Source organism: Rhamphochromis longiceps, linkage group LG10 (genome assembly GCF_057381845.1).
Source record: "Rhamphochromis longiceps isolate RC_006_pf linkage group LG10, R_longiceps_female_GT1.1, whole genome shotgun sequence".
Lineage (NCBI taxonomy): Eukaryota > Metazoa > Chordata > Actinopteri > Cichliformes > Cichlidae > Rhamphochromis > Rhamphochromis longiceps.
In genome coordinates, this window is record NC_140566.1 from 10,851,235 (window position 1) to 10,970,480 (window position 119,246).

Sequence of the window (119,246 nt, forward strand, 5' to 3'; positions counted from 1 at the left end):
TGAGAAGCCAACCAGCCAACATGTGGCTTAAAGGTATAAGACGCCACCCACTGAGACATTAAAATATTTTCAGACATTGGTAACAAAAGGTGTTTAATACATGGACAAGTTATCCAAAAGACATTTAAGCTTGACAGAAGATCAGCAATGCTGGAACTGAACAAATGCCTGGATTTGAATGGTAAATGGGCTGGTTCTTATATAGTGCTTTTCTACTGTAGCAGACGGGGATAGAACCACTAACCGTCTGATTAGTAGGTGACCTGCTCTACCTCCTGAGCGAGAGCCACCTTACATTTATTATTTGGCTATCTGACAGAGCCTCTAACTCTGTAGTCTTGACAAGTTCCTCACAGAAGAAGTTCTCTGAGGTTCTGTTCATGACTCACCTGCCACCAAGTCGTTCAATCCTTTCCTTCTCTTTAGGAAGTTCAGGTTTATGGTCTTGTGTTACTTCAAGTGCCTGGAGCGTGATGTCAGAGTCATTTTCTTTCACTCCAACCACTACAGCTGAATCCCCTACATGGGCAACATACATGTGAACCCCACGGATGACAATGACACTAGCTGTGGTGCCCGATGTACTGGGCAGCCCGGTAATAGTCTTTGGCCACTCAGCTGTAAGGGGAAAAGAAAAGTCAAATGTAAGTCAGCTTTCTGAGACCACTTAGCAAAAAATCTAGACAAGCGTACCAATATAACAAGAAATGTTACATTAAAAGGTAAGCAGAAGTTACATTAACATTATGAATATGATACTTAGAAACTTACTCCAGACCTATGAAGCATAGAATTATAACGAATGCAAGGATTAACAGTGGATTTCTGTTTGTGTGTTAAATCTATGCCTTAGATAAGTTGTAAATAAAAACCTTAAGCTGATGTAGGTTATGCGGTTGGCTCTACAGAGATTCACAAGTCTGAATGAAGCTTCAGTGAGTTAAAAAGCTGATCCAATAAAGGTGTTAGCACAATCAGAACTAAAGGGAAGTGGTTTTAAATGGTTTTAATTGAGTTCATTGAGTCCCATTATCAATGTTGGTATATGTTTTGTTTGTTTCCCCTAAAGTTGCACTGGAAAATAATGACGTTAAACTCTTCCCAATGGAGCTGCTCCCTGCGTAAGTCGCACGCAAGAGTATTTTTTTTCTTTTTGTTAATATTGTATGATAATAAAAACAGATGCATTGACTGTAAAACAACAAACAAACAGAAAAATACAGGCCTGCTTTTTCCCTGCATCGAAAAACAAAAAAAGAAACTGAATTAGAAATCTAGGCAGAATCACAGTTGGAAAGCTCATATCTAAAACAGCCTACTACATAAAAAGAAAAATTACAAGGTCAGCTTGCATAAGAATGAGAGGCATATGTTCACTTTTGAACCCCGAAATAAAATTTTATAAAAACCTCTACGCTGCCTTATAACCTTTAGGGAAACCACAGGAAACTGTGGATTTTGCATCTTCGTGACCTCTTCTTACAGCACCTACAGGAGGAAATGAAGATCGTGTGTTTGTGTGTGTGTGAGAGAGTGTGTGACTGTGTTTTAAGGGGGGGGGGGGGGGGCACACAGCTGAAAACTGTTTTTTGACTTTGAAAAAAAAATCCAGTCCCATAAAGCTCATCTTACCATATATACTTTAAAACCCGCAGTCCCATGCTATTTGGGAAAGACTGAACATTGACTCGTGGTTAATTGCATTTCATTCCATTTATCAAAAATAATGAAACTATGAATATTATCTCTGAAAAATTATCTCTAAAACAGTATTTTCCCTGCGTTTTAACCATTAATTTATTTGGCGACCGGGCTCAGGGGGTTGGGAAGCGCATCTGTAACCGGAAGGTCGCCGGTTCGATCCCCGGGCTCTCTGTCTTGGTCGTTGTGTCCTTGGGCAAGACACTTTACCCTCCCGCCTACTGGTGTTGGCCAGAGGGGCGATATGGCAGCCTCGCTTCTGTCAGTCGGCCCCAGGGCAGCTGTGGCTACAACTGTAGCTTGCCTCCACCAGTGTGTGAATGTGAGAGTGAATGAATAGTGGCATTGTAAAGCGCTTTGGGTGCCTTGAAAAGCGCTATATAAATCCAATCCATTAATGTCTTTGCATCCTATCATATCTACATCATATTGTGACAGCCTCGAAGGCTGAGTCGAGGTCAGATGACAGCTCGCTGTTAATTGTAACGGGATTGGCCGTCGGGGGAGCCACCAGCAACCAGCTGAGTGGGATGCTGCCTCACGCGACAGCATTTTGCCATCTAAGATGCCGATACTCGTAATTGTTAGATTTTATGCCCGTCGTGCTGCAATAAAGATCACCAGCGAAAAAATATGAGGGAATAAAGTGCAAGTTAGATAACTTGGATGACTCACGTAGCTCTTTCCACATTGCGTGGTGGCAAGCGATGAAGCCTTTCCGTAGAGCGGCACACACTTCACTGTGATCCTTCGACCAAAACCCCCGTTGCCTTTTCAGCAGACCCCACAGATTCTCCCTGGCGAAATGCGCTGCTTCTCGGCCCCCGTGGCCATCGAAGACGGCGAAAAACGCCACGGACCTTCGAGTATCAACTAGATTTTCCGCGTCTTTTTGGTCTGATGTTGGTGCACTGATGTTGTCGCTATTCCCGTCTGATAAACTCTCTGTCCACGCTGCAGTAGCTGGACTCGACTCGGCGGAAACCTCGTGTCCGTGGGTCTCACTCTGAGTCTGTTTGATAGCTTCACTTTCCGCTTTCCCCGGTCCCCCGTGTCTCTGAGAATTTGGATAATCTTCGGCTGGCGTCGGCGTCGGCTCGTACTCGAGTCTTATCTCGACAACATCCTCCATGTATTTTCTCCCTCCTTGCTCGGAAAATGCACTCATACGGAATATCATTGCGTCGTCCATGACTGTGAACTCCGTGTGGCACGTACCTAAGCAATAAAAGGCTGCATGTAGTTGCTAACTGCAGCTCCAAGCTAAAATTTTAAACCGATTTTGCCGCGATTGTGTAGCCGAAGGCTTCCTGCCTTTTTTGTTTATCTTCTCAGCTACGTCCCGCTGTACGTAATGACGTCGCTTTACTCGCTCTCTCTCCCTCTCTCTCTTTAAATGCATCAACTCAGACACTTCGCATGGCACTCCCGCCTGTCGTGCTGCCTTCATGGCAGCTCGAAAACCTCGCAACGACAAGCTCATGTTATATTATACCTGAAACATTTGCTTTGGTATTATAGTGGTAACAATAAATAATTTTCAAAAGCCGACTCTTTATTTGGCTGTAGCAAATCACCCTAAGATGGCAAAAAGTAGACTCATTAAACATTATTTATTAATAACCGGACTATCAGTGACTATGTGTTCAGAAGCTTCAGTTTCTATAAATTGGGAAAATACATTTAAACATAACTGGAAGTTATGCAAGGTTTTGGTCTCAGTTATCAAAAACCGATCTGAAATAAAGCCAAAAAACCTTGTGCTTTTCAAGGTAAAGGTTTCCAATTCACAAAAAAATTACTTACTAAAATAACTGTGTCCCACTCAAACTAGTTAAGTATTAACTGCACGTAATTTGATGGTGGCTGTAACAAAAGCTTATAGTACTAGAGATACTCTACAAAAAAAATAAAGAAATAGAAAAAAAATAGTTTTGTCTCCCTCCATGGTTCTACCCCGCTTTGCTTCCTGTTAAAAAGGAGTTTTTCCTTTCCACTGTCACCAAGTTCTTGTTCATAGGGGTTCATCTGACTGTTGGGTTGTTCTGACTATTACTGTAGGCTGTACTGTCTTTATCTTACAGTATAAAGCACCTTTAGCTGACTGTTCTAGTGATTTGGAAATCTATTGAAAACTGAAAATATATTGGAAACTGAATTTAACTGTGTTTTTATTGATTGATTTAGTTATTTTCCCTTCATACTCAATTACCTCAAATTACACAAATTTATCATGACTAAGCTAGCAGTTGTTCCAGTATCCTAGCATTGTGTATAACTTGTGCTATGAGAAACAATGGTTGTGCTCACACAAAGCTACAACTGCTGGACAGAAATCTCCAACACATTCCAGATAGTGTGGCGTGTGCGCTGGTCTTGTTAACTCTATAAGCTTTTTTTCATTGCTTGGGTAATGAAAACATTAATGTAAAAACCAAATGTGGAGATGCTTCTTACAGAGAGCTTATTACTGCGAGTGTTTGTCGATAGTATTATAATTTTGGTCATAGTAGACATTTACTGGCATAATGCTCGTTTCTTGCGTAGCACTTAGTCTTTCCTGGCAATGGAGATTGATCATGTTGTAAAATAAAACCACAGATTTCATTAAAACACACCACATGAAATAATGTAAAAAGTTTAGGACTTCTTACTCCAAAGCAGTGGTCTCTTTATGAGCACTTCGAGTAGTGTTACAGTAATGCCAGGTGGAGGCAGTGTTAATCCAGCCAAATAAACTATCTTTTTTTTTTAACCTTTTCTCTCATATTCAAAGATTTCAAAGCATATAATGTATACTTTCATTTAATATAAGAAAAGAAAATATTTGATCTTATGTGTCATGGTAGGACTATCATGGTTTTGTTGTTCTTCATATAAAAGGTGCTTCCACATTCCCTGTCTTGCTACAAGTAAACCAGATACACAGTTATTTATGATTTGGTAATCTCATCATTGACTCTGGCTGTAGTGCATGTTTAATGTGAATGTCTAAGCAAACATTCAAGTTTGAGGTCACAGGTGCTACTGTGCATGCATGCAGCAGTTTTGCAGCAAGCATGGAGAAGCAAACAATAGATTGGCTTTGTGGCTTCCTGGAGCCTGAGAGATGTGCCAGATGTTTTACTCTTATCCCACCTCACAGGCCTTTTTTCTTTTGGAATATTGACATTTTTAAATATTGGTTTAATTTGTGATATGATCACGGAGAAATATTTGATATAAACACGGAAGGAAAATAAAATCTTGCATTCAAACATGTCTTACTGCAATCTAACAAGGCACTGAAACATAGACTATATGCATTTTCAACAAGTGCTTAGATGTGAGCTTTGTGGTGGATGTTTGCGCTTTAGGGGGAAATCTTTATGTCTCTTTTTAATGTGGGTATGTATTCCTGTCCACATGTGTGTGTCTGTGCATGCGAAAGAGGGAGAAGGGGAAAGAGAGGATCCAGGTTTAAGTGGAGAAAAAGGAATTTCCCACATTATGCTTTCTCTCAGTCTCTTCTGCTGCTTTATCCCTTAATACCTAAAGCTTTGACCTTGACTTAAACCCAGAAAACCCCAGGTTTTAGTATGCACCCTACTTTCTTTCTTTCTTTCTTTCTTTCTTTCTTTCTTTCTTTCTTTCTTTCTTTCTTTCTTTCTTTCTTTCTTTCTTTCTTTCTTTCTTTCTTTCTTTCTTTCTTTCTTTCTTTCTTCCTTGTTTATGCCCATTAATAGTCCAGCCCTCAGAGAGGTCCTGTCTGCGTACAGACCACTATTACAGATGAAGAGGCAAAGTGATTTCCATGTAAATGGTGTCAGAATGTCATTTTCAAGTGAAGCTGCTGAGAAAATGAATTCCTGAAGACGAGAGAGATTACCAAGGGGCAATGACACCTGGATTGCATTCTCACAGATTCCCTGTGCAGCTCTTGTATAATAGTCCATCCATAAAAATAGCTTCTTCTTTTTTTTCTTTTGGTTTTCGCACAGAGTAGATACTAAAGTGTCAGTCAGGCCAACCAAAGAGGGTAAAAGAAAAAGGACTCAAATATTACCATATAAATGTATGCTAATATAGTCATTTGTCATTATTTGATATGAGCAAATCACAGTTAAACTGAATGTGAAAGTATGTGAGCAATCTTACTGAAGAAATGTATTTACACATCACTTTGTAGTATAAGTACAAGTTGTCCAAGGTAAGTAAATAGATAATGTAGAAATCACTAGACCTTAAATGTATGCTTTGTCTATGTGACACGTTCACAACGAAGAAAAAAAAAAAACTCAGGAAAGACAAAACAATTAAGAATGAAAGATGCCAAAAAGGCTAGGACCAAACATCAACATGTTTCTCAAGCCCTTCAGGAGAAAGCCTGTTGCCAAATTTCACAAACGTTGATATAGTTCTTCATCATTGCTGTGTGACTAACCTCATGGAACTTGATACTGAGAATTTAAATGAATTTGAGATTCTAGGAGGTTTCGCTTCTGCTGTGAGAAATATGCGGTGGCGCATTTCATCTCTGTCTGCAAATGCAAATGAAATGCACTACCACACAGCTAATGCGGATACAAATTTCATTAGCATTCCCATTAGCTGTTTCCTTCATTTAGTAATAGCTTTAAATAAATAACTTAGATCGAACAAAATGCAAGTCTTACTGATCATAGAGGATATCATTCACAACATAGTGCTTTTTCTGGAATAATGCACCTTTTTCTCTTCAAAGTAATTTGTGCAGCTATTGCTGTTTTCACAGAAGAACTCCAGAAAACTTGCTTTATCATTACCACAAAATACTGCATTATATAAATACCTCTCACATAGGTATGAACAACTGGACATCGCACAGACTTTGTACCATAAAGCTGTTGGGTTAACAATGATTTAATATCTGATCTGAGTGCATTGAACATTTGCATCGGCACACGCAGCTCTGTCAAGTAACGGCTAGAAGTTTACGATAATGAGTGATATCAAAAACAATAACAAGAATGATAGATATTATAAAGGTGACGAGGAGCTCAAACACCAGATTGTGTTCATTTTTATCAGCCGAACACTTAATAGACATAAACAGGGGTATGGCAGTCATTTGCATTCATCAAAATACAAATATTTTGCTCTATGATCAGCTTCTCCACACGGTCTGTCTTTTGTTGATTCCACCTCGTGTTCAAACTGCAAGCAGCCTGGTCATTCTAATCACCGAAGCAGCATTCCTGCCAGATACAGCCATGTTTCCTTTTGATTATCTTTCCACTGTCACACTCACAGGTCTGCTCCTGTTAGATCGATGACCGTGATATTGACTTGAGGTTAATTCAAAGCTGCACTGCTGAGTTAGATGAAGGATTTCGATAAAAGTGCTGATGATAAGAGTGCAGTTGAAACGAAAAAGGCTTTGGGTCACATGCCCTGACATTCCTTCATTGCAGCATCAGACTATTTACGGTTCCCCATCTTTTTTTGTAAGAGAACTTAAAAGCTGTTATTATATGTGGTGTGTACTTGAATCTACAGTGCATTGTACAGGTTGGCTTAATCCTGCTGATTTACTGTTGCTGAATCCTGTATGACACATAGCTGTTCAATAATCCTGCGGATCAATTTCTTTTGTTAAACAACATCATTGCACACAAGAAGATGCATTTATCAGTCGACATTGCCCTCATTAAAATAACATAAAGCCAGTTGCTGCTGCTGCACAGGTGACGTGTTTCTGAAAAATGAAAATCACACAGAAGTGTATGGTGGGAGACAATAGAAAAGGGCAGAGCTTAATAGTCATGCGAATCAGGTGGCCTCAAAACCTCTAAAATTTCTATAGGTGAGAATGTGTTTGTCTTTGTTATCTCTATGATGAATTGGGTATTTTCCTGCTTTGTGACCTATGCATCTTCAGGTTTGAACCAACCCCCTCAATGTGTATAGCTGAATAGAAATGAGAAAGAAGAAAAAAGCATTTCAATTTCACTCACTGCGAGCACCGGCAAGAGACGCAGGCTGGTTTTGCTGCAGGTAAACGTGGATACCCTGTGGGATACTTTTTGCAGATTGTGAGCCACAAAGCACGGCTGTTTCTCCACATTGCAACAACACACCATGGTTCTTTGCAGGTATCTTGAACTCTGCATCTTTATCGAACAGGTATACACAAATGCACTTGTTTCCAAATTGTGCTAAATCATCCAAGATGACAGAGCTTTCTGCTATACATAAACAGTTGCGATATAATAGTTTTTGTAAGAAATGAGAGGGTGGTGTTGAGCACAGATGCAGTAAAATTAATAAAATGCACATTCATTTAGAGTTGAGTGCAAAATAAAGCACTGGTATTTCCGAATACAAGAATATATTTCCTTCTCTTTTTAATAATCCCAGAAAATAAGACCAAAAATATTATTTTATTTTAGTTGAACAGTTTCTAATGTCCTTGAATGTGTGGGGTGTTAGTCCTCATCTGTAAGAATAAACTGTTAGAGTGTAGCCTTAGGACCCTGAGGATATTGGACCTAGGTTGCTGCAGAGGTAGGTCTGTGATTTGTATTCACCCCATCTGATAGCGTCTCCTAGATCACAGATGGATTATTTAGGCTCTTCCTCCAGCATAGGCTCCCTCTTTTAACCCCCACCACCACCTTTTTTTATTTATTTTTTTACACAGGTCTAAAATGAACCCTCTTTTTCTTTTTCTTTCTGCTTTCATTGTGGGCTACTTGCATGCCTCAACAACACACAGTGGCAGAGACTTGGCTTCACTGGGAAAAATGAACCAGTAATACTTGAGGAATAACCTGGAGGGGTAAGTTGTAAAGTTGTACTCATTCATATTACTCATTGCTTAGTAATTTTGCTGCTGTTAGTGCAGTTTTTTGGCATAGGTGGCTTCAAAGGCAACTGAATGCTTTTTCAATTAATTTAGACTTACACGCGCAGACAGTCCACGTGCTGTAGTGCTGAAAGTTGTTCATGTAGGCAGTAATGCTATAGCGTACCTGTAAACCTTAACCTTTTTTTCATTCTTTAAATGTGTTCTGATTATTAGTAAATCATCATTGAATGATTCTACAATTTGCAATCTACTTAGTGTTCACATGTTAAATAATAGCTCAATCATAATTTTTCACCTTTGTTATTAAGTCTTAGATAATAAAATGCTAGTCTATACTGTAATCCTAGTGGATTTGAATGATGTCAGACCAAAAATAACCCATGCAAATTTTAAAAAGACATAACAGCCCTTTAAGAGAACCCCTTTGATTTCTAAAAATCCGTTGGTGGTTCTAGATGCATTTGGCTGTGAATGTGTGCAATTTAATTATCATTAGAATTCAAAAGAATAACTCATACGTTACAGCTTCTCTTAATTTGGTAGTTCTAGCTTATTTATATGCATTTTAAAAGTTGCTTTCAAATGACTTTCCCAGCCAAATTAAGGTAAACAGAATTATGATGAGCATGCTGTACTACCCACTGAAAATTAACAGTTGTCACACTGAGTGGAATTAGTGTATGTATTTCCCTTGAAATCTCTTGATCTGTGCTTGTCCTGTATCAAGTACAGTTTGCTGCAGTAGACTCGTTGCTGTAATTTATTTGTTGTTTTCTTGATAAAATCTAAATTCTTGATTACATTTTTACTGCTACGAATCCAATAAATCCACAGAAATAACCCATATTTCAATAATTATTTGTTAATAGAAGCCAAGACCATCTTGGACTATGAAAACTCTTGGTCCTGACATGCAGGGTAATTCATCCTCTGGGGTCATGCCCTTTGAGGCTGCTCCGTGGGACCATCAGTTATCTTCTTGCTGTGGTTCCTGCTCCACAGTGCCTACTCAGCTGACTGTGACTTGTTACTATGAACCCTGACGGAGCTCTAGACATATCCTCTCATACTTTTAATATCCTTTGTCTTGCTCTGATAGCTCCCTTAATGCATTATAGTGGCAGTGATGAAAGCTTGTATTTGTCTCCCTACCATCCATTTCCCCCAAAAGACACAGCAATATGTCACCAGTAACTGCCAAGCATTGATAAGAACTCCACAGAACTCCTTAGTTTTTCCCCAAGAAAACAGTAAGCCCTGTATAATGTAAAAGTATGTGATGTATGACTTTACCTGAGTGACACTAATATATGCAGGTGGGATGCGTGTTGTGTGTACATCAAATATCTGAGCCTACTCAATAGCGTGAGCCTCTTCCTTTACATACCACCCACTGTGGCCTTGATTTAGACTCCAAAATTGTCAGTGAATCATACTTCCTGGTGGTGGCCCCTGCTTTCAGTTAGCACCCTGGAGCTGTTGCACTGGAGAAGTCCTGATCAACCATCACAACCTGTGCATAGTGATTTAAATATGCTTGATGTTAAACCATGTAAAAATTACGTAGTACTTTTTAATGATATGCAGTAGAGTCCTGCAAGGTGCATTGGATATGTCTGCTTTGCATTTTGTATCCATAGTTTCTTGACAGACGTTCTATGTATCTAAGTGTCTACACTCCGCCTTTTGACACGGTACACTTGGCAGCATATTGCACTGCACGTTTCTGTCTCCATGAGGACATGGGATTAAATTTTTGGAGGTTGAAAAGATGGGAGCGTGTGTATGTGGGGAGGTGTTGAAAAGTGATTTTGTTCACGGTCCAGTGCACTCTACAGTATTCGATCTCTCTGCTCGGGTATAGGGGGAGTTCTAGTCTGCAGCATCTTATTGACAATATGTTAGATGGTGAGCCGTGATTATTTCCCAATAGGCAGAAAACGGAAGGGGACATCAGCACTTCCATCTCCTGTGGACTGCACTCTCTTCCCATTAGCTCAAAGCCTGTGCAGATGAGCCTAGTAGATACTGTCTTTCAGCAAAGGCAGCTCTGTAAGTGTTGGCTGTAAGTGGACCTGTATCCACAGCATCAAAGTGTCACACAAAGTAGAATGTAAGCTATTGAAATGCTTCTCACATACAGTAGAATTGTACTATTATGATGATTACAGATACTTTTAATCTTTACATAATGCAACTCTCTCTCTCTCCCTCTTTGCTTTTACTGTAGATTTGTTGGTGTAATTTTCTCTCCTATGGAGTTTTCAGCATATTATGCATAACCCTATATGCCTTTTCTGGTTGATTCATATTTTTCTTCCGCTGGCATATTTTAAAATTACATTTTGATTTATACATCCACTTTCTACCATTCCCCTCAGTATTCTCCAACAGATGTTGGATAAAGCTAAACAGTGCAATGTTATTATTACCACCCACATTTAATATTCAGCATACTGCAAAAATCTCCCTCGCTCATTATGTTAGCAGTAGATTTCAATATGAATGTTATTCATATTTCATATTTTATTCCTATGAAATATTATTGTTTCTGGCTCACGCTTTTTGAGACATCAGCATCTTTACTAGATTTGCAGAATACTGAGCCCATCACAGCAGGATAGTTTTGAAGTACCTACAAATATGTCTAGAACACAGTGTTTTGCAAGACTCTGTGAATAACTATTAACTGGATAAAAGAAAAAAACAAATATATAAAACTAACAGTTTGTAAAACAGTTCATTGGAACAGAGATGTTTTAAGATAGATCGTTTTTGGTTGCACGTTTAACAATTCAAGTTAAGTTGGTAGAACCATTGCAAATTAGTATCAATAATTTAGAGTTGAGCCTTAGACGCATCACATTTACAAGCTGTTGGTTAATAAATAAATCGGTGTGTTAAGCTAATTTTTACTCCATTGTGTTGCACGCGTAGGGTTAACTGATGGCATGACCATAGCTGGACTGGCCATCAGGCATACCAGGCATTTGCCCCGTGGCTCGATGGGGATTTTTCATTTTTATGGGCCGATTTTTTTCTTCTTCTTGTAACGGTATAAACAATGAAAGGTGGTGGATTTGCCAGATACTGGCATCACTCAGTTGCTTGGTGGTGGCTATGGCGGAGCTTCCACAGAGGCCAGCGGGTGGATGAGGGAAAGGGGAGGCTGGAGGAGGAGTGTCAGGTGAACTGAACTTCAGGTAAGAAGTTATGACCTGCAGTCTATCTGGGTCAGATATAAACCAACTTTAGGTGTAGTTTATTTTCGTTGTGCTGACTTTTTACAGTCAGTTACAATAACTCGTACTGCATACTAGCTAGCATGATGGAGTTTCTGTACAGCTGGGTGGGTGCTATGATGTTACTGATAATAAACTTTAGGGGTGGGGAAAAAAATCGATACTGTGTAGTATCGTGATATTTTGTTTGCTAATAATGTATCGATACAGGGACAGCAGAAATCGATATTTTGTTACAAAAAAAGTTTTTGTGGACTGGAACATGCTCTGACTTCAGAGCATGTTGATCAGCTCCTTTTTCTGAGCAAGAATCCTGACATTCCTTCACTGTCCAAATGTGTTTAACTTTTTTTATGGCAGCAATGAACATGACAGTTTACTTATTTTCATTTAAGACATGTTGTATTTTAATTAAGTTTAAAACTTTTTTATTCAATGTAAAATTATATTTTGTTTTAATTTACTTTCAAATTCTTCAGTTGCTGAAGGGGCTGCATAGTTTTCACAAATTTCATAGTTCAGAATAGCTATAATTGTACCAGATGGTAAGTTGGACTAGACTGTAATACAAACCGTTCAGTTTGTCAACAATAAAACTGACTGAAATGAGAGAAAGACTGAGTGTGAGACTTTGTTATTAGATAAAATGAATATTAATAAAGTTTACCTTTATGTACAGAATCTGAATATCGCAAAATATTTTTCAAAAATTGCAATAATATCGTATCGTGCGTTAAGTATTGTGATAATATCATATCGTGGGATGTATGGTGATTCCCACCTCTAATAAACTTTATTTTATTCATAAGGTTAGTTAGTAGAGTTGCTAACCATCCCGTAAAAACCGAATCGTCTCTTATTCAGAGAAAATATTACGAGTTTAGTATTGATTTGAAAAGGAACACAGTTTGTCCCGGACTTCAGCTAGAATGGAAAAAGACACAAAGCTGGAGTTATTCTGTCTTTACTCTGTCAGCTGCCTCTTCTTCTCTCATTCCCTCTCCCTCTGTTTCCTGTTGCTCCTTCAATCATGAAACTGATCAATGATCAGCTGATCGGCTTTTCTCTCTTGTTTGTTTATCGCCCACTTTGCGCCAGAAAGAGGAAACCAGCGGACGTCGCGCTAAACAACAGCAGCATGTTTAAGCTTGATCAGCTGTTGTTAGAATTTATTTAATATTAATTTCTAGTATCAGCTGATGTTTGCTGGAGCCATTAAGCTGCTGGTCATGATATCGGTGTGGTTATCTGGTGAGAGGGAAACATGAAGATGAAACCAGGAGATGTCCTTACTGAATCATCAGAGCTGAACAGGTGATGGAGAAACAGGTTTACCTTTTAGGTGACATGAATGAGTTGAAGGGAAGTTATGAACTGTTTCTGAGAGACAAATAACACCAGGATCCTTTTCTAAGTAGCTGACAGCTGGTAACTGTGCAGGGGCGGGTCTAGCGAAGTTTTGCCAGGGGGCCAGGTAGGGCATTAACAGGGAAAGGGGGGCACAAAGAAATACTTTTCTTTCTTATTCTCATTTAAAATCTCTCGCCTTTAATAAATAGTTATCTGAATCTTACAACCAAGATGTAAAATGTATAGAAATCATGCATATACCAACAAGACAGTGTTCATCACTGTCATCACCACAGCTTTTGTTTTCATTCAAAGGCTTTATGGCTTTTCCTATAGTACCTGGTGGGCCGGTCTCTAGTCAAAATGCCCAGGCCGATTTTTTGTGAATTAATCTGAGAGGGTGCATTAAAAAATAAATGGCCGGGCCAGCGGTGCACATTGGAAATTAGCTCACATAGACACATTAGTTGTGCCACTTCTCAATGACGGTGGCATCTTAGCTAACAACCCCAACTACCAGATTCAACTTGTAATTGGCTAAAAATCACTTAGCCTACCGGTGAGAGGGACGTTGCTAGCTGTCAGTTTTTTCAAGCGATGTTGAAATTTCTACATTCCGACATTTCAAACGCTTCAGGAGCTCTCCGCTCAGTGCAGCATCAGCACTGCGGAAATACACGGATACATCCATAGGCTCAAGACAGAATTCACAATGCTTTTTCTGGACTTTCAGGCGTATGGACCAATGTTTTCTTTTCTGATCAAACCAGAAAGCTTTAATGAGCAGCTGGATTTGTCTCGCATTAACTGGCTGAGTTAATGCCAGTTAATGCGACATCGAAATGCAGCTGATTAAAATGAAAACCTCGACTCTGTGGGGGTCAAAGTTTGCAGAACTACGAACGCAGCTGGAATCCTTAGCTGTGCGTGTTCGTGGAGCTTGTATTTTCACCTGCTGGACATCACTACCTGACAAGTTTAACTGTCTTCAGAACATTGCAGAGGCCTTATTGACAGTATTTGACTCTACATATCTGTGTGAGCAGATTTTCTCTCACACGAAGAGTGTCCTCAGGTAGTCGTCTGAATGCTGGACACTCAGAGACCATGTAACATGTGTATCTCTGTATTAACAAACATGCCATATTGGCTCAGTTCATTTTTCTTATCACTGTTGTGAGGAGACCATAAATAGCATTTGCATTTTCTGTTGTATAGTTCATTTGCTGTTATGGAGTTCTTGTTATTGATAAAAAGTGTCTTTTTTATTTCAAAATAGCTGATAACTATTTGCTGATAGCTGCCAACATCTGTGAACAAATATAATTCTATAAAGTTGTTCTATATAGTGTGTAACTGTTAATATAGAGTGTTATTAAATTTATTGTTAATGCAGTCATATGGCACACTGACCTCTTAGGAAATTTTAGATGGCACTCATCATCAGAAAGGTTAGCCTACCCCTGCTCTAAGGTATCACCAACTGCTGTTGAAATATTTAAAAAATACAGATGTCAGCTGCTTGAGGATGCTGCGGTTTAAATATCCATCCATCCATCCATCCATCCATCCATCCATCCATCCATCCATCCATCCTCCCTCTTTCCTCGGGCTGCACCTGAAATGCCGGCTAAGCTAAGCCACTGTTCATCTGCAGAAAAGATACCTGGCGGCCCACCTGATCTTTTTTCTGAGCTTAAAAAAATGTCACCCTCATTGTGGAATCAGAAGAAAAGAAAGTTATAAACAAAGTAATCTGAATTCATGCTCTATATCTCTACAAACCTTCTAACAGAAGAATTGTAAAATCAGTCATTGAGATATTTTAGTCCGGTGTGATTAATTCACACACCTTTATACATTCCAACTGTCATATCTACAAGTTGACTGGTATAGAAGCACAATCAATTATTTAAGTAAGCAATTATTAACAGTCTTCAAATAGTACAGCTTGATTAGATTTTCTTGGTTCTAAAAAAACGAGTTCAATTTTAGATATCTAAATTAAACAAATCAAATTTTTAAAAGTGCAGTCATGAATCTCATGAAACACTCACACTTTGTCAAATGACACAAAAATACCTGGAACCTTAAGCTAGTACAGTGCCGTAAATATCCCCCTTTACACGCCAAAACCCATATCTTTTCATTGCTATGTGCACAGAATATTCATGCTTCATTCAAGTTTTTGGCACATTCACAGTGCTGGCTGTTGGTGCGTAATTCTCAGAACAATTAAAGTGGTGCATGGAGTTGATGGCCACAGGGTGCCAAGACATCCCAGGAATCTGGCTGTCCATCAGACAGCTAGGAAGAGTTGCAGTGCTGTTTGTACCACAGATGGCTGATCAGTAGAACTGATTTCTTTTCTTTTTTTCCTTGCCTGGAGCATTCATTGTGTCTCATCACCACACTCACTTGAGAGTAATGGTTTGTTTCATTTCACTTTGTGTGTGAAAAATGTGTATTTGCAGCATTAGGATGGGCTATGCAGCAGGTAAACGTGAGCATATTTCAATGGTGTTTGACTTGGAATATGTATGAGCGCATGAAATTTTGATGGAGCACTTCAGCACAAAGCGTACTCCTACTCAGTTTTCCACAAAACAGACAGAGAGCATCTTTAAGATTTAGAGGCTCGCTTGTGTGTTGGGGTTTGAAAGGAAATTCAGCACAGACACCACAGCAATCTGCATTCACTTGTTAAGGTTGGACTGGATTAGACTGAAGCAGGCAGACCCAACATTTGTCTGTATTCTGGATGCATTTCAGAGCAAAGTCCATCTGTCTGCCTCTTTTTCTTTATTGTAGAACTTTTACACAGAGACACGCCTGCACAAACTAGCCAGCAGGATAGATGATGGAGAAGGAATGATTTCACTTTGGAACTGTAATAAGAATATCTGTGGTAACAATTTCCTACATTTTTTGGGAGTTTAAAATGGTTTAAAATAGCAATAAAGCACACAAGGAACTACATGTACAGTATATTGAGCCATTTATTTCTAAAGGATGTTCCAAATTTGAAATGTGCTAACACTCTTTTCCCCCATCTTTTTGTCCAAGCTTCTTTTTCGAGGTCTTCCCGAAGACCCACTTTGCCTTTTGGGACTATGCTGGTTATTCAAATATTCATTCTCATTGGCCTGCTTTGTATGAACAACCTGCAGCAGGGCTGTGGCATGGACTTTTTATCAGGTGAGAATCTCATACGTGGGTGTGAGAACGATGAAGAGTAATATATTAGGACGCACTATTGTGATTTACTAACTTGAACTTCTCCTGTAGGTGCATTTATGTTGTCCTGGATGAAAACATGAAAACAAAGATCACTTGCATCTGTTCTTGTCTTTTTCAGTGAAATGCACACCCTGCCTTACTGTACAATACGCATTGCTGCTCTGTGTATGCAAACTTTCATTGTAATCGAGCTCACTGATTATAATTATATACGCTTTGAGCTGTCTTTGAGTGAGATTATCTTCTACCAGTTATTATGTAAAATAGATTGGAATTTGTAATTTTGCTTGATGTTCTGTTCTTTTATTTCAGTTTCAAATGACTAAATCTCCTTATCAGATATGTAAACCTTTAGCTTTACTTATATATTGGCGTTTGTGGGCATCATTTAAAAAACTTAAATACTTAAGGACCGAAACTATAAAAGCCCAAACATTATACCTCTGTTCCATTTTCTTGCACCCAGCTCTGCTGTATTGATTAGGCAGTGGCGCCCTCTAGTGGTAGAGTTTTAGAAAATATCTGAAGCTATACAGCATATCACACCCATACCACTCACCATTAATTTCCCCCAAGATTGGGACGATCTTGGGGGAAATTAATGAAAACCTTGAGGTTGATCTATGTGAGCATATGCATATGAATAGAATGACTGCTCACAGTATTGCAAACACACAGAAATGTACCTAAAAAATTTTGAGAAATGTTTCATTCTCAGTTTAAGGTCATAATACATATATATGAATGTCAGTAAGCTATACAAAAGTTTTACTGCATACCAAGCTAAATTTTTTATATCATAATTGATGTTGCATTAGATTTAGTTTCGGCTTACACATAAAAGATCACATTCCTCTTGTGACTAAGTCATTAGGAAAACTTGTACACTCCTTTCTGCTACTGCAGGATTAAATTTGAATACACTTCACAGGGTTGGCATTTATAAAAATGTGCTTCCAAAGCAAAATGTATTTATCTACTGGGAAACATCTTTTTAACTTCATCTATTTATTCACTTCAACCAGCCCAGTCATCATTTCAAGTCCTTTTCTAAAATGTCAACTGAAGTTCATAAAACTTCTTTGTTAAAAATGCTTCTTTCTTTTGGGTACTGAGAGATGATTTACATTTATTTGTTCATTTAAAAAAAAAAAAAACCTATCTTACGGTGTTCACAATCATTCTGCAACAATTTTCAGTGTAGTTTACTGTTTGTGGATACATTTAGGCCATGAAGATATAGATTACATATATTATGTAGGTCAAAAAATACTGTATTTTTTTTACACTTGCTGTTGTTTTTCCATGCAAACAAATATAGACAAACACAGAGGAAACCATGAGGTCATCACCCAGTCGCCCGCATCTGAACAGGAAGTCGAACAAGGCAACAACCAGGGGTATAAAGGTATGATCCACTCATCAGTCTTGTGTAAAGCATCGTGTCGTTGTGACTACAATGTGCAGAATGCTGGAATTAATTTGGTTTTATGCTTGCATGTTCCTAGTTTGCATTTACTTTTCATTGCATTCTCTATTGCCAGTAGTTGTTCAACTAATCCTGTTGCTTTTGCTTTGGTTTTATCTTGCAAAATAGCTTCAAAGAAGCATCTGAAATAAGCTTCAACAAAGCTGCCGGTGAAGTGTTGCCCCAGGATGTGCTGATTCTGTATTTGTCCTTTGAAAGACACAATTTTGATCCCATTTCCCAGGAAGAATACCACATTTCCTTTTGCTGACAAAGACTCTAATACCATTTAATGCCAGTTCAGCAGCTGTCGACCGCAAGTCCTGTGTCCAAAGCCAACACAGTTCAATCCTCTATCCCTTTGCTCTGACATTTTATGGTGAGGGCTTTGACATGGGGGTATATTGTGGTGGAACAAAGCTAAACATTTAAGTGTTCTTCTGTCTCTGTGGTTTCTGAAGATGAAAAAATCGCCCTCAATAAACTGATTTATATGCTGAGCACTCTTCCTAGCCTCTGAAGCAAAGTTAAGTCAAACACAAACAGAAAATGACATGCCATAATAATTATGTGAGTGTGTTTTTCTAATCCATAATGGGCACCATGAAGATGTTTTCTTTTTCTATTATGAAATCAAAAGTGGAGTTCCATTGTTAGTTTATGTGGCACTAATGGGTGAAAGTGGAATTCTTGATCCCTTTCTCACATCTAAAATCTTAGTAGACCAGCAAGGAAAGAAAAAATACTGTGAGATGGCGCAAAGTTGAAAAGATATCCAAGTCTTAATGAATGATGAGACCATCCGGGCAGCTGCCAGTTTGGAGGAAGACCGAGAAAAACAGAAGGCATGGCTGTTGCATCAGCTTTTCTGACTGTGTTGTTAAATGTGAAGGCAAGGGCTGCTTCTCATTTTGCCTCAGTACTTTGCATGACCCTGAGCAACTGTAGTGAAAGGCATTTGACAACTATGATGCAAACAAGACATGAAAAAGCCAATGAACTGTCAGATGAGGAGCAAAGAGCGGTGAATCAGCATGGAAATTACAGCTAGTAATGGGTAAAATATGTGAAAAGGAGCTGCTAATGGCAGTGATTTGTCACATGCACAACTGGTATGAGCAAAAAATATCATGAAAGATCTTTTTTGTGTGTGTGTAACAGCTTTTAAAACCTGTCTGCATCTTTAGTGGATAAAAACAGTTGATAGTGCTTAACAGACGATCGAGGCCAAGTTTATTGCTCTGTTGAGATTCCAAATTATTTATTTTTTTGTAAATATATTTTTTTGGGAGGGGGAAGAGGGGCGATTTGGCTTTGTGCTTACTGGAGATATTTTCTCCCTTGGATGAGAACCAACTGGATATCCACTCTGGGGTGAAATAAATAAATAAAATTAGGTCTCAGTACTTGGCACGCTCTCCTTGAATTCCTTGCCATTAAATGCGCTGTGTTGTCGTGAAGACGTGCACGTCTTTGTGTTCATTTTTTTTTTCATTTTACACCATCTGTTCCTGGAAATATTGGTGCTTTGGGTTGTGAAATACACAACAGAATTCACAAACTCTGCATTTAGCGGCGCATACTACACCTGGCATTATGTAGAGGCCATGCATGCATAAAACAAAAGAGGCATGGGTGAACCTCTGTTTATCTTCTTTTTGTTGTTCTTTAGCTCTACTGTGATTCCAGCCAGTATATTCATATTAATGCAGTAAATTGAGACTAATGATGAAGTTATTACATCACCAAACGATATGTCTTGCAATACAATCACAGGCCTGCTCTTCCTTATAGTCTCAGCCAACTGGGCTGCCAGAGAGTCATATTGCAGGGATGATATTTACGTGCAAGTAATGAAAGAAATGTAGGCAAACAGAGACCCCCTTTGGGAAAATAAGAAGGAAAATGCAATATGTGCAGTAAATAATTAAAAGTGAATAATGGAGGAAACCACTGTCCAATTATTTTTTTTAATATCACTGTGTTGTTAAAATTATTTTTAACACTATAAATGGTTTAGAAAGGTAGAAAATGCATAAAGGCGGCAGAGAATCAGAGGTGTTTACAATGAAAGCCATTGAGTGCGTGTTTTATGAAGCCAGACGAGAGCTCATAGTGAGACTGTAATTTCCCATATTTTACTGGTTGTTTACCAGCTGTGATGTCTTGGCATGGAAAGCTGAATGCATTCGACAGAGGTCCACAATGGGCAATTACAGGATTTGAGGCATGAGGGCAGGGACGGCTGAGTAAGTAAACTTTGTTCAGTCTAAATGTGACTTAAAAGAGCAGAAGCTACTGAAGATTACCACTTCTGTGGCATGAGAGGGTGGTCACATTTGCCCTAAATGCATAATTACTGTTTACTCCTTTTTTGTTACTAATTTCAGTCAGATATGTGGAGGAATTTTTTAAATGCATGCTTTTTTATTGCAAAAATTGAGGGGTACCTATTGTGCTCATTTCCAAATTTATTATATTTCAGTTTTTTTCTACTCTGCTAGAGTGGCTTTGCATGATTCACGGTTCAAAATAATACTTATTTATTTTTTAAAATCTGTCTGAAACAAACTATTTTAGCTCCTTTTAAGCTATCTTTCTTAGATTTGAACTGCGGGTGGGTGGAGCGTGTGTGCATACAGAAAAATAAACATATAAGGTATTGCTGTGCCATACTCCAAATTTTGGTATCAATCCAATGCAAGTAATTACAGGGCTAATATTGCCACTACCACTATCAATACCAATACTTTTACCCATCTATAAAAGCAGCATATGTAGGAGAGAGAGCAAAGAGATTAATGGGATGTCTCATCATTAATTTGCAAATTCTGAACACATTTTAATGACTAGTGACTTAGTACAGCAAAACACACCATTCAAGTTTTTATATTTTTGAAATTGTTCTTTATTTGCGAGCTGAATTATAAAGGCGCATGTCTCTAAATGACTTTGGCTATCAATAAATTAGATATGACAGTCAACACAGAAAGGTTCATACACACACACACACACACACACACACACACACACACACACACACACACACACACACACACACACACACACACACACACACACACACACACACATTTAACATACTGAACTTAGAAGACAAAAACAAAGTATTAATCCTGTTGCATTAGTAATGATCCGGGGTGACAGAGTCAGAATTCAACGTTAACATTTAATATCACTACTTCTGTACTTCTAAATTTCTAAAGGAGAAGCGAAATTTCTAAGGAGCGATCCTTTCCATGGACTGTGCTGCGCTCTTGCAGCCAGCAGAGGGAGCCCGGACCTGCTCAGACAACAAATACATTTCTTTGGTTCACTAGGTTAGAGAATTAGACCAACTGCCAAGTTTATAGTTTTCTTTATCGATAGAAAGTATTTATTTAATCGGATTATAACTGAGGATGTCCAGTTATTACTTCAACGTGACATTAGGACACAATCCACGAGATATTACATTTCTAACGCACTTTAAAATATCATCTAATTTCACAGGAGTATGAGTGGGGGTCACAGGGTGCGAGCTGGATCGATTTTTTCAATTTCCCTGAAAAGCACAGTGACGCTTCAGCCTCACAGATGAAGGCACACTTTACCAGCTCATTAAGATTGTAGCACTTCTTTGTGTGTTGCCCGAGCCTGTCCCTTTTGGATATAATAAGAACACAGTGCACGTCTCTCTCCTTGATGGTGGGATAAAAATAGTATAAATCATTCATCAAGGTCATTTGTTCACTTCAGCAGTAGTCACACTTTAAAATATCGAGTGTAGTTTAGATGGGGGAAATCTGCATGTGACTAAAAGCACTTCTTAAAATATTGGGTAATGATGGGCACCTGACAAAGGGTTTAGTTGGAGTTTACTATAGTCCTCTGCAGGCTGCCGCCGTTCATTAAACAGGACTGATGTTGCTGGAGTTGCCTGATGTGTTACATGATCTTGTGACACTTTGCTATTTAATTTCTTAAACTGGATATACCGTGTTCCGATGGTTTTATGACATATATTAGACTTCTTCAGCCTCATCTTTAAAAAAGTTGAGCACGATGCAAAGCCAACTGGAGCCTTTTTGCTGTCAGTGTATCCGTATGCGGTTAAATGGTGCCTGATTCGCAGGAATCTCCTCTGCACAACAGAAAAGCCTGTGACTGGGTAGGCAAGCCAGACCAGCTCTGAGCGCAGAGACGCACGGCGCCTCATCCAACCAGCGTCAGTCCCACTAAATCGGGCTAACACTACACATTTTTAAACCATTAAAGTGACTGCAAGTGGACGTTTCGGATCTTTTTTCTTCTTCTTCTTCTCGATCCTTTCTCTTCATTCAGCTGCGGAAATCTTCTTTCGAAGTCGGACAAATCTGATCCCAGATGAATTCCGTGAAGTTAGCGGCATTTGGAAGTGAGGAGCTGGGTAGTGGGAGTGGAGAAAATCCAAGTGGTGTTGAGTGGATTAGGGCTACTTGTCGGATAACCCGTAAGGATGTCTCCGACTGATTCGAACTTTGATTCAAACACAAACTCAGTGGCCGAGGAGCAGTTGTGAACATTACTGTCTGTATTACCGCGGAGCTCAGGAACTCTCCCTCCACCCCGATCCCCCCTCTGTCTTCGGCTCTGCTGTAGAACTTCCTAAATTAGATGAAATAGACAAGAAAACGCATTCTCACTGGATTAACACCGTTTCCAGCTGCTCTTAGAGATGCCTGCTTATCTCACAGGAGTTTACCTTCTGCTGGTATTTCTAAACATTTCTTCAGGTATGAGTTGCTTATTGCCTAAACATTTTTCCCCTCTCAGCCTGTGTTCTAGTGATGGAAAGTTTCCAAATAATACCCGATGGGCACGTGCATATGCAAAAATGTAGCGATGGTGAAACAGAAAGTGAAGGGAAAGAAGATGATGGATTTTCTCAGTTGTATCTGTAACAGCAGCCCGCAGGTATTTGGGTCACCTTTGCTCTCTGCAGACTGCAGTACCAGTGTGTGGCCCCTGACCCATGCCGCGTGCTGACTGGAGTAGCTGGAGGTGACCCTGCTGTCCAGTGAAATACTTTTTATAAACCACTTATTATAATTCATTGGAGCTCACAGCTGAATGCATGGGCTGCTGTTAAGTTTATGTGAGAACTCTCAGTTTTGCAATAGCATGAGATCATTTGCATGACTAAGTGCAGGAGGAGTTAGCTGGATGTGGTAGGTTGTCGCCTTTTTAAATTCATTATATAGGGGTGTACTTAAGAACAGAGGCTCTGCAAAATATCCTCTCATGTTCAGGCACTGCAAGTTGGGAAATCAGCCACCAGCCATCTTTAAACATCATTCTCACTGGGAGAAATCTGAGACAAAGACTGAAAAAAGAGAAAAGCTTTTGGATTACCAGTATGCACATTGATTATTACCCACAGAGTTTTATTTTTGTCTATTGAATGGCCAAGGTTAACCTTGAGCAGTGAAGTCACAGGTGGAGGTTGGGGGTGCATAACCTGAAAGAAAGGTTTTATTGGAGTGTTTTGTGCAATTTATTGTGATGTATTGGCTCATGTTGAATAACCCACAATGACCATTTGAAAGCACGCGTTTCCAAATGTTTGCAAATGTAGCCTTAATATGTGTGCATGCGTATTTCTGAATGCACTTTAGACTCAAAACACATGAAATGACATTTGTTTCATTTACTATTTATATATTTATTTATTTATTCGTTTAAAGAAACCCTGATACTCTGTGCTGGCGCCAGACTCGTTCACTCTGTAAAGCAGAGGCAGCTGTCAGTAACATTAACAGTGGCCACAAGCTGCAAAGGAACTGCTGTGTTTTCAGCACTAGAGCTTTCGTAAGTGTCTGACACTGAGTGATGGTTTTATCTGATGCAGAACTTCCTTTCCTTGACAGCACACAAGGTGATTCTTCCAAAGGCTACAGCAGCTCAAATAACTTCAGAAAAGACGTGTGGCTTAAACACAACCTTACTTTTGGATCACATTCTTTAAAATAAACATAGTTGTATTTACTTCACACTTTCCAAACCGCTGAATATGTCCTAAATGGTCTTCCAGGCCACTTTCATGAACGCAAAAACAGTAACGTGGCTATAATGCAGCTTTTAACCTGCTCTTTTCTTAAATTTCAGTGGTCAGTCAAAAAAAGGGGGAAACACGCTAAAGCTTGCCCATCCTCTTCACCAAGAGCACTAAAATGTGCGTGACACCAATTTTCCAGTACGTTGTCTGTAAATTTGCACACTGACAAATTTGGTAACCGCATAATTCCAAGAGTTTTCAGGGAGATTTGAGAAGTACGGCTCACTCATCTAGTTTAAAAAAAAAATGTCTCTGAACTATAATCATCTATAGCCATAGGCACCTACTCAATGCTATTTTTTGTCAGGATACAAGAAGCAAACTGGCAAGAGGAAGTTTAAAGTGAACATAATAACTTCTGTGTGGTTAATGTGAACAGAAATTAACCCCTTAGTAGAAGGCCAAGTACTAATAACAGTATTTAACAGTATTTACTTCATTCTCTTTTGACTAATGCAGTGGACATTTTTTATTACAAATGGTCACCAAGTGAGTTGGAAGAAGCTATTAGGTGCAGAGTACATGCAATACCACAGTTTGAACCCATGAGAGAATGCTCTTATGATTGATTATAGAGAGTTTATACCGGAGATAGCTGCCATTTCTCTTGCAAATGGTCCAAATTGCAATCAGAACGATTACATCGTTTTCCCATTTCTAATGTGTTTAATATAAACACACCTAAATATGGCAAATATCCAGCTCTTCAAGCTGGATGTTTGGTGACTTGATCATACACAGAAACCTTCAGCTATTGGTGTCATTTTAAGTAATAAATCAGGTAATAAGGATGATGTTCAATAATCTAAATGACGCACAAAAAAGCACGTGCTCTTGTCGAGATGGCCTTTTCCTTTTCTTCCCATGTGCACATCTTAATTATGCGTCCCCAGAGCGTTGTTGTCTCACCATTCTACCTGCTTTGTTTAAAGGTCTGCAAAGACTGCATAAAAAGGTACTTCAGGAAAATATAAGATCGGCCCATTCTGTTGTTCTTCATTAAGATGACTGTTTTACAGCTGCGCTTTCAAACTAAGTCGAGGATCATTATAAAAACACTGCCAGCTTAACTGTCACTAGGATCATTACTTTAGCCTTTAGCAATAAGTATCCAAATCCTCTGAGGTGACATCTTACCTTTATAAACCTTCTCATCCATGCACTATCAGTGGATTAGCTTACTGATAGCAAAACCATATTCTCAGTCAGTATGATTGTTAAGTACAAGAGGGACTCAGAGACCAGCAGGACACAGCCCAATTTTATCATCGCTGTGAACAGCAACCCCGCAGAGGGTAGTTTAGCTGAAACATCTGGCCTACCTCCTGGAGCTTGCTGTACGCAGGTCACAGATCACACATACTTATCATTTTGTTTCGTGTCCTGTATGCTATAGGTTGACTTTTGTGGCTGGACAAAACGTCCAGCACCTGTTACTCAGAGCTAGACTTCAAACAATAATGGTTTGACTGGGGGAAGCTGACACTAAGCTAACAAGACTCCCTACAGTCATTGTGATGGTGACAGTGATGAGATGACTTCCACTACTAATGAGGATTTCTTTGCTATGGATGATAGGGCTGATAGGATGTCTTTGTATGCCAAGAATTCTTTTGTTTGTTGGTTGAAATTGTGTTCCTTAGGAGTAATGCAGCTTATAAGCTACAGTAGACATGTGTTTGGTTGGAAAGAACCTTCATGAATGTTTATTTTGGTTTGAATACACCAGTATGTGGGGTCTTCTTCACACTGACTGAGTACACGCTTCTTAAACGGCGACCGTGGCTCAAGAGTTGGGAGTTCGCCTTGTAATCGGAAGGTTGCCGGTTCGAGCCCCGGCTTGGACAGTCTCGGTCGTTGTGTCCTTGGGCAAGACACTTCATCCGTTGCCTACTGGTGGTGGTCAGAGGGCCCGGTGGCGCCAGTGTCCGGCAGCCTCGCCTCTGTCAGTGCGCCCCAGGGTGGCTGTGGCTACAATGTAGCTTGCCATCACCAGTGTGTGAATGTGTGCGTGAATGGGTGGATGACAGGTTGTGTAAAGCGCTTTGGGGTCCTTAGGGACTAGAAAAGCGCTATACAAATGCAGGCCATTTACCATTTAAACAACCCTGAGCTGGTTGCAGATTTATGTGTCCCCATGAGTTCCAGTAGCTTTATGTTTTTCTTACTGCTCTTTAAGATACATCAGACTTATACATCTGAACATCAGATTGTATGGATGCTTCATTTTAACCATTTGAATGTGATAGACATCCTAAATCTTAGTGGAATTTTTCATTGTCATTCAAAGCATCCAGATCAGAGAGTGTAAAAAAATTAGGTCGTTTCACATGAAGGTTGTTTGACACAAGCATTTACTCATGAGAAGCTGGCCCATCAAGAACTGTTGAAACAGAATAACTAAGGCTGCATGTTTACTCCCCCAAACCCCTGCAGATGTTGCTGCAATTGTTTGGTTCAGCCTGAATGTGCATAAATGCATACGCAATGCCGTTAGCGGGAGCTTGTTTTTAATGTGTGTTTTCAGATTGTCTGCTGAAAGCTGTGATTCATAATTGCTTCCCTTGTTTACTCACTTGTTTCTTGTGGTGCTGTGGGGCTGAATGTGGTTGCTTGCCTGGGGAGGAACAAGCTACTGGGAGCTTCGACGAGTGCCTCTGGGCCTGTGGGCAACAGGTCATCACACCTTCGCACAGACACACAAACATATACACAGAGAGGCAAAAGTGCTTGCACATCTCATTTTGAGGGGGATCGATTATTGTCTGCCTCCCCTGCAAAGGTAGCAGGTTGCTTGCCTGGAGGATCTTCACAAATCTCTACTACTGTCTCAGTCTTTTCAAGTCACATTTTAAAAATAGAACAAAAAACCCAAAAAATAATGTAATAATAAGAGTTTAAACTGTTTACCTCAACAGGATAATATTTATACAGTGTCACAACTTAATAAAGTGTAACAGCAACTCATGCATGTGTGAATCAAATTATGTTGTTATAATTAAAACATTATTAAAAGCATAAAGCTCAGCATAAAATTTAACTTTATGTCTCAGTGTAATTGTTAACTCACTGTGTATTCAATCAGAGTGATATAATATATAGAAAATCAATGTAGTTTTGTTCATTTGGCATGAATCCAGATCAAGACACCCCCCCCAACATTTGGTGAGCTTTGCAGGCTTTGTTCAGCAGCAATATTTTCTTTGAGAAGAAAAAAAAATAGTTTGGTATGATCTCTCCAAATTTGCAGACTATTTACATGCACAAAAACTGTATTGTACACTAAATGGAAAGACCTGAAAAGCCAACCTTTATTTTTATTTATTTTTTTAATTTGGCTGTTATGCTTGTCAATCTGTGGTGTTGTTCTTCATTCCTCAAACCCTGTCAAGAAAACCTTAAATAGTAAAGCAATAGCTTTGCTCATCTGGAGAGAAAAACGTCTAAGCTTCAGAAATGGCTGTGGGTTTGTGGTTTTCTCTGGGTTGTTTGTACTCCTCTGGCCATAGTTTCCTGTTCTGAGGTTATTGTCCAGCTATGTCTGTGTGTTGAAGCACTTAGGATAATTACTTCTCTAAATAAATCAGCTCTCCATTGTCCTGAGGTTTTATAAATATTGTGATATTCTGCGCCCAAAGTGTGTGGTTAATCTGCATAATCTGTTGTTTCATTCTCTGACAGTCAAGATGGGTTAAGGCATGCTGTGCTGATATTTTCAGGGAAATCTCTGAAATTTATCATTGGGACCCATTTCCCATTGGTGCTAGCAGTGATTGGAGTGCTATAATGGTGGCAATACTTTAAAATGTAATTATCTATTCTTCCAGGGTTTGGATTTGAAAGGGTCAGAGTAACATGACCTCAGAGATACTTCTTGAAGTGACCTCTCTGAGTTATCTCCTTTCCATCCAGGCATACCAGTAATCAATAGAGTCAATATTCTGTTTGATAGGTCTTTAGAAGTCGTTCCATCGTAAAGCTCAGACATACGTGGAAAACCACATATATTCTCTTACATATCTATTAGGCTACCTCTGACTGTTAAACCTATACAGTAACACAGGCTACCAAAGAAAATGGCTGAGGATTGCGATAGACCCCATCAGCAATGCACATTACCCATTTCCTCAATCCTTCTCATCTTTCACCTTTATTTGTCTCCTGTCTCTCCCCGTCATTACTGACAAGCTTCAAAGCTTGTCAGTAATGACTGAAGCGAAGACTTCAGCATAAAGAACTGTTTCCCACCAGAGCGTCTCCCACCGAAGAGCCCGAAACGTGCATAAATTTCTTTTAATTAGGGCACCTATTATTAGTTAGCACTTGAAACACTGTGCTTTGGATCAGTGTTTCATTTAGGATTTTTTGTCAGCATTGGGGTGGGAAAGGGTTTTGTTGTTCCTGGGTAGTGCATGGGTAGTCTGTTGGGAAAAGTGTTGGGAAAGCGATGCTTGACTGTAAAACATTCTAAGGAAATATTAACTGGCATCTATTTGTTAATACATAATTTAAATTTAACATGCAACTTACAGGATATACATTAGCCTAAGTGGCATTTTTTATGCAGTCTGAGTTAGTACACTTCTTTTATGTGGACGTTTGTGGAAGCAGAGTGTTTGATGAGCAGTAGATAAATCTTGCTGAGAAACAGAGGATATTGCACTTTCATATGAAAATGACTTTTTAGTGTGATCTACTTTAGGAAACCCGCCTCAAAAAAAGAAAATTTCACAATATATTGTGAATTAATCACTCTATAAACAGTACGTTGTTTTGCATGTTGAAGTATAATAACAAAAAGACTGAAGTTTCATATTTGAATATATTCCAAACATGTTTTAGAAGAAAAGTTAAGAGGAGCTTTTCATCACACTGGATATTTTCAGACACCAGGATAGTGACAGATGGTGTGGTGTCAGCTTCTCAAGTATATGGAACCGAGCCACTGGGTGCTAATAATATATTAGAATTTTATGTCAGTCAAATTCAGACGCTGAGATGAAACGCAACAGTCTCAAACAGACGAACAGAACCTCAAAGCCAAACACTGTACCCAATATTCCCGTCATTAGACAGAGGTTGGTGCAGGTGAAAGCATCTCAAGTGTTTTGATATTAACTCTCATTAGCTTGTGAAGACAGTGGAAAATATGTGCCCTATGTGTTAGTCACCATATGCATGGACATGTGGACTCTGTGTGTAAAGATTCAAAGTATTCTTAACTTTAAAACCTATAACTTTGGTAAAGTTAGGAAATATAAATATATATTCATGCAAAATGTTAACGTCAGTCATGTTTGGTGTTTTTTGTTTTTTTAATAGAGGGCTATGAGCATCTGACAGCTAATTTAGCATGCTGTAAAAGCATCAAACATACATGTTACAAATGTATGATGCACATTGTATTCAGTTTATCTTTCACTGCTATCGCTGAATAATAACCATTTTAATTGAATAACCATTTTCTTCATTTTCTATAATTTTCTCAGCCACTCCACAAGAAAAAGAACTCTTTTTATTTTTTGCCTGCTCTCATCAAGAATTTTCCATCTTTGAATTCAGCTCTAGACTTTGTGTAAATAAGGCTGAAACTAATATTGTAATAAAGCCGGGCTTTGCCTGCTTACTAGATTCAATTTTCTCTCTAGCAGTGCTGGGCTTCACTGTGCCTGCCGGCCATTTTTTGATAGTCTGTGAAACTGAGGCTTGCTGAGTGATACGATAGGCCACCGGCCAGTGTCTCATCCAATTAGAAAATGGCTCAGGTTAATGAGAGAGAACGAAAGGAACAAATGTTGACAGGGATGGCATCGGCAGGCTTTGGTCACGGTGTTGTGAAATACGTTAATTAACCCGTGTTCAGAATCTGTATGAAAACAGAGATAAAAAGAAAGTTCAGTTGCTCATTCATCTCACAGAGGTTGTGTTTGATTTCCCAATGCAATGAGAGCTAAAAGAGCAGATTTACACCATATTTAAATCCAATCCACAAAAAAAAAATACCTGCGGTGTTTTGCTGACTTCAAACAGCTACTTTGTCATGAACTTGATCAAATGAGAACTGTAGCCAGATTTGGTTTTATTTTCCACAAATCAACTGCGTTTACATTGTGTCAATACAATCTTTTGTAAGCAGCTCATTACATCATTATTTCTGAAACTGAAAACAACGTGTTAACTCTTAACACAAGTTTGTACAACACACAAAGAAGCATTTTACCTCAGTAACACCTTTTTTTGATAACCGCAAAAGCATAAAGAGGTTATTGGATCATTACCCTTCAAAGAATCCAAAAGCAAACCCAAAAGCTGGGCTTATGCGTCAACAATCAACCTAAGAGCCTGTGCCAACACGTGCGATCTACAGCACCATTGCAAATGGAGCCAAATAAAAAGCTGTTCACACAGATAAATTCTCAAATTGCTGCCACATGAGTAATCACCCTGAAAAAATCTATTGGCCTCTCCTATGGTAAGCTTTTATCTTTTACAGAAGTAAAAAAAAACCCCAACAAAACAAAAACCTGAACTTATCAGTGCTTTAGTCTTTCAAATAGCAGATATAGAGTGAAAAGAATGATATCTGTGGAGTGGAAGTGACTGACAGGATTGTTAAAAATAAAGAAATAATGGTCAGGATATTATAGACTTCCAGAAGCCAGCTCTCATTCGCTCACTGCTGTGCTTTCTTGCCACTTGTATGTTACTGCATTACTGATTCATGCTTTATGTGTGACACTGGGAAGTCAAACTCCCATAATCAGTTTGAATAAATAGCATTACCACCATTTGTTATTATATGATTTATTTTAAGCAGTTTTACAAATGGTGGGAAATACTAAATTTTTTTAAAGAAAGATAAAAAAAACAAACCCAGATTCAATTGGATTAAAACTGCATTTCGCATCGCAAGTCCACTAAGGCCTAATATTTCAAATGAGGAATGTGTTTTTATGGTGGTAATATAGCACCACCAGCAGCAGCAGAAGCGGCAGCTGTGTTTTGATAAGACTTACATGTGGTTCCTTGGCATGAACGCTGCCAATGTGTGAAACACCAGTTGGTGTTTTTAAAATGTTCAGACCTAAGATTTGAAACTGTTTTGAGAAAAGACAAAATTACATTTAAATGTCATATACACTGCTGCATAAGCATTTCCAGGTGAACCTGCTGATTTGTGGGTAAAAAGTAACATGCCACGCTTTATTTCTTCAGTACTTGTTAAAACCAGCTTTCAGAGAGTTTCCTCATTACAAGGAACCGAAGGACGTCTGAAAAACCAGATTCCCTGAAGGTCTGATGAGTTAAGCAATCAGAAGATATTTATTTCCCTTTTCTTTGTTCCACAAGTAGCACGAATAAGTCCAACAGGTGTCAGCCAGCTAAGATAACAGGCTGTTAGTATCATAAGAAAGTGCAATGTGCTTTGCAAACTGAGAGCGCAACCCATTTTTAATGTCTTAATGTGCAGGAAATGAGCCCATTTTAAGAAATGTGCTCATTTAGTTTCTTTCCAGTGATTAAGATTAAGAAGACTATTAACAATCTTAATGTGTTAATTGGTAAACGTCAGAGATGCTTGTGGATGGATTTCCTTGTCTTTAGTCAAAGATTCCCCTTTCAGTATTTAAGTTATACTAATAATCTGCCTGTTGCAGACACAGGTGAGAACAGAATTGATCTTAATATAATTCTTGGCAAGAATAAAAACATGAATATTGTCTAAAATGTAGAATATGTGTCAGTGTAATCTATCTGCAATGCTAACAGCAGCACTAAAAAAGAGAAATCCAAAAAATACAGAACAATATAGCATGAAGGAAATTTCTGTATTATTTTTTATGGCTATTTTTTATGGATTTTTTAGCTTCACACCAAATGTTACTATTTAAAATGTACAGAAATACCCCAAAACACCTGAAAAAAAATCCAAGACATTATTTTTATTACTATTGTTATTTCTCTTATTATTATGGCAATGAAATGTATACTGTATATCAGGTATATGTCTACATTTGGGGCTTATTGCACAGCAGGTGAAATTGATTGAGCTATAAAACTATAATAACTGTCTTAATAAGATCTTATGTTTGCTGTAACTATCTGTACAATCCATGACTGTGGCATCGTGTTCTGCGTCTTCATTATAGAGACAGAATTTGAGACTTTAAGAAAGAAGGGTTTGGAGGAAATTGCCAGCTTATTTGGGGGTTTAATTGTACGTGTGTCCATTAATATTATGACATGGCATAAATAGCGTGTGTACAGTATGTGTTTGTGCATGAAATGGGATTTTGCCAATGAGAAAGACTTCTATTATAGTGCTTCAGTTTTGTAGTTGAATTTAGTGCTTTGGGCAAAGTCTGGCTCCCCTCACAGTGTGACAGTTAGTTCACATCTGGGCTGTCACTACCAGGGGCACAATTAGGACCAAAAATAAATGTAGGTCATGCACATGTGACATGCAATAGCGCAGCATGAGCCTAATGGGACATTAAAGTATTGATTTATTTAGTTTAGGAAAAAAATGTTTTATTTAAATAAAACATTTATTTTTTAAGTTTCAAGTCTCTAAGGGCACAGGGAAGGAAAAAACATAGACTACAGGTGGTCTGGTGTACTCAGTTTAACTGATTATACTAAGACTGTAGACTACACTGTAGCTTCAGCTAGTGAAATGATAAGACACACTTAAAAACTTTAAATAATGCATTTCATTAAAAAATCTAAATGTGTAATAATTCATTACAGATATACAAATGTGTGTGTGTGTGTGTGTGTGTGTGTGTGTGTGTTTTTCCTGTAATCATAACAAATGACCTTTTTGCCAATTCACTGTCTCTCTATTCATGGGAGGTTTTGCTCTCGGGCTCTGCTTGAGTGATAATCAATGGCCTGTACAGCCACTTTACTTTCCAGTGAACATTTAATGGAGTGAGAATAAGCCTCTCAGATGGGCTACTGGCCTTTCCAGGCAGTAGTGTACCGGAGATAAACGACTGAAATCATCTCACCTTAGCATATGGTGTAGGAATAAACAATATGGTCAGCACATAAAAAGCCAAACATGTAGAATCTATTGACAATATTTCACACAGCAGACTTTACTTTTAAACAGCATTAGAATAAGCTGAACGGCAATGAATGAATGGACTAATACAAAAGGGGAAAAAAGTTATCTGATTCTTTCTCTCTGCAGGGACATAAGACACGTGCAATATGTTTGCCCCCTTATGTGAGTTATAGACAGGTTGATGGATTTATCCTGCAGTTAATGTGTCCTGGTGACCTACTTGGCTCAGATGATTATCATGTACCAGCAATGTTCTGGTTCGAGTATGCCCAGGGGACTTTATTGTGTGTTACCTTCCCAGTGAGCATTTAACAGATGGCAACCCAAAGTGTTTTTTTTCCTCTCTCTTTTATTTACCAGCCATAAGAGCCTGTCTGGGTTTTGTTTTCACTATGCGAGTCTGTATGTGTATAAGTGTGACAAAATGTGGTACTGCCCACTCTACTATAGTAGAAACTAGTACAACAAAGGCTTAAAGCACTTTTGCAGCTGTTTGAAGAGGATGTCTGTCAGTCTATGAATAGATGCTTTAAGTTTGGTAGAATCTTCAAGATGCAGTCCAGAAACAGCACAGAAGCTTTAAAATTTAGAAGATGGGTATGGTTTAACCAAACAGCAACCTCCAGGGCTCAAAAATTAAGCCTATAAACACACACGTGTCAAAAACTGCAGCTTCTCAAATGTCCATGTCAGATTGCAAGCCGCTGCTAACAGATTTTATTTAAAGATCACATTTACAGCAGAAACAGACACATTTACAGCTGGTACAGCCTGTCTGTGATCTAATATTCCCCTTTATAGTAGCTGTTCATAATAGCTGAAGGGATGTGCCTGAAAGAATCAAGCTAGCTAGTGTCTGCTCATTAATTAGTACTCCACCTTCTTGTCCAAACCTGGTCATTTCTGGCTCAAAGAAAAACAGAACACATTTTGTATGCAGTGCAGTGAGAAAATATTTGCCCCCTTTCTGATTTCTTAGCTTTTTTTTTTTTTTTTTCCAAAAAACCTAAAATCAATTGTAATTCACTAGATTTTTTTTAAAGGCTCAGTGTTACTAGCCACACACAGGCCTGATTACTTCCAGACCTGCTGAATCACTTAAATACAACCTGTCTGACAAAGTGAAGTAGGCTGAAAGATCTCAAAAAGCAACATTTCGTGCCACGATCTAAAGAAACAGCTGAGAAAAAAAGTCATTGACAAGGATCAGTCTGGAAAGGGTTAAAAGTCATTGTCTGGACTTAAATCCAATTGAGGTGCTTTCTTGTGACCTTAAACATGCCATTTATGTTCAAACCCTCCAATGTGGCTGGATTCTGCAAAGAAAAGTGGGCCAAAATTCTCTGCAATGATTTGAAAGACTCAATGCCAGTTATTGCAAAAACTTGATTACAGTTCTTGTTGCCAAGTGTGGCACAACTAGTGATTAGGTTTAATTGTGTCTTCAATTACTTTTTCACACAGAGCCAGGTAGGTTTGGATAGATTTTTTCCCTTATAGGCACCAGCATACCTGCCGCATTGCTCGCTTTGTGCCCCGCCATTAACATCATCATACATCCATTTATGCCCAACGTTATGGTGCAGGTAGTTGCTGCAGTATTTTCCTGAATGATAGGTGTTGCAACTCAGATTAAACCCAACATTAGTGCTGATATAGGAGGAAAAGTCAAAAGCAAAGGGATTGCAGAGTTTTCTTTTCAAACTGTTGCAACATCTCCCTCTGTGTAACCGGTGAATCGGGGAGCTTCTGTACTGATGTGTCATTAAAACGGCAGTAAAAAGCAAGATGATTGTACACTTGTGTCTTCAACCCAGCTGTGGTGGCGGCAGCACAACAAGGCCGGGTTACAAAAATCGAGAGGTGCACGACCTGCAGAAACGGCGCCTGGCGATAGCGACATGATGTCAGTGTGAATAAATAACTCAAAATGAGTTGCCGTACTCCCACCTTTATCTGACATATTTTATCTTACCAAACAAAAGGAGGTGCAACAGATTGTTTACAGATTTATATGTTTAACAAAAGAAATGTCAGTTGCTTACATCACCCTTTTCTCTTTTGTGACTTGTCTCAAGAATTTTCTTGTACCTGCTTTTGTTTTTTCACTGCTTATACAATCATTCATACTGAGGCTGCTGGTTGAGCTCTAGATATCTTTAGCCTTAAGCTCTTTACCTTTGTCAGCTTATTTAAACCACACATGTGAAGCTTGGGGAAAGTGCTTGAAGTTTTTCATTAACAATGTTCTTATAAATATTTTTCATGGAGGTTCCCCTATGGTTGACTTTGGCAAAGCACTTTCATAATCTCATTGAATGCAAATGATTAATTGGACAGGCAAGGAATGGTGGTTGGTTGGAATTTGGTATTCATTTAATTGTGAATGTAATCATTAAATATTAATCTCAGAATAATTTTAAAAATAAATGAAAAATGAAAACGCCTTTAGTCCAGATTTTCATTAAATCTAATTTTAGGCCTGTGGTAAGCCTATTTCCACTCTGCTCATATCTTGCCCCGAACATCTGGGTGCTGCAGTTGGGAGGTGTTATCTTGTCCATGACCTTGACTGTCCTCCCTGGAGACTGCCTCACTGCGCATTGTGTTGCAGGAAGCGAAGAAAGAAACCCTAATTTACAGCATTGCAACCAAAGTTGATCATAACTTCCCAGTAATTATAACCATATGTACAAATGCAATTCAAAATCAAATGTTTCAGCAAAATATGAGACAAAGTGCGGTTGTAGACACCTTGTCCTGGCCGCACACAGGCACAAAAACACACTCACATTCCTTTTCCTGCATTCTTGTGTGAATGACAGTGTTGAACTGCTCCACTTAATTGTAGTTTATACAGCCTGAGAAGGAATGTCTGGCATTCATTGCGTCTTTCTGTTTTACTTAACAAATGAGTATGTGTGAATCTTTGTTATATGTCTCTACCACAGATGCGTAGCCTGATTGCTTGACAGTTTGGGAAGTGCATTTCCTACCAAGAGTGAGCTGAGAATATGGTTGCAACTCTCATATCTTTAATATGAAGCCACTAGCACGACATGGTTAGCTTACCTCAGGGGTTATATGCTATAGTAGAAGCTCAGATCACTTTACCTCCAGGCTGTAGCTTTTTAATGAACAGACATAAGAGGTGAATCTTCTCTTCTGACGTTCGTCAAGAAAACACACTTGTATATTTCCCCGAAAAACATGTCGTTATTGTAGAAAAATAAAACCTAATCTGTTTATGAGACTTTTCACTCTATGATGTACTTCTGTGGCCTTATTAAAGCCAGTATTCTTGTGAGAACTCGGAGCCATTAAACAATAGCACATCAACCTTCCTAAAAGCCTTAGCACAAGGCCTCATCTTTGATTGGTAGTTTAATCATATTTCCCTTTCTTTCAAGTTTTATAAATGACAAGTTAAATAATATGAATATTCCTCATTTGACATTCACACTGATCAATTGTTAAAGTAACGGGGGCAGATGCGACATTTACGAGCTCCCCTTTTGTGATAATTATGATTCAAGATTGGAGAAAATTAATAGTAAGTGACCGTGTGGGCTGCTTTTAAAATCACTATTACACCGTGCAGGATTTTACCTTTTGTGTCCATGTAACCTTTAGTACTATACAGTTATGTGAAACAAGCCTCTGGTCTCTCTTGCAGTCCCTTTTGATATAAAGCTGAATCCACATTAGTGGGATCATGGCCTTAGAGAAGTGGATTTGTTAGGTGTTATGCTGACATTTTAGTATAATAAGATGTGGTTAAAATACCCAAGGTGATGCAGCGATGCAGAGCAAACACTTGCATACTATCATCTTGTCACACTAATACCTTGGTGCTCTTAGTTAAGTCTGTGAAGCACTCATTTCTTATCCAGGCAGAAGTCATTTGTGAGGGGCAGGGATAGCTCAGTAGGTAAAGTGGTCGCCCCATGATCGGAAGGTCGGCGGTTCGAATCCACTTAACGGCTACCCTGAGGTACCCCTGAGCAAGGTACCGTCCCTACACACTGCTCCCCGGGCGCCTGCTTAGTGGGCTGCCCACTGCTTCACTGAGTGAATGGGTCAAATGCAGAGAAAAACAAGTAATTTCCCCATGGGGATCAATAAAGTATCCATTATTATTATCATTTCATACTGAAGCCACTATTTTTTTTTAAACTGAGGTGTATGTAGATGTCTGGCCAAAGGTGGAAGTAACAACTTTCATGTGGCACTTGCTGGCTCCTCAATTTAAAAATATCACCTTTTCTCCTTTGGCTGCTACCTAAAACTCAAAACACCTTCAGGCATTTTATCAAGTTCAGTTAGTTTTATTGTGCTCCAGCAGTGCTCGTTGATACTATGGTGGTCATTTGGTTATCAGCGTGACTTGTCATGGCGGTCTCTCAGATGCTCTTTTAGCCTTTAAATCTGTCTTGTTTCAATCCCTTTCCTTAAACTCTGCCCTGAGAAGCTGTCTGTTCAAACATGCGCTGTCATTTGATGCACAAGTACCGAATTTAGAAGCTTCTGGAAATCTCTGCCTCTCCATTAAATGTGTGGACTTTGATCCACGATCTAGCCCAAGGCTCACGAAAAAAGAAAGCTAAATGACTTTTTCCACACTGAAACAAAGGGACTGCCTTAACAAGATGTAGCTGTTCCACTTATTGCACACTCTTAAGCCTCACAAAAAAAATCTGCCTGCCTTATTAGCTGTCTCTGAGTCCTGCTTTTCCAAAATGGCATTGTCATTCAAGCACAGGTAATTCCATTGTACTGGAGGTAGAGATTTACCACCACAAGAGACTCTGGTAGTCTTGGCGTCAGCGTTACTCTTTCTGCTGCTGGCAGCTGTATGATCGTGTCATACAGCTGCCAGCAACAAGGTAGGAGGAAGCTGCTAAGTCTCCAGCATCCTACACTTGGTGCTTTTCTAGTACTTGCTTGTTTGGACAAACCACAAAGAGACAATTATGCACATTGTCTAAGAAGCACATCTTAAGACTGAAGAACAAGATTTTGAGACTGAATGTGAACCAGAGGTGAAAACTGTAACCCAAGACTACAAGTGAGGGTCCAGAAATGTGTGTTAGCATGTGTGCTCATTTGGTTCTGCTATTTGATATGTTTCTTTGACTTGTTTCCAAACTGTCATACACCCCTTTCATGCGCCATAAATCCATACATTATTCTACAGTAGATGACACTGGGGTGGGCTACCTAAGACCACCAACATTGTGCTAAATTACATTCCCATTGTGTTATTACAATCTCAGTGCTTATGATTTGTTATTTTAAAGGCCCCTCTTCCCCTATTATTACATCTTTTTTCCTCCTATTATATATCCCCCCCTTGCATTCTTTTCTCCCTTACATATTCAGAATTTGAATGGCATACAAAATACCAGCCTTGTTATCCAAATATAGTTTGACTTTCTACTGCATTTAATTCTCCAGAGAGATGCACTATTCACCTCTTTTCTTCACTGTCTGAAACAAAACTACACAGACATCCGTACAAGACAACAGCACTGCCTCAGGAACGACTAACTAAAAAAAAGAAGGGAAAAAGAGATTTTTAGGTTCATAGGTGCTACAAATGACCTTTGTTGTGTGCGTGTGCACTCCATTGTGCACCTTTGTGCATGTTTTTGCATACTGATTGTCTGCTGGCTGCTGGCCCTTTGCAGATAAAGCCTGGTCTTTTTGGGGGCCACTTGTGGCAGGCTGATATTGCCTTTCAGTAATGCCAAGGAGCTCAGGGACTTCTGTTGACCGCTAGGCATCAGCCCAACACAATTAAGAACAAGGAAAACAGCATGTGTGTTGTGAGCAGGGACCGAAGGCCACACTGGCTGCCTTGTTTGTATTGTTCTGATACTGGTTTAAATGTCTAGACAGTGTGTAAAATTGCACTCAGATTAAATATTTACAGTTTTTGCCCACAGCAGTATTGGTGGGATTGCCTTTTCTGTTTTTAAATATTTGGTTTGAAAAGCTGCAGAATGTGTTTTGCTTTTCTTTGTAGTGGTTAAGATTGCTAAACATCTTTTTTCTCTATGATTCAGAGCTTTTTAAGCATCTTCTTCATTCAAGCAGCATTGTTTCCAGCTTCAATTGTGGGATCAGAATGATGCATTAGAGATGCTGCTCTGTGCTGCTACCTTCACAGGCTGTGCTACTGGAGAGTTACTTACCCAATTTACTCCCCCCCCCCCCCCCACCGGAGCTCTAGCAATTTCAGTGCACATCTTAAGTGCAAATGTTAATGGTGTCCAGAGGATGAATCCTCAGAAGCTTACTGATTCACCTACATTTAATCAAGTACATCAGATCCATTTCTTACTTCCATCAACCACTGCTTTAAATTATTATATTGTATTATTGTTGGTCCTTTACCTTACAATATAAAGCCCCTTGAGGGGACTCTTGCGATTTGGCGCAGTATGTAAAAATGCATAAATAAACCTTAAGATGTTAACATGTACATGCTCATCTAAGATGCTCAGAATGGTAAGGTGTAAGTGCTACAGCTTACCATTCTCAATGTTAAGGCGTAGCATTTACATTTTACTAGTGGGAAAGGTGTAAATATGACAGATTATTAGGACCACGTTAAAAAAAACAAAGCAATATTACTGCGAAATTTCGACTTTAATCTGGAAATTCTGACTTTATTCTCAAAAAGGTTTTTGTTTTCTTAATGTTGCCCTAATATTCCTTCATATATAAGATGGAGGGTTTGTGATTGAATGGGGTCAAGCTGGCAATTAAATGCAGTTTATTTGGGATAGTACAAGTGAAAATGGCCATCTTCACACACACACAAAGGTTACATGAAACAGAAATTCACATTAACAACAAATGTTTTACCACCGATAAACAATGCAATATTAACATTGTCATGGCCAACATATAAACGTAGTATCATATATATCATTACCAAGCAACTGCTCAAAACACCACAAGTGTTGGAGACTAACTCGCATTGCTTCAACATTGTAACCATCATTTTGTAGGCAGAAATCCCAGCTGCAAAAGAAAAAAAAGGATAGTTAAATGGGTTTTGTAACTTGTACAGTGGTTCCAAATGGTCCCTTGGTGGGGAAAATTTTCCAGTTGATTCTAATTTGATCACTATTGATTGCATGTGACTGTACTGTGAACCTTGTGAAAGCCCTCTGATCATTTAGACTCAGTCAGTCTACAGTCAGTGTTTCAAGGCTTCCAGTTTGTGCTACAGTCGTACTAGGGAAAACAGTAGTCGAAGATCACAGCACATTAGTGAGTTACTGCAATTGTATGCAGTGAACCTGCAATCTCCTTGTCTCTGAAATAGTTGTTAGACTAGGCCACTTGCAATTAGTGCCATCTTCAAAGTGCCTTTGGTGCTGCAGGATGGCGATTTAACTGCAAAATGACAGTAGGTAACCAGAATACAACCAGTTGACAACAGGTTGAGCCCCATACTGCAAAGAGACATGTCACAGACAAGTTTTACTCATAAGTTCAGACTGACTCAAGTTGATTGCAACATCTTGTCTGCATCTGTATGCATTTAAAAATTAGACGGCTGTTATTTGTAAACCTTTGACAATCTGATCGCAGTTAGCCTGAGTCCAAAAACAACTTTCTGGAGATGAGTTGCCTCCCACCAGACGACCTGTGCAGTCACCTTGCAATTGAAAGTGATTGCCTGGAGGCTTGACCACTGCAGCTACTTATAATTTGTCACTGAGTGCAATCACTGAAAAACCACCAATATTTCCTAGTTGCAAAGAGTGTTGCTGTACTATTGTCATTCTAGCGTGACTTAGCTATTGGCTGTCTGTTATACCTTTTCCAAGAGATAACTGGACTTTAGCTCTGTGTTGCGTGCACTGATCTGTTTAGGACAACAGGAGCTTTTTTAAAAGATACTGAAAGCGATACATCATTTTCAGACACAGAAGCAATAGTTTTAAGACTGCATTTTGAGCAATGTCTCCCTCTGTATCTCTCCATATGATTGCCAGCTTGCAGTAAAAGCCCACTCAGATGGCCAAAATCGTGCTCCATGCTTAAAAATTCAGCGCATTCATTTTCAGGCATCTGTTTAAACAGATTTGTATCATTGCTACATGCCTTCAGGCTACTTTTCCGCCATGCCAAGGTGTCCTTGTTAAATAAGAAACTGCTGTGGAGCTCCTGCTTGATTCTGAGGATAATTTTTTCCTTTACATGTGTAATTATCTGTTTTATGTAGAAATCAACTTTTGCTAAATTTTGCGTTCATTAACACGTATTAGTTAGATCAATCATTTGACAGAAAAAAATGACCAGTAGACAGAGGAAATAATTTGGTGAAAGGTAATAAAAAAATGTAAAATTCATGGAGTGGGAGGACTTATCTCAGCTGTCTTCATCCATTTAGTCAATCGGCTACTGTCCATGAATTATGGAGTATTGTGGATGCAAAACATACAAATTCCAGCATATCTTTCAGTTTTAATGATAAGCCTGCACAATCCTCACTTTTTTGTTCTTATCAGTTTGTGTACTGTGTGGTAGGGGGTTTATTCTATGTACTATTTTCTTTTCTTCCTGAGAAAATTCAGTTTTATACAAACACCAGAACTGCACCACACTACCCAGTAGATCACATTCTCACCCATTTCACAAGGTGTTATCTATCTGAGTAAACACTTGTCTGTGTGGGATTTATTGCTTGCAGCGGGAGTGTAGGAGCTCATCACTCTCTGGCACAGTGTGATTATCAGCTTTACAGGGCCATTGGTACATTAATGCAAGACCGACTGAAGGCTGTATAAAGTACTGTTAGAAACAGCAGGAAAGAACAGAAGTGTTTCCACAGTCATAGAACGGGTAAACAGCAGTTGCAAAATGGCCATTTATGTCCTCCCTCTTCTATTGCGTGATGCTACCGCCTTTGCACACACCTAGTTGTGCATTTTGTGTTAGGGTTACAGGTAATCTAAACTAATTCTGGAAAACAATAACACCTGTGGCAGTCTTGCAGAATCCACCCAAGATTCAGAAAATACAGGAGGGACGGAGGACAGAAAATGAGTAATGGTCTGTTTGCAGAGCTGTTGGTAGTGTGCTAGTGTGTGTGCTTCAGTGTGATGGGGGTTGGAAAGAGATGAATAGAATGTAAGATGTACAGAGGCATTGGAGTTGTGTACCTGGCTCTCTCATTAGGGAGGTTTTTCTTTGTCCTCTGCTTCACTGGGATTCATTCTTGCATGGTTTCTTTTAAAGACCAGTATGACTGACATCTCCACAGTATTTCATGGATTAGAGGTGGTTTTGTGGGCGTTTTGTGTAGGTGTGGCTGCAGATTTCTCATTTCATCTTGGTTTGTTTAACAATTTCTGAGGTGATGGCGAAATTGGCTTCAGCTGTAAACACGTATCATAAATAAATGTGTGTAAAAATATATATGCAACTGAATAGGTTGGGGAGAAAGTGATGGTTTATCCTGAGGACAGGCATTCAGAACAGGCAGCTGCAAAAAATACCACAGAAGCTCCATAGAAGTAACACGAAAATATTTTGGAAACTATAAATTCCCTGGGTCATTTATAAAGTATACTTATTGGAGATCTTTCTGCCACTCGTTTCAGTTTTAACTGAAGTGCAGTCTTACTACAGTTAAATAGGCTAAATATTTAAACTAGCACAATAAACGCAAAAATCTACATCCCAGTGTTCAGTGGAACCACAGATAATGCCGTAATCCTATTATAGTTCAGCTTAAAAGATTTTCTTAAAAGCTGTGAATACTTACGTCTTATAAATACACATTTGAAGGCTAGACATGCTTTCAAAGATATTACTTCCTGAGGATTTTGCGTGTCATCATCTTTTTCTTTTCTTTTTAATTTACACTGCCTCGTGGGGTTCCAAACTACTAAACAAGAACAAAACATATTATGGGGAGGGATGTGTAGTATGAGAGGGGATGTGTTCGTGTGGTAATTACACTGTCAGACTGGATTATTGCTTAATGAAGGCACTTACACATCAATAATAATGTGCCATGTCTAATTCCTTTAGAACTGCTGCTGTTTTGATTACCACCACTCTTTATTGAGTGGAAGGATTATCTGTTATATTTCACTGTGGCTCGTTGTTGGGGTGTTTTTGTGTTCGGCTAACATGTATCTGTAGCTTAATTTCTAATAAATGCTATGCCTGAAATCTTGTGCCATTCTTCATCTCTAGGGTCTCGTCTTCGCCAGGAAGACTTCCCTCCCCGCATTGTGGAACACCCTTCTGACCTCATTGTGTCCAAAGGGGAGCCAGCCACTCTCAACTGTAAGGCAGAGGGCCGTCCGCCGCCTACGGTGGAATGGTACAAAGATGGGGAGCGTGTTGAGACGGATCGGGAAAATCCCCGTTCCCACCGTATGCTGCTTCCCAGTGGGTCCCTCTTCTTCCTGCGTATCGTCCATGGACGACGGAGCAAGCCAGACGATGGCAGCTACGTGTGTGTGGCCCGAAACTATCTGGGCCAGGCGATCAGTCACAATGCTTCTCTGGAAGTAGCCAGTAAGTTCCTTTTAACATGTGTGTGTTTTTTTTTTGTTGAGTTTTTTTTGTTGTTGGTGTCTTGGCAATGCCATTAAAGAAAAAAGATGCAAAACACCAGGAGGGTTTTATATATCAGACACTGCATCTTACAAACAGGATCAGTGGAAGCAGTCAAACAACACCAAAGTATGTCTCATATCTGTAAGTGTTTGATCAAGAATTCAAAAGTTCCATCTAATACCCAGGTCCATTACCCACACGGCCAGATTTTAATCACCTAAGCTTTTATAAACATTTTAATTAAATTTTCCAAAGACGGTGATAGCAGCAAATTTAATATCTACTTTAAAAGAAAGCAAGTAGCTTCTTCTCATTTGCTCACTATTTCCTCCATATAACCTTACGATAATCTACATGACTAAAGTTATTCAATTATTTGTACTAAAATGAGTGTTTATTTAAGTTTTGGGGTTTTTTTTTTTGGCACCTTCCAACTTAACCACTTTCATGCATCTGATTATACATGAAAAGCATCATGCAGTTCCAATCTTCTTTTTATTTTGTAACTTTCATTCCTAACTAGCTTGTTGTTGAGAGACCATAAAGGAAATTCAGACAGGTGTCAGCTGTGTATTCCCAACAGGTGACAACCTCAACTTGCTGAATCATGGCTCTGAAAACAGCCAGCATGGGGAATTGCCAGTTAAACAGTCCCTTTACTGCACTATGTCACAGGCAGGACTCCATCTGCTTGCATGCAACCAATCATACGTGTGTGTTTATGTGTTATCGTGACTGTTGGAATGGACCATCTGAAGTAGAAGAGGCCAAAGAGCAAAAGGTCAGGACTTGCGAGCGTCAGAACAGGGTGTGCACATACACCGACAGTCTTTTAGGCATTTTTTGTAAGAAATGCCAGGATTAGTGTGAATGAAACAGGAGTAAATAATGGCCAGAAAGTGCTGGTGACAAGGGTTAATAACCACGACCGTGCCCTCACACACTTCAGAGCTCCCCATCTTTTACTGTCAATCCCCAGTTCTGCTCAGCTGCGTCAGCTTTGCAGTGCGCTACCCAGACTCAATCTCATGGGCAGACATCAAGGTTTTCGAATAATAATACCCCTCCAGTATCTGGTTCACCTTTTGAATTATAATGAAAGAGTTGGTCAAATGCTATCATGGTAGTGCTAGATCAGCGCTCCTACCTTGAGAAGCTCAGCCCTCCAGGGAGAGAGTTTATTACTTGTAGTTCACTAAATTTACTGCCAGGTTTTAAGGTCGAGGGGGAACACAGAGAGGACTTGTTGAAGCTGCCTGGATGAATTATGTCTCCCGGCTTTATCCTTCAGAGGTCACACGGATTCATGGGTCACCCTGGGGCTACATGGTAAAACAAAATGCCCTCTGGCAAATGCTGCTGAGTTAAGGTGTTTAGAAGAGAGAGGTGAGGAGCTGGGGAGTGTTAAAAAGGGGACTGACCTTACTCTGTCAAAAGTGTGTGAAGTAATTTGTTCAGCTTCTTTAGGGTAATAGTAATGGTGTAGGGTTGCTTTGTTTGAAGGAGATGCTTTCAAAAAGGTGGCAGTGGATGTGTTACAGTTTCTCTTTAAAATGCAGCTGTTTCTAAAAAGTTGCGGTGCTCTGCGAGATGCAGTTAAAAATGAAATACAGTGATTGGAAATTTTTTTCAATGCTGTATTTAATTAAAATACTATATGCACAGTTTCAACATCAAATGTTTGAATTTGAAGCCCGCAACACCGTGTAAGTGCTCAGCAACTACGATGGTCACGTGTCGTAGTTTGTAAGAAAAATGTTTTCTCAGTCTTGCTTGATAAAGGCTTTTATCTGCTTGGCCACTGAGGGCATCCTTTATCATTTTTCTTTGTTTATCAGGGGGCTAAATGTTTTCTGTGGGTGGTAGGTCAGGTGACAGGCACCTTTACTGCCTGGATGCTGTAATATGTGCAGGAAGTGGTTTAACATTGTATAGTTTAAATAAACAAGGTCTTTCATTAAAAAAAAAAAAGACAATGGGGTTCATTCACTAGCATGTGCAGAAATGTCCTTACCCTGCTAACAGAGCAAGTGCACACACAAAATTATAGTTAGATACAGTAAACGTTCACACCACTGTGCATTGTGTTTGCTATCTGCAGTCTGTGTAGTGAGACACAAACTGTGCTGGTTAAAAAGAAAAAAAAAAGATATAATAAAAGAAAACCTATTGAGAATAAACACATTAGCTGGAAGAATGAAGCAGGTGGTGAAAGGCATCAGTACAGCATGGATTCATGCATACAACACAATATGCAAATGAGGTTGCAGCATATTTATTTAAGCATTTACAGGTTGCCATATATATGTCCCACACCTGGGAGGACTTGATGGCAATCACATGATGGCATGCACTTTGCATCAAAAATTAACTCAGGTCAAATGAGGTTTTTCTTTATGAACACATGACAATAGTTATTTGCTATAACATATAATATAATATTCTTTTTTACTAATGTCCCCCAAAATCATTAAAGAGGTCATAGTCAATTAAGATGGCTGTCATTGTTATGCTGCCACTTTATATAATATATGTTTTTTGAACATGTTTTTGTACTGTGATTGGAGATTGCTGGAGTACACGGACAAGAATCCCACAGAGAGATTTAGCTTTTTTCATCTCTTAGCGACAAAGAAAATGTGAGCGCTACAGTGGGAAATAATAACTTACTAAAACCTCAACTCAATTCCAAGTGAATTTACTGTATTAAAACCATTTCTGCTGCTGTTACAATTTAACTAACATCGGGGGAAGATGATGAAAAGCTTTGAGACGGCTGACAAAAGGCTGTTGGAGGCTGACAGATGTAAAGTGATGGGAGCAGGAAAGGAGTGACAGAGACAGACTGGAACAGAAGACACGGAGGAAGAAGTATCTGTCCTTCAAGGCACAGAAGTGGAACTTGTTTGCAGAAAATTGAGGTGAAGTTGTAGAGACAGTGACAGATGTACTATGTGCTGGTGCCTGAAGCATGACCACAGGGTTGAAATACTTTGTAAGCACGCACAACATACACACTCTCGTGCACGCACTGTGTAGAGGAATCCTCTCTAAAAGTGAAAGAGATGAAATTAGAAAAAAGGGGAAAAAATCTAACTTAGTTCGTATCCAATAAATGTCACTGAAGACACTCAGCAGGGACCCTAGTGGACCCTGGGAAATGAACATATGTCCTGTTGACCTCAGCCACTTGATTCAATCATGGAGAGCTTTATTGAGGTGAAGGCAAAGTCACAGCTTGTGTACTCCAAAGGTTATTGGGTAGTATAACAGTTTTAGGTTCAGTAAGAGAGAAAAATAAATGTTATTCTTAATGAAATTGGACATTGTCATTTGCTAGAGGAAAGTGAGGCTCATTGCAGGGCTGAAGGTTAAGCAGCAACACTGCAGTGATGAAGTAATGAGCCACAGGGAAAGACATCCATACAGAACCGAGACTCGTCATGCAATTAGAGCGTCCCACAAGATTTCTCTGTTTGTATATACAATTTATTGGTATATGAACTAATACATTATTCATACTATTAACAGATGTGCTCTACAGAACCATGTGTCCCCTGCTCACCAGCAGATGTTGCAACCCTGTTATTTTGACTTCATGAGTCTATATTGAAGCATACCACTTGTCATAACTTGACAGTTTACAGGAAGCTTACGAGCTGAAATTAGGGAGCATTTCATAACCCTTTTTTTCAGTATGCTGTAACTCAAGAAACTATTTTTGATCTATTATTGTTAATATTTTATCTTGTTATTTTTTATATTAATATATTAATTAACACCTACTGATAGGACACACTCAATATTGTAATGTACTCTATTTTTGTTAGAAAGACAGACTATGGAAAACTGTAGTAAATATGTAATAAGTATGCATAGTATCACTAATATAATATTATAATGTAATACTGGATGTGAAAATCTGCTTTAATGCTCAATATAAATGGGACCCAAATGGTGGTATTAGCTAGGTGTAGTCTACTGTGACAGTTATACCAAAGAAGCTGAAACTGAGTAGAATATCCTTTTGGTCTCAGTCACTGATAATTATTATAGTGTGACATAAATTGCTGATGAATTGGAGGGTTGCTGGGCCACAGAAAATATTTCTGAGCCACTGTTGGCTTGTGGCTACACTCTAGAGAGTTGTAGCTGGGAAGTCAGTGGAAGCCATATGAAGTACTAATTACACAAATGCGTTACATTAATAGACATGTCCACTGTATTACTCTCTTTGACATGGACAATGAGATATGCTTACCCCAGTCACCCTGTCAGATTGGCAGCTTGTGATGGGACCATGTCTTTTCTCTGTGGTTGAAATCTTGTGCTAAAACTGAGCAGGTTCAGGAGATACACAAGGCAGCAAAGACAGAGAGGTGGCTTCTTAGAGTGCTTGTCCCCCTCTGACTGCCCCTATCCCTTAAATGATGTCTCTTTAGTTCAGATGGCTGTCACTGCCGCTGACAACATCCTGTCTCCAGTCACTCTGGATAAATGGAGTAAGAGACTTTAAGTGGCAGTAGAGTGGTATATCACAGGAACGCTGTCATTTTCGCTCCATATGGACGGGAAGCGATGTTGTTTTATAGACAACCACCGACACGTTGCAAATGGTCTTCAATTCACAGCCACAGAGCCACATATCAGTATTTATTTCTAATTGCCTGTGACAGTCTGTGGAAGCTGTGCTATCCTCTCGTTCCTGATCCTGTGTTCCGCTCCCTTATTCCCTCCCTGTTGGCCTATGGTTAGATCAGTCAGTGAATAAGTATCACACTCCAGGGACAGCTGGTTTGTGTTTACAGTCTGGAGACTGGGGGCGAGTGCTCTTCAAGTATTGTCTAAACAGTTTTAGTTGCTCTATTCCCCTCAGCTGAGCTTTTCCAAGAGCCAAGTTTGTACCAGACTATCAGGACGTAGGGAAAGACTTTGTTTGGCTTGCAAAGGCTTGGTGAAAGGAGAAGGGAAGTAAAGTACTCAAGAGCCTCTGACAAAGACCATATGGCTCCTGGGTGTGTGGCCATATAATCATGACGCAAAAGCTAGCCCTTAGTCTGTGTCTGTGTGTATATTTTATGAGAATTGGGCTGTATATGTATGCATGCTAACCGAAAACAACAGTTGGAGCGTCATGATAGAGGAAAAGACTGACCTTCACATTTTTACACTCTGGGTGATTACTGAATGACAACATTAATTGCAACCATCTTGCTTTCCATATAGTTTCTCTAAACAAAAGAATATTGTGTGTATGTGTGTGTGTCTCTGTGTATGCATGTGTGTGTGTTTAAACCAGCAGAAAGAAAAAACAAAACTGATGAATCTACTTTTATATATGATCACACATATGTCATTTAGGTTCACTGTAGGAACCCAGTTTTACGTGGCATATTGTGTATTGTAGTCATGATATGATTTTTGAATGATTTTTGTGTAGAGTTTGCTTCTGTGTGCCCATATATGAGTGGCATAAAATATATATTAGCACATCTCTCCCTCGTTTGCCTTGCATCTCTTCATTTCTTCTCCGCCCATTAAATCATGCTAGGCAGCATTTTGCATTTAATTAATGTATTCTGCTCTAATTGTTGCCTGTTAGATACTGTTTGGCTTGTCCCATTTCCCCTGACAATAAATCCTCCCCTCGTCTTTCACGCTCTAAACAAAGAACTTTCTTGGTGGTTGGATTTTGTTGCATCCTTAGAGCAGTAATACAACCTGATTTTATCTATTTCCAATAAAACCCTGCGCTCGTTGTGTCAGGTTGCTCTGATGTCATATGCCTTTTATGCTCACCTCTTTGCTGATTTGTAACTTTGCACAAGAAGCAGCATTAACATGCTTAACTGTAGCAGTGCATCTAATAAGTGAATCAATTAACAACAAAAACCCCATCATCAAGTAAAAACTTCTGACAAACCATTTACGGACATAAATTATGATGCGTCTGCTGTGCCATTTTGCTTGTGAAAATATTAAGTGCTTGCAGCGTGTCGTAGTAATCCCGCTGTCACCAACAGAAGAGTGATGTCTGTGCACTTGCTAAGATATTAGCATTATCCATCCTCTATCTGTCACACCACAGTCACCAGCACCCACCAGTCTTATGTGTGCTCGGGGTTAATGCTAACCCTCAGGTGCCAAATGTTTTGCCTTTTTTTCACTTTGTGTCTCATCGTATCAGCTGCTGAAAGTTGGGTGTTGTTGTGTTGAAATAAATAAAGAAATAACTCTATGCACAACTCTGACAGTCCCTTCAGGCCATTAAAATGAAAAATGAACACTCTCCCAGATGGCAGGCTGCGTAATTGTGGTTTGATGATTGTTTGTTAGTGTTTGTGAATTAAATGCCAACTTTTTGGACTATCATTAAGCACATCAAAATTCTAATGCGATCTACTAGAGGCGGGCATTTTTATTTTATTCCTGTCAAACATAATCAAATCTTATATGTTGTGAATAAATACCAGACAGCCAAATTGCTGGAAAATTCATCTCAGCGTTTATTGTTTGTTATTAACCGTCTTTGAAGCGATACAGTTTAGAAAAACAGATCCTTTCAGTGCCGTTCGCGTTTTGCTTAACAAAGTAAAATTGGGATGCCATTAGAGTAAAACGCTTAGCTTTTGCTTCAAAGGCACGTAGCTTCTCTGGTATTATAGCCATCATTGCTCATCTGAAATAGGAAACATTAATTAGTTTTTGCACAATCAAACTGTTAGGGGTTCCGAAAGAGACTCAGGCGCAGGCCAGGGTTTTCCTTTAAGCGAAGGACAGTGCGTTTATTTACAGTGAACACATACACCAAGTGGCTATATACAACGTGCAGGGGAAACGGGTCCGGGTCGCCAGGGTCCGTGGGAAACAGGGTTGGGAGAAGGGTGTTCCACACTTTCTGTACAAAAAGTTCCCCCTTCAATCACTCCTCTCCGCATCGGGTTCCAAAAACGATCTACACAAAAAACGTCGGGTTAGCAGGATAATAATAAGAAATTCTCAAGGTGAAGGTTAGCCGAAACACAAGTCTAACTGACACTGATAGCTCAACGATCCAGCGAAGACTAGTGCAGACTCGCCATCTAAGTAGTGCAGTAATCAGCTGGGATCAGCGGCCGGTGTGGTGATGAGCAGGTATGTGGGCCAGCAGCGGGAGCCCGCAGTGAGCATCGCCGTGGCAAGAGAGAGAGAGAGAGTGAGAGAGAGAGGGCGAGAGAGCAAACAAACCACAAACATATTGCCCAATAGAGGATTGAACAGCGGGGCACAGGGACCATGACACAAACAGTGATTTAAGATGATTAAGCTAGTTTATACCATTTCTGAATATTATATTAATTATGTAATTATTTTCTTAGGTCCCTGTTGCCAAGATACAAGATTCTGAATATAGGTTTGGTAAATTCATAAAATCAGAATTGGCTAAATACATTTGCAGTTATTTATTTAGGTGATGAAAATAAATATCACTTTCGCCACAGTAAACTGGGCTGGTCTTACTATAAAGTAAATTACATATAGTTTGAAACAAATACTGAACAAATGTTATATTTTAAACATCATTACTGAAGCACACTATAAACAAATGTGCTATAATGAGGCCGATGATCAGTGTTGACTTCAAGGTAATTCAAATTAGAGTGTTACCATGATCCCATTACATTTTTGTTGAACACTGTAATAGTCATGTAATGCAGTATTGTACTAATATATTAACATAGTTACATATAAAAAAAAAAATCAACACACCCATCTCCTGTGGCTTTGTGCTGGGATCACCCAACTTGAGATTGTGTAGAGGAATGGCAAAAGTGTGCTGGGGAACATATTTACACAAGTGGGAAAAATGAACTTATGTGATTGGAATTTCAGTTTTATTGAAAAGGATAAGAATGTGATGTTAAAGTGCAAACTAGCCACTGCTGCTAAGACATAAACCCGTACCAAGTATGTGGAAAGACAATATACTTACCTCTTTAATGTACAATCAGTAATACTTGATTTGTAAAGTTTAAATTTTACAGATTTTACAGGTTATTATCTGGCAGTGAGTGCATGTTGCTGGGTAATACAAAAGTAATGCAACAAGTAGTGTAAAAAACTACTTTGTTCAGCAAAGGAACATTTTTAAGTAACATAAGGTGTAATGCTGTCACTTTTTGGAGTAACAAGCACATTTAATCAGACAACACTAATGGAGAAATAATACGAGAAACTGAGAATATCTCAGCTGAGTATTTTCACAGAACTCACACTACATAAAAGCACTGAGAGACACTTGGAATCAGAGATGTGAGCAGTTTCTAGTGCAGCAGCAGTGTAATTGACTGTGTATGCAGTGTTGTTCCTACTGCTTACCTACCACAACCAACGATTCGGGTATCTTCTCTAATAGGCTGCAGATGTGGTAATTTATAACATGCAGCAAAAATGGGGGGAAAAAAGAGTGAGAGTGGGTGCATGTAGGGGGGTTGTAGGAGTGTGGTGGGTTCTCCCTGGAAAGGGGAATAATGAGATGAACAGTTCCAAGGCACCACATTCTTGTGTCTGCCTGGCTGTCAGTTCTGCATCCCCTATTTTCTGCCATTTTCTTCCTGCTTCTCCTCCTTCTGGAGCATCGTTACCTCGCTCCTGAGGGAATACTTGCCGACATGTTTGCGAAGGAGCTGCTGTTTGCTGAGAAGCTTTGATGACCGTTAATGTGTCCTCCATTGTAAAATTGCCATACCTACTACTGTACAAACTGTATGCATGTGTGTGTTAGGATGCCTGGGTCGTTGACCCAGGGTTTTTGAGTTTTTGATATTATTTATACTTCCTAGTTTTTGGTTTCTTTGAGTTCCGTCTTATGGCTTATGTCTCTGTCGTCTTTAGTTGCTCTGTCTCCCCTATCACCTGCATCCCCTTGTCTAGTTCGCGTCTATGTGTATCTTAAGTTCCTATATCCCCGTGTTCAGTCATTGTTTGTGTCTGCCCTGTTCCCACGTCTCTGTTCCCTTTGTAGTGCCTGCATGTGAGTCTGTGTCTTTTTTCAGTCTGTGTTATGTGTTTCCTGTTTTACTTTGAAGGTCTCTGTCTTTTCTCAGTGTGTTCAGTTTATGCTTCTTTGGTCTCGTCAGTTCTGATTTGCCCCAGCTGTGTTTCCCTCCTGTTACCCATTCCCTGATTGCTCCCTCTGTGTATTTAAGCCCTGTGTTTCTCTGTGTCCGGGTCGCGATCTACCGTTTATTTTGCTGTGTGTTTTGTCTGTCCACCGGTGTAAGTTTATTTTGAGTTTTTCAAGTTATGTCATGTTGCGTTCAGAATTAAAGCCTTTTTTGAGTTCACGTCTGTCTCCGGAGTCTGCACCTTGGGTCCTATCCCTGCCTGCACACAGCCCCGCCTAACAGTGTGTGAGGGAGATGGTAAAACAAAGGTGTGCCTGTGTGTTTTCATGTTGATGCTCTGCCTTCCTTAGTTTTTTTTTTAACATTAATATTGTAGCACATGAAAAAAAAAAAAGCGAAACATTGTTGTCATTGTCAATGTTTCCAATCCCTAAAACATAATTGAATAATAACAGACAATTTTTCATTTGACCTTTTTTACATTTTATGATATTGTTTCAAATATGCAAGTTCAATCATTTTTCCAATTAGTTGCTAGTGTGGCTGTAGTAGAAACGAAAACTCACAGCCTTTGTTTTCTTGGCTGGGTTCTTCCACCCTCACCCACAAAATAAATTCTTCTCTGTCATCAAGGCCAATTTCAGGGTCTGTGTCATGTTGTGCGAGACAGACAATTGAATGAAAGCCTTCTCCAATCTACAACAACCTAGCAATCAGGTACAAGTGTCTGCAAACACAATTGCAGTATATGCTTACAAGTAGGCTTTCTATCCCATTGATTCTCTCAAATGTATGGCAGTATTTTATCTTGAAATGATACGGAATATGAAAAGACATTTCTTAATGCAATTTCCATCTGCCAATAGATCCCTGCTCTGTTTGGCCATCCTCTCTCAATCTGTGCTTTTCTTTGTAGAGTATTTGCTTTACTGGTTCTCCCAGAATTCCCAAGGCTATCACAGAAATATAACAAAGAGGCACAAATGCAGACAATATATTAGAAGGAACTCTGGAAGCTTAAGGAGAGGATAAAGCTGAGAAAAGTAAGACACACTGAGGAGAAACTGGAAATAATTAAAAGGATATTCTGAGTGATATGGCCTTTGGCACTGTGACTTTGTATTCATTTATACAAATATTAATGCCCCTCCACCCCCAACCACACACACACACACACACACACACACATACTCATTTTCATATCGTAGTGAGGACATCTCATTGACATAATGCTTCCCCTAGCTGCTTACCCTAACCCTTACCCAACCATAACTAAATATTAACCCTGACACTAAAACCAAATTTTAAGCGTCAAAAATGCCTTCAAACTCATTGGGATGCACATTTTGTCCCTATAGTATAGTAGCATGACAATGCTCTGTCCTCTCAAAGATGTCTAGACATGTACACACACACACACACACACACACACACACACACACACACACACACACACACACACACACACACATTAAAAGCAGGTAATGTGCCTATAGTCAATGTGCCCCCCCACTATTTAATGAGATATGCAAAACATGTCAGAATTCAAGTCATTTTCAAAACAGCAATCTACTGACAATTTACCACAGTCAACCATAACAACAATACTGTCATGCACCAATATTACTTTTTGGTGGAGTTTATTATAATGTCTCTTGTATTGTTGTAGTGCTTTGTTATTTTCTTGCGGTAACATGTTTTCAGGGTGTGATATCCAATTTAAATATTTGCATTGTACTAATAAACATTTGCCTCCATTTCTGCTTCATGGTTTGCTACTGAGGCAAAACGACATTTACAGCTGATCTGTCAGATGATATTCCATCATAGTCACTTGTTTTCAAAGTTAAGGATGATAAGGAGACTTTTTAGAGCTCATTTTATGCATGTAGAGTTTATATTAATTGATCAGCTTCTGAGAAAAAAACATTAATGAATCCTGTTAGAACGGTCTATGTAATGTATGACTCCAGCACTAGTCCCCCTAGTAATGTAGTGGGGCTTTCTTGAAATGATGTGGTCAGAGTAATGAACAAATGATAGCTGTAATCTGTCAAACAATGGAAAATGACATAAATATCCCTTACATCAATCTTGCCTGGGAGTTAACTAGATGTAAAAATGTAAAAAAGTACAAAAGGAAAAAAAATCTCGTTTTAAAAAATGGTCCAGATGAGTCCACATGACTGTTAAGGTGGCTATGGGTCATGTAAGTGCAACAACCACCTTAAGAAAAACTAAATAAATGCATGACACAGTGGGTTGAGAGTGAGAGGCAGAATGAAGTGCCAACCGCAGCTTTATGGTTTGGGAAAACAGGGCCCAGGTGTTCCCAGTTGGTGCTGACAAGCTGTGCCCTGCCCACCAGGGCGCTGGAACACATGCAGAGAAAAAGGTTGCGGGTCGGGCAGAGGCCGTCACACGTGGGTCAGTAACAGGAACGCATTTTCACTGGAAACTGATATATATGCAAAGTACCATTGTTAATCAAACTTTAAATATTGCATTTCATAGCAAAATTTACTACGTTTAGGAAAAAAGAAATCGTATTAAATACAGAAGCTTTGTTTGTACTAACATGAAATTTCAACATCTGGTCCACACTGACTAGGTTGAAAAACATTTTTTTCAAATCTCTGCTTGATGGCACCACTATCTTCTAGAGCAGCATTATGTATAGCAGCAGATGAATGACAGACAGGTACGCTCTCACAACCTAATGTGCAAATTGTCTCAGCTGTAGAGTGCTAATGTTGTTTGCTTTTAACAATACCTACACAAATTTATTTGAATTTTCCACTGAGAAAATACAACAAAAAAAGAGCACATGCTTCCTTTGTTTCTCAGTATGAGATCATAGTTAAATATTATTAACCTTCATTCTTTATATGAGAGACAAGGGAGATAATACCACCAAGATCAAGTCAACCTAGAGAGTTAAGATATAGACGGCTGGCTCGTGCTTTTTGATAGTTTTACTACTTCAGTGAGATGTGTATTCTCTCAGATCTCACTATGCATGTCAAGTCTGAATGGGTCTCATGATACAACTGAGTGTCTGAATTTCATATTGACTGTAAGCAAACCTCCTCCTGGCAGGTTTTACATCTTCTCATGAAAGATTCACATGCTGATAAGAATTTTCTTCCAAGCTCCATATTCCTATATTTTATCCCAGTGGCTTCCAAGCAGAGCTGGTTAATTATAAGCCCACTGAATTCATTTGGAGTGAACAAATTGAGCCAGGTTTCATAGCTGGACTGATAATTGGATTGATCAGGTACTGGGAGGCAAAATCTCCCTCATCTAATTTAGTGCTGTGGATAAATAGTGCATTGACATAGAAAATGTTGAAATGTACCATTTTTTTCGTGTCCGCTTTTTGCATTCTCAGTACCATTACTTGATTGTCCAAGATTTAAAAAAAATGGAAAGCTCCACATCCCTGCTGAGACTCCTGTGAACAACAAGATTCACTTTTTCTGTTTTTGCTCCGGGTTGGCATTTCAATACGTCCCCCTCCCCCTTATGGGCCTTCATCAAACCAATCTATGTCATATATGCCATGAAAAATGTCTCGCTAAAGGTCTTGAACTGAAATGTCGAGAGACAAGAACACATATACAACCACCTGTCATGCACGTCTTTTTTCACCCACTCTCTGCTTTGTGTGAGAGGCTTCTCAAGATGAGTGCTTGTTTAATTGACAGCTGCTTCACTAACTGGTTCCCTTCACTGACAGATGAGGAAGTTTTTAGACTAATAGCCATTGGACACCTGCACCTCTTGTCAGCTTTCCTTGAGGTTTGTTGACACCGTGTGCGGAGACAGCGACTGTGATGCAGGAGTGCTGTCAGTCTGATGTCTTACACTCTTGCTGTCGCCCTTTTTTTTCTCCTCACATTCGTGCGATTTATAAATAGATGCTGAAAGCATGTGGTGTTCTTTTATTGTTGGAATACATTTTTTTTTAAATGTCTGTATACAATACAATTTTGATTGCTTTAAATTGTTCACAATGACAGAACTACAGATATCATTCTTTCTCTCCTTGCTGGCTTTTTCTTATATGAACAGAGCTCAGCCTCTGGGTAAGCCTCTCTGCCTTCTCTAGCCAGTGCTGCTCTGTTGGCATTGATTATCTCAGACCCGAGGTCTCCACTGTGTGTGCACCATATGTGTTTATGTGTTTCTCTGTCTCCAGCATTGCTGCATGCTGAGAAGGCAGATATCTCCAGAGGCACTGTAATAGAGCAGATACTATTGCCTGCCTCGCTTTGCCATGGGGGGAGTTGGAGGTGGTGTTGGATACTAGGGAGGAATGAAAAGGGAGAAAAAAATAGGGTAGAGGGCAAGGGATGAGAATATCTGATGCTTGCTTAAAGATACATATGAAATCCTATCTGTTTGATAAGCCTGTTTACTCCACATTTCACACCCATGACTGAATTGTGTGTCTTCAAGAGACATTGTAAATGTTGTGTACTTGTCTCGGTCTGGATCAGTGGTCGGTTTGCTGCCATTCATTTTGACATTATACATCTTTCATGTGTGAACTTAAGTAACAACTGAAAGATTGAGATTGTAGAAGAAGATTCAGTTCAATCAAATATTATTTATACAGCACCAAATCACAACAACAGACACCTCAAGGTGCTTTATATTGTAAGGTAGACCCTAATAATAATGGATTGGATTTATATAGCGCTTTTCAAGGCACCCAAAGCGCTTTACAATGCCACTATTCATTCACTCTCGCATTCATACACTGGTGGAGGCAAGCTACGGTTGTAGCCACAGCTGCCCTGGGGCAGACTGACAGAAGCGAGGCTGCCATTTCGCGCCATCGGCCCCTCTGGCCAGCACCAGTAGGCAAGTAGGGTAAAGTGTCTTGCCCAAGGACACAACGACCAGGACAGAGAGCCCAGGGATCGAACCGGCGACCTTCCGGTTACAGATACGCTTCCCAACCCCCCTGAGCCACGGTCGCCCAACACCCTACAATAACAAATACAGAGAAAAACCCAACTATTATATGACCCCCTATGAGCAAGCACTTTGGCGACAGTGAGGGGAAAACGCTTTTAACAGGAAGAAACCTCCAGCAGAACCAGGCTCAGGGAGGGGCGGCAATCTGCTGTGACCGGTTGGAGTGAGAGAAGGAAGACAGGATAAAAGATGCTGTGGAAGAGAAACAGAGGTTAATAACAAGTATGGTTCAATGCAGACACACATAGTGAGTCAGAAAGGTGATTGAAGAAGAAATACTCAATGCATCACGGGAATACCCCAACAGCCTAATCACCTGGTCCAGCCCTAACTATATGCTTTAGCAAAAGCAAAGTTTTCCGCCTAATCTTAAAGTAGAGATAGTGTCTGTCTCTCGAATCCTAACTGGAAGCTGGTTCCATAGAAGAGGGGCCTGAAAACTAAAGGCTCTCCCTCTCATTCTACTTTTAAATACTCTAGGAACAACAAGTAAACCTGCAGTGCGAGAGCGAAGTACTATACGTCATTAAGATAAGATTGGGACTGATTATTCAAGACCTTGTATGTGAGGAGCAGGATTTTGAATTCAGTTCTGGATTTAACAGGGAGCTTCACTCTCTGTGATACGAGGGTGTGACAGAAGTACAGACACTGCTCCAAATTAGAAGGGAGTTAAGGTACTCTGGCCATCTGATTAGATTGCCTCTAGGTGCCTCCTATTGAAGGTCTAAACTGGGCATGGTCAGCTGGGATGAAACCTCAAAATTGGCTGAGAATCTGGTAGAGAGTTTATATCTCCAAGTTGGAATGGGAGTGCTTGGGAATACCCAGCGATGAGCTTGAGAAAACTGCAGGGAACAGGGATGCCCGGCTTTTCCACTTTCCCTATTGCTACCAAGACATTAGGTTAAAGATGTACGCCTCACTGTTTTAAGATGTTCATCTCTGAAATGTTTTCATCTGTCCTAATGATGTGAAAAAGAAATCTGTTTGTAGAGTACCAACACAAAAGAAAAAGTATATTTATAATGTTCATGAATTAGTGTCCTTAACAGGACAGTTTCAGGACAGAGCAGAGTTTTAGAAGAAGCAGACCAAAACTGTGGTTAATGATTTTTTGGATAATACAGAATATAGTTCCAATGCAATGAGTAATGTTCTAGAAAGATATGTTGCTCTTGAGGTTTCATTATCTAGTATTTTCAGCGCTGTGAGCCTAACTACGAATTATACAGTATTTCCCTCCACTGCACTGGGCTGTAGCAGAAATCTCACAGCCAGTTATTCCCTGTAGTTGTTTGAGAACAGTTTGTTGTAAAGACCAAATGTAGGCAAGGTTGGTTATTGAAGTCAGAGGCATGTGCTTGGTTGAACATTTTCTTTGCAATTCATTTCCTTTATTAGGAATGCATAACTGTGAGAGGTATCTGTGTTTCATTCCTGTGTGTGAAGACCTTTATGTAGTTAAAGGCAACAGTGCCACTTGGTAACTCTGGTACTGAATTGCTTTTGGGAAGGTAAAGTGGAAGATGCTGTATGCACTCATGAACACACACCAGGACATGTGGTGTACATTGTTTACAGTATACACAGTCTGCTGTTCAATAGTACTCCTTGTCACTCCCATTTGGTTTCTGAACAGAGCGACAAGCTCAAAAACACCAGGACTTTAACAGCCCATGCATGTTAGTCAGTACGCTTCAATGAAAGCTATTAAACATGGGCTACCTTCACCACAGACACCTACTGGGTCTAATCAAGGGTTTCAGTCCCAGTAAGGCTCACTGTTCTTTGCCTTGTAAATTACTGTAAGACTACCGTAAAGGTATGTTGACCTCCCACTTTTTATTCGAACCCCCAAGCAATTGCATACTTATGTCAAGCAGAGCGGAAGAAAACAGCGTGTCCAACAACAAACCAATTAATTTGGACACATGCTGCCAAATGAGACAGTGAATTGAAATTAAGAGAATGGAAATCAACCAAGGCTAGATTTAAAAAAAATAAAAGCCTTTGTATGACGTGGAATGGTGCGCTTCATTGTGTGTGGGAGTGGGGGACTGGAGCATGAATGATATTTTACTCTGACCTCGTCTCAATGCTAATTCTCTCCTCTTTGTGTCGCTTTTTTCTCTCTGCTGCCTATAGAGACATAAAAGACTCTCAACAGACTGTGAAGGACATTATTTAATTTTAGCCCACAATGCAAAAAGTGTCTTCCCAGAATAAGGTTATCCCTACCCCTAACTGCTCTCTTTCACATTTCTTCCTATTTGGATCCAGACAGTGCTGAGTCTGCTTAGAGCCAGACAGCTGAAGGGATTACAATGAACTAATTATAAGCTATCTATCCATAATTGCAGCAGATTATGCTATTATTCATACACAGCTTAGCTGCATAAAATGCTCTAACCGCCATCACATTACGTAGCATATATTGCTATGTATTATTCATTATTTGCACAGCTAAAACTAAATACCACATTTCAGTTTGAGTAGCCTTAAGGGTAAAGGATAACCAAATCTCATTACCGTATTACAGCTTTTTTCTCAGTCTGTAACATATCATTGATGACTCGATTAGGCTCATACATTGTGGGCACTGATGTGCAGAAATGAGGAGATGATACTGTCCATTCAGGTTATTGTTTTTGGAGATGTGCATGATTTGACTTCTAGGCTTAAGGTAATAAATAGAGTGTCAAGGAAAGCATTACAGCTTAACTTGTCTAAGCAATCCTGTCATCTCCTGTACCCCCTTACTTCCTTTGTTTATGTAATAATTGTTTTAAAAAAAAAGTGGACTGGAGAAAACTACAATACAGTGCAAAAGTGAAGCAACTCCTCATTTCCCATTTTTTGTCTTCTACAGAGCCAGACTTTCTTGGATTTTTTTTAATGTGGTCTTGAGCAATAGTTCCTAAGGCTCTCTGAAGTTTTTCTTTGCATATCTACTGCTTTTTCACTAATTTTCAGTAGGATAGTGTGCAGGGTGAGGAAATTGGATAAGTGGAGGCCAAAAGAAGAAGTGGTAAGTCTTACAAAAACTATCAACAGTATCCGAGGCCTCATCAAAAATGTTCCGAATGGAAGGGTGGCTGTCAAGAAGCCCTTTATGAAGACATGAAAGAGCAGGAAAGGCTGAGGTATGCCAAATTACACAAGAACTGTTCTGAAAATCAGTGGCAAAAGGTCTTATGGAGTGATGAATTTGTGTTTAAAAGTTCTGACTCCAATCGCCAATCAACATGTACCAAGTAGGTCAAGAGAGGTGCAATAGTGAGTGTCTACAGCCATCACTGGAAGATGGTTTGGGGCTTCGTTTGTACAAGTCATGTTGGGGATCTTGTTGAAATTGATGGAATTATGAATGCTACTGTAATATCCACCTTTTGATCCACCAGGAAAACACGGATGCCAAACAAGCTGCCAATTCAATAGAAGTATACCTTGATAGAAAACACACAATGGGGCCTGTATTGAAGCAGTGTTATCTTGACATGGAATCAAACAAAAGGCAGTGAACATCCAAAGAAGAACTTTGAATGTCCTTCAGGAAGCCTGGAGAACTATTCCTCAAGACTTCTTCAAGCTAAGAAAGCTTGGATAATACAGTTCAGGCTTTCGCGGAAGAGTAAATGTGCTTATATTGATTTTCAAACTCTGCTTTAGTCTTTCCATGTATGTTTGTGCTAATCAATTGTGACATCGGGTTTCCATTTTTCTAGCAACATTTAAAGAAATTAGGTGTCGCTCAAGAAATTTGCATGGTGGTGTACAATTTTACAAGTAAACCTGGAAATCTGTTTTCTTCATTGAGTAGTTCTAGTAAGGTACATTGAAACACTGTTAATGGTTTACTAGACTAATGGCCATTGCCTATAAGCTGTTTGGTCCAACAGTACAAGTATATTCCACTCACATCAAATGGTGAAGTGTACTGGAGTAGAGCTTTATGGTGTTTCTGTCTTGTTTGAATATGCAATCAAGACAAAATCATCATTTTCATTCAAAGCAGACATTCTATATTCCCTGGCAAGGAGGCCGCATAGTGTTGTGTACTGAGTAAAACTATTAAATATTAGTCTGATTTGTACAGTTAACCTTTAGATTATTGAATAAGAGCTATAAACAGCTTAAAAGAGTCACAAATGCTATATCGGAGTGAAAGAGAAACTATTTCAAGAAGCCTAACTATTGGTTGAATCTTATTGGTTGGAACAATAATTATCAAGCATTCTTTAACAGCTTTGTTAGCATGGCCAAATATTAAGATTGAAATGCCAAACAAAGAAAAAAGAAGCAGGTTTTTCTCATCTCCGGTTGTTTTGGAAGAAAAAGATTGGGAATAATTGATCTGGTGGTCTTAGGCGTTACTTTAGTTATCAGCAACAAAATGCCTACCTCTTTTCTGCTTCTTTGTATGGTTCTTGTTTATGACTTTGCAGAACCAGAGCAAAATCAATCCCCTGCCTCAGAGCCTTGTGTCCTTAGTGACCACATTGACTAAACTTTGCTTTCAGCATCCCAAAAAACTCATTTTACTAGTGAGATCATACCCACTTACCCAAGTTACAAAGCAGAGAAAGCACTTGAGGGTTTCAGTGGGAATGGAATAGATGCCATTTGCCCTTCTACAATTCACTGTGTAATCAAAATGATTTTTGTGCTGCTACAGTATTTAAAGAAAAATGATTACCACATTATAAAATATTGGTTGTAGTCATATTTGAATATCAGCCAAAGATCTTATTGTGTGATCTTCTGCTTTTGAGACAAGTTTTACAGCTGCCATAGAAGTGCAGAAAATACCAAATATACCATGTAAGCTAATCATTATTGAATAACCTGACAAAACATCTGTGATATCAGAACTTGTGTATACATCATTTCAGTCTCATGCTACTTTTGCTTACTTTTCTATAATTGTCCTGTATGGCGAGTGGGATAAGGAAAGAAATGGTTGGTAACATACCAGTAAAAGAGTCTTGGCTAAACATCGAGAATGATTCACAAATGACCAACAACTCTAACTACCCCAACACCAGACAGAAATTTGTCCTTTGCGTAGGCTTCAATGGGATTAGAGGCAAAGTGAATATTTGCAGAGTATGGTACTGTGTGTTTGCGTGTCCTTCCATCCATCTGCATCCCTGCGTTTCCAGGCTGACAGTATGTTGTTTATCAACCTGGCTGGTTTTTAAAATAATCTATTTAGCAGTATGTTCACTTTGCTCCCTCCTACCTCCTACCCATCAGAGCAGCTGTCTCTGTGCACATGGTGCAGCAAGCCAACCTTAACGTTTTCTTTGCACTGCTGCTAAAACCAATTAAATTTACAGCAAAGAATTCGCCAGATTCTAAAGCTCAGCCCGCCCCGCCCTCTTTCTTTCCCCCTGGTGTGTGTATTCATGTGTGCATCTGTGTTTGCATGCCACCAAGGGCAATGTTAAGAGCTGATCAGGTGGGAATGTGACATACTTTCAGCTTGTGTGTGCGCCTGTCTGTTTGCTAATCCATATGGGCGCAGCACTAATTAAATCCAGAGGCTCAGCCATTCACACCAGTGACTGCTTGGCACTGAGCAAAAAAAAAAAAAAAAAAAAAAAAATCTGCTGGTGTTCTGTCAGGTAATATGACAAAACCAGCAGGGAGAGTTTTAGTGAGCGTGTGTGTTGATGTCAGTGAAGGAGACCAGGGTGTCGTTTTTGGGCTGCAAAATGATTTTGTTTGGGTACAGAGGGAGCAAGCTCATCTATAGAGGCAGAAACCTTAATTCTAGTCCAGTGTTTGTAGATTGAACAGTCAGATTGGCAGCTGATGATGTAGGTATTTGTGTAAGAGGAAAGCTTGTGTCAGCAGGGTTAATAGCAGAGGGGGACATCATGTCACACGAGGCACCTCTCGGCTGAGCCAAGCCGGTCAGAGTCACCGAGACAGACTGGCTTGTCTCTGGAAGTGGATGCCTCACTCAGCAATTTCCAGGCCTTATCAAATCTAACCAGTATAAATGTTGCCTTCTCGCTTCCCTGACCTCCCAGACTCCCTAAAGCTTTTTCCAGCCTTCTTCCATCTCCACAGTAGAAACTTATTACCGGGGTTATAAGTGACATGTTTTTGCCCCCAGATTTATTTTCTGAGTGCATCCTTTCTATTTTGCTTTTTCTCTCTCTCTTTTCTTTTTTAGCAGGAAATGCTTTGCTGTTGTGTGCAGATGCTGTGAGTAATGGCACTTCTCTGAAGGGATTCTATAATGTCTTTTTGATGTGTTTCTCGCTTTCTTTCGTTTCTTTTTTAATCAGGAATGTGTTCGTGTACTCTACACATTGTGCGATATGCTTGATTAGCCTGCTTGTGAGGGCTAATGTGTTGGTTTATTGGCATTGTGTTAACTGGATAAAGATTTATGGGGGGGCAGGCCAGCATGTGTTCTGCAGTTCACACAACACATAGATAAATAAAGGGAAATTGTGTCCATTTGTCACTGTCTCGGGCTGCTCGGGATGCCGTCTACCTGTGGAGTGCCGAGCCCAGCAGAGATGTGACAGTTTGTCCTTGTCGGTCTGTTATCGCGTTGTCTATCACGCCGACACCTGTAAGCTTGTTGCAGCCTCCTGCCTGCACTCCTATTGGTTCACTACTCCGAGGCAGAGGGCTACAAGGCTTGTTTGAACTCCTGCTGTTTGTGCTTGTACATTTTTAGAAGAGTTATCTCTGGTTAAATTTGTCGCTGTAATGAAGAGCTACATGGAACAGAAAACCAGCAGGATCAAGATCCATAGTTTCTATATTTTTGAGGTGGGAATTATTTGTACACACTTTTTTTTTTTCCAAATTCAGCACAGAGAGTCATTTTTTGATTGGCATTTCAGCTTCTTAAAATAACTAGATGGAGAAAGTGGATCCTTTATGTGTGAAAGTATTGCAGCTACTTGTGTCTCCAACTCCACCGGATGATTTGCTTCAATTAACTTTTTTTTTTCAGTATTTCTCCCAGACCACAATCTATCTGTAACCTCAGTACAGTGAAGCATAAAAATAAACTTTAATTGAGTCTGAATTCTCTGACTCTTCAGTGACAACGATTTGCAAACATATTACTTTGTCAATCAAAACGGTATTACTAATGCCCTTAACGTTTCTAACAAAACATATTTGCGGCAAATTAGTACTGTGAAAACATAATTTCTAGGAGACGGGATTGTTTACTAAGCGGAATCCTCCTGTTATTTCCTCGGGGATATAAGTTATGGGACAAAATTGGGGGGAAAAAAGCTTCTCATGCACAATATTTGCTGAGTTTATCAGAAGCAACAGCAGTTTCTTGGGAACATGGAATAACTGGGTAAGTATCAAGTTTAATGGTAGCTTTCATGACTGCATGAACAGAGGAAAGTTAAACCTAAGCAGTTTTATTTTTTAAAAAAAGAAAAAAAGCTGCATTACCCCTTATTAGTTAAAGATTAACAAATAAAAGAATAAGCAAAGAAAAAACCCTTCAAGTTAAAACATTAATTTTAAGGTTTTTATTTGAGATATCAGACACTGCACTGTGAAGCGTTCTTTTTGCTTTCGTGTTCGGCAGTTTTCAATTCATTTTTTTGTACCCCCCTTTTTCATAGATGGAGTAGAGAGACACTGAAGCAGAGACAAACATGAAGCCACAGTGCAGTTGTGCGGTTTACTCTGGTATTCTGCAGACACTGGATCCATTAGGAGGGTTTTCAGGGTGGGGGGTGGAGAATGCACAACAGAGCTGGAAGAGAAAATGAGGAAAGCTCAGGCCTAAAAAAAAAAAAAAAATAACAGGGAGGAAAATCTAGCCTTGCCGAAAGACTTTACAGCAGGTTTGAAGTAGAGGAAAAGAAAAGAAGATAGGGAGGAACAAAGCCCTGGGAGATTGTGAGATGGCTTAAAGGAAACAAAAGGAGATGAGAGTAAGTAGAGATTGAAGTTAGAAGACAGGAAAACACAAGGGGGGGAATGTAAAGTGATGAGGGTGTATGCAAGGGTAAGATGGAGAGATGAGAGAAGGAGAGCTGGTGGGTGGCTGATTCAGCTTATCTTTGCGATGATGGGGAATCACAGGCACATGGCAGGACCTGCATAAGAAAAATCGCAAATGAAGAATGTTTGCAACTTTCGACATCACATTACAGCAAAGCGCCATCAAGAAATATCCAGGTGTGAACTTGTCTTAACCAAAATTGCTAATGACTCACACCACTGACCCTGGTTTGGCCTGCTAATTTGCACACACGCAGTTAGATGAGTCACCTAATGTTAAAGCAGAATAAATGCAGGCATTTATTTCAGCAGCGCTTATTCGTGGGATACCTCACCCTAATGAAAAGGCAGAATATCTGCATGCACACTTAGTGATCTTTCCTGTGGTGCCCAAATTATACCCTCCTCCCCTGTCATCGCCAGAGCCTTGCACACCACCGGGTGGGAGTTTCACAGTATTGGAGGCTTGGCATACCTGGAGGTTAGCGTCTTCCGACAGCACATCAGTCAGTCATATTTAAGTGGAATCAAACATCGATGGATGAGTGTCTGTAGCCACGGGGCTGTAAGCAGTGTTTGTGATGGAGAGCAAATGACAGGCGCTGTATTCACAGCATTTTCCAAAGCGCTTCATGTAATTACGGACAGTCCTCAAGGATGTTCTTCTGCTCACTTTGTTCACTTTCGTACGAACATTCCCACATGCAAATGTCCACTCTTCCCAATTACTCCTCTGACCACGACATCAAACGGAATGAGCTATCAGAGACGAGCTCTGCGAAGCGTTCCAATATAAAAATATTTTCTTCGTATAATCACATTTTTCTCATCCCTTTCCATATCGTTTTGGAGCCTTCTCCCTTTTCCCTCCCCCACACCTATCCATGGACTCCAATCGTCAGAAAGACAAATTACCCATTGGGCTGCTCTTTTAGCTGTGCTTTCTGTACAATAATCAATTTGAGGTTGAGGGAAAGGAGAAGGCTAGAAAAACGTGAAATTATTCATCAGGGTCTCTCAGTAGCGGGGTTGAAGCGGTGCGGGGGATGGTAGGGGCTATGTTGTCCTCCACGAGAGATAATTAGGAAGAAGACCAGAAAGCAGAATTAAGGGGAGGACTGCAGGCCACAGTGAAGGCAGGGCGGGGGGAGACTAGAGATTGAGAGTAGTTGGTGCAGAGAGCAGTTTGTCGGGATATTTGGAAATCTTGAGGTGGTGTTTGGCTTGTTGTCCCAGCAACAGACAGATACACAAGGCAGAATGGAGGCTAGATAGCTGCGACTAGCGATGAGTGAAGGGGAACTGTGAGGAGGAGGACGAGCTATGAGGGGAGCATGGCTTTGAGTTAGCTTCAGTTAAACGAGTCAGGAGAAGAGGATAGGAGCGTGCACAGAAAAAAAATGAGCCAGGCTGTGTCTCATGACAAGTGTTTATTCAGAGTCCTCTTGTTTCCTACCAATTACGGGGCTGGGGGCCGCTCCGGCACAAATCCTCCTGGTTGTCTTCCCTCCTATGCTCCATTTGCAATTTTGGATCACTTAAACATCTTGACCATGGATGTTTACATACGTGTCTTTACTCTTCGAGTCTACCTGTCTGGCATTTTGACACATGTGCTTAACATATAAATGTGTGCGTAATTATCGCTTTCATGTGTTTAGTTATCCTTTGTGTGTTTATCTCATGTTAATTACTTGTATTATCTGGAAACCCGCGTTTGCTCTGTTCTGATCTGTACCCTTCCCCGTGCTGCTGCAATGACCCAATTTCCCAAGAGGGATCATTAAAGTTTCATCTTTCACCCCTCATTCATTTCTCTTCCCATTCATTCCTCCCTGGCGCAGCTTGGTCAAAACCAAACAAGCTTGTTGTAATACCCGATTTCTGTTCCCATTCCTACTCTAAATTACTGGTTTTTAGCTTCGTCATGACTTGAAGGGCTTCTAAGTGCCAAAGACTACTGCTCCTAGGCTGTTTTTCCCCCCTAAACCATTAACAGGGCATAGATTTTATTTGTGCATCACTTATTAGGTTTTAAATGATCATTTATTTCATTTCTGATGACCTCTGGCAGTTCATGGTAATAAGGTGTTTAGATATTTATGTTTATCCAGTGCTATTTTTTTGGTGGAAAGCCCTTTTTCCAGAAGAATAATTTTTTTAAAGATAGAAAAAAAGAGAGAAATGCTTGCAAAGCATGACTGAAGCACCGATGCTTGCCAGAACATCCTATTATCAATATCTGACACTTGATACGAAGCACTAAATGGATGTAAATCAGCCAATGATTCGTTTTTCCCCCACTTTTTGCTGCATCTTTTCACACATCCTTCAGTTACACGGAAATTATCGATGGTGCAGTGTCAAACCTTTCGTGTCTTGGGTTCGTGTAAATCTGCTATCACTTCATGCAGTGTCAGCATCTTTGCATGTTCTTAAACCGCAGTTTCTCCCGTTTGAATGAAAGCATGGGCTCTGGTGTGTTGTGGTGCATAATGTATATCTGTCAGTCACTGTAATATCCTCTGGAATATAATGCTGTAGTCTCAAAATATTTGCGTGAACACCATCTGTTGTTCCGTCTCGTACTTTTCTCTGATTTATATTAGGCTTTTTTTTCCTCTCTTTTCTTTTTTTCCTGGCACACCACAGTGCATTACATATTTGCCCACAGCCTCTTTCTCTCCTGGGCCTTGAGTTGTCTCTCAGATTGATGATGAGGGAGAGACTAGGGCACCTCTGGGTACATTAAGATGCAGAACATAGCTGTAACTATGAATGTGTATATTGCGTGTGATTTGTGTGTGTGTGTGCATGTGTGTGAGAGTGTGTGTGTGTTTTAACACATAACTCCTGCATATTTTGGCACCTGCCTCACCATAAAGCAAACAGTGACTACAAAGTTGTCTTATCCAGTGTTACAATGACTATACCTCTTTGTTTCTTTGTGTCTATATCTCCACTCTCCTGCTTCTGTGTCTTTGTCTGGCTCACTTTTCTCTTTGTTACAATACATTGCCCTCCCCACTACCAGCTCTTCCTGATCCTCCTCCTCCTCGCTTTGTGACCTAGGTGCACTCTTCCCTTGGAGCATCTCTCCTGGGTTTTGCACTTTATTATTTCCATCGCTACCCACTTTGTCTTCTTTCACAAACAAAGGCCAGGTAGAAATTAGGGTAGATACTCATTTAAACAAAGAGTTGCCCACTCAGGGTTAGATTTATGCTCTGTCTGCAGGGTGTAATTGCACATACCCTAAACTTTGCCCCTCTCTTCTCTTTGTGTACAGTTCATGAAAGGTGCTTATTTAGAAATCAAGCTAGCCCAAGGAGATTTTCCAAACACTATTCTAAGGTCATGCTGCTCAAACAAAGGTTTCTATGGGCCAAAATGCTGGAATACATTTGTCTCAAGGTCTGACTACTGTCTACTATCCAATTCTTTTGTTTTGCCAAACAAAGCCGGTAAAGTCTTTCACACCAATCTCTCTCCTTCAGGGGGACTCATTGGACCTATTAGTGGAAAATCTGCAAATGTGTTTTTGTGTCTGCGAAAAAAATTAATTGACATACTCGCACACGTACTTACACGGACGCCTCCCTCCGCTTACCACATTTTATCTACTCGTTAATGTTCCCAATTACTCTGTCAAACACTGCCAACGTTTTGCAGCGTGGCACGCTTATTGAAATGGTAATGCAACCAACTCAAAGTGAAAGTCTTTCATTCGCTGACTTCTAAGTGGATTTATTCATGACAATTTACTGTTCTCATGCAGGATTACACTAATGAGAGGGTTAAAGTATGGTGTGTGTGTGTGTGTGTGTGTGTGTGTGTGTGTGTGTGTGTGTGTGTGTGTGTGTGTGTGTGTGTGTGTGTGTGTGTGTGTGTGCGCGCGCGTGTGGCTTTTCTGCTTTCATGTGAGGGACTCTTGCCCCAGAGAGAGAGGGCCACTGTTCGACTGCCTCCAGTTCTCTCCATTATTCAGAAGAAGAGGACTTGATTGGGTTTTGTACCATTCCCATTCTCACTGACATGCATTTCCTGCTTTCTAAAGGATTCAGGTGTTTGCTATTGCTGTCACAATTAATAGTTATGTTATGTTTCCTTTTGTGAGGTTTTTGATGCTTTATATCACTAACAAGTGTATATCCTGACAGCCTCAATACAAATCTCAGTAAATTACATCACACATGGAATAGGCTTCAGGAGTAACAAAGGAAAGCTAACTCGGGACCGTACAGAAAGCCATCTTCTGGCATGAGATGCAGTTCTAATAAGCAGGTGTTTTTAGGTGAGATCTCAGCATATAGATCATTATGTGTTGCGTTAAACAGTTCCTGAGTTTTCCACCCATCTAACCAGAGTCCTGTTTTAGCCGCATTATTCAGTTTTATATTTTATTGCGTTAGCGAGTGGCTATATGGATTTATTCCATTTGGTCTAAAAGCGCTTGGTGTGCAAAGTGGGTGCTATTTCCAAAGTAACGGGTGAAAAGCACAGACACAACCCACATACATTTTGTTTAGACTTCTAAAAGATAAATTAATGCAAGGCTTGCATCACTAGAATCCTGAAGTAGTGCTTCATCCTTGCAAATAAAAGACTGCAGGAAAATAATGGCAACCTCATACCTTTAGTAGATTATATTTCACTAACATGTTTCATTGAACGCTGCATTTTCACAATTATTATGTGCCCTAAGGAAGGAAAACGTTCCCTGAATGCATTTGCACTTATTAAATTGACCAAACGGGGTCTGATTTATTCTCTGTTCATTTATTTTGTCCAATACAATCTTGATTTAATTAAATGGCACACCTTGGCGAAAATTAATTAAAAAAATACTTGAAAATAATTAGCTTGTTTAATAATTGTGTGTATTCAGTGCCTGCAAGATGAAGCAGTATAATACAAATAATTTTAATTTAAAAAGAAAGGTGTGAGGCAATCCCTTTTGATGACAGGACACCGTGTTGTAAAACTATGGGTTTTCACATTCCTGCGTCATTTTAAATCTAAAGGTAGTTATTTCTCATGTCACTTGCACACACTATTTGTTTTGCAGTGCTGCAACACAACTTTTATACCTTATAATGACGCTATTGTAACAATTTATGAAGTATATATACAGTATGACATCAGAGATAGGTATGTAATCGGCAGGCCTGATTATCACTACTGCAAATTAAAACATTATACCATTAGAGCAGAAACAATAGTTGTAATGCAAGGTACATTAAGGTGTGTGTTAACACACAACCTTCACCAGAGTGGATGTCCCAGCAAATTCAGGTCAGACCATAGTGTAACCATGCAATCTCATCTACAGCCCACAGTTAGCATGCTAAATCCTAAAGTTCACAACAGCACAATTACAAAATGACTCAACAAGTATGTCTTACTTGGAAGGACTGCCAAAAGAAGGCTTCTTCTCTCTAAAAAGGACACAGCAGCACAAGACTTGTGGAATATTTTCCTTTGCACAGCACATGAGCATGACACGTCATACTGTCAAGTATAACTGTCAAATATAACTGTCAAGCACAGTGGTGGAAGGGTGATGATTTGGGCTTGTTTTGTAGCCACAGGACCCGAGCAACTTGCAGTCATTGAGCTGACAATGAACTCAAAGTCAGATGTGGGACCATCGGTCTGACAGCTAAAGGCTGGCACAAATTGTGTCATACAACACAATTGATATCCCAAGCGCAGCTGTATTGTCCAATGTGAAGCCATCTGTCTAACAGCTAAAGCATGGATGCAAAAGAAGTCATACAAAAGAATGATGTTGCAGAATGATCCCAAGCACACTATCATATCAAAAACTGAATGGCTGAAAAAAAATACAACGAAAAGAAATGTAAAAGTTGTTGCTGTGACCCATTTTTTGTCGAGATGTCAAAGTAAATGAAATGCTGTGGTGGGAATTTAAGGATGAATGCCCCTGAACTTTAACTGAAAGAGAACTGAAAGTGTAAAGAAAAATGGGCCAAAAAAGGGGGTTCTATCAGATATAAAATGTATGGATTGTACTTCATTTTTAAGTTAGCTGCTTAATTAAAATTTTAAATAAGAAAATATTTCTGGTCATGTGGGAAATTACATGAAAAATCAGTGAGAACTGCCCACCTGATCTCGTCAGAATCAGCACTTCTTCTTTGACTCTTTTTTTATTTAGTCCGAAACAATTGCCAAATGATAACTGTCAGATTATTTTTATTCAAGAAATTAAAACCACAATAAAGTGAATGAGTGATCACTATACAACATGTATAAAGGTGTCGTTTCCACATTTAACTTTGACCTTTTGCTGACGGTATGAGAAAAAGTCCAGTCCAGTCATGACATCAGAAAATGATGCTTTCCCAGCTAATCTTCATGTGCATGTGAGTCATAAGCTGATCAAAGTCAGTCCACATAGGAATTTAACTTGAAGACTCAACACACCACCTAGTGTTCTGACAAAACCTGATAGATCTGTATACCTATACAGGTGGCATTTTAACAAAGCTACGTTGCCACGAGACAACCTATTGCAGAAATCAGTCATTGTAAGAACTGGAGGAGCCTGTGGACCTATTTAATGCCTTACAGCCAGAGCTAGTTTGCAACAAACCAACAGCAGTCACATTCTGACTCCATAAAAGCTCTTTGAATGGTCTACATTTTCTATTTTGATGCCAACAAAGCACACGTAATAGTACACTGCAAATCCAACAAGAAAGTCCCAGCAAGATGCAGCCATACTTTACTACTGCAACAGCGTCAGCAGTGCCATATTTGGCAAACGTCTATGATAATGTATGGTGCCTTGTATTATTTCTAGGTGTTGAGGAAAAAGATATTCATCTAGAAACAATCATTTCCTGACTTTGTAGAAAAGAGATACCCAGATTATACATCATGTGACATCTGAAAATGGAAACAGGCTGACAGTACAAACTAACAGAGGTAGAGAAATAAACTGCATCAGAGCAAAACTAGAAGGCAAGAAAGCAAGGCCACCGCATTGGTGTATTTTTTTTTTTTTAAAAGAGAGACTATCAAAAAATGGATGGATGAACCTGTATTATGTTTGTTTTGACAAGCCAAGTATGATATATATACCCACACAGTTGGTATGTGTTATTTGTATGTATTGATGTGTCTCTTCTCCTGAACGTGTTTTTTTCGCAACCAAATATATCCAAGACAGTAATTGACAACTCTACTAACCCTATTAGAGCTGTTCAGCCTCTGTTTCACCCAGCTCTTCTGCCACTTCACTAATTCTCCTAATCTTCTTCATGCTCGTCTGTCTTTTCATATCTCCCCTCTCCTTATTCTCACTGCAATGCTTTACCTCTTAGAGAGGGATGGGATGAGTGAAGAAGATTAAAATAGAGGTCACGCAATCCTTTTAGCTGGTTTTAATATCTGCTCCTCGAATGATATGTTCTGCACGTACATCAACAGGATTAGAGTGTCAGAACTTCCAAGAACTGATGAAGCAGTGCATCTATCCCTGTACGCACATTCACATGGCACCATGGTACACATCCCCTGCCAGGATGTAGTGCTGCTTAGCAGATGATATGCTTGTCCATTTTGCACATACAGTGTCTTTTTTCAGTTATTGTCTTTTCTTTTATACATATGTGTGTTTTAAAGAAGAGAAATAAGCAACAGTGCCAGCATTATCATTCCCTAACAGAGGATTTCGATGTATTGAGGCATTAAAGGGTCGTTCTCTGAATCTAAAAGGTAAGGACAGCAACAGAAAAGCGAAAGTTCAGTATTAAAAGACCCTGCAAATATTATAACATGGAACTTTATCATATGAAGTGAGCTACAATATTGAGTTAATTGGTTCGCCAAACAAAGATAGATATATGGCCCTGTGTGCAAGAAAATGTTTGCCCTGGGACCGTTTTTTTAAATAATAATTTCATTGTGGAAAATGAAATTCAAATTGGAGAGCCCATGGAGGACAAGCAAGGAATTTTTGTTAGTTTATGAGCCTTATGCACTGTCTTCTAGATGCTTGTGTTTATTTTACAAATCTCCTGTGGCATAGTTATGAGACTGAGCTCATGTATGTATTCTAATTTGCATGTGTGAGACTCTTTTATTGGATTTGCTTGGTTGCAATTCTTATTATGTTATTGGCTTTGGTGGGTGCTTGCAAAGGAGAACAGGGCCCACTGGACCTCCCGTGTGAGAGTACAGTATGTGTTTGTTGGTCTCACTCTCTCGCTCTCTCTCTTTTTTCAGTCTATATTACGAACTATTAGACATGAGCTGCGCATATTGGTTTTTCTGTGAAGCAGCTGTTTCTCTCAAAGCTTTCTGCCTCTCCAGACTAGTTTTTTAAGAGCAAGGAGAAGAAGAGGAGGTGGTGGTAGTGGAGGAGGGTGGTTCATGGTGGATAAACACACCAGGGGGTGGGGGTAGCAAGAGGTCAGGAGATAGATTGTGAGAAAAGCCAAGGATTTCATATCTACTGGGACTGAACGATAGCTGTATTTTCAAGGTTAGCTTTGGGTATTTATTGCATGCCCGTTTTCAAGTTGCTGCTCTGTGATATTTTAGTCAATAAGGGCTGGTTTGTATTTGAGCTGAAACAACAGGAAATGTTTTAAGCACTGAGCGCATTAAAATTTCACAATGTCAGTTCTTATTTTCGGTTAATATTACTTGCTCTTATAATATCATGTTTTTTGTGCGGTCACTGTGATGAGTGCCAGGAAACAGACAGAACCACAATACTGCTAAGCATCTGCCTCTTGCCCTTTTCATTTCAGTATGTACACATCACAGACAGGCTGAGGCTGATCTATAGTAACAGTTTAGCATTTTGGGAACCCAAATGAACCAATAATCAGTAGAAGGTTAAAAGACAGTCGCTACTATCTTACTATCGGAACTGTCCTACAAGTGACTCCTTTACGGTGGCCCTGAGAGGCCAAACGGACTGCAACTTAAGAAAACACCAGCAATAAGAAAAACGCTGCAAAAGCACACAAAGCACAACAGACATAGGAAAAACGACAACAGAAATAGGAAAAAAGAAAACAGAAATAGACTCTGTGCGCCTTAGCATATGCTGTTTCCGGTGGGGAAACTCCTGTATAGCGCTTCGTTTCCGGTGTGATATTCGCTCCTTGTTTACGGTCGGGTTTTCCAAAACAAGTCAACCGAATAGATGAATCAAGCAGTGATTTACATTTCTAAAGATGTCTTGGGCATTTACCGAATATATCTGTAGATGATGTTCATTGACTTGTCAATATTTTTTTCCCCGCGCCTCAGAGCAAAAGAGAGAAATAATTCAAATTCTATATTTCTCAGCATTTGTATACAGTGGTCCCTCGTTTATCGCGGGTGTTATGTTCTAAAAATAACCAGCGATAGGTGAAATCCGCAAAGTAGTATCTTGGTTATCTTCTTCAGAGTCACACTGCAAAATTGATCATTAAATTTTTTTATGACACAGCAATGGTGAGTGTTCGCACACTCCGCTCTTTGTAACTTAACACGATCTTACCGTTTTCGTGTTTTGGACATGATTTTGGAGTCCTTCGCAGTAGCGACTGACCGCAAAGTAAGGCTACCGGAAATGTACAACCCTACACCCGGTCTTAAAACAGGAAGTAAGCATTTTCTTGTGCACAGGGTCTATTGGAAAAAAACAGATTTCCAAAAGCACAAGCGAAGTGTTTCTAGGGAGACAATAACCCGACAGACCAGTTGCAGGAAAACAAAATATGGTAGGTGTGTTTTATCATGATTCATATAATACTGATGACGGATTTTTAGGCTAATAGTTAGGCTAACACACTTACCTCTCATCTTTTCTTTCCTCACAAAACCGATAGATCCTCCACTTCTTTTAAGTGTCTCCCAGCGCAATTCTTAGCATATTTTGGTTCCTGCAACTGGTCTGTCGGGTTATTGTCTCCCCAGAAACACTTCCCTTGTTATTTTGGAAATCTGTATTTTTGTGTGCTGTTTTATTTTTTCCTATTTCCGTTGTCATTTTTCATATTTCCATTGTGTTTTGTGTGCTTTTGCTGCGTTTTTCTTATTGCTGGTGTTTTCTTAAGTTGTAGTCCATTTGGCCTCTCAGGGCCACCATACTCCTTCCTTTTTTTTTCCCGTTTCAGTTTTTGTACTGATAAACTAGATGTTAAGCTAAATGGCTACTAGATAGCTTTGTAGGATATACAATGATTTTTTTTCTCCATTTAAGTCTTAACCAAAACAGCAATTAAGCATTACAATGTTAACTTAATATAAAAAAAACCCATTAGATATTAGGTCAACTCCTCTGACGAGTAAGGAATATAACTAAATATCTTTCTAGTAGTAGGTTATTGCAATAGACTATGAGGGTAAAGTGCTATAACAAGATATAAGATTTATGAAAATACACATCAACCAGGTGATAAAAATGCCAAAGTGCTCTGCTTTGCTTTCTTTAAAATACTAAAAAGGACATTTTTCTCCAATATAGCTCAAGGTGAAATCGGATTTTAACCATTTTAACCATCAGTGTCTTAAGGTAATATCACTATTGACCAGTGTTGGGTAAGTTACTTTAAAATAGTAACTTAGTTACATTACTAGTTACTTCTCTCAAAAGTAACTCAGTTACTTCAAGTTACTCGTTACTTTCAAAGTAACTAGTTACTAGGGAAAGTAACTTTGGTTTTACTCAGAATTCTCTTGTTAATGTGTTTCTTCCATAACTTTGCCAGTTTTCTAGCTTGCTTACTTGCCACAAGTGCACTGTGCCACCTACCAATAGAAAGGATATGATAACGTGCATATTTCCACAAGAGAAATCCCACGCCTGGACCGTCATTGACTGCTGCCATGATTCTAGCCTACGTCACAGAGTCATGTGCGCCTTTTACATCCAACACAAAAACTGCAGTCGTGGTGCTTTCGATTGTACTCAGAACTCAGAAATTCTGCCTTCTGAATAGGAAGATGTAGGTAACACCAGACTGCAGATGAGCTGCATACAGGGCTGGACTGGGAAAGAAAATTGGCCCGGGCATTTTGACTAGAAACTGGCCCACCATTATAGGAAAAATCATAAAGCCTTTGAATGAAAACAAACACTGTTGTGACAGTGATGTACACTGTTTTGATGGTATATATGCATCAATCTATCAATCGTTTGTTGTAAGATTCAGATAATTATTTTTTAAAAGCTAGACATTTTAAATGAGAATAAGAAAGAAAAGTATTTCCTTGTGCCCCCCTTTCCCTGTTAATGCCCTACATGCCCCCTTGGCCACACTTTGCTAGATCCGCACCTGCACAGTTACCAGCTGTCAGCTACCTAAAAAAGGATTGTGGGGTTATTTGTCTCTCAGAAACAGTTCATAACTTCCCTTCAACTCATTCATGTCACCTAAAAGGTAAACCTGTTTCTCCATCACCTGCTCAGCTCTGATGATCCAGTAAGGACATCTCCTGGTTTCATATACATGTTTCCCTCTCACCAGATAACCAAACCATATCATGACCAGCAGCTTTTTTTTTACAGCTGTGGCTCCAGCAAACATCAGCTGATACTAGAAATTAATATTAAATAAATTCTAACAACAGCTGATCAAGCTTAAACGCGCTGCTGTTGTTTAGCGCGACATCTGCTGGTTTCCTCTTTCGGCGCAAAGTGAGCGATAAACAAACAAGAGAGCCGATCAGCTGATCATTGATCAGTTTCATGATTGAAGTAGAAACAGGAGAGGGAGGGGGGAGAATGAGAGAAGAAGAGGCAGCTGTGCAGCAAAGACACAGAATAACTCCAGCTTTGTGTCTTTTTCATTGTAGCTGAATTACGGGACAAACTGTTCCTTTTCACCTCAATAAGAAACGCGTAATATTTTCTCTGAATACCAGACGGGACGGTTGGCAACTCTAATAACTTATGAACAAAATAAGGTTCAACATCATTAACTTCATAGCACCCACCCAGCTGTATAGAAACTCCGTCATGCTAGCTAGCACGCAGTACGGAAAAAGTCAGAATAACGAAAATAAACTCCACCTAAACTTGGTTCATATCTGACCCAGAGAGACTGCAGGTCATAACTTCTTACCTGAAGTTCAGTTCACACTTGGACCGGCGGCCGCCTCGGGTCTCTTTTCCTTCTGCGTCCCTTTTCCTTCATCCACCTGCTGCCTCCACCACTTGCTAATGTTACTGAATCTGTGGAAACTCCGCGATGCCACCACACGAAGTAACGAGTAACGACCCTATCTAAATCCCAGTAACGAGTAACGCGTTCCTGATTTTGGCATAATAACTAGTTACCGTGCTCGTTACCACAATAATAACGTAGTTACTGTAACGCGTTACTTAATAACGCGTTAGTCCCAACACTGCTATTGACTTTGGGACATAAAAGTTATGTTTTATTATTGCAGTATGCAATAACTGTTACTGCTACAGGATAGCAAATAGTAAATTGAGGAGTAAATTGAGACCATCACCACAAAAAGTGTATATGGCTGTCGTATACAATGATAGTGTGATAAGGTTACTGTCTGTGGCATATCTCAGGCCTGTCCTGATTTGATCGTATTTCTTTGGTCTAGTTGGACTCTATAGAGAGGATTATTGGAGCCCTGCTACAGTAGGCCTTTCAAGCTGTGGTTCAGGCTCCAGAGGACTAACAACAAGTCAGACGCTGTCAGATCCCAACTAGTGAGGCCAAGGGCTGATGCTTTGAAGTGGGCTATGCAATTCTCATCTGGAGGGATCAGATTGAGGGAGAAAAAAAGACGAGGAGAGGTGCAAAGCTTGAGCTAAACAGGCAAGTTGGGTAGGCCTCAGAAGCTGGTGAGGTGGTTTTCACTGAATCAGACCTACGTGGATGCTACATACCATCAAAAACATACGAAATTCCTGTTCATTATGCAGCTTGTGGAATACACAAGTATGATTTGTTTCTAAAACGGAGTGCAGAGCCCTAAAATATGCAAGGCATGTACAAAGAGAATGGAAAATCAGATTACACTAAAAGTTTTTAAAGTTGGCGGGAGGACACAAAAGAAATCATAATAGTTCTGGTTCTGCAATCAAAGCATGCTGAGAAAAATATATGGTAAGAAAGAAGGTTTAATTTGTGCTGATTGTTCCTTGCATAATTCTTCAAATCCTCTTAAAATCAGTATGATTTTCTTTTATTATTATTATTATTCTCCATGTAGCTTGGTCATGCAAATGCTGCTGACTTGGGAAGATTTAAGGCTAGACAGTGTTGTCTAGCCTTAAATCTTTAAATCTCTGAGCAACATCACTCCCAAAAAGTAGGTTGTCAGGATATGCTTCTAGATAAGCCGAAATTATATTAATTGTGTGGAGCCAGTAGATGACGAGAGAAGACAGTAATGTAAGAAAACAGGAGGATTTGACGACTGTTGAGAAACTGGAGAGAAGAAAACAGTCTTAGTATGCATAGTTTAGGTTTGGAGATCACAGTACATGCACTGGTGTGTGCTTTCATGGTTTTTACTTGGGCATGCATAATTTCCTATTATAATGTAACAGGCAGATACTTTTTCCAAACTCAACATAAACAGTCAGTTTTACAATCACAGCTTTTAGATTATCTGTGTACTTACCCAGCACAATAGCATGACATGGAAAAACTAACCAGTTTCTCCTTGTTCACACACACACACACACACACACACACACACATACAAATGGGTGCACACTTACAAAGACATTCCTTCCTAACCTTCATATGCTCCCTCTGATTTTAATCCTTATCTCTTCTAGTCTTATTTCTTATGCTAACTGCAATGCTATCACTGAAACTGAATCTTTAACAAAGGGGTTTATGGATGCAGTCCAGGCTTTCGATTTCTGTGAAAACATTTGGCCCTCACACAATAGTAAAAGCAGATGTGCAACCCACCATTGGAATTAAGCGATAATATCAGTCAATCAGTCAACATGCACGCACACAGTGTGCACAGAATTATGACGGTCTCCCTTTCTTCCTGTCTGAGGTAACCCCAACCATGTTTTTCGCGTCCCACGGGGAGTGCCTTTTATCATGCGACATTGTGGTGTCGGCAGTATTGGGGGGAGTCGGGGAGCGGGGGTGAGGTGGGGTGGGGTTGTCAGACAGCTGTTTCCCATCAGCACTCAGTCAGGCGGTCGCAACCCTCCTCAGAGGATCAGAGGGGGCAACGCAGCGAAGTGAGTCTCAGAGATATGCGTGGGCCAAAATACTTCCAATTAGAAGGTCATCCCAATTTGTTCTCTCATATCCACGGTGCTTATCAGGCGTCTCGGGCCCACTCGGTGTTATGCACAAAAAGAGGTGAATGGGTTGTTGCTGCCATATGGGAGTGATTATGCGTTTTCCTCATTGTTTCCTGTCTTTTCACCCCAGCTCTACTGAGTCTTGCTGCTATGCTTGGTCTGCGTTGGCTCGGCTCCCTCGGCTTGTTTCAGGTTCTAAGCCCCTCCTGTAATTTAAGTCCGGGAATGCTTAACAACAGTCACTCATGCACAGGCGTCTACATTAGCACATGTTGTTCACCTCATCAGTGGCAAAACTGTGCTCACCGATATGGAATTAAAGTTGTTTTTCATCAAAAGAACTTTCTTTTTCGTTTCTCTTCTACATATCCTAATTTCACTTTTATTCTTGCTGTAATTTTGCAAATGATAGCCCATTCAATATGATGCAAGAATCTAATAAAAAAAAAAACTGCTGCAGACACCACAACATAATGTCTATGGTGGAGACAGGAAAAAGCTCTCTCTGACCACCAGAGTTCACGCTGGAGTAGATGCGAGTTTGCTTTGTCTCTGATACAGCTGGTGGCTGGAAGATCTTTTTCTGCACACAACCTAGTCGTTGTGGAAAGATGATAAATTGCCGTGGTAGCTTTCCGCCTCCTGCTAGTGTAGGCTGCTGGATCCCACCTTTACTGCAGAGCTTTATATCTTCTCATCTTACTGTCAGCCATTAAGAACAAACTTTCTCAGCAGCTAGTCTCAACAGACCCTGCATGAGCGAAGGAGTAGTCCCACGAGGGATCCTGACAGGCTGATAAATGAATACAATTTAGATGAGTGGATAATACTGTACTAATATTATCAGATTACTAACAGTGTAGCTCTGTAAATTTATTTTGTGTAGGTGTTTGTGTGTCACTGTCAAAAAGTGGGATTGACAGAGCTAGTAAACAATCAACTGAAACTTGTACGGCTGTGTTTTTGACATGGAAAGTCAAGTACAAAATATCCTGCTGGTCAAGCTGTTAAAGACTTGGTATCGCAGCCCAGTTCTGCCAACAAGAAAAGGCGTTAATATTGTTACCAAGAGCAAAAAAGCAGCTTAAGTCCAAACTATAAAATTTGCACCTTAAAAATATTAGCTGCTAATGCCACATCACAAAAGTCATTGAAATAGACTTTTTGACACACTAAACACAGCCCCACTTGAAGACACCAATGATACGAGGAAGTATTCACCTTCTTAACATTATTAAAGTCCTCTCTGTTTCCTGTTCTGCTTGTCTGTGTTTTTTCCAGTCTTACGTGACGAATTTAGGCAGAATCCTGTTGACGTTATGGTTGCAGTGGGTGAGCCTGCGGTCCTGGAGTGCCAGCCACCCCGTGGACACCCCGAGCCCACAATCTCCTGGAGGAAAGATGGCTCCAACTTAGATGACAGAGATGAACGCATAACAGTAAAAGCAGCTATTTTGATTTCACACATTTCAACTAATGATAATTTATACTGTTGTTGTTATATCATTATATTCATGGGAAAGTGCAAGTCATTACATTGGAGATGCTAGAACGTTGACGTTATGTGAAGAACAAACTTTGACATGAAAATTGGTGGGGTTCAAAAAGCCTTTCAGTGTGAAATTCTGATGCTTAGTTGCCTTTTTTGTAACGTTAACATACAAATTAAAGCTCTGCAGGAATTTGGAAAAGCAACCCTGTGAAGTCGCAAGATAATTTTCTTGTGGTCACTGAAACCTTTTCTGGTTCTCATTACCAAAATGCTTGTAGGAATTTTGGAGAGATGATTTATTTGGCTCATACAAAACCTTAACCACAGAGCAGCACATCAGAAAAAAACCAAAAGTGTACATTATACTGTACAGGAAGTAACAGCATTGTGTGCTAATGTTAGCTACTGTATTGATGTATGGTCTTAGTCTAATGTATTAGGTCATGTGGCACGCGGCAGACAGCAGTGATTTTCCTTTTCATGCTTTTGTATACACTGAATTTATTTTGCATTTAATGGCTTCCTGCTCCTTTAACTTTGGAACAGAATCTGGTTTCAACAACTCAGATAGCTGTGTGCGTGCATGTGTGTGTGTCTGTGTGAGAGAGCTGATTTGTTTATTTGAGTCTTCTCTTCCATGCTCCCAGGAACACGCAGGAAATTCAAAGCTCATGTTAGTGTGGAGTGACAGGTAGAGCATCTCTGGGGAACTGTGATGGACAGAGCAGCTATCTCTGATTTAAGAAGAGGAAAGGATCAGAGCCAAGGGGGAGGCTCCTCTGAGGGAAATACAAAGGCTGCTTTTCCCTTTGTACTTACGTGCCTGGCTTCGTCCTCCCTGATCATCTTTTCTATATGGAAATGTGTCTTTGCCATGAGTGTTCTCTCAAAGACATTACTTACTGTACAAAGACCAAAGGAGTCTACCACAAGTGATTCATGGCTACCTTTTGAGTGTTTCCCTTGTGGCCTTTAGCTGTCAGTTATTAATAGTGATATGCAGATCAAGTTGTGAGTTAACAGTTGGATTGAATTTTATGGATTTTAATTAAAAAGCTGAGTGTCTTCATTGCAGGAAAATACGTACACATCACACTAAGGCAGCTAATGTGTTTTCCCTCAGGGTATCTAAGACTATGTAAAAAAGAAATAGAAGACACCGAGGCACAAGAGGAAGAAAAGCTGAGGTTTCAGTGTCCGAGATGGAGGACTGACAAACCACATTTTCATTTCTTTGCAGTGGAATTTTTGCTAAAAATGAGGAGCGGTCAGTCGAGGAAATAAAAAAGCTCTCAGTCTACTCTTTAATCAGCTGCTAAAGTTACAAGTGCAGTAAACAGAAAAAAAAAGTTGCAGAGCATAAGTATAACATTAGCCAGTGGCAATGGTTAGATCATCTTTGCAATCCTCGAGAAAGACTTGTAGCAAGGGGTAACTCGCAAAACCCTTTCTCCAGGATTTAAATAGGTAATCTCAATGAGCCAAAGTCAGTAAACTCTTTGAAATGTAGAAAAGAAATGAGACCAAATAAGAAATCTTTTAACTCACATTGCACTAGTTTGAAAAAGAGCCTGTGGTATATCTGTCTGTGTCCTCCAGTCCCTCTGCAACCCTGAATTGGATAAGCAGTTAAGAAAATGAGTGGATGGATGGGTTATTCATGAATCATTCACAGCAGCTTAAACACCCGCATTGCATTATGTTTTTAGTGAAATACAGAGCGTTTTATTTTAGTGGCTATAATGTAACTCCAAACATCCAACCCTAATCCAGTGAATACTGACAGGAATGGCTGAATCTGCAATACTAGTTCCCAAATTCCCCCACGTGCCCCCTGTGATTACCAGTGGTTGGCAATGTGCATCTCAAGTACACACAACCACAAGTCACCCCGCAATTTATTAAGTCTTCCTCTTAAAACCGCATGATTTACAACAGATTTGAAATGGTATCCACTCTTAGGCCACTCTTGGTCTTTTTATTTTTCAATTTTTTTATTTATTTGGTGGACAGTGTCAGCCGTTTGTGGTGGAAGGTTAGCCTGGAGGAGGCTGACTAATAAATGAAAGGCTGCTGGTTTTATCCCTGCAGCAGCAATTTAATGATGTATTCCATCTGTAAGCTTGAGAGTTGAGAGTTCCTACGGAGCCAGGTGCTGTCTGGCATGTTGCTGAATTACTCAATGGACGCAGCTCTGTAGGCAGCCTTGACCTCTGAACTGTGTTAAGAAATGGCAGCGCTGCAGTGTGTGTCGTGTCCCTAGCAAGAATGCATGAATAGTTTGAGCAGGGAAGAAGCAATCTAAGAGCATAATAACTGGGCTGAGAGTTTAATTGAAGTTGATGCCTGGTTTCACATGTCTGGTTGCAGAGAATGGCTTTGTGTTTGTTTGGAGGTCAGCATGTTTCCCTTCTCCAGTTTCTCATCTACTCACTACTGCTCTGCTGTCACCTCTAACACCAAGCTGCTGCATACTATCAGTAGAGGATCTCACATTCAAAGTACCTCAAAGACATGGTGTGTGGAGGCGTGTGGTGGACAGAAAAGGCTGAAAGCAGTGGGCCACCCCAGTAGCTTACCTGGTAGATCGCGGATTTCTCACTGAGCCTGAGTCCTTTTGTGCAGAGCCTTGGGTTTGAATGTAGGGTGGGCTCTTTGCTGCATGTCATTCCTTCTTTCTCTTTCATGCCTCTGCTGTCTATCTCAACTACATCTACCAAATAAAGAAGAAATGCCAATAAAAAATAAACATGAATGTGTGGGTGTGCCTGTGCCTGTGCGTGTGCGTGTGCGTGTGTGTGTGTGTGTGTGTGTGTGTGTGTGTGTGTGTGTGTGTGTGTGTGTTTGCCGATATGCTTAGAGAAAAGTTTGGGAAAGGCAAAGTAGGCTGACAGAACATCTAAGGAGTGTCTCTACAAAGAGGCAGTCCCTTTGTTCCCAGGGTTCTCATGTAGTGCTAGATATGAATTATGTAATTTCATAATGGGTGACCTTCTGTGCAGATTGAAAGGCAGTGAAAATTCTATTCCTAAGCAATAGAGAGCCAGATCAATGTGCACAGGCTTACACAACACCATGCACTTCTTTTTAAACAAGGGACAGTCAAAGATGTGACCATGCAAAAGACGGCATCATACTTTCAAGTAAACATGTCAAAAAGAAAACTTGAGCTGAGGCATATTTTATCGCAGAATACACAAATAGCAGCCAGATTAATACACGCTTTATGGATGTGATACTCTGTTAGTAATTCACAAACACGGTACACATACAGATGGCTAGATCCTCCACAAATACAGCTGTGCAAATATTGATTTTTTTTCTGTTGTCTTTTAGATTCGGAGTGGCAAACTAATGATCACCAACACTAGGAAGAGTGATGCAGGGAAATACATCTGCGTTGGAACCAACATGGTGGGAGAGAGGGAGAGTGAGATTGCCGAACTCACGGTGCTTGGTAAAATATGCAGCTTTTTGATTGCATTTCACAATGTTGCAGTACTTCACTTAGTCTGAGTACTTCCAGTTCTCAGTGCCTTGCCAGTCCACTGTACAATGCTTTTTTCACTGGGGTATAATAACCCATTAATTATTTTGATTATGCAGCTCTACCACCCAGTCTACCAGCTTTAGCAAATTTCCCCACTGAACATGCACTGAACATCTAACAGTGCTACATCTAATGTTATAACCTTTCAGTATAAGAGCTCCCTATGGTACTGTGCTTCTTCTAGTGCCGCCTCCTGCTTCTAGCCTGTATTCTCAATCCCCCACTTATTTTCCCAACACTTTCCATTAGAATAGAGCTCTTATCTGTACCACATCGTTAGATGGCCTTGGTTCAGGTTGCAAATATACAATGTAGTGGCTCAAAGAGCCTGTCAAATAAATGTGGAAAATCCCGCTGAATGCAGAAGCATATTGACATATGCTGTTTTCTGGGCTGTACAAAATAAATGGCAGATAAATATATGATTATCTATAGAATTTCATGTCAAACCTGATTTTATTGTATTTATTTAATCCCAGCAACTAATAATTTATACTTATTTGGGTGAAAAGTTGAACCACTCAAAAATAACATACTGATTATAAAAGTTTGTTCAAAACTCAAATGTACCTCAAATGATTTGAAAAAGTTATTAATATGAAGGACTTTTTCTGCTTGTTCAGAGGGGTTAAAATCAGATGACTTTGGAAGAAAGTTCATGACAGACAGCATTTCATGGTCTTCTACTACAATAGGCCTTGAGAAGCCATAACATGCATTAGATCCCATTATTCTGCTGTAATGTGAATCGCACTGCACAAGCATTTGATCTTTTCCCCAAAAGTGTTTTGTAGACAGCTACTCATTCTCTGTGACTGCCTTGAACCAGAACATTTCACAGAACTTTTGCTGGTTGTAGTCCTGCTTTCTGTATCTCAAACAAGTTGCTTTGCAATTTTTAACTTTTGCAAAACTTGATGTATTGATGTTCTGTTGGTGTGCATAGTCCTCAGTCCAGCCATGATATGATGCAGAGGAGAATAGAATAACAATCTGACTTCTGACGCTTCAGCTGTTCGAACACGCTGTTTCCCACACAGAGTACTCAGTAATAAACTCTCAACCATATTTATAATAGGTGAACAATTGCAGCAAGTGGATTTACTTGGGTGAGCCTTTGATGAGTAGATTAAATCAGTCTGAGTGCCGACTGATCCCTGCTTCAAAGGATTTGATATGATCCAAGACGTCTTTCCATTTTTGTCAGCTTTTCAATACTCATACCTTCTGAGCCCACAAACACGATGAATTTGATCCTGTAATGATGTTTGTTCCTCTTACTACTGTGCTGCCATATAGAGCGTCCGACCTTTGTGAAGCGGCCCAGCAGTGTAGTGGTGCTGGCAGAGGAGAGTGTGGAGTTCAGCTGTGTTGTCCAAGGAGACCCTGTTCCCACTGTCCGCTGGAGGAGAGATGATTCTGACCTGCCTAAGGGCAGGTAACACACAAAAACCCTCTACATTCAGTAACTGACCATGCAAACATGGTGTTTCCACTTGTTCTTTCATCTCTTGGGCATGTGTGTGTGTGCATGTCTGTCCTGCCAGCAGATTTGAAATCCTAGAGGACCATACCTTGATTGTTCGCCGAGTGACCTCTGCAGACGAAGGCTCTTATACATGTGTGGTGGAGAACATGGTTGGGAAGTCTGAAGCGTCTGCCACGCTCACTGTACATGGTCAGTACAACCCAGCCTTCACACTTAATGCTCTACAATCGAAGCACCTTCTTCTCATGTATATGCAGTCCACATATTTTTTTTCAAGGCCTCAGGTTTCATTTTAATGGATGAGAAGTGTTTGCCTAAGAGTTGTTCCTAACAGGAGACCTAATCCTGTGTCATAGTGTCACAAATTTACCAAGAAATGACTTTTACACAGCCGGGCGTTCAGCATGACCACGCTTTCATCATTGTGCCTTCTTGTACCGAATAATTGTTTCTAGGGTGTGTTTGTCTTAAGGCCTGAGGGTCATATAACAACAGCTAAGAAGTCATAATAAAAGTTTGTTTGTGCAAACTAAAATGAGCATCAGAAGGAAATGTTCGTGACTGCAGGAGCTAAATTAATTTGGTCTAAGCTGTAATGCCACAATGACACCCTTAAGTTCTTAAATCAATGACAGGAAATAGGCAGTGAGATATCTCTCATGGTTGCACATGCAAACCAGTACGCATAAATACACACATACAGAGAAGCAGTTGGTGACATATACTGCAAAGACAGTAGGACTTAATTAAAGACGAGCTGGTTACATGCTGGGGACTGACATGGTTCCAATTACATTGTCTTCCTCCTCCTCCAAAAACCTGAGAAAATGAGCATCGGGGGGGGGGGGGGGCATAGCTAAATTTGGCAAACAATGGAAAAGACCAGGAATACAGCATTTGATGTTGTATTACTAGATTAAAAAGATAGTTATTTTAGTGAATGCATGTTTCATATTAAAAAAGAAGAAAAGAAAAAAAAGCCCAACCTCTGTATGGCTCAAATCATAGTCACAACCCTAACCACAGAATCATTTTTACTGACCTAGAACATTTGGTTGATATTAAACAATTGCCATTATAAACAGTTGTAGTAAGCCAAGGAGCTTAGTCATAATAATTTTGCACAAGTTCCAAGTATGACATTGTTCTGGAATTACTAAATTAATATGTATTTATTCTGCCTGTATTACCTCTCTCTACTTTTCTCTCTCTCTCTCTACTCTAGAGATGTGGATAGATATGGCTATTTATAGAGAGGGTGCTTAAGCCATGCTTTACCACCGTATCCACAGCAGTGTAGCACTGTAGTTCCAAAAGCAGCTGGTTAGCAAGCAATTCATTGCACTATAAATCTAGCTTTGACATCTTAAGATTTCCAGTGTTTCCCATCTACAAATGCATGTTTGTTAGTGTGGAAATTTTACAGTAGCTCCTACTTTTCCCCTCTATCCAGACACAATGCTTCATCCGCATCTCACCCTTTATGAGTTTTATGTCCTCATTAACCAATTGTACGTCTGTTAAACTATGCCTCTAGGCTGGCTGGCTCTGACTCAAACTGGCAATTACATGTGTTTTTCACACGTCACAGCCAATAAGTCTGCTGCACATAACTGGGGATAGACAGCCTGCTTTACTCTTTAACATCTGTGCTTTTCTTCCATTTCTTTAACGAGACATTGTGGGGGGTAACCTGTGTCACTTGAGATCCCTTTGAGAACACTAATCATATTTAAAAAAAAATCATACATCATACATCACACTTTATAATAATAGTTTTGAAATGCTACTAACGACAATGATGAAGAATAACTGGAAGGATTATTGAATTGGCCTAGTGTGCACAGTGCAGGGTACCGAAGGGGCCAATGAGTTCCTAAGTAAGATCTTTTCATTTAACGTGACCAACAATGAAATCAGTAAAAGAAATTAAACAACTAGCTTTCACACACACACTACAGTCTTTCTGCATATTAGCGCAAATGTCAGAAACAGTCCAATCAAACATTAAATAGACCTCAACCTACCATGTGTCCATGTGATGTCCGCTGTTGCATTATTTTGCAGTGTGAAAATAGCTTGTATTATAGTCTGGTGAAATCACGGCAAGCAAGGCTGTTCTTCTGTCTGCACGCTCTACCCACACAGCACCATCACATAAAGCAGACAGAGCATTTCCTAAAGTAAAGCAGGTCGTCTCTTATGGAGCACCAACAGGGAGAAAGTGTAGCTTTGGACACCTGATGTGAACTACAGAGAAACTAAATGATTGCAAGCTCATGAACAGAAATACACAAACCAGCCACGGAGAGACAGAGCGAGAAAGGGAAAGAGATAGAGAACAACCACAAGGTGAAGCAGAATAATAACAAAGCACCTCTTTGACAGTTTATTTTGGAAGTCTTGCACATGTGATCAGGTGCCTACAGTTCCATAACCCTTCAATGAACTGTAGAAAAAAAATCTTTTAAAACGGTCCCTGCATCATTGCAATTGTGTGTGCATTGTGTGTATTCACCCTGATTATTCATTGCGCTGCTTTTTTGTGTGTCTTTTTTCCTTGTAGTCAATACTGGTAAGTTGTCGTCCATCCCTCACCCACCATCAGACAGCAAAAAGAACTCATGAGTCCCTGTCACTGTCCTATCTTCACTGTAATTCCATCCACCACTACAGTATGTAATTCATGTTATGTGTGGGTAAATGAATAAAATATGTAAAGCTTTTCTCACACACACACACACTAATGTTATAATGCTGAGAATGATAAAAAATGTGTAATGCTGACAGGTAATTAGGACCTCTCTTCTTCTGCAGTGCCCCCGGCTTTTGCCATTCGTCCCAGGAACCAGGTGGTGGCAGTGGGCAGGACGGTCACCTTCCAATGTGAGGCTACTGGCAACCCGCAGCCTGCTATTTTCTGGCAGAGGGAGGGCAGTGAGGTGAGACTGACCCTTAGTCTGTCATCACACTACTAAATCACTGCACAGTGTAAATAAAGATAATGAATGGCTAACTGTGATCTTCATCTCCCCTCTAGAGTCTTCTCTTCTCCTACCAGCCACCGCAGCCCTTTAGCCGGCTGTCCGTCTCCCAGATGGGCAGTTTGACCATTACCAATGTTCAACGTAATGATGGCGGCTTTTATAGCTGCCAGGCTCTTAACATCGCTGGCAGCGTTATTACCAAAGCGCTGCTGGAGGTTACAGACTGTGAGTAAAAGGAAGTGGTGATGGAGGGCAAAGGAGGGGACTTTTATGTAGCTCTTTTGCAGCTTCATTCTTTTGTCTTTTGGCTAAGTGGACTACATTGTGGCAGCAGTCTTGTTTTGTTGAGCAGGTAAATTAAAGTACAGTTTTGTTTTGGCTACAGACGGCAGTAATATGGGTGTGGTGGTTTGCCTTGGCTTCAGTCAGGAGAGGGATTTTATGAGATATTGTTCACATGTTGGGCTCAGAATAGTTGGTTTCTGCGGTGACTGTCTATAAAGAGTGTCTGTACTTACAGCGCTGTGCAAAAGTTTTGAGCCAGTCCTCAGTTCTTTATATTTACTTCCAAGGGGTCAGAATTTCTTGTAATATTTTTAAAGTGGTTTTGAGGAGTACCTCTGCAGTAGTTGTAGTAGTAGTAGTTATTTTAAAAAAAATTTTTTATGTTGGTTGCTTTTCCACATTAGTTTTATATTTTCAGATTAACACTTATCTGTTTATTTTTAGTTATTTGTTGTTAACTCAAGCAACAGTATCTGTAAGTCAGGTCCTTTCACAAATGGGGGAAAAAATCCAGCAAAGACCTGACAATGGACCTGAAAGATGCATCTAGCTCTTCAGCTGATCTGTCTACTTTTGGATGAAGCCTCACCAGAAATGATCTCAGTGGAATGGTGGCTGTCAACTAGCCGTTCTTAAGGAAAGGAAACAGGGAGAAGAGGCTGAGATATGACAAATTACATGAGAACCATGCTAAAAATTAGAGGCAACAGATGCAATGATGAATCCAAATTTGAAGGAGGTGCTTGGGAGAAGTACAACAGGAAGTGCTTACAGCCATCTGTAAAACATGGTGGAGGCTCTGTCGTGGTTTAAGTATCTTGTCAAAATGGATGTACTTATGCAGAATATGTACCATCAGATTTTGATCCACCATGCAAAACCATCTGGACAGTGTCTGATTGGCAGCAGCTTCATTTTTCAGCAAGACAATGATACCACACTGCCAATGCAACAAAAGCATACCTGGATAGAAGAACTTGGGATTGTCTTGGCAATAAACAAAACAAAAGGCAGGCAGTATCCAAATAAGAGCTTTTTCTCATCCAAAGAAAAAGAGCTCATAGCGCCAAACAGTCATTGTAAGATATATTAAATTGTAAGGTAAAGACTCTACTTAAAGACATTACAAGAAAGCTTGCCTAAGAGAGTTCAGGCTGTGTTAAAGACTAAAGGTACTCATGCCAAATATTTTAGCTCATTAGAATTATGTATGTTTGCAAGTTTCAATAAATTGCTTCATGTGTTTCCGGTTTTCCCAGCAACATATAAAGAAATGTGTTTTGACTCAAGACTTTTGCACAATACTATATAAATCTTCTCTTAAAGAAACATTTCCCAACCTGCAATTGTGCAGTAAATAGTCTAAATAAAGATGGCTGCACTGATCATCATTAATCATTAGTTTGCCTTAACACAGCACAGCACAGACTGGTTTATTGTACTCTAGAGTTCAGTATATGAGGTTTTTATAGAAATTGGTCTGAGGGACTCTCATCCAAACTATACATGATGAAATAACTATGCTGATTGCCTTAAAAAGCTATTTGAATGTGCTCGGAGGCCTACAAAAGTAATTGCAGACACAAGTAATTGTGCACCTGTGTGGTGATGAATAACTACTTGTACGTCTGTGTGAGTTCTATGTACGTAAATACATTAAAGAAAATAATTGCTTCAGTTTTGAACAGACTGGTAATGCATCTACACATTGAGTGGATCAGTGCACCTCTGTCAGTTGTCGTGGACAGTATTCTGCCCATACCGATAATGTGTCCTGCAGCCACCTTAGTATGAAAGTGAGAGTCTATTCAGTAAAAAGGAGGTGGGCTGTTCATGGGTGTTTTTAGGATTTTTTCCAGCAGTCTGCACAGCTCTACACTCTCACTTGCACATTTTTTTTCTCTCCACTCTCCCCTCCCCTAAATTCTATCCATCCTACCACACGCCTCTCATCCCCATTTAGAGTAGTGCATTTGTATGGTAATAACTGGTTCACATTACCTCTGGCAGTTTTCAAGGCACACTTCCATCACCTTTTTTGGAGGTTTTTTTTTGTATTTTTTATCTAGAGCCCCTGCTCCCATCCAGGGTTTTTTTTTCCAAATGTAAGAGAGCGAGAGAGTCTGTTATCTAAGTTAGACTGTTATTAGTTGGGCTTTGCCGACATGATTGGATCCGGCTCCAGCAGTACCTACAACCCAATGAACGATTAGTTGCTCTCCGCTGGAGGGGAAAAGTTGATTTCTTTTTCCTCCGCTGCCTGCGCAGCCACCTAAGCTTATTGTTCTCCCTCTTTACCAATTTACCCCTCAATATCTTCCACATCTTATCTGTCTTTTGTTTTTTTTCCCAGGCCTTCATTTTCTCAACTATTCTCAGTTCTTATTTTTATTTTTCTCTTTCTCTTTATAACTTTAACATTTTATTAAAATGAATCCCTAATCTCAAATTCTGTAATATACCACTGGCAATGACATTGTTATAGAGAAGAAAATGCAGAAAAGGGTTGGAGGGGGAAAAATGTCAGCTAAGATCTCACTTGTCCCCCAGCCACTGCCCATATATATATATATATGTATATATATATTAGGGGTGCAACGATACACAAAATTTTTTCGATACAAAAAAAATGTTCATGCCTTTTTAATTTGTCATTTATTAAAATTATAAATATATATTTTAACTCAAAAGTACAGTTTTTAAATTTAACCCTAACCCTTGTGCGTGTTTTTTATTTTGACAGCGAATGCGCAGCTGCGGACCACTTATGTGCAGCCCTGGTTATTTAGCTCGTCATATTGCAGCCACAGAAATTATTTTGTCCATGAAACCATAAAGCTGCACTTTCTTTTTGCCTTATAGTCTGATTTGTCATAACTTCTCCGTTTTGTGGTAAGCTTTTCTTTGGCTGTCACTTCTTCACCCTGACCTGTCTTATTTGGCTCAGCAGAACTAAAATATATATCCTGCTGCTTTTACACACACACTCACATAAGCTCAGCGATTCTCTGCGCGATCAACCTCTCACATGTTTAAGCTTGCTGCGGGAGATTTCACTTGTCATGTTTGCATAGTAAGCTAACAATTAATTAGACGATGTCAGAGGAATTGGTGCACAAATTATCATCACTCACAGATCAGTGCTGTCGCTCTCTATACACAGTTCGCCCGATTGCAAAGTGAAAGCAAAAAAACAAGCGCAAATTCAAACGCGATTGCAATATGTCACATATTGACAGTGGCTCACCGATGCCAATGACATAATTACCCAGCTACATTTCTGAAAGAATGCAAAAGCATTGACATATATTTTTTCCTTCCTACAATAGCCCGACGGGCAGGGCAGAGATAGATTTTGGTAGCCCGACTGAAAAAATCGCTAGCCCCGGGACGTCGGGCTAGCGATATTGCGAGCCTTTGATGAGTGATTGAGGAATCACTCATCTTTGGAAAAGAGAGTTTATTACAGAGAAATGTCTCTTTCCAAAATAAAAGCTATACTATCCGCTTCTTCTGGGCTATATTCTCAGCAGCATATTAAACATATAAGGAGAATGATGTGCTAACAGCTGTCTAAATGACTCGGCAAAAGTTAGTAGCATGCTTGCTTTTTTTTGTCTGCTTCCACTTGTCTTTGCACTAGGATGATGTCGGTGTAAATGTGCAGTCATATTCGTTGTGTTCCCACTAGTGCTTTCAGGTTAATCTCGTTGAAATGACCTTAACGCCACAACACGGCAAATCTCCGTTAACGAGCTACCGCCGATCGCTCCGTGCATGGGGCTGGACGGCCAACACGTTAACGAGCTAACTGCGCTAACACACTAGTTCCCACCCATGTAATTGAGCATTGCATGGCACATCCAACATACTGTTTTACTTTAGTCCATGACTTGCTTACCTTCAGGGTCATACTCACATGAAAACCAAAATAATTCCAAACGCCAGATCTGAATGAGGGTGGGGGAGGTCCATGTTGCAAGGAGAGCTTAACTTCTGTCTCGCTAGCTTGCCCTGCGCTCTTCCTTCTGACGATGCTGTCTGTGTTGAGCGCTCAGTGAATCTGCGTTCGATTACTCCGCCTAGGCTGCACTGTTGAGCCTAGGCGGAGTAGTCGAACGCAGATTCACTGAGCGCTCAACACAGACAGCATCGTCAGAAGGAAAGTTGATAAAATAAATTACAAATTTTGTATTGTTCGATACATATGCGTACCGAACCGAAAGCACTGTATCGAACGGTTCAATATCGATACGAATATCGTTGCATCCCTAATAAATAAATAAATAAATAATATATATATATATATATATATATATATATATATATATATATATATATATATATATATATATATATGTGTGTATATATATATATATATATATATATATATGTGTGTATATATATATATGTGTGTGTATATATATATATATATATATATATATATATATATATATATATATATATATATATATATATGTATATATATGTATATATACATATATATATATATATATATATATATATATGTATATATATATATATATATGTATATATACAGTGGGGCAAAAAAGTATTTAGTCAGCCACCGATTGTGCAAGTTCCCCCACTTAAAATGATGACAGAGGTCAGTAATTTGCACCAGAGGTACACTTCAACTGTGAGAGACAGAATGTGAAACAAAAATCCATGAATCCACATGGTAGGATTTGTAAAGAATTTATTGGTAAATCAGGGTGGAAAATAAGTATTTGGTCAATAACAAAAATACAACTCAATACTTTGTAACTTAACCTTTGTTGGCAATAACAGAGGTCAAACGTTTACTATAGGTCTTTACCAGGTTTGCACACACAGTAGCTGGTATTTTGGCCCATTCCTCCATGCAGATCTTCTCGAGAGCAGTGATGTTTTGGGGCTGTCGCCGAGCAACACGGACTTTCAACTCCCGCCACAGATTTTCTATGGGGTTGAGGTCTGGAGACTGGCTAGGCCACTCCAGGACTTTCAAATGCTTCTTACGGAGCCACTCCTTTGTTGCCCGGGCGGTGTGTTTTGGATCATTGTCATGTTGGAAGACCCAGCCTCGTTTCATCTTCAAAGTTCTCACTGATGGAAGGAGGTTTTGGCTCAAAATCTCACGATACATGGCCCCATTCATTCTGTCCTTAACACGGATCAGTCGTCCTGTCCCCTTGGCAGAAAAACAGCCCCATAGCATGATGTTTCCACCCCCATGCTTCACAGTAGGTATGGTGTTCTTGGGATGCAACTCAGTATTCTTCTTCCTCCAAACACGACGAGTTGAGTTTATACCAAAAAGTTCTACTTTGGTTTCATCTGACCACATGACATTCTCCCAATCCTCTGCTGTATCATCCATGTGCTCTCTGGCAAACTTCAGACGGGCCTGGACATGCACTGGCTTCAGCAGCGGAACACGTCTGGCACTGCGGCATTTGATTCCCTGCCGTTGTAGTGTGTTACTGATGGTGACCTTTGTTACTTTGGTCCCAGCTCTCTGCAGGTCATTCACCAGGTCCCCCCGTGTGGTTCTGGGATCTTTGCTCACCGTTCTCATGATCATTTTGACCCCACGGGATGAGATCTTGCGTGGAGCCCCAGATCGAGGGAGATTATCAGTGGTCTTGTATGTCTTCCATTTTCTGATGATTGCTCCCACAGTTGATTTTTTCACACCAAGCTGCTTGCCTATTGTAGATTCACTCTTCCCAGTCTGGTGCAGGTCTACAATACTTTTCCTGGTGTCCTTCGAAAGCTCTTTGGTCTTGGCCATGGCGGAGTTTGGAGTCTGACTGTTTGAGGCTGTGGACAGGTGTCTTTTATACAGATGATGGGTTCAAACAGGTGCCATTCATACAGGTAACGAGTGGGGGACAGAAAAGCTTCTTACAGAAGACGTTACAGGTCTGTGGGAGCCAGAGATTTTCCTTGTTTGAGGTGACCAAATACTTATTTTCCACCCTGATTTACGAATAAATTCTTTACAAATCCTACCATGTGGATTCATGGATTTTTTTTTCACATTCTGTCTCTCACAGTTGAAGTGTACCTCTGGTGCAAATTACTGACCTCTGTCATCATTTTAGGTGGGGGAACTTGCACAATTGGTGGCTGACTAAATACTTTTTTGCCCCACTGTGTGTATATATATATATATATATATATATATATATATATATATATATATATATATATATATATATATATATATATATGTATGTATATATATATATATATATATATATATATATATATATATATATATATATATATATATATATATATATATATATGTATGTATATATATATATATATGTATGTATATATATATATATATGTATGTATATATATATATGTATGTATATGTATATATGTATATGTATATGTATATATATATATATATATATGTATATATATATATATATATATATATATATATGTATATATATATATATATATGTATATATATGTGTATATATATATATGTATATATATGTGTATATATATATATATGTATATGTATACCACACCACATGCTGTTTTGACACTGACTTCACTGTGTATTTCCAATGAGACATATCTATAATTAATACATGTCATTTTGTGGTTTAGTCATTCACTTTTCCATTTTTCTTTCCTAGCTGGGTCAGACCACCCTCCTCCTGTCATTAGACAGGGTCCGGTCAATCAGACTGTTTCTGTAGACAGCACAGTAACCCTGGGTTGCCAAAGTGTTGGCACTCCAACACCTGCCGTTCACTGGAAGAAAGATGGTGTGGTGGTGTCTCCTGTGGACTCCCGTATGTCGCTAACAGAAACAGGATTGCTGAAGATTCACTATGCTAAGGTAGTAGATAGTAATACAGCACTTACTAAGAACTCACACTGAGCCAAGGCCACCTGTCAATGTCTGCCTCCTCTGTATCTTCCATCCTTAGCTGGGAGATACAGGTTTCTACACCTGCGTTGCTTCTAATTCCAATGGAGAGGCTTCCCGAACAGCGTACTTGCAAGTTGAAGGTAGGCTATTCAGATATACAGAAAGTCCTGCTAGGTTAACTTTTGCATGATTTTGTTGCTGTCTCACTGGCAGAGTTTGGAGTTGTTGTCCAGTCTGGTCATCCCTCAGACCCTAGCCTGATTCCCAGTGCTCCATCTAAACCTGAGGTGACTGACATCAGCCGTACCTCTGTCACTGTATCATGGAAATCTGGCCCCAGTGGCACTGCACCACCCACCTCTTACCTGATTGAGGCATTCAGGTTAGAGACTTGCAGGGTCAAACGTGTTTTAACGAAGTCATTCTGTTTAACATGGATCAAGCTTGACAAAATATTCCCTGTGTTTGTGTGCTGTCATTTTTGGCCACTCTCTGCAGTTACACATTAGGCAGCAGATGGGTGACCCTGGCAGAGCATGTGAAGGCGCAGACCTTTGTCCTGAGAAACCTGAAGCCTGGAACTGTATACCTCTTTATGGTCAGAGCAGTGAATTCCTATGGCCTGAGTGACCCCAGTCCAATCTCTGACTCCATCAGAACACAGGGTCAGTCTGGATTTTCCATTAGTTTTTAAGCTTTTAAATGCCAGCTTAGCCACAAACACACTGAAATTTTATGCTTCTGTCCTTCCTTTGGTACACACAGACAGCACTGCCACTATGCAGGGAGTGGATCATCGTCACATCCAGACAGAACTGGCAGATGTTGTTATCCACCTGCGCACGCCAACTGTCCTTTCGTCTTCCGCTGTCAGAGTGCAGTGGACGGTAAGCGAAGCGACTGGGTTGAAGTTAATGTAACTACAGCAAAAAATAATTGCCTTGTTTGTTTTTTTTAAACATGTGGACAGATTTAACAAATGATATGAAAACCAAGGGGTCAGGATGTTAAAATAAAGATTATTGATGCTGGCAAACCTTTTAATTTAGGGATTCTTGACTGAGAATCTAGACTGCCCAGTTTCCCAGCATTTATTAGCAGAGAATAAAGCACAGTACGGAGATGCAAATTTATTGGTCTGCTACATTGCCAATTTGTTCCAAGCACATAAGAATGTCTGATGCATTTTTCTGTGTGGATGCCTCCACAAAAATCTTTAAAAGTATCCCATTTTGTAATACTGTGGTTCAAATGGAAAGTGCTGAGTCCTATGCTGGCTTAATTTTAACCAGAACCTTACTGAATGGAAACCATAAATGACTTCATGCTGAGATTTACAGTGAGAATCCACAGATGATAAAAAGATAAAATGCATCACCCTAAAGGAACATTGAATTAACTGAGTTTTAACAGATCTGTTAAAACTAGATGTTTAACTCACATACAAATATTATTGTGAGCCTTTGAATTGAATTTGTTTAGTTTCCGGTGTTCAAAAAGAGTCTCATTGTCATGTGGTCTGATATCTTAACGTGTTTTTATCTCTGTTAGGTCGAACAGCAGTCCCCGTACATCCAGGGTTACAAGGTTCTCTACAGGGCGTCTGCTGAGCATGGCCAACCAGACGGGCAGTGGATTGTCCAGGAGTTACGTGCCCCACTTGAGAACGGGGTGGTGATCAGTCAGCTGAAGAAGGGATCCATCTACGAGTTCAAAGTGCGTCCCTTCTTTGACGAGTTCCAGGGAACTGACAGTGAGGTGAAGGTGGTCAGGACACTGGAAGAAGGTGAAGTTTTGTCTTAGACTATCTATAAATACCAAAGAGATAGTGATTTTAAATATCATCATACATGATCATCATACAATATCAGCGACTCTGTTAATGTCTCCGTTATTAACTGTGTGCTTCTTTGTCTTAGCCCCAAGTAGAGCACCCCAGGGAGTGACAGTCACAAAGACTGAGGCCAATGGCACTGCCATTCTCGTTTCCTGGAAACCTCCTCCAAATGCAGAAGAGGCTGGACTCATTCAGGAATACAAGGTTATTAAAAAAAAAGACAGCTATCACTCACTCACTCCTGTACTTGTCCTTCTGCGTCTTGTATTGCAACTAAAATGCAAATTGTATCTCTGTAAGACTTAAGGTGCTCAGTGTGTCCCTCGGGCAATCACTGCCCTCTCATCTTCATCTCACCTTCTTCTCGACAGATCTGGTGCCTGGGTAATGAGAGTCGCTACCATGTAAACCAGTCAGTGGATGGCTCCACCTTCTCCGTGCTCATTTCCAGTCTGGCACCGGGGATTCGCTACAGTGTGGTGGTTGCAGCTAGCAATGGTGCTGGACCTGGAGTACAGAGTGACGTTGCTTTCTTTCAGTTAGGTAAATGTTCTGCCAAAATGCAGTGTTAAAATTAGAAAGCCACACGTCTGAGCACAGCAACAGAATGTTTTAGAGAAAACCTCCAAATGCAGTTGATCAGAGCCTCCTTTGTGTGTTCAGTGAAAAATCTGAATGGAGCATAATGCTGTTCTTAATCTATTCATGGTTAGATTCACATTTTTTTATGTTTGTTTAAGCAATGCCTTTCTCTCTTTGGGCCCTTTAACTTTTTTTTTTTTTAACATACTAAAGGGTCCAGTTATACTTTCTGCATTTTCTGTACATATGCATGTGTGGCAATATATGTTTGAACCTTCTCCTTTTGTTTTTACTGCTCAGACTCTGCAGGCCAGATGATGGATATCAGCGAGGAAAGAGACACATTGTCCCAGATCTCAGATGTGGTGAAGCAGCCCGCATTTATCGCTGGCATTGGCGCCACCTGCTGGTTGGTTCTCATGATTTTCAGCGTGTGGCTGTACCGTCACCGCAAGAAAAGAAGCGGCCTCAGCAGCACATACACTGGCATCCGCAAGGGTGTGTGCCTTTTCCCTATGTCCTTACTGTACAGTAGTAGATGTAAATATCAATTTCACATCTATATGGGCCAAATGTGCCTACATTTGAAGACTTTTAGGACTGTAGAAGGGATCAAGCCATGACATGTTACCACCACACTGATCATCAATTGTCCTTTCAGTGATATTAAGGAATATTTTCTGTGGCTGATAAGCAGATCACATCAAACGGTCAGACACAAAGACTTCAGAAACAAATTTGCATTTGCAGACATTCAAAGGCTGACCTTTAATTGCTTATTTGTAGAGTGCCATTTCCTCAACATAGCACAGTTCTTGGAGCCACTGGCCTGTCAAACTGCCATTAGCATGTGTGCTACAATATTGCTGATATTTCTTCCCTGTCTCCTGGGTCGCCTGTCACCCTTATTAACCTTCTTCTGGGCACTTGTGTCAGAGGCAGCACTAACACAGGTGGCATGTGGTTATTAAAATACTTGTACACCTTAAACTTTTACATGAGGAGATGCCCATCACACAGCAGAGGTTGCATACAAAGGTCTGCAATGTTATAATGTACTATGGTAGTATCTAACAATTTAGATACTAAAGTAACTAAGTTACAAAAGAGTAAAACTGATTTCTCTTGTCGTTTGTTCCTTCAGTTCCCTCATTCACCTTTACACCTACAGGTATGTACTATGTGCTTTAGCTGCTAATACATGTTAGATTTTATGTGGCAAATGATTGGATATGTTTATTCATATAACATTTGTTTCATAGAACAATGGAGAGAAACATATGTTGTATGGACACATTGCAACAATGTACTTGTCCCATTGGACCAAGTGCATTGGCTTAGGTTAAGTTCATTTGTTTATAATTTTTAAAATATGGAATCTCTCAAACAAGATTAATATCTTTTATATGACATTTTACTACTGGAGAAACTGCGAACAAGTGTTACTAAATCCATTGTGAAGTTGTGTTGTGCTGAGATGTGTAAAGGAACAGACAATTATTTGTGGTGTCTTCATGCAAATTAAACTAGACAGTTTAACAGACGCAGAAACCAGACACAAACTATACACCCCATGGATAGAAGCATGTAGACTTTTTGCTTTAATTTTTCTTTTTCTTTTTTTGCTTAGACTTCTTTCATGTTTTTTTTCTGCCTTTAGCGCTTCATCTTTTTGACAGCTCATCAAGGCTGAATGTTTTCCTCTTTCTCTTTGCAGTTGCATATCAAAGAGGAGAATCAGTATGCAGTGCTGGCAGGTGAGGTATTTTTGTCCCTTTGTGTTGAATAAAAAATAATAAAAGAAATGCACTTGCACAGTGGAACCACTAGGGGGAGGTGTCTTCTTGCTTTAAATGTGCTGTAAGGCACCCAGTCCATGCTCACTCATTACTCATTTATGAAGGTGGCAGGTTGTGATTGACACCTCTGTGATCCTCCTTGTTGCAGACCTGGCCTTCTCAGCATGGGTGAACCTCTAAACCAGCTGTGGCTGCCAGACAGTTGGCCAAATGCATGTGCCAATCATAAGGACTGTAGCATCAACTGCTGCAATAATGGCAATGGCACTAGTGACAGTAACATGACAACATACAGCCGACCAGGTGAGTGCAGTCTCACAAACTCAGACTTAATTTAGCTCTGTTACAAGCTTACATACATATTGCTCAAGTAATAAAAATCATACACCTTGTAGCTGTGCTAAAATTTGTGTTCTTGCATGCTCATGTGCTGCTTTGTTTCACGTACTCAGCCGACTGCATAGCCAACTATGGAAACCACCCAGAAAACAAACAGGAGGGACAGCTTGGGTCTGAGACAGCCATATACACTGATGTGAATCTCTCCAACAAACTCAATGAGATTAAAACATTCAACAGCTCCAACTTGTGCTATGCAAGTCCAGGAGGGGATTCAGCAGCCACATATGAGCCTATTCCATATGCCACCACACAGCTCATTCAGGCCAGCATTAAGAATAAGGCAGCCTCTGGCGGCTCAATAGCAGAGCCTCTGGATATACCCTGCTGGAAACAGCCCCCCAATTTGCCTCCAATACCAAAGGAGATGGCAGCACAGATGCAATACAACTTGACTGAACAAAAAAGTAATGGTAGGGAAGACCACCTTGATATGTTTTACACTATTTTTATATAAAAAATAGAAATACAGGTACATTTTTCCTGCTGCTTTGTCTTCAGATCATTTGCAAGGAGGAGAAGGAATGATTCATCCTAAAGCTATCCCCTACAACCAGACCCGAGATCACAGCACAGGTGGCTCACACCACAGTTCAGACAGAGGCAGCAACAGCACCTCAGGTGAAGCCAACAACTAGTCTGTACTGTTTAATATTAATGAGGCAAACCGCAGGACTTTGTTTATCTTGATGTTTATTTTTCATTTCTCAGGGAGTCAAAATCAAAAGAAGGGAATACGGGTCCCAAAGATCCCAAAACATAATGCAGTAAGCTGGGGAGAAGCCCTATCTCCTCCTCATGCTAATGCCTGGGACTGTGATGAATATAGCCTTCCCATGGAAAGAAGGTAGGAGGAAAAGATACTTGTATTTCTACACAGCACATGCAGATTAGCATATCCCCTTCAGTTGCCAAAAGCAATATGGAAGCAATTAGAAGTTTACATAGGCTCATCATGGGCATGGATGCGATGGTAATTTTGGGATTCTAACAACATCTTTCTTTTAACTGTTCTTTTTCCAAGATGGAAAGGTTGTACATCGTACATCTTTAACGATTAAAGAAAACAAGAATTAGCTTTACAAATTTTAATTCATTTTGGGTTTTTCTGTAATCCACAAAAGGATAATAGTATATTTACAGGGTCAGATACAGTATATACATACATCCAAATTAATATTTGGTTAAATGTCCCTTAGCAATTTGCCCTCAGCCAGATGCTTTTGATAGCCACCAACAAGCTTTTTGCATCATTCTAGGTGGATATTTGACCACTCATTTTGACCATTCTCTTTCAAAGAATTGGTAGAGTTCATTTAAATTGATAGGTTTCCTGATCAGGCCCAGCTTTTAAGCATAGTCGAGGTTGGGGCGTTGGGAAAACCATTCCAGAAGCTTAATTATAACCTACTTTATCCACTCCAAAACCAGTTTTAAAGTGTATTTGGGATCATTGTCGTGTTGGAACACCCAACTTTGCCCAAGTTCAAGTCATCTATCTGTTGAGTTGAGGTAAAGCTGAAAAATATAGAGGTAGTCCTCTTTCGTCACTATTCCATTCACTTTGTGCAATGTACCACTACCACTGGATTCAAAACAGCCCTTGAGCATGACGTCACCAACACCATGCTGTGCAGTTAGTACAGTGGTCGTAGGTTTGAAAGCCTCACCTTTATTTCTCCAAACATAACTCTTGTCATTGTGGCCAATTAACTCAATCTATATCTCATCTGACTATAAAATATTTCTCCACAAGGTATATGGCTTTTCCAAGTGCACAACTATAAAGTTCAGCCAAGCTTAAATGTGCTGATTTTGGAGTAGGTGGTTTTTTCTCAGACCATCTAAAAGTTGTGGACAGTGATGCTGGTGTTACAGTAGTTTTCTGTTCATAGCAAGCTTGAGCCTTGGTGGTTCCTGTATTCTTCTTAACATCCTAACTTATTTACTCACATCTAAGTGTGACAGTTTGAACCTTCTTCCAGACCCTTGGCAAAGTGGTGACGTATTGAATAACTTGTACTTACATAGAATTGTTTAAACTGATAATCTGGAAATCTGCAGTTTATTAGAAATGGTTCCAAGGTACCTGTCCAACTTGAACTCAACAGTTCTCTCCTTCTTAGATCTTCACTAAGGTCCTTTGACTTTCCTATTGTTCTGAATATTGGTCAATCCAATGAGTGCTGTCAGACAAATTGTTTATAATACGGCAAAGAGAAACTACGGGTTGAAGTCAATCATGATCACTAACAAAAAGTTAGTAGGCCTGGGCTAGTTAAAAGACATTCTAAAACCTTTAGCACAGTTTAATAAATGCGTAAATGTATACATTTCAAAATTGTGTCCCTTGTGGATAAGGCCCAGTGTGGATTAGATTAGAAAAAATCCAAAATAAATTAAAATTTGTGCAAAAAAATCTTTTTTTTTTTTTTAAACTGTAAAAAAATGTATGTTATACACATAGACATAGAACACCTTAAAGAAATAATTAAAAAGCCCCAGATTACCATGACATTCATGGCTATGATGAGTGGATATAAACGTCTGAGCACAGCCTTACATAAAGTAGTGCATTTCAAGCTGCTAGAAAACATGCACTTCGTTGTGCAAAAATATTATTACTTTTAGTTATTCTTCACTGACCCCCCACCCCCTGGCGCAGGACAAAACACGGTCTCATTATAACAGCCAAACCAATTACAATATTCACATTTATGGCATTGACAGACAGTTAGTTTACTATTAGAGCAGGATTATATAACTGGAATTACATTATGACATGTTTAATGAAAAAAAAGTTGCCATGGATTTTGCAAACCACTGGTTTGCCCAAGGACCTTAAGGCACCAGTTGCTGTTGTGGATAATTTAATCTGTCACAATTGGGCAATTAAATTGTGCTTTTAGTTCACTTCTGTATGTTCTGTATTTTTCTTTGATGGAAAGTGTTGATGATGCACCGAGGGCTTTGCATTAATATCTAATGAATTGTGACTAATATGCCAGGACTTTGGCAAATGGTTGGACTTCTTTAGCCATTTGATTATGTCAGCTATTCTTTTTTATCAGTTTTAATCCAGAAGAGAGAACTGAAGGCTGTCCAACTCCACCAGTTAGAGGGCCAGTCTCATCCTCTACTGAAGTATCTTATAATCACCCACCTATCACACCATCACAGGGAGACCTGACTAATGGCCTACACAATCCAGCAGAACATCTCAGGTAACCCACGACCGAATTCAACGTGCATACATTTATTAAAATAAAACTATTGTCATGACAGAATTTGACAGATTTTTAAATTCGTTTTACAGTCAACACGTCACAAGCAACCCTCGCCCTCTTTCCCCAACACATACCTACAGCTCAATACCGCTCTGCGTGGGTACTGATGGACAGGAAGAGAATGATGAAGATTTGGAGGAGGAAACAGATACAGAGCTCACTGAAAGTCATTACAGCCAAGACCACAACCACGAGAAGCACAAACACCAGTTGCACCACCAGTCCCCACACAAGCAGCTGCTGCATGGACTGGACCAGACCCCGGCCTCCAGCACTGGAGATCTGGACAGATCAGTCACAGGGTCTATGGTTAACAGCTGGGGCTCAGCATCTGAGGACAACATCTCATCAGGCAGGTCCAGTGTGGTCAGCACTTCAGAAGGATCCTTCTTTACAGATGGAGATTTCAACCAGGCAGTAGCCTCATCGCGGGATATTGTTGGCCTGCGCATGTGCAGATACCCAGAGGAGTCAGGTGAGGAAGCATATGGGGAGTTAATACAGTTCAGTCCATAAATATTTAGATTAAGACACACATACTAGCCATACTAACTATCAAAATCCTCAAAGCTCAAGCTGAGGAGAAGTGGCAGCAATCTCTGGCTTATTTAAATGAAAAATAATCTGGTATTTACGTGTGTGTGTGTGTGTGTGTGTGTGTGTGTCAACGTGCAATTCATGCAGTATTTCACTAACTTTTATATGTAGCCCATTATTTTTAAAGGCTCAAAATGAGACAAACTAACATAATTCTATATGAAAGGGTTTATTTTAAGTATTTTGATCTTTTTGGTTTCACTAGCAAAAAAGAAGTCCCAAAAAAATCCAAGCACCACCCTAACCTGGATGACTGACAACCTTAGACCTCATTAAAGAACATTTGAAATAGCCAAACTGTTCAACTTTTGCGGAAAATGTAGAGCTGTATTACTCACAGAAAGAAGCTGGTGGAGGTGTTTTGGCATAACTATTATTATTATTATCATAGAGACAAAAACAAAAGTCAAATTCTCTTCCAATTATAATAATAATGGATTGCATTTATAGAGCGCTTTTCGGGGCCCTCAAAGTGCTTTTACAATTACAATAATAACTGTAAGCTTACCATATGTTATATGTTAATCTGTGCTATCTATGTCCATGGGATGATTTAGGGCGGCGACAGCAGCGACCCAGCAGTCCCATGTCCACAGATAGCAACATGAGTCCTGCAATAACACATAGAAGGCCCAGGCGCCATAAACAGAACCAATCTGCTCCACAGGGTTACCAACCCAAAGACGTCTTCAGTGATGGTAAAGAAAGACCCACGGATAAGTTTTGCTGTTGCATACTGTGTCTCTTAATGATTGCAATATTTAAAATTCTGTGCACTGCTCTTTCCACAGACACTTGTATGCCTCTGGATTTCACCAGTCAGATGTCCCATGGTGACTATAAAGTGAGGGGGGCCACGCTGCCTCGGATGGGCCCTGGGGAGGCCCGGGGTAGACGAGGCAGCACTGGGACTCACAGGGTCAAAGAGGCTACAGTTGAGGAAAGAGAGAGCCAGGAGAATCACAAGATTCCATTAGCAGGAAAAGGGAGCAGCAAAAACCGACAGCACTCTGGTACTATATGGATAATGTTGCTCATTTTGAAACTTAAATTTACACCCAAATTATAATGGAGATTTTTTGCATTTTATTATTTTATGTGATCTTTTTTGTCTCTTATCATTTTAGGCCATTGGATGTGTGATTAATTAATTAATTGACTGACTCTTTAATTGATTGATTTTCTCTTTTTCAAGAATTTGGGGACATTCTTCTGTACAGTCGTCCCTCTTTCCCATCAGGACAAACTCAGACAGTGCCAAATGAGTCTAATTCATCCAAATTTGCATCATCTGGAGACTCAAGGACTAAACAGGGTGGACAGGTGGCACCTTTGGGACAGGTGGAAGAGGTACATGAAAATGTGTAGCTAACACTTTGCGTGTGTGTATGTATATATATATATATGTATATATATATATATATATATATATATATATATATATATATATATATATTCATGTGTATGTGTGTGTAGGAAAAACAAAAAGAGGAATGAGACTAATGCTGTTTTGTTTCCACAGTTCCTGAAAAGCTAAGAAGCAATGTGAGCTCAACAGGAATATCCTATTGTTGCTTCAGAGAAAGGACTACAACCTTTAAAAAAGTGGAAAAGACTCCAAAAATACTGCACAATATAAGTTTTTTTAAAAGTCAGATTTCTCATTAAGTGTTGGAAAAAAAGGAAAAAAGTGCTCTCATCTTTAAGTAACTAGACTTTTATTTGATGCACTGTTTATTGTTTGCTTTCTTTTGCTGACCAGACTCCAGGACACTGACCTGTTGGAGGCTGGCTCTAGTAATATAAATGCACATTTGATGGCGGTTGTGAGTGTCTACAAAAGTATTGTCCACAATGACTGCTTGATGCGGTCCAGTATGATCTTTGTTTGTCAGTTGTCTTGTTACTTTGCTATAATTGATATACAGTCATTACCTGCCATCTTGTAAATTGTTTACTGCCACAGAAGTGCTTCAAATTCAAATTTTATATAACAGTGTTAATGTTTTCTAAGTGATGTATATGTTGTCTTTGTATTATTTGTCCTACTTTGGTTAAAAAAGCACAATCACATAATTTTATTCTAAGTCATTGCTATATGAATTTTCAGTCCTACAGAAAACACGTTTTTTGAGTCTTGCTGATCATTTCATCATGCTGATTGTTGATTGTGATTGTGCATTCAGTTGCGTACATTTCAGCTGTTTTCATTCAGATCTGAACGATCTGTTGTGTGTACTGAGAGAATTGCATGCAGATTCACCTGTAGGAGGTTTTACTTAACACCATGACTGCTTTGTCCTCCCACTGGGATGATGAAAGTTTGTTCACGGACTGGTTTCATTTATTGTTTCTCTTCACTGAATTAATTCTATCTACTCCTCTGTTCCCCTGACCCTGGCCAACTTATGGTGTAGAGCTGGACAACATGCCAGTCTGCCAAAATACAATATGTGACTCGCTTACTGATGTTAATTCATATATTGTAATTTGAAATACCTGGGCTGCTTGAAACCACAGTGACTACAACAGTCAGTGATATCCAACTACAAGCCAACCAAACTGTTATCAGTCCAGAACTAGACTGAAGAAGTCGCTTGAATGAGTGACAAAACATTTCTCCCACTGAAAAAAGTTTTGTCCAGATGAACAGAGCTGAACTTTTTGGGAACTAGGCAGCCAGTTACCTAAAATGTTAAACCGGTCATATGTAGCCAAACAAATGTTGAAAGTCCATTTAAGTAAGGTCAAGTAAAAAAATAACATTTATATTAAAAAAAAAACATATTTAAAAAAAACAAAAACAATCATTTTACTGTTTATATGTTCTAGAGTTTAGTCATATTGTCCAGCTCTATTCTGTAAGTTAAATATGGAACAAATATGTCACTTTAACTACTCTCTTCAAATAAATATTGCTGTTCATTAAGCGACAAGAAATAAGGTAGTAGTTCATTTACTAACACAATACTGACAATATTTATTCCACTTTCCAGTTTTAAGGAGACAATCGTTATCACCTCATGAAGAATATATATGGCTAAATCTGGCCACTGTACACACCATGACATTTACCCACATTTTTTGCATCTTTTTTCAAAAGTTAACAAACTTTGTCCTTGAAATGTATGTTTCTTAATGTGAGATGACAACTCCAATGCTGAAGACAAGGGTAGGATGCAACATGCATACAGACAGTAGCCTTTATTAATGAAATCAAAAGTCCAACCATTAGACAATCTACAAGGTGGAAAAGAATGATGACATTACCCAGTGAAAACAACCAGGGAACAGGACCTTATAAAAGGAAACACAGGACTATACAGACACTGAGAGGGAGCTAATTACACACTGAGACAACGGAATGAGCTGACCGTTGGTAAAAAGAATTCATGACAGGCAAGGACAATGGAGGGAAATGAACAAAGCAAAGCTCAAACTACACACAACAGAATACTATGTCAACATAAAACGGGAAATTAGAAAAAAAAACCATGTAGAACAAACAAAAATACAAGAGAAGACAAGAGGAGAGGATGGAAATAAAACAATGATGTGAACTTGTCCTTTTTTCAGCTTTTGTCTGAAAATACAGAAAACACAAAATCCTGAATGTTTCCCCAGTGCTCAAGAAGTTCAAGTTATATGACATACAGTCCTCTGAAAAAGTATTTGCCCGAATTCCTATTTAGTTTTTTGCATATATTTCACACTTATACATTTCAGATCATCAAACAAATGTTAAAATTAGACAGAGATAACACAAGTAAATAAAAAAATGCAGTTTTTAAAATGACTTAATTTCTTAATGAAAAAAAAAAGAAGGTATCCAAACTTACCTGGCCATGAGAGAAAAAGTAGTTGCTTAAACCTACTAACTGAAAGTCACATTGCAGGGGAGGAACTTTAGTCCACTCTGCTTTGCAAAATTTGAAGAAAGGGAAGTCAGCCACATTGGAGGTTTTTCAAGTATGAAAGTTTATGCTCATTTTATGCTCATGTAATTATGCTCACGAAGGATCGCAATTACATATGAGTCCAACCAACTTTGTTTGGTCATTTTGTTCATGTTTTTAACCGTTCAGAAGTGGACTTGTTGATGTGTTTTGAGTCATTCTCCTGCTCTAAAACCCAAATAGAGTTTCAGAGCACAAAACTGATTGTTGGACATTCTTCTTCAGGATTTTCTGGTAGACAGCAAAATTCATGGTTCAATCAATTATGGCAAGTTGTCCAGGCCCTGAAGCAGCAAAGCAGCCATGGGCCATCACACCACCAGCAGCATGTGTGACTGTTCCTTTTATGAAATGCTGTGTTAGTTTAAAAAAAAGTTTACTGGAAGAGAGATCTTCCAAAAAGTTCAACCTCTGTCTCATCAGTCCACAGATGTTTGCGCAAAAGTCTTTGGGATCACGGGACTTTGTTTCTTTTTGGTCAGCATTGATATCTGGAACTCTCTTCCTATGGGTGCATTTTTCCAGTCTCTTTTTTATTGTGGAGTCAAAAATTCTTACCTTAACTGAAGCAAGTGAGACCTGGGGTTCTTTAGAAGTTGTTGTGGGTTCTTTCTGGCCTCCTGGATGAGTAGGTGATGGCCTCTTGAAGTCATTTTGGTAATCTAGTCATTCCTGAAAAGTTCCATGTTTTTGCCATCACTGTGATTTTCTTCCAAAGCCTTAGAAATAAATTTTTTTACTCTTTCTAAGCTGATAGATATAAAAAGCATTGTTCCTTACCTGTTTGTTGAGTTCCTTTAGATTGTGGCATGATGTGCTACTTTTTGAAACCTATTAGCCTGCTTCACTTTGTCAGACACAGCTAAAGAAACTGAAAAGAAACTCCACTTTCTAAAGAAAATGCCTAATCACAATTAGTTCATGATATCTGCGACATTAGCTATTATGAACATGTCGTCAAATGTACTTTAGGTCATATTTTTGTATTTGGTAGGTAGGTTGTTAATTCGTTTTTTGGTTTTTGATTTACAGATATTACTCAGTTTATTCAGTTTATGTTGCGCACCATCCTGGTTTGTGATTGTAAGGTGAGGTAGATTAGGAAACACAAGAAGAGAAAATGAGATTGTGTGATGGGATATGCATTTTAATTAACATCATATAAACCTTAAGCAACAGAGGAGTAAAACCATGTGAAATAATTTTAAAAAATTGCTATTTCATATGTCAACTCTCCCTGGACTGACACAGTAAGTGGTATGTCACCCACAAATAATTACTGTGATTAATTCCACTATAGTGATGATCAGTGTTTGGGAGTAACGGAATACATGTACCGCCGTTACAAAATATGAGTAACTGTATTCTGTTACCGTTTTAAAAGGTGGTATTTAGAATACAGTTACTTTGATGAAATGAACGGATTACAGGGCTGTATTTCCCTGTTTCAAATGCTAGGCTATGCCCTCTCTATTTTTAGTTTCCACGCCGGTGGAAACCCAAACAAAACACGCATTAAGAGGCTCTGATGTCTGTGTCTCAATTTCGCGGCCCATGTCACCTCTACTTGCGGCCTGCAGAATGACGTGAAGAAATATTTTTAAAAATTATTCACAAAAATTATTTCATATGAAGGCAATAGGCAGAGTGTTACAGGCATAGCCCTAAAGAATGTAGCCTCATGGGCAGTGTAGTCTGTGCTGCAGGGAGAATGGCCTGCCATACCCGTTATGTGTCTGTGAGCCAGGGAGGGAGAAAAAGAGTAGAAAAGTACAAGTTGGCACCAACCAGAAACGGGAAATGGAAGCATGTAAATATAATAATAACCACTGCAGCCAAAAAGAGTGACTGACGAGCCCAGTTGTAAGTAAGCTATTAAGACTCGACTGTACACTGTGTTCGTGTTTTCCTCCGGAGCAATAAGTTCCGTTGGAGCAGCCTTTCAACACCTCTCTCTGTCTCTCGCAAAGTTGACCCAGACAACAAAGTAAAGCTAGTTTTCAGCTACGAGCCCAACATGGAACCCAACGTATTAGCCAGAGGTCCCTTTACGCTTTTACGGTTCGGAGCCCCGAACCTGTTTTACAGGTACGGAATAGTTTTCTATACAAGATCGCTGCAAAAAGTGCAGCCTTACCTAATGTCAACCTACTGTTACTCATTTTATATTAAGATTTCAAATCTAGTTGGTATTGGTATGGCAAATAACCTTCAGTAAAAGTAATAAATCACACAGCAATAGTACATTCATGTAGTTGTAAACGGCATGATAATATATTAAGTAATCCAAAGTATTCAGAATACGTCACTCTCATTGAGTAACATAACGGCTACATTACAAAATACATTTTGGGGCATGTATTCTGTAATCTGTAGAGGAATACATTTGAAAAGTAACCTTCCCAACACTGGTGATGATGAGAAATTTATAAACATAGCAGAATAATGACCTTTTCATGTGTGCTGGACAAGCACATGATTATCCTCCAGAGTACATACTGCTTTAAGCCCTTTGCAATGATCACCTGAGATTCTGTAGCTGCCCTTTTGCTTTGCTGAAATGACATTCAGGAGTTTCATGACTGAGCCACAGCAATACTCAAAGCAACCTTTAAACTGTGTAAGAAATTTATTTATGTCATTTTGTTTTAGACTAAGCTATTGAACTTCTGCCCAGATATTTCAATATGACACCTCACCTTAGAGTTTGATTATCCATGTAAGTACCAAAAATTGTGCAAGCGTCTTCAACACCACTCACTTCACCAGAACTTGCAAGCTAAGAATGATCATTTTTCTCATCCTACATTGAAAATCGAACATTAGTCAACTGTTTAACAAATGTTTTAGAGGGATTTCAGGTCTTCAAATATATAGAAGGAAATTGGACTATCTATCTATCTATCTATCTATCTATCTATCTATCTATCTATCTATCTATCTGCTAAAAGTCAGACAAAGGTTCAGTACATTCAGTCTTGTATGATGAAGCAGTACCTAAATTACATGATCTGTATACTAGTAGTATAGACATTTTCCATAGAATTATGTCTTCATTACTTAGGAATGCTGAATCTATGCTGACTTATTCATAGTGCTACTTCTTGTAGCGACATCAGATGCTAAAATATTTATCTAACATCTAAAACACAAGATGGTGCCAGAGCTTCTCTAACGTCAGTTTTCATTCCATATATTCAGACTTCCATTTAATATATTCGGATTTTCATTCAATATATTCGAAGTTCATTAATTTCTTGATTTTTGACACACGGTCAACCGATTGCCAAGAGGAGACTAGGAGCCAACATAATCTTAATAATTAAAGCCTTTTTCATTAATTAAACCTTCATCTCTTGCAGTCCATTGCTCCACTCAACCTAGAAACAATTAATCTCTCTGTTTGGCTGTTTACCAACTCTTGCAATTTGGTGTTCAGAATGTACACAGAATGCCAAGGGTAGGGGGATGAATGGATGTTCTCTTGACCTTGTAAATAGGGCTGCACATTGCACTGAAGTCCCTGCTTCATCCTGCTCTTGCTTTAACACAACACAGCTGAAACATTTTGTGCAAAAAACGCAATGTAAAGACCTTGGTGGGTTTCAATCTACAGTCACCATCATCCAAGTTTTATTTTACAAGTGCCCTGAAAAGTTATCTATCATTCAGTTAGAGGACTTGTTGGACAACACCCTTGACTCAAATTACATAATCTCTGTCATGATAACATGAACCATTTACTTGTGGCTACAATTTACAGCACTCTACACATTCATTTGCTACATTACAAAAGAAAAAGACTCAAAATTTGCAAGAAATCCATACTGACACATTGTGGAGTTAGTAATACATATTAGCTCAAAATGTGCCTCTACAAAATGTACCTCAGTTTGCATTACCATCTGCTCCTTAATACAAGCTGAACTCTACTGACCCCATTAGACTTCTTTTAGTTAAGTGGCACAAATAGCCATTCAGCTGAGTAGCATTCTGGTAAACCTTTATGCATTGCAATATGCCATAAACAAAGTTATAGACATTCATTTTGCACAGGACACGATAAGAAGCGGGCAACTAAATGCATGGAAGAATAACAGAACATATTCCGTTTTCTGAGAAGAGAAAAACATGTTTGAAAACAGTCCAAATATTGTGCTTTTACTTTTCAAGGTTTAATGAACTACTTCATGTGTAAATAAAACCTTCCTTCAATAAAACCATGAGATGATATTATGTGTCCAATATGTACATAAAGGTTGGCTTCATTTACAGTTGGATTTCTTGAAAAGCTTGAGCGATATGACAGGTAAAACTAGTCAGAAGGTAATGTCCATCCCAATTCTCCAATAGCGTTTAAAAAAAATATGAACTAAACTTAGTCATAGATAGTATTAAACACAGTCAGAAAAGCCAGTGGAGTACCGCATTCTATCCAAAAGACACCTGATAGCAATTGTGTGTAGTTGCAAAAAGACAGGTTTATGGGAAAATGTATTTCATACATTATCTTTGTAAACACTTTCCTGGTGAATTTATGGTACCACTCAATTGTTTTATCTGTTTTGTAAGTGATTATCTTTGGTATGAAACAGCCCTCTTATTGGCTAATTGGTTGTCGGTCACAAATCATTAGCCCTTCCTTATCACATGTTTGGTTTTACAACCAGCGTGGTTTTGCTCATCTAGAGGCTTCAGAAACAAATGGGTGACATCACTGCAGTTACATCCACTTTTTAAACTGTCTGTGTTAGTAATATATTTATGAAAAAGCACAGCTTCACCTCTAAGGTGATGATTATATAACCATTTCTAAACAAGCAGGCCCTATTTAAATGAACACACTTACATAATTTTATCAAGTCATTCATGCAATAAAGAACCTTTCCATTAATAATTTCAGTACTTTGATTGTAACTACATTGAATTCAGGACAAGATTAAGTTCTCCGAGTAATTCTGCTTCCTTCTCTAAAAATTATTTCTTAGCACCATGAATGACTGCTTTCATTTTTTCCCCCCAAGGACAACTGTCTACAGTGGGTTATTCAAGTGTTTGCCTTGGTTTCTAAGATACTGGATGTGCATGCGTGTGTGCCTGTGCATGTATGTGTGTGAGCTGCCAAGTTTCATTTTCAATTTTGCTCTGTTTATCCAGCAGATTCTCTGCAATCTGTTGACAAAGAGGCAGCCATGACAGCTAGGGCAAATGTGGCAAAATTGCACAGAGGCTGACAGAAAAAAAATGAAACTGATGGCTGTCAACTCTGAACAACTCTTTATAAGAGGACAGATCTATAGAGGCAGTATGGCTGAGTGCTGTGCTGCAAATAAAAATGTCGCTTCTGAACTAACAGTTGAACCGCAACTGTATCTCAGTTAGATGATCAGTTTTCTCCTCTTATCAACTTCAAAGGTTGAATTTTAATTTGTTGTGTTGTCATTGGTGGTTGGCCTCTCAAACACGTACGTGCGGTCATTCAGGCAACAGGATTTTCAGTATAATGGAGTTTATTGAGGATGTGCAGAAAACACTGTTGTGGGAAAGAAGCCCTGAGGTGATGAATACATCGATTAGCTTCGCGGCGGTGAAATAAACAGGTGGTGTCAGAGATAGGCAGCTTTTCTCAGCTCTGAGAAGCAGTGTTTTCCATTGCCGCTGACATTCTTGGTGACAAGGAGGGTGCCAAGGTTGAGGACTAAGGGCTGTAGAACACAGGTGTTAAATGAGAAGTTATGAGTGGGGAGAGGGGCAAGTAACAGACTGCAAATTTATGATTTTAAATTTATTACAGTTGTGTTTGAGGAAGATTACTTTCTCTTAAAGCAGGCAGTTGGTAAGGAATTAGGAGGCGACAGAGATAATGAATCTGCTGGTGAGGCGGAGCTCACTGCAGCAGTGGATAATTCAGATTTGTTTATGGAGCTATATCACTGTCTGTCACTATAAAATTTCACTGTGCGCAAGGGGAAGACGCGTCGCTCCGTGCCAAGACATAACTTACTGTGGCAGATGAGAAGCCAGGGGTAAGATGTCGAAAAGCTGCACTCTAAGCAAACACGGTGATACCAGAGCTTCATTGTGACATCACAGTTAGCATCAGGGCAAAATTTTTAAAACTGGCAATTAGTTAAGAAGATTATAAAGTGATATTTTCTGACAAAGTGAAAGTTTCTTGCAGAGTTTGTAGAAAGTCATTTGCTAACATTTATATTTTAAGAGCAAATGGATAATATAGTGGCAATTTATCAGTTTGATACAAACAAATAATTTCAACCGACATCATTATTAGCCATTAATCTTTTTGAGGGGGGGTCTTAATTCATGGTAATGATTGGTACATGATGTTGTTTGAAAAAAAAAAACATCTGTATGATAATCTGTTTCTATTTTGTTCTAAAAAAGTTTAATTGCACTAACCCAAAATACATTAATATGGGGAAAAAAAATCTACATGCACCATATGAGTACATACTTTCCATTACATTTATGTATGCTCTTTATCATCATGTTTGCCTTCCAGGTTGTAAATCGCCAGTGTATGCATATCTTAAACTTCAAGGTGAACATAGCTAAACACCCTTTAGCACATACATGTGAAAGTAAAACAGCCTTCTTATGTCAGGCTTGCCCTGGCTCAAAGGAACTCCCATGAGAACGGCAGAACACAATAAAGCCAAGGCTCTTAAAAAAGCTATTTTGGCAATAGTACAGAGACAAGCTAACAAGAGAAGCTAAAATACAGATTTTACTCTCTTGGGGTCCTCCAGTAACTAGAGATGGATTTTGTTGCCAAGAATAAACAGCAGAACTTATCTTGGCTGCCACTTGTACACTGCGAGTCAGATCAAGTAGGCATGGACAAAGATACATATCAATATTGGCATCCATTTGGATTTACTTAGATACCTTGTATCACAGACTGCCAGGAGAGGCTTCACTGCTTCATGTCGGTGGCACAATGTGAAGTGGTAACATGAAGGATGAACCATTAGGGTGAACAAGATGAAAATAAATTGGCCACTGAGGGAGCTGAAGGCCATTGGCCTTTAGCTTACCCTCAGGGTAGCGGAGCCACAGAGCAGGACTTGGGGTCTCAGGTGGGGTGCATGTAAACCACCACACTGTTTGAATATTGCAATTAGCCAAATGTCATGAGTCACAATTCAGCCTTTCGAGGCAAGGTTACACATACTCAGACTGAAAAGGTTGTCCACCACGTTGGGAAAATTTCATGAAATGACACTGCTCATGGTGAACTGCGATCTAAAAAAAAAAGTGAGCGAATAGTTCTGTTTTTTCTCCTTTGAAAGTGAAAATAAACAAAAATTGCACAGCTGTTCATGTGCTATCTGAACAGCTACTGTGTAATTAGTGTAAGGTTGAGCTGTCATGTACACTATTTCTAAACCAAAAATGCATTATAATGAATGCAGCTCACTCTGATACCAGCTTATATTGGACTTTATAATGTTCTTTGCATTTCAATTTATACAGTGGCTCTTTACAAGCTCTTTAATTACTCTATCCACATTTCCTCTGAAAATGGATTTTTCTGACATTTCATGTGTCTAAAATTGTCTCTGCTCTGGGGTGAAAGCGCCACAGATATGAATATCCTGTACTGAAATGTGTTAATTTCGCTTTACATGTTGACATTAGCTTAAATAAAAATGTCTACTAACAGGAACTGTGTGAGGCTGACTTTGTCAGTGTAAATAGCAGACTGTTAATATTTCTCTTTTGCTGTTTAAAGTGACAAACCAAGCTGAAATTACTAACAACCTACAACCTGGCTAGTTCAATTCAATTCAATTTTATTTGTATAGCGCCAAATCACAACAAAAGTCGCCTCAAGGCGCTTCATAGTTTGTGGTAGCACAGATCCCCTCCAAAAGCTGGAAGAGCTATAACATCTCAAGCCTTACGATTTATTATAAATACAAAACGTTATAAAACATATACTCTACACATCCTTAAAAGATAAAACTTATTCAACAGTGTGGCCAAGCCTGCAAACCACCAACGATTCCTCTGAACACTTAACTTTTTACCCAGTAGATTACTTCCAAATGGATTTTCTATTAAGAAATGAAATATAGCTTCTATAATCAGTTCAGTGTTGTTTTCTCATAATAGTGTTATTACTACACTAGAGTTCAAATAATATGCAGAGTGGATTATTTCATTTTTTGTAATCAAATTGTTTTAGCTGTTTTGTTGTCATTATTACTACTTGTACCACAGTAAAACAGGGACTTCATTATGAGTAGTTTTCATTTGTTCGCAGCAATATCTGAAGAAGTGCAGCAGTTTCAGGCCAAATCGGTCCCCTGAGGGCTGAGAATGTATCTCAGCAATAAATTTGTTACAGTAAACTGAATTTTTATTGAACCAAAAGCCATAATGACCCACAAAGTCAGCAACATCACCGCTAGACCGATATATTAATGTATAGCTTTTATCAGACTGAGGTGTAGGTATTGAAATGCAGGGACCTTGTAATTGGGCTCTGTGGGCTAGGTTGTGAGTCTGCTCCTGTATTAAAGTCACATGTAGTACAAATTGGGTAAATTAGGAGGAGTCACATTTGGTGATGGGATTGTGTCTGTGTGCTGGGTTGTCCTTGTGATGGGATGATAGGTAGCTAAATTGAGTGAAAGTGTGACAAAATTGTCAACATGATGCTAATTTATCTGTCCTTGTGGCGCTTCTGGAAACCTAAGCAGTTGGATATAGCGTTTAAATGGTCAATTGAACATTGTACTCCTTGTCTGCACAGTATCTGCAGCCTGTCCATCCATTTCCAAGTTACTAATGCTGACAGGTTAGCCCACCCTGTGCATAGCACCTATTGCACCATTGCCTGAAGCAACTCTCCACAATGCTGATCGACTCCAGCAACAACAAAAGAAGCTATCTCTATGTAACATGGAGCTGTCATGGGGTCCTGAGATAATGATGATGGAAGTTGAGCCTGAAACTCTGTAAAAAAACCCAGCGTCAGATAAAGTTGACAAGAAGGCAAAGAGGTATTTTTTTGTTGTTTTTTTAAGATACGCCAGACAAGCCAGTGTTTGTGGGTACACTATTTTTACATATACAGGTATGCCTATAAAAGTAGATACATTGATGTTACACTGTTTATAATACATCTTTTTTTTTTACATTTATGCACTGGTGTGCAGCTTATTTTTGAATTATTGCTGAAGAACAATTGGCGTGGTTTCTAAAGTTTGTTCTAAGATTCCCTGGATAATTTAAACAATTTACCATAGCTTTTATATATATATATATATATATATATATATATATATATATATATATATATATAAGGGGTGCAACGATACACAAAATTCATGGTTCGGTTCGATACTTTGGTGTCACGGTTTGATATTTTTTGAGATACAAAAAAATGTTCATGCTTTTTTAATTTGTCATTTATTAAAATTATAAATATATATTTTAACTCAAAAATACCTTTTTTAAATTCTGATGTTGCTGAAACAACAAAGTAATAAAAAAATAAATCTATCTGATCGAGAAATCACTCATTTTTGGAAACGAGAGTTTATTACAGAGAAATGTCTCTTTCCAAAATAAAAGCTATACTATACGCTTCTTCTGGGCTATATTCTCAGCAGCATATTAAACATATCAGGTCCCCATAAGGAGAATCATGTGCTAACGGCTGTCTAAATGACTCGGGTAAAGTTTGTAGCATGCATGCTTGTTGTTTTTGTCTGCTTCCACTTGTCTTTGCACTAGGATGATGTCGGCGTAAATGTGCAGTCATATTCATTGTATTCCCACTAGTGCTGTCAGCGTTAATCTGAAATGACGTTAACGCCACAACACGGCAAATCTCCGTTAACAAGCTACAGCGGATCGCCTGTGCGTGGGGCTGGATGGCGTCAACACGTTAACGAGCAAACTGCTCTAACGCACTAGTTCCCACCCATGTAATTGAGCATTGCGTGGCACATCCGACATACTGTTTTACTTTTGTCCAGGACGCGCTTACCTTCAGGGTCATACTTCACATGAAAACCAAAATAGTTCCAAAGGCCAGATCTGAATGAGGGTGGGGGAGGTTCAATTTGCCATG

At 39.5% G+C, this 119,246-nt stretch overlaps 2 protein-coding genes across 3 annotated transcripts in view; one reads left to right on the plus strand and one right to left on the minus strand.

Annotated features, from left to right (window-relative positions):
* LOC146660333 (protein phosphatase 1D-like) overlaps positions 1–3,055 on the minus strand; it is a 9,340-nt gene extending 6,285 nt beyond the window's left edge. The window contains exons 1-2 of the mRNA XM_085420148.1: positions 2,377–3,055; positions 390–618 (exon numbers count right to left, since the gene is read on the minus strand). Of these exons, the coding sequence (XP_085276274.1) occupies positions 390–618; positions 2,377–2,893 (746 nt within the window). The 5' untranslated portion in view covers positions 2,894–3,055. The remainder of the gene's footprint in view (positions 1–389; positions 619–2,376) is intronic.
* Positions 3,056–21,898: 18,843 nt separating this feature from the next.
* On the plus strand, positions 21,899–113,274 carry LOC146660334 (roundabout homolog 1-like). 2 transcript variants are annotated; one of them, XM_085420149.1, is made up of 29 exons: positions 21,899–22,602; positions 43,225–43,551; positions 81,256–81,413; positions 84,803–84,923; positions 86,316–86,454; positions 86,564–86,694; positions 89,323–89,447; positions 89,546–89,717; positions 96,443–96,648; positions 96,740–96,821; positions 96,895–97,063; positions 97,180–97,346; positions 97,447–97,568; positions 98,233–98,467; positions 98,601–98,722; positions 98,890–99,061; positions 99,401–99,598; positions 100,245–100,271; positions 100,818–100,857; positions 101,048–101,202; positions 101,352–101,711; positions 101,800–101,919; positions 102,010–102,145; positions 104,370–104,522; positions 104,615–105,060; positions 105,740–105,880; positions 105,974–106,195; positions 106,378–106,532; positions 106,705–113,274. In XM_085420149.1, the coding sequence occupies exons 1-29, from the start codon at positions 22,545–22,547 to the stop codon at positions 106,717–106,719; spliced, it is 4,674 nt and encodes a 1,557-aa protein (XP_085276275.1). In that variant the 5' UTR covers positions 21,899–22,544; the 3' UTR covers positions 106,720–113,274. The 2 variants fall into 2 exon arrangements, with proteins under 2 accessions (XP_085276275.1, XP_085276276.1); XM_085420150.1 differs by having other exon boundaries at positions 21,900–22,602; positions 86,567–86,694.
* The last annotated feature ends 5,972 nt before the right edge of the window (positions 113,275–119,246 follow it).

Excerpts from the sequence above, each read along its gene's own strand:
- LOC146660334 (XM_085420149.1), top strand. The coding sequence starts at position 22,545 with ATGCCTGCTTATCTCACAGGAGTTTACCTTCTGCTGGTATTTCTAAAC. Across the intron at positions 96,649-96,739 it reads TGAAGATTCACTATGCTAAG|CTGGGAGATACAGGTTTCTA; the intron begins GTAGTAGATAGT and ends TTCCATCCTTAG. Across the intron at positions 99,062-99,400 it reads CGTTGCTTTCTTTCAGTTAG|ACTCTGCAGGCCAGATGATG; the intron begins GTAAATGTTCTG and ends TTTACTGCTCAG.